At 40.2% G+C, this 144,179-nt stretch overlaps 1 protein-coding gene across 1 annotated transcript; it reads left to right on the forward strand.

Annotated features, from left to right (window-relative positions):
* The first annotated feature begins 126,520 nt into the window (after positions 1-126,520).
* On the forward strand, positions 126,521-127,579 carry LOC122796814 (zinc finger protein 525-like). Its single transcript, XM_044065552.1, has one exon. It carries the CDS (start codon positions 126,521-126,523, stop codon positions 127,577-127,579), a length of 1,059 nt encoding a protein of 352 aa, XP_043921487.1.
* The last annotated feature ends 16,600 nt before the right edge of the window (positions 127,580-144,179 follow it).

Raw genomic sequence — 144,179 nt, forward strand, 5'->3', positions numbered from 1 at the left:
GTATAACATTATTCAAAGCTAAATATTCAATGTTTTTGCATGATATGTGCTTCATGTAAGTATTTTGGGTGATATTCTTAAACAGAGGGCTGGGGTTTGGCATAATGATTAAGGTGATAACTTCACAGATACAAGGTATAGACTTTGATTCTCAGCTTTGGAAGGAAAACTAGCTGGGCTTTAAATGGCCCACAAGAACAGTTAGCCCCAGTACTTACCCATGAACATATAAGTATAAAAGCACTTACCAAGGGGGTGGGAAAGGGTCTGTCTGGTAGTCGTACAACAAAGTATGGCCTTCATTGTACACTAATCTGCTTACTCTTTCTTCTGCAAGGGAGATGTGGTGTTATTCAAAAAAACGAAGCATTAATCATATTACAAACATAGTTCAACTTCTCATTAAAGTTTAGTGGGCAGGCTAGGGATTAAGCAGCACTTTATTGATGGGACTCTTGGGCTGGGCTGCATACTCTGATTACTGCTTTTTTGGGCAAGGTGATGGGAAGGTTGCACTGATCACTGAAAGTGTTATTTTTTTCTGTGGTGAGTGTAAGGATCATATCACTGACAGTATTACCTTTGTGACACAAGGTGTAACAGTTTGTTTCAGTAACCAAAAGTGTGCAAGGCATTTTTTCATTGTCATGGATTTTGTGTAAGGAAAATATTGTTCTGACTACTGAGAGTCTGTGAAATTTGGGTTGATGTCATTACTGACAGTATTTATGATATGGCAGGGTTTACTTTTAATTTACTGACAGTATGCACTGCTGGGTAGAAGAGGCTTACTTACTGGTAGTGTATGTGAGAGAATGGCTCTTCAGTTACCCACAGTAAGGGTTTCCTGTACTGGCATTAAGTGGGGTCAGGCATTCCTGTAAAAGCTGACATAGATATAGAAAATGTAGGATTTAGTATGATCACTAGCATTTTGTGTTCAGTAAGGGGGTATTTGGACTCAGTGAGTGAGGATAAATAGGGTTCTGCAATAACTGATCATGTGCATTGGAACAGATTTTCTTCGGTTGCTGGCTGTGTTTATGTCTCTAAGAGAATAGAGTAACCTTGGTCAGTGACATTGCTTGGGTCAGGGAATTCTCTGTTGACAGAGCTGTTGGGAGTAGGGTGGATCTGATGAATTTGTCTGTCTGTGATTGTGGTGGATTGCTGCAATTACTGACATTGTTTGGGAGTGTAATGGGAGGGGGGGGTTGCAGCAGTCAGTGTGTGGGCCAAAAGGCTTGCTGTGATTGTATTTGCATGTATGTGAATGTCTGACTTTATAGTTTTGCTTGGATTGTGTGTGTGTGTGTGTGTGTGTGTGTGTGTGTGTGTGTGTGTGTGTGTGTGTGGAGTTAGAGGTTTGTACTGTTTACTAAAGCTGTGTTTAGCAAGAGGTTTGCTGTGATTATCAAAATTAACAAATGTATGTTTGATTGCTGGTTCGGATGTTGGCTGTTAAATATGGATAGTGTGTATGATAAGTGATCAGTGATGGGTTTTCAGGCGGGACCGTTTTCAGTTTTATTTATTTATTTATTGACAATTTTTTATGGAGTAAAGTTCACACTGTGATTGCTGAGGGTATGTATGCGGTGAACTTAGGAGCTTCTTTAGCCCCTGACAGTATGTGTGTGTAGTAGTTGGGTTTATTGTGATCACTTACTTTTGGCATAGAAGTGAGGTAGGAGGTTCCTCTGAAAATTGACATTATGTAATGAGGTTAGACACTTGTATTAAGCACTGTTTTTGTGTGTGCGTATGTGTACATGTGTGTGCATGCGTGTGTGTGTGCGTTTGTGTGTGGGGCTCTGCTGCTTACAAAATATTCATGATGTAAGAGGATTGCCATGCTCTGAGAGTGACGGGCAGAAGATACTGATAACTTACAGTAAGGAAAAGTTGAGAGATGGAGCTACAAATCGTGACTAGAGAAAATATATAGATGTTTTGTTTATAGGTTCATAGGTAGGTACTAGCCTATCTGCCCGAGGGCATTTTTAAGCCTAGCCATAGTGCGTCGGCTTTCGCCGCCCCATTGATTAATTAACTGAGCCTCTGTCAAGCAGAGCCAATGAAGTGATCTCAGGGGTGAATTTTCTGTTACCCATCCACTCGTCAAGGCTTCTCTTGAAGAGTGTTAGTGAGGGGCTCTGCCTAATGTAGTTAGGAGTTTTGTTCCAAAGCATGGGGAGTCTCTGTGACAGGAATCTATCCCTCCAGCATGTTCTATTTATTGTTGTGGCGAGGTTTAGCTCACTAGAACGCGTGGCTCGCAGTGACTTGGATTTCTTTAGTTGGAGCATGTCCATCAATTCTGAGTTGGACATGACTTTGTAAGTCAGGCAGAGATCACCTCTGAGTAAGCGATATGCCACTGAGTACAGCCAGAGTTTTTTCAGTCGGTCTGCATAGGACATATGTTTGAGGCCAGTAATTGTCTTGGTGAGGTGCTTTTGTGATCTTTCCAGCTGTTGGAAGTGTCTTGTGAGGTACATACCAAATGGGGCATTGTACTCTATGATGGGTCTGATGAGTGACGAGTAGAGGGGCAGTATAACGTCTTTATTTCTAGATGCGAATCCCTTAGTAATTAGATGGACCACACAGAAGGATTTCCTAACTACTTTGGCAATATGATTGTCAAAGGAGAGATTACTATCTACCTGGGTCCCCAGATCTCTTATTACCTCTTCTGTATTAAGGGGGCTGCTGCCTATGTGGTAATTCGTGGGTGTTTTGTTTTTCCCAAACAGGATGACTATGCATTCTTTGGCATTTAGCTTGAGGCCATGACATTGACACCAGGTGTCTGTCTCAGTAAGGCCTTTTTGAAGGATGTCCATGTCAGCCGGAGAGTCAATTATGGCTCCCAGTTTGCAGTCATCGGTGAACTTGGTTAACCATAGTCCTCCTGTGTTTGCCTGTACTTCTGAGAAATATATGCCGAACAGTAGGGGTCCCAGAACTGAGCCTTGCGGGACACCACTTGTGACTGGTTTAGAGTTGGACCTGGAGCCCGCTATTCTTACCATGTGAGTTCTGTCTGTAAGCCAGTTGGCAACCCATCTTGTGACATAGGGGTTTATGTTCAGGCTGGTGAGTTTTTCTGTAATACCCGAGTGAGGAATGGTGTTGAATGCCTTGGTGAGATCAAGGTAGGCTGTGTGAACCACCTTTCCCTTCTCTATGGCCTTGGTGACTGTCTCGAAGAAGTCAACCAGGTTTAGTAGGCATGATCTGCCCTTAACAAAGCTGAACTGGGTCGGGTCAAGTGTTTGGAGGTTCCCAATGTCTTTGTTAATGAGTTCCATGATGATGCGCTCCATAGCCTTGCAGACCAGGCTAGTCAGGCTTATGGGGCGATAGTTACCAGGGTCAGTTGTGACCCATCCTTTGTGGAGTGGAATAACCGTTGCTGTGTACCATTCTATGGGCACGTAGCCTGTGGAGAGGCTGAGGTTGAACAGCGTTTTTAGGTGGGGGGGTTAGTTCGTTCTGTAGTTCGTGCAAGATGCAGCCTGGGACACCATCTGGCCCCATTGATGCTGTGTATTTGGCTTTTGAAAGGGCTGTTTTCACCTGTGCTTCTGTGATTTCCGGGACACTACACTTTTCCGGTATTGTTGTGGGCCCTTTTGAAGGTGAGAGGGAGGTGAAGTTTGCACTGAATCTATCTGCCAGGATGTTGGCAATATCAGTAGGTTCAGTATATTTTGTGCTATTTTGCACTAGCTCAGAGCATATCTGCGAGTTGCCACTTATATTCTTGACATAGCTAAAGAAGGCTTTGTGGTTGTCTTTCAAATCCTTGGCTATTTTTCTTTCAAAGTTAGCCTTGGATGATTTTATGAGGGACCTTAGTTTCTTACTGATACTGATCAAGGATGTCTTTCCTTCTTGGGATTTGCTTTTTTTCTGAACTAGTTTCCTCCTACTGTTGTATAACCTGTTTATGGCAGGGGTCCACAAGACTGGTTTCCTTCTCTTAGGGGAGTGAGTCTTGGTCTTGCTAGGGTTGGCATGATCCATGCATCCTTGTAGGTGCCCATGGAGTGAAATTGTAAAGGATTCTGCATCTTGGGCAGCGTTATCCTATAACGTGGGGGCTGTGGAACTTACCACCCCTACCTTAAGTAAGGTGAAGTTTGCTTTAGAAAAGTTTTTCACTGTGGTTTCCTTGGTTGGGGGTTGTGGTGGGGTGTGGACATCCAAGGTGATTAGTTTATGGTCTGATCTAACCAGTGACAGGTTGACCTCCGTTACGGAACACCTGTCGCCCATGTTGGTGATGACCAGGTCCAATATGTTGTGGCCTCTGGTAGGGGAGTTTACCAGCTGATCCAGGGCATTTGAGTTGATAAATTCCAGGAAGCGCTGAGCCTGGGAGTTTGTACTCAAATAGTTTTCCCAGTTAATGGTATGGTAATTGAAATCACCCAATATCAGGGTGTTCGGTAGGACCTTCATGTTTTCCATTGTCTCCAGAAAGGTGGAGTGGTGGTCTAGGGTCATGGAAGGTGATCTGTAACAGGCCACAATTTGCATTGCAGATTTGCCCAATGTTAGTTGCACATGGATGATCTCAGAGGTATCATGCTGTGCCACTAACCTGGAGGTCTGAGTATCCTTGATGAATATGGATACACCCCCTCCTTTTGTGTTTCAGTCAGTGTTCTGTGACCGAAATGTGTGGTATGAGTTGTAGCCCAGTAGTGCTGGAGTGCTCTCTGGAGCCTTGAACCAGGTTTCAGTCACTGCACAGATGTTGACATTCTCCATACTTAGGAGTGCTTCAAGCGCATGCATTTTGAGATTTAAACTCCTGGCGTTGAGTAGCATAACCCTCATTTTTTTACTTGTGCTATTTACGGTGGTGGGTTTGAATTTTGAGCCTTGCCTAAAAAAGGCACTATGGGGGCAGCAATAGCCTTGGCCAGTATTTGAAAGTCAAGGGATGACAGGTGCAAGCCGTCTCTTGCGAAGCAACGTGGCATGTCGAGCATGTCATCCCAGGCTGACAGACACTGGATCCCCTTTGAATGACACCAGAAGCTTAGCCAGTTGTTGAAATTGATCATTTTTTCTTTATACTGAGGTATCATTCTTGGTGATGGCAGGATGCTACTCAGGGTCAGTGTCATACCCGCCTGGGCTACATGATCAGAGAGCTCTTCCATGTCTCTTTTCATGTAGTCCAGGGAGGTACATCTCAGGTCATTCACACCAACATGAACATTGACAGTCATATTTGTACTTGTTCTGGCGTGACCTGAGTGATTGTGTTATGTGGCGGATTCTGGCTGCCGATAGGCAGCTAACAGTAACCTTCTCCTTGTGCAGCCTAGTGAGTGAGGCGTCAGTGTGCCTGACTATTGAGTCACCTATTACTAGTGTGTTAGGTATGTTATTTCGTCTTTAGGGCTGTGATTGTGCAGCACATTGATTTTGTGTTTTATGTGTTGTCTGGCTTGTGACGGGAGGTGCAGGTTTTGTGGGTGTCTGCTTTGGAGCTCTCTGATGCTTTTGCAGGTTTTTATTTAGAGCCTCTGAGTATGATTTCATGTATTTATGTGCATTTTTTGCCAGTGCTGGTTTAGTAGGTCTGTGTGAGGCTGGAGGTGTGGTGCAAGTGTTAACCTTCTCCTCATGACTGCCTGTTCCAGTCTTGGGTGGAGAGACCTTAGCCTCCAGTTTGGCTGTATAATTGCATCTCTCGCATATGTTAGTGTTTTGTGGTAAGAGGAGAGGGCTGTCTGTGTACATGAGGCAGTTGTAACATTACCGCAGGATACCCAGATTCACCAGCTGGACTGGAGAGTACACTTGAAGTTGCCCTTTGGTCATGCCTGAATAGTAGGGTGAGCTGCTTAGTCACTTGGTTGGTGAGGGGTGGATAAAGAGCCTTGCCCTGCTGGGCAGTCAGGCGTCTGGGTATATTAGTGCTTGCTATTAGGTCTGAGCAAGTGTTGGACTGTAGGATGCTTTTTGACTGCTTAGGTTGAGAGTTAGACTAGTTTCAAGTGAAAAACTGAAGAGGAGACTTAGTGGAGCCAGGAATAATTTAACCCTAGCTAACCGGTGCTGCCCGGCGCACAAAGCCATGCAAACGCGTTTTTTAAACTACTAACTTCTCGGCTGGAACCACTCCTCCAGGGACAGTTGGCTGCTCAAAGTTCCCCTCTCTCACAGATGAACAGAGAAACTTCCCTCTATCCAAGTAAGGTAAGGTAAGGGCAACTCAGAATCTTGTACCACAGCCCTGAATTCAGCACTAGCCTGAAAACTGGACTATACTAGCTTAGAAAGGCAGGAAACAAGAAATTTTTTTTTTTGAAAAGATAAGGCAAAAACAGTAAAATGTACACTTAAAACAGCTTTAAATGACTACAAGCGATCAGAAAAGGCTATTGCACTTTAGTGTGTAGCCTACAACAGTTAAACAATTTATTTAAACAAAAAACAACTTTTTAAAAGTGCAGGCAGTCAAATAAGTACAATATGTGAAGCAAACAAGCTTTTAAATCACAATAAGTGCTGGAAAAATCAGCATTTAGGTGGAAAACAGTTAAGTACAGCAAAAAAATACAGAAAACTGATACTCTCTTTTAAGCTAGAAGGCTTGTATCAGTTTAAGGCTTTCTAGTGCTTTCCAGTAGGATAGTTACAGGAAAGATGGGAAACAAGCGCAGATGTGGTCTTTTAAACCAGAAAGTTGAAAGAGATGGAAAACTTCCCGAATGATCAATAAACTACAATTCCTGGGCCAAGAACCACTCCTCCTGTTGTAGACAGGCTACCTAGTACTTACCACTCCCACTGATAAGCTAGAAGGCTGCACTCCAACACAAAGGCTTGGGGGGGGGGGGTCAGAAGCTTACAAACAGTCCTGGATACAGCAAATCTGTACCTGGACTAGACTAGTTACGGGAGAAGTGGGGATCAAGCACAAACATGGGCTTTAAAACCAGAAAGTTAAGAGAGATGGAAAAAACCTGACCAAATGGCCAATAAACTACAATTTCTGGGCCAGAACCACTCCTCTTGTGGTAGATAGGCTACCTAGTGCTTACCACTCCCACTAATAAGCTAGAAGGCTTCCCTCCAACACAGAAAGGCTTGCGGGGCTCAGAAGCTTACCAACAGTCCTGGATACAGCAACTCTGTATCTGGACTAGGCTAGTAACAGAAAAGGTGGGAAACAGCGCAAGTGCAGCTTTTAAACCAGAAAGTTGAAAGAGATGGGAAAAAACTGCCCAAACGGCCAGTAGCTACAATTTCTGGGCCAGGAACTACTCCTCTTGTGGTAGATAGGCTACCTAATGCTTACCACTCCCACTGATAAGCTAGAAGGCTTCCATCCAACACAGAAAGGCTTGGGGGGGCTCAGAAGCTTTGCTAACAGGAAGGGACAAGTGACAACTCAACAGCAAAGCTAAAAATGGAATATTTACAATGATATTTATAGAGACTTTTTTCTTTCTTGATCCCTACTTTCCCACTTTCTGCTGACTGTAATGTACAGATCCCATTACTTAACTATCCTATTACTCCGCTTAACCTCTATTTTTCCCTTGCTACTGGGCCATCTTTCATCCTACCATGACTCTGTAATAGCTCTCAACATATATTCAACCCTGTCCCAACCACCTATTCATATTTCCTCCATACACTCTGCACACATCACTCCAAACCTATTTAATTATGCCCATCACCTTTGCTCCAAATATAAACTGATTAACTCCATTTCATCTCAAACCAAAAACAACATTAGGGAGAAAACTCTCTTCAAAAAGTATCAGTAATTCCCCCAGTATACTGCAATCCTTCTAGGAGGAAACATTCACACTAATCCTGGCCCTACCTATCACAATGAACATCAAGACAATTCTGCTCCACACAACCCTACAATAGTCAACCTCCAACCCCAGTAATCTAACTTTTGCTGCCATAAATGTTAAAAGCATAAGAAATACAATTGCTGAATTACATGTCTGGAATACCCAACATAAGCCTGATATTCTTGATGAAACTTGTCTTAAACCCAGCAAAAATGACTCCAAAATTACACCTCCTCACAATAATATCATTCATAATGGCCGTGTAAAGAGGAAAGCTGGTGGAATTGCTTTAATATTTCCCAAAAAGTACCACATTTCCGCTTACAACAAACCAATACCAAAATTCAATGCAGCAGAGCTTCTTATAACTTTACAGAAATTAAACGATTATAAACAAATATGTACGACTATCCTTTACATCCCTCCTGTCAGCTATACTGGAAGATGTCCTACATTGGGTATCCATAACAATTCCACAATAAATAATACTACTAGGTGATGTGGACATCAGTTGGTTGGACATTAAATCCCCTGTATCTAGCATGAAGTTATTTGGTTTCACACAACAAATTAATAGCCCCACACATCATAGCAATACATCAAACTCTCTATTAGTTGGGATCCTAATACTAGATGGCAGCAAATACAGCATCTCAAGTACAATGTCTGACTGTCTCAGTGATCATCTCCTAACTATACAACCAGACATCTCACACATCCAGTAAAACACCAGGCTTATAAAACAACATGCAACATTTCCAAGTTTAACCCAGAAATGTTCATTACTAACATGTCATCTATTAACTGGAATGTCCTGAAAATCCTCCCCTTAGAGGATGCCATAAATGAATTCAGAACAACTTTCCTGAATATCCTAAATAGCCTTGTTACTCCCAGAAGGAATAATGTAATTTGGCTATCCAGAAAGAGTAGAATGCTACTGCAGGACAGAAAAAAAGCATGGAAAGAATGGCAAAAATACAGAACACCGCAGTATCTGGAGAACATCAGAAAGCTTTGCAATTGTACTAAAAAAACAAATTAATGGAAACAAAAAATATACTATTATAACTTTTAGAATAATGGTAAACACAATCCTTAAACATTCTGGATAGCCATTAAGAAAATCTTGCATCCTGGCCATAAATTCAGTCCTAACCCCTCTCTCAATAACCCATCACTCAAAATCACAATTCAATTCAAATCTTATTTTATAGATAGTATAGCATCTCTAACCAAGGTTTCCCTACCATCTAATCCTAACCCTGCCCAGCAGCTATGTGTTACTGCATCCACTTTCAGCTTCAGACCTGTGCCCACATCCTATATAATACTACTGTTAAACAAACTCAAACCATCCTGTACTTCATCCAAGTGAATACCTTAAAGTAGCACTGCCTACTCTGTCTCAATCCCTATAAACAGGTCATTCCAGGGATCCCACATCCCCTCTTTCTGGAAAAAGTCACACATTATCCCTTTTCACAAAGGAGGAAATTCAACAGACATTGCTAAATTTAGATCTATAGAAATCTTATTCCCCCTCTCCAAAGTACTTGAAAATGTATTCAAAAACAGTTGCTAAACTACCAAACTCCTGTCCCCCACACAGTGTGGCTTCCTTCCCATAGTAGTAACACTGCATTTCTAACCTATATAGATGCTGTTAGTAGAGCTAGAGGTAACAACAAAGTAGTCTCCTCCCTATTTCTAGACTTGCCTAAAGGCTTTGATCCAGTTTGTCACAGCAGACTTCACCTTTAAATGTCCTCATTAGGTCTGTCTCTGCCCACCCTTCTATGTTTCAAAAGCTACTTATCCACTAGGTATCAGTCAGTAAAATGGCACTTCACCTTCTCTCCATAACTGCCAGTCATCAGGTATATCACAAGGCTCTTCTCTTTAACATTCTCACCAACACCAGCCACCCAGCAGGCCTCCCTAATACAATACGCAGATGACCCCATACTCATTTGCACATCTGGCAATGTGGCACGCCTCCAAAAAATTGCTCATGAAGCTTTAACAGCAACTGAAACATGGCTTTTTAACTCGCAACACATACTGAGCCCTAAAAAAACATATAAAACTACTACTTTTTTCCCCAAATCTCTCTCCCATGTAAAACAGAATTTAAAGTTCTTTCTGTTGATAATACAACCATTGAAGTCACTTCTCATAACAAATTATTAGGAATGATAGTGGATGATAATCTTACATTTGACCTCTATATTCAAAATTGCATAAGAAAAACTGAACAAAAAAGAGAGATCCTTCATAGAGCAACGTAACTAAAGCTGCACCTGCCACTACTTATCTCCTCCCCACACTTCTTTATGATGCTGCTATACTTACTAACCTTCAGTCATCACAAAAATCAAAACTTGAACAATGATATAGCAAACTTGCTAAATTTGCAGCAAATACCTCTTTCAGAACCCACCACTGTATAGCACTAAAAAGCCTAAATTGGTTAGAACTACCCCATCATCTAACACATATACAGTTTCTTATCAACTATAAAATTATCCAGAATCCATCCACTTCACCACAGTTAAGTAACATTCTACACAACTATGCTCATAGTCTGTCATTACGATCCAATGACCAAAAACTCCTGACTGACTGTCCACAAACCTGTCACATCTAATGGGCATTGTGTGTACTTGTACTGTGTTGCTAAGGCCTGGATCTCCTTCATGTCAATACCCTCCCTCCTATCCTTCAAAACCACTCTGAAAGACTTCTTAGCCAAAAGCTGACTTGTTCTTGCTCAATAGCAGGCTAAACAATATCCCTAAATGTGGAAAAATGCCTATTCATACCTTATATATCCTTCTTATCTCCCTTCTTCACTCACTTCTTTACTTGTGTCAATTTCCAAACCAGCTTTCTCTCTAAATATACCATAAGCCTGCTTTTCTCTTACTTTGTATTGCAATTTGTGTTTGTATTATACTAAATTATCTTTAATTTCTGTACAAACTGGCTAAAATTTCCCTGTTATGTCATTGTCATATAACTGGTATCTATTCTTAACCAATGTATTCATATTATGTCTAATTTGGTGCAATTATTTAAGACTGTAAAATTTGTATTCTTAAAATGTTACTTTGGAGCTTTTTTTTCCTGGTCCTCCACTGAAAATGGGATCCTACTCAGTCAGACTTTCCTAATAATCAAACGTCAATAAATAAATAAATTACAAATAAATACAAGAAGCCAAATGCATCAGCTGCACATGCATACATACATATATTTCAGGCATGGGCAAAAATGCCCTTCTAGTCTGTCAATATATTAAAACAGTTACTCCCATAAAAAGTGTCCAGGTGTTTTTTCTTTTTCAAAAATATCTAAACTAGTACTTGCTTAAATGTAATTAGGTAGTCTCTTCCATGCATCAGCTAATGTCTCAGAGAACCAATTAATACATTTCTCATTCCTATAGAATCTTCTGTATAAGTTGTCTTATAACTCTTTACTACTTTTTGATAACCCAAACATTCCCAGAAGTAATTGCTTCTACATGCCCCATATAACTGAACAATTTCTCCATTTATATGTCTATATGACACACTGTACAAGTTCATATAATTTTGGCTTTTGTAATAACTTAAATTGTCTCATCCATGGATGCCTTTGGTATATTTCTGCTGTACTCTTTCTTGTTTTTTTATAAGGTTTCCATACTGTTGTTCCATACTCAAGTTTGAGTCTAATGATTACATCATTTTCTGATTTCCAAACTTTATAAATCCTTTTGTATAACCTATAATAGTTTTATAACTGTCATTAACCAATTGGTTGATATGATTAGAAAAAAAATCAAAGCTGGATCTCTTATATACCCAGGTTCTTAAATGAATCTACAGTTTCAATCACTATGTGCTGTATTAAATATTCACCTTTCACTTTGTCTCCCAAATCTCATATGCTTGTTTTTTTATGTATTTATCAGCATATTATTCACCTGTGCCCAGATGGTCAGTTTAGAAATTTAGACAAGGTCTATTCTAAAGACCATCTGTAACATATGTGATAGAGTTGCCCCTTCTCAGGTCCTCTGCATAGAGACTGTGGAACACCTCGGATGAAAAAGATAGATCTGAAAGATGCAACAAGAATGGGCTTAGGATAGATGCCAGTGGGACACAAAGTAATTTACAGAAGTAAAAGACATAACAGTATTTCATGAGTATGCCTAACTAGGAATTAACATGTAAGCAGAGATTATTAAATTCAAAGGTGCTGTGCTGCCCAGATATAGTGCATAAATCCAGAGGAATAACATTGAAAGAAAGAGTAGAACTTTATAGCGATTAGATACAGGATGAAGAAACACATATAGCAGAAATTGGAGGGCTTTTAAAAGGTGCGAGTGAGTTAGGCAAAAAGAAGGGAGCAATAGACTCTAGTATAGAGTAGGAAATTACCTCACAATATCTATGGTATGATCCCAGTTATTCTCAGTAGGGTCTGGTATATAATTATTGACTGTGGAGTGAGTCAGTTTCTAACCACATGGGTTAGGTTAACTCAAGCACAAAAAGGAAATTGTCTAGGCTAAAAATGGCCTCAAAGGCAGCTAACCTAGTAATTAGCTATGAATCTATGAAGAGTAAAATGGGCAAAGAGAGAGAGACAGAGCAGTAGAGTCAGATGGAGAGGACAGAGCTCTGAAAGGAGGGAGAAAGAAGGACGGGGTATGTTCAAGTAGTACTAGGTGGAGAAAAGGAGTGCAGGTTGAGAAAAATAGAGGATGAGTTTAGTAATGATTATAACACTTATTTATTTTATTTGATTACTCCTTGTTGACTAGATTAGTATCACTAGGCCAGTGTCTTCTTTTCAGGGGAGCCCAAAGTGGTATCCTTACTAACTAGAGGAAATTTGGACAAGGAAGTGGGATACCTCTCTTTCTCTTTTCCTGTTTGCAAGCCAGTACGTAGCAACATGGAGTGACATGGAGGAGGTCGAGCATGAGGAGTGACATGGAGGAGGTCGAGCATGAGGAGTGACGTGGAGGAGGTCGAGCATGAGGAGTGACGTGGAGGAGGTCGAGCATGAGGAGTGACGTGGAGGAGGTCGAGCATGAGGAGTGACGTGGAGGAGGTCGAGCATGAGGAGTGACGTGGAGGAGGACGAGCATGAGGAGCAACATGGAGGAGGACGAGCATGAGGAGCGACATGGAGGAGGACGAGCATGAGGAGTGACATGGAGGATGATGGACGTGAGAAGTGAGATGGAGGAAGATGCGCATCCTCCTCCTAAAATACAGAAACATGCACACAACACCCATCCTTCACTCATCCCTGACCCTAACCGTAACATATACACACACACTGTCACCCCCTCAACCCCACTTACCTGTATTGACATTCGGTACCATCAACATATTTACCATTTGGCCATCTGCACTGTTAACACTAAATCACACCCCCACATCTGTCAAACAAACATACGTTCAGTCAAATGCAGGGCACCTATATATATTTGTGTGTGTGTATAGGTACATTTTTTTTTTTTGTGGTAGCAAAACCTTACATCACAATGGACTGAATACTCAACATCAAAAATGTAACATGGATCCACACCTCCCTACCCCCTGCTAATTATATATACCATGTAGGAGATTGCACTACAGTGGGGAAAGGGTATATACCCCGATCCTACTGTATTGTGATCTATTGGTGAAAAAGCCATGACTTTCAATCAGCTAATTTTCGACCTACTATACCAGTTTTTTCATATATTGATGTAAAAAGTCAATTCAGTGTAAGGTTCTGCACGTGTATACACACACATGCGGGCGAGCTGAAACACACACACACACACACACACACATATCTATATATATATATATATATTTTTTTAATATATACATATATATATATATATATATATATATATATATATATATATATATATATATATGTATATTACCGAAAGACTGATTCACCGAAAGTGAAACGTGCTGTCACAGTTTCGCGAAAGCACTTTTTAACGAAAAAAGTGCTTTCGGGAAACTTTTGTAAAAGTACAGGGAATCGGGGGGAAGTGGTAGTGGGCAAGATCGGACTACAGTGGGGATAAGGGAATATTCCCTTATCCCCACTGTAGTGTGATCTCAGAGTGAGAATATAAAAGTAGGGGGGGGTGGGGGGTGTAGGGGGCAAAGCCCCCCTGCGTAAACATGGTGTCTGTGTTTTTTTTGTTTTTGTATATGTGTGTGTATGTTTTACCTTCCGTTTACCGAAGCTGCTTTTTCGGTGAAAGCAATTTCGATAAACGGTGTTTGTCGATTCGACAGTTGGTCTCTGGTTCAACTGTCCTAGATCTAAAATTCTCGGCTGGGTTGCCTTCTGTGCAGAATCTACATGTCCTCCCTGCATTTATGTGGGTTTCCTCCCACATCACAAAGATATGCGCCTGGAGCATTTCTCCCTGGGCCTCCTCTGAAAATTGTCTTTGTTCCAAGTCGGACTTTCGGGGTAAACATATGTTAATAAATAAATATATATTTTTTTGTGTGTGTATGTTTGGTAACATGATAGAATAGAGATGTAGTGATTGTGAAAGTGGAGAAATGCAAACTTTATTTATAATGCCCAAAGTTATTTTTTTCTTTCTTGGGGGGTGGCATGCTTAGTAGAAATGGTTGACAGTCCAAGCTTGGTAAAAATGGTGGACTATCCAGACTCCATTGGTTGTGTGCTTAGGCTTCTTGGGCAGATCAGATGAGGCAATCATTAAGATACCACACAGACTCTCTTTGATGCAGGACACTGAGCACACAGACTCAGTTGGCTGGAACACACTGGTAATTTTATACAATAATAATAATTTGATGCAGTTTACAGAAAAGCTCTTAAACTAGTGGGACAAGGCTGCATGGCTTCTTAAGGCTCAGTTCTGGTTGTAAACAGTGTACAGAGGTGAATAAATCCTGATTGCTCAATAAATTCATGGCAGTTAAGTAAAGACTTGCTCCTGTCTTTAACAAGAGAGAAAGACACTGACATGCCTGGCCAGATGCATCTTCCTAGTGTGCTGCAACTATGTTTGAAGGAAAAGGTTGTTCTTTTTCAGCAATTTTGAGCATTATGCCTTTTGGGGCAACAGAAGCATATAGGCTAGCAAGCCACAGAGTTGAGAGTGACTTACCACCGAGACCATCTCCTGGAGACAGAAGAGTCAGATCATTACTAGCTCTTTCAAGGAAGAGGGGTAGCATACACAGGAAGGACATCATTGCCAAAATCTTTCTACACCCCCTGAAACACCAGTAGGGCAAATCCATCCTGAGGTACAGGTCCTGTCACAGTAAATTTGCCCATAAAGTTCAAAGTTTTAAATGAGCTGGCAGAAAAAGACAACTGGGAAACACTTTTTTTGAGATCATTGGTTTGCAGTCCACATACATTATTACTGCAATGATTACATGACTGTACTCTGTCTGAGGCAGACTTTTTGCACCATAATGATTTGATGCTCCATAAAAACATTTCCAGTGAATATGTAGTGTTCCTGTTGGATGAGGTGTTATGAAGCCGGAAGGGGGATTACTGTTTGTAAAGACAAATGAAAATGTATTACTTTAACTAACTAACTAACTAACTAACTAACTAACTAACTAACTAACTAACTAACTAACTAACTAACTAACCAACCTAACTTTTTTGCAGGTGGATAGAGGACAGCCTGCATGTCAATATTATAATTGGAATTCACTGAGAAGCTTCTTGGTGGTTAAACTGTACTTCTATTGTGATATGGCTTTATGAAGGCTGAGGTGTTGGGGTACCGGGGAACCCTGAATGATGATCTCATATATACAGGAGTGTGTTAGTTTTCTCTTATAAGGGTAGATGCACTTTAGAAGGTAATTTTCCTTCACTGATGGAATGTTAGTCACTGTTCCCCTGTACCATCTGCAGAATGGGGATTATTTGCTGAATGTTATACAGTATCAGTTTGTACGTATTTATTTTTTACTTTTTGGATTACAATCTTTGAAGGAATGCTGCTGGTGTTAAGGTCAGGTTGGTACCCATTAACTCAATATCTTTTATTTGTTATTTGAGAGGTGTTGGGGTGGGATAGTCAGTTAAGGATGTGGTATATCTTTTGTGCCTTTGTTCTTAGTAAGGTGGGGTATGTTCAGAATTGCAGTGGATGACTGGGTCAGGTATATAGCCTTTAATGTATGTGACAATATGCATTCCCATAAACAGAGTTGTATTGAATTCTGTGGATAGTTCAAGGTCTGATTTAGCAGTCCTGCAGGAGAAAAAGCGGAAGAAGGGGGAGGCAGAAAAATAGATATCTTACTCTGGAAGGTAAGCTTCACATTCTGGTGTAAACACTTCATTGAGAAGTGTGTATTGCAGAGGCATTCCTGCAAGTTGATGAAACAGTGGTCAGATAATAACGCAAAGTCTTTGGTGACTGCGTTAAGGATGTAGGGGATGAGGTATACTATTATAAATATTTATGGACCAAATGTGGATGTTGACCCAGATTTTCCTCATATCGATCACTGTCTCACTAGCCTTAACTATATAGATTATATCTTGCCTTACCAAGGATGTAACAGCTTGCTATCTTCCAAAGCTTCAGGTCACCTTCCACAAACACAAACTGTCAAGCAGGTCAAACTCAGCTGATTAAAAGACCAGTTTGGGCACAAAGTCCTATAGAGCATTACTGCTATTACTGCTGCCGAAAAGTAAACTCCTCTGATGCCTTTGCTTTTCCCTGCAGGGCAAATAAGTTCCCTTTGGGGAAAAAAACTTCCATTTTCTTAAATTTTGTTGATATCTTATTACTTTCATCTTCAGAAAAGCTATTTTAAAGCTATGAGTGTTATTACTTAACAGACTGTCCTAAGACTGTAAAATTCTTTTAAATGGAGCACTCATTTCTTTCTTTCAGTTTAAAAGTAGTGTACACTAACTTGAAATGTATTTTAGTTGAGAAATTGTGTTTACTTCTCCATTGTGGGGCAGACAAGGTATTTTAAACTGCTTTTAGTATTGTTTTAAAGTTTTGTTTTCTGTCATAAAGTAACTTTTGTGGACTGGTAGTTTTATGGCATTTGCTTCTCCTCTTCCCCAGGAAAGAGGCACCATTTTTGCTTAACCATGGAACAGTCTACTAGCTCCCCTGTCAGTCCTTCTTCCATCTACATAAAGAAAGTTAAGCTTGCAGCGTTTACCACCACTGCTGGCTGGCAACTTGCCTCAGCACAAGTGGTTGACTTTGCTATGTTTACTTGCTGTACATCAGACCACTCATCTTTTACCCCTGATCCCTCTGGTGTAAGACCTGCACCCATTGTGCACCTGAGGTTAACCACATCCTCTATGGCTGTTGGAATCCTTTCTGTGGGCAAAGGCGAGGCACTCTTGTTGATCCTGAGAAAGGGAACAGGAAATGTTTCCCTGTTGTATCAGAATGCTGTGTCCATCCCTTGGGAAAGCAGCTGTTGCCATTAATAACACAATTGGTCCCATTTTGCTTTCAAAACCAAACAGAAAACCAGGCATGCATGTATCTACTCCTCTTCAAATTGCTTTGGATATGAGTAGATTAGTGGCACTGGTTCAGGGTTTAATTCAGGCTATTAATTCTTCTTGGAAAGTAGTTTCTGGTAAAAGAAAGCGGGGTTCCTCTTTTCTGGAAGAGATTCAAGATTATGAATCTGAACAAGGAAGATGCAGGGATGGATTCAGGGTTTTGTACTCAGATTTCCAATTCACACTCAGAGGAGAGCTCAGTTTTTGATTTTTCTCTCTGGCAGTTTTGCTTTCTGTTAGACAACTGCTAAAATCTTCCAGAGTTGTTACGAGAAGGATTTCACAGCGAATATACCCATTTCTCCTGTACTGTCTGCTTTAGAGGCTGTGTGTTTTATTGAATGCAGTTTTTCTGTTAGCCAGCCAGCTGTCCCTAAAAAGGCAGATAGGATGTATAAAGTTTTTCAGTCTTTTTAAATTTTTATACACTATTCCCAAACATGACCTAGCAGCTATACTCTTAGTCGATTGCACTGCTATAAAACACTTAGTTTATTCCAATCCTACTCTTTATAATAAGGATGGGAAAATTATTGTTAAGTATGGGGAAAAAGTGTTTATTTCTGCAACTTTGGCTTTCAGAATTTTGAATTGTCCGGCTCATATGTTAAAGTTTGTTCTAACAAATTGTGAAAGTAATTCCGAATGCAAAAAGGAAAAGACAGCTCATCTTTTCTTTGATTCCAAATTGTGAAAGTATTAGGACTGTGTTATGTGCAGTTTCTTCTTGTGAAGAAAAATCTACTTTAGTTAACGTACTTTCTTATATTGTACAGGTCACTACTCACTGTTTGCAGGGTGTATATGACTCTATTGATGCTACTTCCAGGATTACGGCCATTAGTGCTGTTTAAGGAGGTTTGCTTGACTGCATTGTTAGAACCTCACAAATGTATAAAATGAGATTTTAAATTCTCCCTCAATAAGAAATTTAGTGTTTGACCCTTCTGCTGTGGAGATGATCAAAAAGTATGATGAAAGGGGCAATCTAATCCAAGGAATCTCTATGATTTTTCAGCCCCCTTTTCCAAATTGTCCAAGGGAATTTTGTTCTCCTTATCCAGATTTGACAAAAAAAAAAAACAGAATAAACAGCCTCAACAGAATTCAAGTAAACAGACATTTAAGAAAATATGGCAAGGGGAGTTCCAAAAAGAAGTCTTAATCCTCCCAATATCAAGGACAGTCCAGTCAATGAAGTCTGAATGACTATTCAAGAGACCTTGTGACCACCTCCTATCATGTGCATTTTCTCTTCCAGAAAGTCTGAATCTCCATTTTTTGTGTTTGGCAACAGATTGTTGCAGCCAAATGGGTTCTGAAAATCATTCATCATGGTTGCAGATGGCAATGGGAGGAATTTCCTCCTTTCCGGAGGGTCATTCCTCATCCTACAGATCGGCCTGTTTTGATTTAACCTGTTTTTCATCACGTGTTGTCCCAAGGTGTCATGCAACCAGTTACACCTTCCCAGGTGGGCAAGGGGTTTTATTCAAAGATGTTTCTAGTGCCAAGATAAAAAGAAAATGCTTGGACAATGTTCTAGGCCTTTCTTCCCTAAACTTGTTTGTGACAGTGCCCAAATTCAGAATAATGTCACTTCACAAATTGTTACCTCTTCTTCCTCTTTCAAGATTCCTGGTAAAACTAGACTTAAAAGATGCTTATCGTCTCATCCCTATTCATCCAGAGTTCAGATTTCTTAAGATTTTGTGTGTCTAGATCACATCATCAGTTCTCTGTCTTACATTTAGACTATCCACTGCACCAAGAGTGTTCACAAAGTATTTAGCTCTGATTATAGCTCATTGCAGGCTACACTGTATCCACATTTTTTTTTTCATATTTAGACAACTTGCTTACATTTGCAAAGACTTTTAAAAGGGGTTAGGAATCTCCCTATCTTGAGTAGATCTCTTGGAGTCTCAGTTTGTGCAAGAGAACATTCAAAATCTTGCTTGGCTCCCTCACACAGGATTGTGTTCTTGAAATGTCAACTAGACACCTCAATTCAATGAGTTTTTCTTCCACCCAAAATATAGATCTTTATTTAGATCTATTTCTAAGGTGGTGTCTGAAATCTCTTTGGTCCCAGCATCAACACCCCTTATCTTTTCAGATCCCAGTGCTGGAATTTGTCAGAAGAGACCTCTTTTTTAGTGGAAACAACAGATATCCTTAAATCCAGGTCTCCCCTTCTCCCCAGGTCACCCCTTCACCCTCCCTGTTCCAAAGCAGTCAGTCACCACAGATGCTTTGGACTTTGAGCAGCAGTTTCAGGAGGAATAAAAGTGCAGGAAGGTGTGGAACAGACAAAAACACATAAATATCAAGGAGAAGCTTGCCCTGATCAAGGCAGTCAACTCTCTGAACCATCTTTCATCCCCAGAACCTCTTCAAGTGGTTACAAACAATACCACAGTCATGTGGTACATCTACAAGCAAGGGAGATCAAGGTCATGCTCCCTTTGCAGACTAGCCATGTTATCTTTGGATATAGCTTCACAGCACAACCTCATTCTACAGGTATGTGTGTGTGTGTGTGTGTGTGTGTGTGTGTGTGTGTGTGTGTGTGTGTGTGCGTGTGTGTGTGTGTGTGTGATTTAAAATACATTTTGTTGATTTTACTTCAGAAGTGCCTGCCTCCTGCCTTGTTCGGGTTTTTGGTGTTATATAGATATACGGAGACACACATACACGTACATATATATATATATATATATATATATATATATATATATATATATATATATATATATATATATATATTACATACATACATACATACATACAGGTACACACATACACATACATTTATTTTATATATATGCATTAAGAAGTGCTGTGATGACCCAAGGGAATGAAAATGAGCTCCATAAGCAGCTTTGTTATGAACTTTACAGACATGCTTTAGATATAATATGATGGAGAGAGAGTGATCTGGTACTGGGGTTTGATGAAACATGTTCACAGTTCAGGACTTGCTCAGCAATGTTGAGGCAGATGTCAATTAACGTGTTACACTATCACCACCTTTATGAAACCCCCTCAATATTTAAGCTTGCAAAAAAAAAACAGTATGAAAACTGAAACTAGGAGTCATTTTGAGTTGGTTCTGGTATTGTAGCCTTTTCCAGTAATTTCGTGAACCCACCCTGTCTTGCTGCTAAATAGCTATCCTGTATGGTGTTCAAAGGTGCACACTTGCTTTTGATGAAAAAGACAAAGCTGATTTTTATAATTTAAGCAGAACATGTCATTATCTGTTATTTTGGTGCAAAGAGTTCCTTACATATTTTTAGTGAAAGGAAAACAAACCTAAACAAGTTTTATGCACTTTCAGATGCCAGAAACTTTTGAAGATGTTGCTGTTGACTTTTCAAGAGAAGAATGGACAATGCTAAGCAAAGACGAGAAAGAACTCCACAGGGAGGTGATGGTGGAGAATTATATGCACATGGTTTCCATAGGTAAGGGAGAGTATGTCAGAGTTGGTATTTTTACTGGGCTTGAGAACTTACCATAGTAGAAAACCGTGATACTTATGTGAATTGGGAATACTAAGGTCTTTGTCCTGTTTTATAAATATAATAGTCTATTTTAAGATGTACATGGCATATGGCTAGTAGATGAACCCGTATCTCTCAAAACATGGATGTGCATGATCAGACTTTTAATGTCCATGCTCACATTTTCTATTCACCATGGGAATGGTCTCACTTGGTATCAGCTTTGTTTTCTGCCATACTGTACGTACCTTACCAGCTGCTCTTGAACAGATTGAAGGTATGCATTTCATGTTTTAACCTCTGTTCACAAAATTGTTTCTTTGATGTTTCATTTCAATTTTATTATATACTGTTAACATATTTTTGAATTTAGTCACTGACAAAAAAAGGTCAGTTTTGGCAAGCTCATTGATGCAAACTGCTTCTACAACCTTAGATTTAGAGAGTTACTGCCTAACTATGGCAGAGAAACTCCTTCTAGGAAGAAAATAAGATTAATTTTAGATGTTGAAATCACACCATACAAGATTATTTTTTAGCTAGCAGTAAAACGCAGCAGACCAGTTCATGAACACTTACACTAATTATACACTAAGTACACATAATATGTATTCAAGGACATCCCTGCCACATTTTTGTACTGGGTTTTCACTCTGAAAGGTTAGACTGACTGTAGAAGTAGTCTTTATACTGTGGCATCCTTTGTGAATCCCCCTGAATATTTAAGGTTGCAGCAAAACTAAAATTAGGAGTAAGATGGTGGGAGTTATGCTTGTGTTTTCTGTTCACTCAGAATCCAGCTCAGTGTGTCTTTTACTTACATGATAGAAGTCCTGAGTTTGACACTTGTCATGTCTTCACACCTAAGGGCTATTGTGGGGGTATGTCAGTATTTGTCAAAGATAATCTCCTTGTAACTGATTGCTAGAGAACCCAGTTTTGAACTCTTTCATGTTGAAATTTACCCAAACAAGATCATTTACTATTTAACACTGGCTATACAACACCTTTTGTGTCCTCTACTGACTGTGATAACTTAATGCCTCAGCCCAAATCCCTGTTAATCCCAATACATTTCTATTGGGGAACATCAGCTATTAGTAAACAAAGTAGCTAATATACAAAGCCAGTGAACAGCATGCCTTCTGCTTCTCAGATATTTTAAATGCACACTGCCTTATAAAAATAGCTAATGGAGCCTAAATACTGTTTTAGATTTATAAATACTAGGCAATCATTCCACAAATTATTACAAGCTGGGAAAATAACCCCTATTCAGAAGTCCCCTTCAGCCTCAAGGAGATCAGTGCAATCTACACTAGGGAGAATTTGAGACTGTCTACCCAGTTGTATGTGGCTACCACATTCCAGAGATGTTTAGAAAGCCTTCTGTCTGTTTGAAGTAAATTCCAAAGACATCATTCTAGAGCAAAGGAAGTATTAATTTCACTTTACTCTTGAAAATTACAAGGGTGCTACTCTGCTTGACATGTAGTGGAAGTTTGGGATATGAATCTATCATCCTAATGTGTCTTATCTGTTGACAAAGATTTAAATCCTTTTATCGGGTATTTGAGGAACATTTATTTTGCAAATGAATAGGAGGTCAAAGAGGCTTGGCACGTTCATGGCTCAAAAGGCTAGACACAGATCCCAGTGGAAGAGTCTATAAGAGAATGAGTACAGAGATAGGGTTGTCATTTTGTCCAGACAGATATGATATTTCTGGCCACTTATTTTAGTTATGAATCTCTGAGGTCTCTTAAGTGATTATAGATAGACAAAAGCATAGCTTAAGGGGTATTATGTTCAATAATGGGTTTGATGAGGTATGAATAAGGGGGAATTTAGATTTCTTGTGCTCAACAAGAGATGCTTTTTGAAATTAGGTGAGCCAGATAGGCGTCCGGAGCTACTACAGTGATGTTATGGTCAAAAGAGTAAGAATTATCAACAAAAGTGCCTAAATCTCTTACAGCAGTGTCTTATTGGAGGGTTGTCACCTATACAGTATAGGAATTTTTTTGATACTAAAATGAACTATACTACATTTTTTTCATATTTAATTTGAGGCAGTTGTAAAACACAGCAGTTGTTAACATGATGTAACCCATGTTACAGCAATTGCGTGGAAGATCAAACAACAGTACACTATTTACAGTCACCTACAAACTTAGATAATTATTGGCCAGGATTTCTAGTCAAAATGTTTGAGAAATGGGTACCAAGCAGGAGAGGGACCAACACCAAGCTGTATAGTTCACTGCTGGTAGTTTTTTGCTTTCAGAAGTGGCACTTTCAAGTCTTATCTCATGAGCCCTGTCAGACAACTAGTTAGCTAGCCAGTGTACAACATAAAGATTGATATTCAATTTTACAAGTCTGTCAATAATGCCTGCATGTGAAATAGTGTCAGAGGCCTTGTTCAGGACAAGATATGCTGTAGTTACTGTGCAACTGCTATTCACTGTTTCGGTAACTTTTTCAAAGAAAAGAATAAGATTAAAGAGTCAGGACCTTCCTTTGACAAAGCATATTGGTGAGGGTCCAGAGTTGATTTTTTAATGTCCTGATTAATAAGGCATGATGTAACACATTCTATTGCTTTACCTAATAGGCCAGTGTGACTGATAGGCCACCTTTGTTTAACGGAATTGCAATGGCTGTTTTCCATGTTTCAGGGTTGTAAGAAAGGTTAAGCAGGTATTCAGGCCTTATTTGGTACTGATAAATAAGGCAACACAGTATATTATTGGGGCTCATGTCTGAGGTGGTGTTAGCTTTTGAGAGGACCAAGAAGACTTCCTTCATAGTAATTAAAAGGGGTGGCTGGGACTGTGGAATCTATGGAATACCTATAAGTGTGGGTAGAATTTAATTTGTACTAAATTGGCCTGCTAGGATGGTCACATATTTTCTTTTGGTTCAAAATGGGCAGTATTCTTGAAGACTAGCTCTAAACATTGTTGGGCATTAGTTCATAACTTCCTGACATGGTTAATGAAAGATTTGTAATTTATTTATTTATTTGGATTTAATGTCTGTTTTATGTTCATACTCAGCTCTGAGCTGCCTAATGGTTCCCTTAATGTATTTAAAAGTTTGATTATATGTGCTGTTACCTGTTCCTCCACTGACCCAAAATTGCTTCAACATGGGTTAAACTACATTAGTAACTGGTACAAGGATAATGATCGCAAACTAAAATTTGGTGTAGTTAATTTTGTTAAGAAAAAGAGTTCCACATTATACCATATAGGTGGACAACCCTTCCAATCAGACACTGTTGTAAGGGGTCTAGGCACTCCTAATTCCTTATATTTTGGCTACCACATTCCAAAGAAGTTCAGAAAGCCTTCTGTCCATTTGAGGTAAATTTCAAAGACATCATTCTTGAGCAAAGGAAGTATTAATTTCACTTAACTCTTGTCTTGCAAGATCCATTGGCATAGAGATATATAGCATTGACTGCAACAAGGTGACTGGAGTTCGATTAGTAGCTTGGCTGTCTGCTGGATCTAACAGTGGAAAAAAGAATTAATGCCTCACTGACAGCTTGCCTGTCTTCAGGCTGGGGGTGTGGAGTGCATGTTCAGAGCTCATGGTCCATGGTAGAATCCTATGTGCAGTTTGGGGGTGACATGAGAGCACTGGCTCCTAAGTCCAGGGTAGTCTTAAGGGGTTACTTCACTTGTAGATGCAAGTGGCACTCCCTCACTGATGCCCACTGCACTCCAAATTCTAGAGCATGTTAATGGATAGATTATGTAGTTAGAGCTAAAATAATATCCTTGATGGGTGCATAAATGATGATACTTCTCAATTAGCTCTCACTCCCAGTGAAAGCAGAACAAATGAAACAGTTGGTCAAGAGGAGGGCTGGTGGTCAGCTGGCATTGGGGGTTAGAAAAAAATAGCATATTACTCATTTGTAACCAGACCCATTGTATAATAGAATGCCCCTTTTAGCATGTATTTGTTGGATTATGCCATTGGAGAGATCCTCCGAGATTCCTTACCACTTTCATGGTAAATATAGTGTCAAAGGAAAAAACTTCAAAGACCAATTCACGTTAGGTTCAAGCAAGGCACCCTTTATTACCTGCAGCAAGGAGACAAAGCATGTAGGCACAAGGTTTGTCTGAATTACTGGTGATTAGTATGTTATTCTTATACAGTTCTCTTCCTGTCACACAAAAAATTTAACTTTTCAGTTCTTCAATTGTACTATTCTAATAGATGTATTACATTTTGTCTGGATTCAAGGTACATTTCTAGCTTTAGTACAAGTAATGCTGACTATGGTTTATACTTTCAAGCATTTATTGTTTTCTTTATCAATGCTTCTAGCAGCTGCATACTTTCTCATAGCATAAGCAGAAATGAATATCTCTTTAAGTTTCATGACTTTATCAGAAATGAAATGCCTCTTGTTAAGTTTCTAATAGCTGTGCAGATTCATACAGTGTGAACAGAATAAATGTATTCACCTTTTAAAACCTCGAAGCATGCATATTATTATTATATATTTTTCTAACATTTTCCCCCTTTTAATACTTTTATTCTACTTTCAAGATAAGCATAAACAGTTTTTTCTTCTCCTAACCTCTTCCTACTCAGGATTTGCAATTAAGAGAGTCATTCAGTTTAAACTTATGAAAGCATTTTCAATTTTTCAGCAATTCTTCAAGTTCAGCACTTTGGTATAAGGTTTCTGAAACTGAAATGTCTATAAAGTCTTTAATCAGTCTTTTTATAAAGGGGATGCAGCAGCACACACATACCACCAGTGGGATTATTCCTACACAGATGGCAATCAGAATGTTCATCAGGATACTGCCCCACCCCCAAACAATTTCTGGAAAAAGTCTGTCAATGGATTTGGTCCTGGTTTGGTCATGGCTGACACCTGCTGAATTACCTCAAGATGGTTGTCTATCTCGTGTTTGTGGTCAGGAATATAAGAACAGCACTCCTCCTGGATTAAAGCACAGGTACCTCCTCTTGCCGCTAGGGTGAAGTCAAGAGCCATGTGATTTTGAAGCACCACTGTTCTCATGGCAGTCAGTTCATCAGTCACCAGTTCTAGGGCAGAAAAGGTTGCATTGCTCATTATTTCGAGAAGCTTGGACAATTTTGTCAGTTCCCAGATTGATTTCGTTGCTCCATATGCTGGCATTACACCTGCCCATGATATAACAGTATCACTCAAGTCCATGTGTGTCAGTCCATTGCCCACAGCATGATGGTTTTTCCAGTGTACATTGATTTGCCCCACTGGATTGATAGGTTTCTTAATTTCTCAAACATTCCGAATTTTCCCTTGAGGTAAAACTGCTGTGTGTCGTATGGCCGGAACCAGGTAACCCAAAAAACAACTGCCGGGCCAGTTCTCAGGTAACCATTTATATGCTTTTCTATGCATACAAAGTAACAATCTTCAACTTTAGTAGTAACTTTACTATGCCCTGGCTCTGCAAGAAACATTTTTTTGTCGATTATAGACAGTTGCTTATAGAGATCAGCATTATGTTTTACTTCTTCAGTTGTCCTATGCATCAGTTCAAAAAATGTATCATAGCTTGTGTTGCAATAGGATCTGGTGTTATCAGGTTTAGTGTAGCATCTATAGGGAACAGTCACATTGCAATTGCTCCAACCCACCTGAACTGTATCATTCTTGTAAAAACACAGTTCCCTTCTGTCGAACAGACAAGTGCAATGCTACTTTATCTTGTGATGTGACATCTAATGTATCATGAATTAGGTTTTCCCAGGTCTTGTTGGCTCCTAGGGGAACTGAAGTTAACAGTAACCCCCCATATGCTGTTGGTAAGGCTGTGCAAATCCAGCAATTCGAGACATTGAAAGTTTCAGCATACACATATTTGATTGCCTGGTAAGTGTTAAAGTTGGGGTACCACTCTGCACGCTTGTTCAGTTCAATTTGTGTGGCTGAGAAAAGGAATGGCCACAACAAAAAGATTATTGTCACTAGTACAGTCAACAGGATGGTTATGCAATACTTTTGTGGAAATGGTTGTTCTGAATTTCTGTTTTCTCCAACTCTTCTGAGTAGGTTTTGGATCTTACTGGATTCCGTCATCTTTTCTTTGGACATGTGCTCTTTCTCTCTGCCCAAATAGGACATTCAGCAGTGATGGTTTCTTCACTGGAGTTGAGACGGATCAGTCCTATTGACCTGACCCCCTTTTGTAGCCAGACTTTGTGCTGAGGGCCCCGATGGAGAGGTAAGATTTTTGTCCAACTCAAAGTTCTTAACCAGCTTGCAGTGCGTCAGGTGTATCCATGAAGCTCGTTCTGCTATCTTAACTGCAGTGGGTGTCGAACGAAGCACCTGGTAGGGACCTTCCCACCTTGGTGATGACCAGTTCTTCCTCTTGATGTTTTTGATCCACACCCAATCTCCGTGCGTCACTGCCACTTCTGATGTCTTGGTTTGTTTTCTATCTGAAACAGAATTTGACTGCAACAGATGTTTAGAACTCAACAACTTTTTCATATATTCAGCTAGTGTGAAATCAGCTTCCTGGTCTGATGAGATGAGAAGTTTCCACTGGGGTGTATAATAAGCCCTTCCAAATATTTTTAAAAAAGGAGTCAATCCTTTTGCTGTAGGAACAGTCCTCATGCTCAACAGTGCCACGGGCAAACAGTATAACCAGTTTTCCCTGTCTCAGCTATTAATTTTCTCAATTTGTTTTTTAGTATACCATTATGTCTTTCAACTAGCCCTGCAGATTGTGGATGGTATGCATAATGATTTTTTTTAAAGAAATACCAAAATGCTTACTCAACTGCTGTATGGTTTGATTTACAAAGTGTGTACCATTGTCACTGTAGATCCTTTCTGGAATACCAAACCTAGGAATGATTTCCTTGACAAGTACTTTTGCCACCGTAGCTGCATCTGCATTTTTGGTTGGAAAGGCTTCCACCCATTTGGAAAACATATCTACAGTGACAAGACAATACTTCTTATTTTCACATTTGTTCAAATCTATGAAATCCATACAGATAGTGTGAAATGGATATGGTGGTGTAGGGAAACTCCCTTGCTTGGGCTTTATCACCCACTGTGCATGATGTTTGTTACAGATCTGACACAAACAAAATGTTTTAGAGTAGTTTGTAAATCCATACGTTGTAAACACCTGGTTCACCAGCTGTACCATCCCCCCTGTTGAGACATGGCACTGCCCATGACTCAACAAAGCTGCATATCGAAACAAATTAGAGGGTAGTATCGGTTTTCTTTCTCTAGAGCTGTACAGCCCCTTTTCAAGGATTACTCCTCGTTTTATCCATCGTTGTTTTTCAGCTTGCATAGTGAGTGTCTGCATTGTTTTTAACATATCTAAATCTAAAATCTCAGAGGGTTGTAATTCCTCATTTAAAAGAAATACTTCTGTGGCTGCTTGTTTTGCAGCTGTATCAGCTCACGCATTACCTTTTGAAATCCTATCCTGTTGCTTGGTGTGAGCTGTGCATTTACAAAGGGCTACTGTCTGAGGTAACTGAATAGATTCTAAAAGATCTAAAATAAACTGTGCATGACTAATAGGTTTGCCAGTAGATGTTATCATTCCCTGATTTTTCCACTGTTGCGCAAAAACATGTACAGTAGAAAAAGCGTACTGGCTATCAATAAAAATGTTTACACATTTACCCTTTGCTAAGGTACATGCCCGTGTCATGGCAATCAATTCTGCTGCCTGTGCAGATAAGTTGTGTGGTAAAGGTTTAGCTTCTATAATCCCAGTATCAGAAACTACTGCATATCCTACTAGGTTTTGTCCTGCAGGACCCCTTTTGCACGAACCATCCACGTAGTATGTCACCTCGGCATCATCCAAGGGGACATCCATGAGATCTTTTCTAGGTAGTGTCTTTTGCTCAATTACCAGCAGGCAGTGGTGTGGTGTGCCTTCCATAGGGGTCAAGAGCAGAGTAGAAGGGTGTAAAGTTGTGCATCGCTCAATTGTCATATGAGGTTGGCTCAACAATATAGTCATACAGGAAAGATGCCTAGCAGGGGAAAGATATGCCACCTTTTCTTGTAGTAAAATAATCGCGACTGCATGAGGTACTCTCAAAGTGAGAGGGTGGAACAAAACTACTGAGGCTGAAGTCTGTACTGCCATTGCAGCTGCAACTACTGCTTGTACACAGTGAGGTAAGGATCATGCCACTGGGTCTAGTTGTGATGAATAGTAAGCAATGGGGCGTTGCTTATCCCCATGCTGTTGTGTTAATACTGATGTCATGTAACCCTGCTTACAATCTACAGTTTGGAAAAAACGTTTATGGTAGTTTGGCAATCCCAGAACTAATGAGGACGCTATTAACTGCTTTAGTTTACAGAAGGCAGATTCTGCCTCTGGTGTCCATTGTAACAAATCCTGCGCTGCCATAGGCTTTTTATATATATATATACGGTCAGTCAGAGGTGCAGATTCCAAGGCATAGTTTGGAATCCAGCTCCAGCAAAAATTGGTTGTACCCAGGAAGGACATCATTTCCTTCTTGGTAGTGGGTTTTGGTGCTTGCAAAATTGCTATTTTTCTGTCCTCATCTAATGTTCTACCTTCCTTGGATGTTACATATCCCAGGTATTTGACTTGTTTTTTCCAAAGCTGCAGTTTACTTTTATTTACCTTATGTCCTTCAGCGGCTAAAAATCGTAGAAGTGCTATGGTATCTTCTCTACATTCCTGCTGGGTGGGGGCTGCCAGCAAGATGTCATCAACATAAAGTAAAATCTGACTGCCTCTTGGTGGGGTGAATCCCGCCAAGTTGCTTGCCATTTCTTGTGAGAATATTGTTGGACTTTCACAGTATCCCTGTGGTAGTCGCGTATATGTATACCTTTTCCCCTGAAATGTGAATGCAAACCAATACTGGTTATCAGGGTGTATCGGTATAGAAAAGAATGCATTGCTGATGTCTACCACAGAAAAATACTTCTGTTGAGGTTTCAGATCATTCAACAGGGTGTGTGTGTCTGGCACCGTAGGTGCTCTTGTTATTACTGCATTATTTACAGCTTGTAAATCTTGGACCATACGCCATTCTCCATTGGCCTTTTTAACTGGAAATAAGGGTGTGTTACATGGTGAATCGTGAGATTCTACTAGTATCCCTCCTTTAAGTAAGGCTGCTATAATAGGCTTCATCCCTGCCTCTGCATCTTTTCTTAAGGGATACTGTCTTTTTTGTGGTCTGAATGCTGACTTTGGAGTGATAGTAAGTGGTCCCACTGTACAAATGAGTCCTACATCTGATTTTCCTGTTGACCAGAGGGTCTCTGGTATATTTCGTAAGGCATTCTTTTCCTCCTCTAACAGGAGTGTCAATCAGCTGTCCTCTAACAGGAGTGTCAATCAGCTGTCCTCACTAGACTGCAAGTGCACAGCTGGGTTGATTTGAGTTATCCAGTTCAACTTCTATATTTGTATTCCTTGTTCTGACAGTTCTAGTTCTGTCTGTTTCTCCCATCTCGTGACTTTTTCTCCTAGGTCTGCCCATTTTATATTTCTGTTTTTTGTTAAGCTATCATGTGGTAATCGATTAGATTTATAAAGTGCAAAGAACTCCTGGGGCAATGAACAGCTGGCTACACTGTTCCCTTCTGTGTCCCAGTACAGGTTACGCAATATCAATCTGTTTGCATGATTTTTAAATAATTCTGCTCATATTCCTTATCAGGTCCTGGTGTGTTACAATAATACAGGGTACAGTGCAGCAGGTGTTGCTTATCAATATCAAGGGAGGGGAACTTGCTGATGGCTACATTCATTAACTCTTTGGTCACAGTCCCTGGACCAGTTGTAACCAAGTCCTGGCTGTACCAATAAAACATTTCACCCTCCGATTGCACTGCAAAGGTATTAATTTGTTGCTGTGCTTCCATACCCTGCATGGCTGGGACTACTGCTATACCAAATAACTGCATGAGGTCTCTGCCCAAGAGGTTTACTGGGCATTTTGCAGAAACAACAATTTTGCTTTTCTGTGTCAATCCTGAAACTGGATCAGTTATTGCAATGTTACGGGAGAGAGGCTCCCGATACAGCTGTCCAATAGCTGCTTTGACCAGTATGTAATCAGGTGACTCTGTGTTTTCTGGCAGTTTGGAGGGATGTATCAGGGTTCGTGATGCTCCTGAGTTACACAAGAATTTGACTTCCCTCCCTTCTACCAAGAGTGTAACTTCTGGTTTCATGTCTGCTAAATAGAGCTCCAAGCTCAATAAAGCTAGGTCCAATATTTCATTTTCTTCATTGTCACTAACTTCCTGCACTTCCTCTACTCCCTCTATCACATTCTCATTTGTCCTTTCTTCACTAGCCCCTTCTAGTGATTCCTGACTACTGTATAGTCAGTCCTCATCCTCCTTGTCTTCCGTTGTTGCCTTCTTGTTTTTCTTGCAATCCCTTGCCAAATGTCCCTTTTTACCGCATTTAAAACACTCTCCCTTTTTCTTCCGTCCTTCAAAGTCCTCTGATCTTTGATCAGATTGTTTGTTTCCCTGTGCGTTTCTCTTGCCCTTTTTCCCAGACTGTACTATGTAAACTTCTGCTCCATCTTCTGCAGAAAATACTTGAGCTTTCTTTTTCTTTTTGCTATTAAAATGCCTTTTGGCATGCCTAGCATATTCAAGTAATGATTGTAAAATGCTTGTACGATGGTCTGCCATATGTTTTGTAATAAAACTGCTTATAGGTGCAATACTGCCTTTTAAGAATGCATTCTTTAATTGCTGTTCATATGGGGAATCTTGTGTTTGATCTTCAGGAACCTGCATTCCACAGTGGTTATTAAAACACTAATAATCTGACATAGTACCAGTCAATTGTTTCACCTTCTTGTTGGATGCATTGATTAATGCAAGTCCAGTCTGCCCTAGGTTTCCATTTTTCAGAGATGCGGTCTGTCAGACCTTTTACTCTGGTGTCTAATTCTGCACTGCTATGTGGGAGGGGTCTTTGTGCAGCATCACGGGGATTCCAGTTCCCACTAATCATGTACCAATCTGGCCCTACAATCTGTCTAACTACCTTTTCTATTTCTTCTCCATTTAGGTTATAAGTCAGCCTCATTCCTTGTAAATCTTCTGAGAATTTTCTAAAATTAACCTTTGGATGGGGAATTCCCTCAGTGGCTTTCCGGATGTCTGCCGGAGTCCAAGGTCTATACACTAAAATAGTTGGGTCCTGATTGTCTTGACCTGCCTGAGGATTGGGTACTTCTATAAGTGGGCATATTTCTTCTTCACTTATAGATCATGAATTCTTAACCATTTGCCATAACTCGATGCCTTCATCTGAGTTACCTGCCTTTGTTTGGGACCTGGTCCTGATGGGATCTCTAATTTAGTCAGTTTTAGTTTCATAATATCTCTATCTTCAGTGACTACATGATATCGTGGGGGTGGACTAACCTGTTTACTTGCTTCATATTCTGGTAAGGGAGGCGGAGGTGCTGATGCTATTACTAAGTTATTGTCCTCCTTATCTAAAAACATTGCTTTTGAATTTTTGTTCTTTTGTTCCCTACAGTTTACTTCCTCAAGCCACCTGTGTGCCTGAGGAATTCCTAATCAACGTTGCTTTTTTACCTGACCTTTGGAATCGGTTTTGAGCTGTTTGATAAGTTTGATAAGTGAGGATTTTTCTAATTTTCCGTCAAATTCATATTTATTAACCCATTTTGAATAATATCTAATATTGTCAGCACACTGTGACTGCATATATTTTGCATCTTCTGTTAAAGGCGGATTTTGGGGTCTTTTTGTGCAATTATTACCCATTTTGTTCTACCCTTTGATCGTTATGTAACTTCTCTTAATTTTTTAACGTGGTACCATGGATTTTGTTATAGTCTCTTCAGAATGACTGCCTACTTATTCTATTTCTCCTGATCTATGACAAGACAGTAATCTTTTTTGTCCCTGACTTGAAAGAAAAATACAGTCTGACAAAAACAATACATATTTAGTCCCTGATCTAAAACAGAAAACAGAAAAAAGTAGATTCACCTTACCTGAGCCCACGTGATTGATCACCAATTCGCAGAGACCTGTCCTTCAGTCACAGATCAGAAAGTGGCTGGCCTCTTTTGAACGACAGTTCAGTTGGAGGACTTTCCATATAAGAACAACTGATTTAGTTTCTTCCCCGTATGGTTTCAACCACCTGGCCGTCTGATCCGAGGTGAAGAGAGGGTTCTGGTCCAAAGGACCAATCTGTCAAAGGAAAAAAACTTCAAAGATCAATTCACGTTAGGTTCAAGCAAGGCACCCTTTATTACTTGCAGCAAGGAGATAAAGCATGTAGGCACAAGGTTTGTCTGAATTACTGGTGATTAGTATGTTATTCTTATACAGTTCTCTTCCTGTCACACAGAATATGTTACTATTCTATTGCTGACGTAGTTAGACACAGCTTTCTGTATGTTCTACAGAAAATGTTACCAGACTTATTGCTGACTAGATTAGATTATTTGCTAGCTTGCAAAACATTTTGAGAAAAACAACCTGGCCTTGGGCTTATTTTAGTCCATTTTAACTTTTCAATTCTTCAATTGTACTGTTCTAATAGATGTGTTACATTTTGTCTGGATTCAAGGTACATTTCTAGCTTTAGTACAAGTAATGCTGACTATGGTTTATACTTTCAAGCATCTATTGTTTTCTTTATCAATGCTTCTAGCAGCTGCATACTTTATCATAGCATAAGCAGAAATTAATATCTCTTTGTTAAGTGTCATGACTTTAGCAGAAATGAAATGCCTCTTGTTAAGTTTCTAATAGTTGTGCAGATCCATGCAGTGTGAACAGAATAAATGTATTAATCCTTTTAAACCTCGAAGCATGCATATTATTATTATATATTTTTCTAACAGATTGTTTTATGTATATTTCATATTTATCCAGTTAGTCCAACTAGGCTGCTGCCTAGGCTAGTGGCCTCTTTTTGAGGGGAAGACCCAAGATGGCACATATATTACTATGTATACTACTAGGGGAAATTTGACATGGCATCAGGCAACTTCCATTACTCATCATTGCTGCAAGTGGTATCCATTTTGGAAGAGTACTTCTGTTTCCATTCCAGGCATGGAGGCTGCCCAGAGAAACTGGTAGACAGATGGAGAGAAAAGGATATAATGCAGTGGTGAAAGAAATGAAGGAGAAAGCAAATATCTAGACTAGAGAATCTGTTCAGGATTCTAAGGACATTTTTCAAAGAAATCTGTTTGATGGAGATGAGTCAGAAAATGATGGATGTATAATTGCGACCTTCAAGTTGGGAGGATTGTGGGATGATTTACTTAAAGAAATGATGATGCAGAGTGTGCCAGAAAATGAAAGAAATGCTTCCTGTGGGGAATTATGAAGAAAATACAAAAGGAGGGTGAAGGACAGTCCTGAAGAATAGTGGTAAAATGTAAAGGAAAACATACAGTATGCAGAGAAGGTATAAGAAGGCAAAAGTGGAGTAGCACAAGAGAAGGCAGAAGAAAATGAAAAACAGAAGTACATGGTCGGGATTCAAAGAAATGGACTGGTATAACGTGGGACAATTTAATAGTTCTTGGGTGTAAAGGCACATGAGGTAAGAGGATTTATGTTTATTAACAAAAAGACATTGGTGACATTATATTTGAGACTTTTTTTTCATATTCTCTGAGACGTTTTTCCATTACAAAAAACAAAGACTGTAGCCCATGGAATCTTTATGTAATAAAAGCATTTAACAGGGAAAGCAAAAAGAGAATGAATGTACAATTTCAAACAATGGTTGAAAGAGAGACTTTGAAAGGACATTTGAAAGATTTATGTGAAGAACTACTAGATGTTGCAAAAGTTTATAACAAAAGGGCTTTATGGACTGGTGGCTGGGATTGAGATATTGTGTTCAAAACAGGAGACAAATACATTATACATATACCAAACATGATAAATGTGGAGGAGAATTGGGGTGTTTTTTTCTTGTTGCTGTTGAAAAGAAGGACATTTGATAAGTAACTGTCACAGAAAAAATGTTATATCTGTGGGGAAATGGGACATGATGGGAAAAATTTGAATTGAAATTTTATAAATGTAACAAAATTGGACATTTTATGGATGGATTGAAAAAAATGAAAGTAATGAAAAAGAAAAGAAAGTGAACAAAGAGAAGACATTTTAAAAGTAGTAGAAATAGAGGAAAAATTTAGATGAGAAAAAAATAAAGAGAACATAGATGAAGGTTCTGAAATAAGTGATCAACAATAGATTGGGAGGTAATAAAAGGGAAACAAATATATTGGCAAAAGGGTTGAAGACAGAACAAGAACATGTAAATGGATAAGTACAAAAGAAAAAAAGGAAATGGATGAAAAAGAATTTCTGCAGCTAATGATTGGGACTTAGTATAATGGTTAAAGTGTTTTGACTCACAAACACAAGGTACATCATTTGATTTTCACCTTTTAGGGAAGGAAGTTGGATAGGCTTAGAAAGGCCTATTAAGAAAGCTAGCCTAGTAATTAGCTATGGATTTATAAACCCATGAATTTAAGGAAAAGGGAAAATGAAAATTTTAGAGTGCTTCCTGTAAAATGTGAATAGTATTGAGAATATAGTTAGAAGAATAGGAATTTTGGAGTGGTCTAATACATGTGATGTAGACATTATTATATTAGAAGATACAAGAATTTTAACAAATGAGGGATTATAGTCAGAGAAGCTATGGGGAAGAAAGTCTGGACTTTGGGAAAAGAGAGATGTAGAATAACCGTATTCTGTAGACATATAGTAAAGATGTTAGATGTAACGATAACAAAAATGGGAAGATTAACGATTGTAGATTTAAAATGGAAAGAACAAATAAAATGATAACATTATATGATTATACTAATTGTAAATAAAGTGAAAGCTTATTTCATCAGATTTTAGACTATAGTGATAAATATGAATAGTATAATAACAAGAAATGTTAATGGTAGTTTAAGAGGCAAGTGTAAAAAGAAAAGAAATTATATAAGAAAAATGTTAGAAGCTACAAGATGTGGTAAGTTAAAACTCTGGGAAAAAATCCATGTACTTACAAAGTGGGTATGTATAGAACTGCAATAGATTATTTTATAGTATCAGAAGGTTTAGTTATAGGAGAAGGTAAGGTAGTTGAAGGATTTTCTGAGCATCTTCTAATATGACTAGAGATAAAGGAAAACAAGAAATATATAAAGTAGGCAAAGGAATAAAAAGAATAAATGAGAAAGCATGGAATGAATAAGGAAAGTTATGGAAAGATCACATTACTTTTTGAACATTTTATAAAAAATGGCCTGAATGGTGGATGATATTTAAGGAAAAAAAAATAAAAATATTTTTTATAGTGGTAATACGATGTGAGAAAAATAGAGAAAGAAAAATATAAAAGAACATATAATGATGCATTGGGAGATTTAGAACATGATAGAAAGTACTTTGACAAAGAAAAATAATTATATGAAAGAAATCAAGAAAAAATACAAGAATATCTATGTAAGCAAAAATATTTTTTGCAAGGAAAAAGATGAGAACCATCTCATTACTTAAGCAGATGAGAAAGGAAGATGGTAGTGTTATGAGAGAAAAAATGTAAAAGGAGAAATAGAAAGAACTTAGGAAAATATTATGAATAGTGTTGCACAACATGTACAAGAAATGTTTGGAGAAAAAAAAGAAGGTAGTGAAAAGAACATAGAAAGAAAAAAAAAGTTAACAGAAAAAGAGACTACAAATGTTGGAAAAGAAGATCTCTTTAAATGAGCTAGAAAAGGTATTAAGACAAATAAATATTTAGATCCAGCTACAGGACCAGATGGGAGTATGGTATGAAATATATAACAATTTAAGGGAGTAGCAAAAAAAAAGATTTTGAATGAATGGTTAAATGAAGGTTTTTATGCATAAATCATTATGTAATGGAATGATTAAATTCATATGGAAGAAGGAAGTTAGAAGACAGTTAAAAAACTGGAGGCTGATAGCACTGAATAATAATGATTAGAAGATATTATGAAAATAACACAAAAGAGATTTATAACTGAAATGGAAAAAAAATTATGCTTAATATGTTTATATAATAGATTATATGATATATAGTATAAAGTGGAAGGGTTGTCAAGAATTATTAATGATAGAGAAATTGTGGATGACATTATGAACAGAAAAGAAGCAAAATTCAAGATAGGAGACTGGAATAAGGCATTTAACACAATTGGACATGTAATCTTATAGATAACAATGAAATAATATAATGTATGTCAGTATGTAGTAATAATAAAGTAAAATTATTTCTAAATGTCTTTTTAAACCAAGAGATACATATGAAGAGTTGTGTAAGACAGGAATGTCCAATGAGTTGTATACTTTTTGCATTAGTTATGAATGTGATAGTATGTGAAATAAATTACAAAATGGAGGAGATGGGGTATATAATGCCTGAAGGGATAAGAATTCCAGTTCTGTTAACATATGCAGATGATATATTATAATAATGGCAAAATTTGGATAAAAGAATTAATAACTTGCACAAATGAATGTCCAGAGATTATAGAGATGGTTTTAAATCAAGAGAAAAGTAAAGGTTTAGTTGATGTAGTAAATATTAGGGGTATATATTTTACAATGAATGAAATTTCTGTGTTGGGTATAAAATTTGGAAATAAAATGTAAGTATAATTCAATGGGAAAAAATAATCCCCTGGATTTACGAAGCCCTGTAGAGCATGCAGAATTAGTCTAAGAGCCATTTTCAGCATTATGGCTGACATGCATTCCAGAAACAAGCTCCTGGGACGTGCATGTGAGCTCTTAGGCTAATCCTGCACGGACTGAGATCCTGTATGCAAATTACCCTCATTTGCAGGTGAAAACCATGCAAATGAGGGTAATTTGCAATCCAGGAAGCCGGCAGCTGTCAATGCAGGACGAGTGCAATCTGCAAAAATATACTCTGTTAATAATCGAGTACATTTCTGCAAACTAAAAAATGGAGCTATGACAGCACCAAATAAAGGCTGTATATTATTGAGGAAGCATGCCAATGGCCACGTAGAAGGTCATTAGCATTGCAAACTGTATAAAAAATTAAAAAAAACTTTTGTTTTCGCCAATCTCGGCTGTTTAAGGATGGGGCAGCGGCGTGCAAACAGGATTGGGGGAAAATAATAAAATAAACCTAAAATAAGCATTCTAACTAAAAGCGGTATTCTGCCATGCAAGTCAATGGCAGGCACAAGACAACCTGGCCAGTGAGTAATGGTTGCTAAGGGGGGAGGCTCAGTGTGGGACATGTAACTATGCATTAGCAGGCATTCCTATGCAAATGAGGGGAAGGATAGTGAATCCCAGATTTCCCCAGGATGTGAGGCAGGTCCCAAGAGTGTAAGAATATAAATATCTGGGTGCAAGACTAGGATATAGGTGACATCATGGGGGGCGTCAGGCATACTGTAAGTGGATTGGAGCCCTGTGGCTCAGGATTTCTTCTAGCTTATCGCAGCTAAGCTAGGGATGTGTCCAAACCTGCCTAGCACTTTTTACAAAGTGTAAGCAGGTGTGCGCGCCGCTCACCGGGTTTTACAGGGAAAAAAAGGAAATTAAACTAGGAAATAGCAGCTCTGGGCACATATGAGCACTCTGTTTGCGTGGCACGCAAACGGGCTTAAACAGGGAAGCAATGGGAAGGGAAAACAGCAGTAGGAAGGTAGTCAAGGAGAACTAGCTTAGCTGGTAGGTAAAATGTATCAGAATCAGCCATTTACACAGACAGCAGACCAGCCCAGCCCAGAACACTACTATAAACTGAGCATACACCTTACCGTCTGGTTTTTCCACACTCTACACCACCAGTGTATACAAGCGGGGAAATTTTAACAAACAAACCTACAAAATGAGAAGGGCTGCAGCAGGCAACATAGAACAACATGTGTAAGAGGCTGAGGGTGGTGACGATGTGAATGCTGCCAAACAACCCACAGTGAGAAGATGGAGAAGAGTGTACAGACCCAGGGTAACTTACCAGGGGCTAGATGAGCTGAAGATAGTGGAGCGCTATAGGGTGGACAGATACCTCCTACAGCAAATTGTTGAGCTATACCGGCCACACCTGACACACCAAACTGGCTGAGGGGAAAACATCCCAGTGGATATCAAGGTATGTGTAGGCCTAGGTATACTAGCCACAGGTACCTCCCAAAGCACAACTGGGGATATCTTGGGGATCTCACAGGCATCAGCATCTAGAGTATTGCACCAGTTACTGGATGCTATGTCAGCACACACCAGTGACCATGTATATTTCCTCAACACACGTGAGGTGTTGACCAGCAATATGTGTCTCTTCCACCAAATAGAATAGCCTGGGGTAGTGGGTGCTATAGACTGCACGCATATACGCATCAAAGCACCAACCAGTGAGCAGGGTAGGGCCTACATCAACCGAAGGGGCATTCCCTCCATCAACTGTCAAGTCTTATGTGATGTCCAGGGCATTATAATGAATGTGTGTGCTGGCTGCCCTGGAAGCTATGACAATTCACACATATGGCATCTGATGCAGCTGTACCACAGATTTGCCAATGTGGACATCCCCTGCGGTCACCTAGTGGGGGATGCCGGGTACTCACTGGAGCCGTGGCTGATGACACCCATCCAAAATACACACACACCTGAACAACAATGCCATAATGAGGCACACGCACAGGCCAGACATATAATAGAGCATGTGTTTGGGATGCTCAGGTCATGGTTCCGGTGTCTGGACACATTCTGTGGAGCTTTGCAGTATTCACCAGCTACATGTACCAAAATTATTATGGTATGTGCTATGCTACACAATATGATCCTGCAGAAACAGCTGCAGCAGGAAAAGCATGGGGCAGGGCCACACAGCCCCCCCCACCCCAATGCCAAGGCCTATACAGGCACAGATTGACTCTTAGGAGGAACAACCTAAGCCTGCATCAGTAGACAGAAGGAGGTGCGCCCAGTATACCCTGGCCTTAGCAAAGAGACAACACATAGCATATGCACTGACACAGTAGGGAACCAAGGAATGACACCTATCTCTGACTCGCACAGATAGTAAAAGGGATGCCAAACATGACACTACCAGTGCTCAACCATGTATAGGGAGTGTACTATGTGCATCCGACATAAGCAGCCTTCCAGCACCATCCTCAAGTCTGGCACACCCTCAAGGTAAGTCAATCAACCTACCAATTGCCAAATGGAGTAGAATGTGTTGTTACCTGTAGCTATGGTATGGATGTGAGCATGTAAGAGAATTGGATGGCCAAATGTTATGGCAGCAGACCGTAGACACCCATAGTGGCAACATGACATCTGTAACACATACTGGAGTCAACATAGTAGCCAGTACTACACAGGGTGACAAAACCCACTGCAGGAAATGGGCTGAGCGACATGTGTGTCCATAAGACCCACACATGCCAGTTAGGAAGGTTCACATACCCAACAACAGTCTTAGCCAGCAGGACAGGTGTAGCCAAACACAAACAAATGCTGTACTATGGTCTCTGAATGAGCCCTATGGGTAACCCCTCCCCCAGGCCTACACAGACAGACTACAGCAGGCCAGGCAGTTGGATGTAAGTTGTGAAGGCTAGGAAGTCAGACACTAATATGTAGGTAATTAAAGCTAAGATCTATAGTACACTGGTATGCCTCTAGCCAGCATGATAGGTAAGATTACAAACTGAAATGGAGTACCTGACATGCCAGTACAGTCCTAGCAAATGTGTATGTGTCTGGTATGCTCCCCATCCTACGTACACTTATAGTAACAGTCAGGTGTGCCCCCCACTCCTGTGTAGAAATGTAGAAACAGTCAGGTGCGCCCCGTGCTATGCAGAAATGTAGCAACAGTCAATGCCAAATGACCAATGGATACCCTGCAGACACAGCATGCTACCTGTCTGTGTACAACACAAAGGTCAGCACCGCAGTACAAGCTACCTGGACTTGATCCACACATGCAATACAGATGGCCATACTGGGCATGCTCACACACTTAGAGGAGTGAAGGCAATGTCAGTCAACAACATGCTGAAAGGTCATACTGAGCATGCTCACACACTGAAGGCCATGTCTGCAAACACCAATGGACCAGACATATCTGGCAGTCGCAGTTCTTAGTGCAGACACATGTCAGTATGCACCACTCCTGCCTTTCACACACAGTGGATAGGAATACAAACACATATGTAAGGACAGCACACTATAATAAGCCAAATGTAGACAGACATAGATGTGTGGAAGAGGGTGACCATGACAAGGAGCCATCCGGGCCTGTCCCACCCAGCACACAGCCAAAGGGCCCCAATCACATGAGGTGCAGTTGTCACTCACTGCAGATACTAGCCACCAATATCTGTCAGCATGACAGATTATGTGGTGCACGTGCGAGTGGTGCAACATGACTGTACAAGGAAGTAGTCATCTAGTAGCTGTATACACGTACCTGAAACAAATGACCCTGTGTGTGCCCGCATGTGGCATGTCAACCCCTACATGAATGAATTATGGCCAATGCACACACCGCCCTCCCCATAGCAGTATTATGACAAGCCTGCTGAGGTCATCCAATGTGAAATACACCTTTGGGAGAGCTGTAGCTCAGTAATCTGCATGGCTCGTCCCATAACTGTGCACTGCTGTAGTGATAAACTAGTTAGGTAGTAGTTCTAACCCCAGACTTGGCAATTGTGTGAGTTTGTGTTTGTGTGTCTGTCTGTCTGTCTCTGACTGTGTAGAGAGAAATGCTTTTTAGGCTACTCACACTCCATACAATTCATGTTCTCAACTTTTTGGCAAGGCTGCTGATGTCACTCACCTAGAAATACACCTCTGGGAAAGTCATAGCCCAGTAATCTCCATAGCGCATCCTGTAACTGTGTACTGCTGTAGTGTGATCAGGTAGTTAGGTAGGTGTTCTAACCCCAGACTTGGCAACTGTGAATGTGTGTGTGTGTGTGTGTGTGTGTGTGTGTGTGTGTGTGTGTGTGTGTGTGTGTGTGTGTGAATCCATGTGTCTCTGTCTGTCTTTGACTGAGTAGAGAACAATGCTTTTTAGGGTACTCACACTCCTTAAAATTCATATACTCGACGTTGGCAAGGCTGCTGATGTCACCCACCTAGAAATACACCTCTGGGAAGGTTGTAGCTCGGTAATCTCTGTAGCGTGTCCTTTAACTGCGTACTGCTGTAGTGTGATTTAGTACTGTGGTAGGGGTCCATCTCCACCCATCGCAGTTCTGGATGTTTTGTGTGTGTTCCAATGTCTGTGTATGGAGCAATGCATTATAGGCTACTCACTCGCACTACATTTCAAATGCCCTACTTTGGCAATCATGCTGATGTCATTCATTGTGAAATACAACTTTGTGGAAAAAGTTCTGTAGTAATCCCTGTGGTGTGACCTATAACTGCTCCATGCTGTAGTGTGATATAGGCCTTGGTCAGGGGTTCAATACCCAAACATGTCGGTTGTGGATGCTTTGTGTGTCTCACTGTCTGTGTAGGGAGCAATACATTTTAGGCTAGTCACTCGCAGTACAGTTGAAATGCCCATCTTTGGTAATCCTACTGCTGTCATTCATTGTGAAATACACCTTTGGGGAAGGATTACTCTAGTAATCCCTGTGGTGCGTCCTATAACAGCTCTATGCTGTAGTGTGATATAGACCTCAGTCAGGGGTTCTTTACCCACACATGTCAGTTGTGGATGTTTTGTCTGCATCTCACTGTCTGTGTAGGGAGCAATGCATTTTAGGCTAGTCACTTGCAGTACAGTTGAAATGGCCTTCTTTGGTAATCCTGCTGATGTCAGTCAATGTGTAATAAACCTTTGGGGAAGAAGTACTTCAGTAATGTCTGTGGTATGTACTATAACTGCGTAGTGCTGTAGTGTAATAAATTAGTTAGGTAGGGGTTCAACTCCTAGACATGACAGGTGTGTATGTGTGTGTGTGTGTGTGTGTGTGTGTGTGTGTGTGTGTGTGTGTGTGTGTTTGTAACCTGTATCCTTTGTAGAAGTGGTTGTGAGTGTGTGACACCTGTGGGTAATGTGGAGGGGGTTTTGCTTATTTCTTTTATGGTGGCCCTACTATATATATATCACAGTGTCAACCATACAGGGATAACAGATGTAAATTGGCTGAGAGGCTGGGGTGCAAAGCCATACCCATACATGTGACATCAAGGCCAGCCAATCACAGTTAGCAACCCCACTATTACGCAGAGCACACACTCATCCCCTGTGTCATATGCACACACATGCATAGGCAACAGCCAATATGTGAGTAGTGCACTGCATATTGGCCACTGATAGTAACTATGCAGTGATAGCAGTGGGCTACAGAGAGCATGTCACCCTGACCATCTGTCCAATATGCACGTACATGCAGACAGTGCACCTCCACCATGTTCCCCAATGGACACCAGCACCATCTGTCCAATATGCACGTATATGCAGACAGTGCAACTCCACCATGTTCCCCAGTGGACAGCTGCACCACCTGTGGTGTCTTCACATGTGACTCATAATGGACATAACATGCCTGACAACATGCCGTGTATGGACAGATGACACTGACATCAAGGAATGCTGTTAGCATGCTGTCAATGTAGGTGCAGAGTAAACATGCTGCCCATTACCAGTTCTTGCCACAGGTGGGCAAGACTGGCACATCTGATGATCTCTGTTCACAACATGGGCCAGCACCCCAAGTACAGTAGCACATGTCACTGTACATGCATGTGGGTGGTGTGCACATCCCAGACACCATCCATGTCATGGACTAAGGAACACATGCATGGCAAGTGATGCACAGCATTGGTCACACACAATAGTTACCCAGGTGACTGGATGGGGGATGCAATACCCACCTGTGTGGGAAAATGCAGAAACTACAAGCCTGAGACACAATACAGACCATTGTCATGTGTCTTGATGTCAAGGTATACCCATCTCCTACTCTTGTACAGCCTGCTGGCACAGTTGACCATCACACACCTGTGCAGACATGCACCCATGCATGTCAGAACTGGCACCCTGTGTGTTCGAGTGTGTGTTGTATGGTGCGCATGTCCACATCCACACTCACTACAACCCCCCAGGGCATACTGAAGCATGCTGTCTGATATCTGACACCTCCTTGTACTCTTTGCCCATACGACCTCCATATGACCCGTGTGGTGCATGTGATACCTACACACTGATGTGTTGTGGCAATCCCACTAGTGATGAGTTGCACTCCTGGCACTGCCAAGTGTGTCAATGTGTGTGCGTCCCTGTGTGTATGTGCCTGTGTTGACACTGGCACGTGTTCATGCAGACAGGCACGTGTACATCACCTACCATATATCTACCGTATCCCTGTTGCAGATGTCACTCACCATCACATATATGTTCTGAGTGCTCCACAACAGGTAACCCATGTGGCGCATCCAATAACCGCATCGAACTGTGATAGCACTACATAGTTGTCGGGGGTTTGATACCCTGTGCAGATAGGTGTGTGACATAAACATGCTTCACTTTTACTCCCCCGCCCCTCCCTGACATGTATTTGCCTCTGTCTGCCTACCCCACCTCCTCTCTGGTGGATGTGGAGGCCCACACCTGCTTTGCTTAGGCAGCAGCATGTGTAATTTAAGTGATGCTCATGATCAGCTGATGGCCTCTGCATGAATTGCAGCCCTCCCCTAGCTGATTGAATGTGGAACAGCTGTGGTAAGATTCCCATAGATAAATGCATGGAAACACACTCCAATACCTAGGAACATCATGGTGATGTTGGCCCTTTTCGGTCACTGTGAGCAGGAACTAGATCTGCTGTTTGGCAAACAGCATCTCAGATGGATTGGGGATTTACCTCTAACATACACTGTGGAAAGAGGGCAACAAACAGGAGGGGGATGTGCCTGGCCTGACTACAGACTGTAAGTGCTGCTATACTGCATTTGGAGTAATGTTTGTTTAACAGTGTTTCCCCTGGATATGCTTGTCGTACATGTCTCAATACCTGCCATGTCAGTTCTATGTATATGAGGAATCCCCATCTGCAGGGTCATCTGCAGACTAGGTTGTGTTGTGCCTTTGGTTTCATGTGTTAGCCACAGTGAATCTATCTGTAGAATGCAGAAGGTAGTGTGAGGATTGCAGTCTGTAGATGGTGAAGGCCGTGACAGTTAATGACTTCATATCCCTCATAGGACATATGTTGCAACAAACCCCATTACAATGGTAAATGTATGAGATTATGACAGCAACATGTCTATACTGGCCCTGTGTATGTGCTGTCAGCCACACCTCTTTCAACTTTTGTACATATGTCGTGCATGAAGTGGTGCATATGTGCTGTACACCATTTATAGTGTCATCATATCTGATAACAAGCCAGTGATAGATTGCTACACATGTCATGTACAGTAGGGGTTATATATCATGACATAACCTGGACATTCTTTGGATGTTTGTACAGTACTGAGGTCTGTGTAGTGATGGTGAATGTCGGCAGTGTGTGTATTGTTACTATGTATATTAGTCTGTGTACAGACTGTGGTAGATTTCATTGTTCTAGCTCCCTTTCTATCTGATGTTACATGCTGCCCCACTGTATGGTACTGTTTTGCCGTACATGTTTGTAGGGCTATACACACACATGTCCCATACCACAGATAGCCATCAGACCAAATTGTGTAGCAGCCTAGTATATTACCTAGAGGAAAACAGTTTTTGTACTTACTTTTCTCACTTGCTTAGAGAAAAACAGCTCTTGTACTCACTTTCCTCACTAATCTAGAGGAAAAACCCTGCAGCTCTCTTTTTGCACGGTCTTGCACACAGAGCAGTGTCGGGCAGCGCCGGTTAGTTGGGGTATACTATTCCCGGCCCCACAAAGTCTGCGCTGTAAATTTTTCCTTAGAACTAGGCAAGCCTCAACTCAAGTGCTTCAGATCAGCTGCTCTTATTGCAGCACTTGCAAAACAGATATCAGCACTTGTCCTAATATCCTAGACAGCACTATTATTCTCCAAATTTCCTAGACAGCACTATAATAATATAGCATAAGACCCTCAATCGTCCACAGGACTTAAGTTCAATTTACTCTTCAAAGTATGTCCAGAAGTCAGCTTCAGGTGTACTCTCCAGTTCATCTGGTGGAATTGGGCATCCTGAGGCAATGTCACAACTGCCTCATGCATACAGACAACCCTATCCTCTTACCTCTAGACACAAACACTTGTGAGAGATGCAAATACACAGCCAGACTGGAGGCTAAGCACTCTCAACCCATGACTGTAACAGACAGTCAAGAGGATAAGGGACACACTTGCATCACACCACCTGTCACACATGAATCTACAAAATAAGCACCGGCAAAACATACGCATAAATACACAAAAACATATTCGGAGGCACTAGGTACCAATCTGAAAAAGAAACAGTGCCCTCTAAAGCAGACAAGCAAGCAACCTGCACCCCCAAACACAAGCCAGAAAACACATAATTCACCTCAGCAGTGTGCCTCACAACAGCCCTTAAGGCAAAACACCATACCTAACATGCTAGTAATAGGAGACTCTATAGTAAGGCACACGGATGTTCCACTCACCAGGCTGAACAAGGAGAAGGTTACTGTCAACTGCCTGTCGGGTGCTTGGATCCGCCACATAACACAAGCACTTAGATCACTCCAGAACAAGTACATGTATGATGCTGTCATTGTACATGTTGGTGTGAATGATCTAAGACGTCCCTCCCTGGACTACATGAAAAGAGACATTGAGGAGCTCTCTGATCATGTAGCCCAAGCTGGTATGACCCTGACCTTGAGTAGCATACAATCTTCACCTAGAGTGATACCACAATACAAAGACAAAATGATCAATTTCAACAATTGGCTAAGCTTCTGATGTCATTCTAAGGGGATCCAGTGTCTGTCTGCCTGGGATGACATGATAGACAAGCCTCGCTGTTTTGCCAGAGATGGGTTGCATCCGTCACACCTAGGTTTTCGAATACTGACCAAGGCTCTTGCCGTCCCCATAGTGCCTTTTTTAGGCAAGGCTCAAAGGACAAACCAACCACCGTAACCAGCACAGGTAACTAAAAACTAAGGGTAATGCTACTCAACGCCAGAAGTCTCAACCTCAAAATGCACACAATCGAGGCTCTCATCAGCATGGAGAAAATCAATGTTTGTGCAGTGATGGAAACCTGGTTCAAGGCTCAAGAGAGCACCCCAGCAGTGCCAGGTTACAATTCATAACATACATTCCGGCCTCAGTTACCAGATAGAAGTACAAAGGGCGGAGGTGTATCCATATTCATCAAGGATACCCATATCTCCAGGTTAGTAGCGCAGCATGATGCCCCAGAGATCATCCATGCGCAACTATCAGCAGGCAAAACCACATTTCAAGTTGTAGCCGGTTATAGATCATCCACCATGTCCCAAGATACTCACTCTGCATTCCTTGAGACATTGGAAAATATAAAGGTCCTACCCAACACCATAATCTTGGGTGATTTCAACTACCCTGGTATAGACTGGGCGAACTACCAATGTTCCAACTCCTATGCTCAGCGATTCATAGAATTTATAAATTCAAATGCCCTTGAACAACTAGTATGTTCCCCCACTAGAGGGGACAACATATTGGATTTAATTATCACAAATATGGGCGCCCACTGTACCACACCCATTATCACTCCCTCCTTGGTCAGATCCGACCACAAACTGATAACCGTGGACACCCTCACCCCTCCACCTCCCCCAGTCAAAAAAAACATAGTAAAAAAACTTTCCAAAGCAAACTTCAAACTACTTGCATCCGAAGTGGAAAGCTTCACTATTCCCTTGCAGAAGGATAATGATATCCAGGATGCAGAGTCCTACACCAAGGCAGTCTATATGCATCTTCAGGAATGCATGGACCATGCTATCCCAAATAAAACCAAGACTCCTTCCTCAAGCAAGAAGAAACCAGTCTGGTGGACCCCAGCCATAAGCAAACTTTACAATAAAAGGAGGAGACTTATACAAAAAAAGGCCAAATCTCAAGTAGAAAAATCATCCCTGATCAGCATTAGTAAGAAATTGAGGGCCCTCATCAAGTCAACTAAAGCTAATTTTGAAAAGAAAGTTGCCAAGGATGCCAAGGATAACCATAAGGCCTTCTATGGCTACGTCAAAAACCTAAATGGCAACACTCAGGTCTGTTTTGAGCTAGTACAAAATGGAACAAAATACACTGACCCTTCTGACATTGCCAACATCTTGACTGACAGGTTCAGTGCAAATTCCCCCCCCCTCCCACCACCATCTACAGGGCCTATTACCATTCCAGGGGATTGTGTAAGTCCAATTATTACTGATACGTTGGTTAACAAGGCTCTATATAAAGCTAAAAACACTGCCTCCATGGGACCAGATGGTGTCCCAGGCTGTGTCATACACGAGCTCCAAAAGGAATTAACCCCACATCTTAATACCCTGTTCAGTCTCAGCCTCTCCACAGGATATGTGCCCAGAGAATGGCGCACGGCAACGGTGGTCCCGCTACACAAGGTTGGGGCCACGACTGACCCTGGGAACTACCAACCAATAAGCCTGACCAGTCTGATATGTAAGGCTATGGAGCAAATCATTATGGAACTCATAAATGGAGAGATTGGGAACCTCCAGTCGCTGGACCCAACACAGTTTGGCTTCGTCAAGGGCAGATCATGCCTCCTGAACCTAGTGGATTTCTTTCAGACAGTTACTCAGGCTACAGATAATGGAAAGGAGGTTCACACAGCTTACCTTGACCTTGCTAAAGCATTTGACACCATTCCCCATTTGGGTATTATTGATAAGCTCACCAGCATGGGCATAAACCCTTACGTCACAAGATGGATCGCAAACTGTCCCATAAAGTAAGAGTAGCGGGATCTATGTCCGAATCCAGACCAGTAATGAGTGGTGTGCCTCAGGGCTCTGTCCTGGAGCCCCTCCTGTTTGGCATATACTTCTCAGAAGTACAGGCAAGCACAGAAGGGCTGTGGCTGACTAAGTTTGCGGATGACTGCAAACTGGGTGCTATAATAGAGTCTCCGGCCGACATGGAGATCCTCCAGAAGGGGCTAAATGAGACTGATGCATGGTGTCAAAGCCATGGTCTCAAGCTAAATGCAAAAAAATGCATAGTAATCCCCTTTGGAAAAAACAGAGTACCTGCAAATTACAACATAGGAGGTAATCCCCTGAAATCTGAAGAAGAAATAAGGGATCTAGGGACCCAAATAGATAGCCAGCTTTCCTTTAATAACCATGTTGCCAAAGTGGTTAGAAAATCCTTCTATGTGACCCATCTGATCATGAAAGGGTTTGCATCAAGATCTATGGATGTAATGGTGCCCCTCTACTCTTCCCTCATCAGACCCATTATTGAGTACAATGCACCAATTGGAATGTACCTGGCTAGACATCTCCAGCAGCTGGAGAGACCACAGAGGTACCTAACCAAGAGAATTACTAGCCTCAAACAGTTGCCCTATGCAGCACAATTGAAAAAGCTAAGACTGTTCACTGTTGCATACCGCTTTCTCAGAGGCGATCTCTGTCTAACGTACAGAGCCATGTCCAACCCAAAAATGTTGAACATGCTCCATCTTAGCAAAACCAAATCTACTCGAGCTGCACTCTCTAGGGATATAAACCTCAACACAACAATGAATAGAACATGCTGGAGGGATAGATTCCCTTCGCAGAGACTTCCCTTACTACGGAACAGGGTCCCGATCTACATAAGACAGAGCCCCTCACTATCACTCTTCAAGACGAACCTTGATGAGTGGATGGGTAACAAAAAGTTCACACTGGGGATCACACCAACAGCATTACTAGATAGGGGCCAAGGGTACTAGCTGCTAGTACAAGGGTCTAGGGAACTACTAAAGGGGCAGTGAATACTGCACAACATGGCTTGGCTAATATATGCCTTCGGGCAGATAGCTCAGTACCAACCTATGAACCTATATGTAGGGTCATTCTGTGAGTGACACATATGAGGATGGTGTAGAACAGATAGTCTATATACTGTAATAATATGCTAGCTTACCATATGTGGCTGTGGCTGTGTTCACATTGGTTGTGGTTATGCACTTTCACACAGGTGTGTCCTACCCTGTGCTGTGACATGGCTGTTGAGCCTGCTATATATGCAGGTACATGTGCATTTCCCCATTGTTACATGCCTAGCAGTTTAGTGCACTTACCCAGTGAGATGTCATTGGTTCACAGGTTCATAGGTAGGTACTAGGCTATCTGCCAAAAGGCATTTATAAGCCTAGCCGGAATGTGTTGGCTTTTGCCGCTCCCTTAGATTAGTTCCCTGTGCCTCTGTCCAGCAGAGCCATTGAAGTGATCCCTGGGGTAAACTTTCTGTTTTCCATCCACTTGTCAAGGTTTCTCTTGAAGAGGGTTAGCGAAGATCTCTGCCTAATGTAGGTTGGAATCTTGTTCCAGAGCATGGGAAGTCTCTGGGACAGGAATCTATCCCTCCAGCACATCCTATTTATTGTTGTGGTGAGCTTTAGATCCCTGGAGCAAGTGGCTTGAGAGGATATGGTTTTCTTTAGGTGGAGCATGTCCATCAATTCTGAGTTGGACATGGCCTTGTATGTCAGGCAGAGATCACCTCTGAGAAGGTGGTATGCATCTGAGTACAGCTGGAGTTTCTTCAGTCGAGCTGCATAGTGCATCTGTTTGAGGCCAGTTATCCTCTTGGTGAGGAACTTCTGTGGTCTTTCCAGTTGTTGCAGGTGTCTTGTAAGGTAAATCCCAAATGGGGCATTGTACTTTATGATGGGTCTGATGAGTGATGCGTAGAGGGGCCCAATGACTTCTTTCGATCCGGATGCAAACCCTTTTGTGATTAGGTGGGCCACATATAAGGATTTTCTAACCACTTTGGCAATGCGATTATCAAAGAAGAGGTTAATCTCTACTTTGGTCCCCAGATCACTTATTACTTCTTCCGTATTTAGTGGGCTACCACCTATGTGGTAGTTTGTGGGTACTTTGTTTTTTTCCAAAGGGGATGACTATGCACTTTTTGGCATTTAGCTTGAGGCCATGGTTTTGACACCAGGTATCTGTCTCAGTGAGTCCCTTTTAGATGATGTCTGTGTCAGCCGGAGAGTCAGTTTATAGCCCCTAGTTTACAGTCGTCTACGAACTTGGTCAGCCATAGTCCTCCTGTGCTTGCCTGTACCTGTGAGAAGTATATGCCAAACAGGAGGGGTCCTAGGACTGAGCCCTGGGGAATGCCACTTGTAACCGGTTTAGAGTCAGACCTAGCTCCCGCAACTCTTACCATGTGGGTTCTATCCATGAGCCAGTTGGCAACCCATCTCGTGATGTAGGGGTTTATGTTCAGGCTGGTGAGCTTGTCTATAATATCTGAGTGGGGAATGGTGTTGAAGGCCTCTGCGAGGTCTAGGTAGGCTGTGTGGACCACCTTTCCCTCGTTTGTAGCCTTGGTACCTGTCTCAAAGAAGTCCACCAGGTTTAGGAGGCATGATCTCCCTTTAACAAAGCCGAACTGGGTAAGGTCCAGTGTTTGGAGGTTTCCAATGTCTCTGTTAATGATATCCATGATGATGTGCTCCATAGCTTTGCAGACCAAGCTAGTCAGGCTTATAGGGCAATAGTTCCCAGGGTCCGTTGTTGCTCCACCTTTGTGGATCGGAATAACCGTTGCTGTGCACCACTCTGTGGGCACGTAGCCTGTGGAGAGGCTGAATTTAAACAGTGTGTTTAGGTGAGGGATTAGTTCATCTTTGAGCTTGTGTAAGACACAGCCTGGGACACCGTCCGGTCCCATTGATGCTGTGTTTTTTGGCTTTGGAGAGGGCTGTTTTAACCTGAGTGTCTGTGATTTCAGGGGCACTACATTCTTCTGGTTTAGTTATGGGCCCTTTTTGGGGTGAGAGGGGGGTGAAGTTTGCACTGAACCTGTCTGCCAGGATGTTGACTATATCGGTCGGTTCAGTGTATTTTGTGCCATTCTGCACTAACTCAGAGCATATCTGAGAATTGCCACCTTGATTCTTGACATAGCTAAAGAATGCCTTGTGGTTGTTTTTGGAGTCCATAACAATTTTTCTTTCGAAGCTAGCTTTGAATGATTTTATGAGGGAACGTAGTTTCTTGCTGATACTGATCAGGGATGTCTTCCCTTCTTGGGATTTTACTCTTTTCTGTCCTAGTTTCCTCCTATTGTATAGCTTGTTTATGGCAGGGGTCCACCAGACTGGTTTCCTTTTCTTGGAGGAGCGAGTCTTGGTTTTTTTGGGATAGTGCGATCCATGCATTCTTGTAGGTGCCCATAGAGTGAATTAGTAAAGGATTTTGCAACTTGGACAGTGTTATTCTTTAGCATGGGGCTTTGAAACTTCCCACCTCGGTCTTAAGTAATGTGAAGTTTGCTTTTGAAAAGTTTTTCAAGGTGGTTTCTTTGACCGGGGGTGGTGGTGGAATGTGGATATCCAGAGTGATTAGTTTATGGTCAGATCTAACCAGTTAGGGGTTGACCTCCGGTGTGGAACACCGGCCGTCCATGTTGGTGATGACCAGGTCCAATATGTTGTCACCTCTGGTGGGGGTGTTGACTAGTTGATCCAGGGCGTTTGAGTTTATAAATTCTAGGAAATGTTGGACAAGGGAGTTTGTACTTGAGTAGTTCTCCCAGTTAATGTTTGGGTAATTGAAATCACCCAATATCAGGATGTTTGTTAGGACTTTTATGTTTCCCAGTGTTTCCAGGAATGTGGAGTGGGGGTCCTGGGACATGGTGGGTGATCTGTAGCAAGCTATAATTTTGAGTAGCAGTTTTGCCCGTTGTTAGTTGCACGTGGATGATCTCTGAAGCATCGTGCTGTGCCTCTAACCTGGAGGTGTGGGTATCCTTGATGAATATGGATACTCCCCCGCCTTTTGTATTTCAGTCGGGGTTATGTGGCCAGAATGTATGGTATGAGTTGTAGCCTGGTAGTGCTGGGGTACTCTCTGGAGCCTTAAACCAGGTTTCTGTTACTGCACATATATCGATTTTCTCCATACTGAGGAGTGCCTCGAGTGTGTGCATTTTGAGGTTTAGACTTCTGACATTGAGCAGCATTACCCTCAGTTTTTTGTTACTTGTGCTATTTATGGCGATGGGTTTGTCTTTTGAGCCTTGCCTAAAAAAGGCACTACGGGGGTGGCAAGAGACGTGGCCAGTATTCAAATGCCTAAGGGTGACAGGTGCCAGCTGCCTCTAGCGAAGCAGCGTGGCTTGTCGAGCATGTCATCCCAGGCTGACAGACACTAGATGCCCTTTGAATGACACCAGAAGCTTAGTCAATTGTTGAAATTGATAATTTTTTTCTCAATACCATGTTATCATTCTTGGTGAGGGCAGGATGCTACTCAGGGTCAGGGTCATACCAGCCTGGGCTATGTGATCAGAAAGCTCCTCCATGTCTCTTTTCATGTAGTCCAGGGAGGTACGGCTCAGGTCATTCACACAAACATAGACAATGACAGAGTTTGAGTGACCTGAGTGCTTGTGTTATGTGGCGGATCCTGTCAACTGACAGTCAGCTAACAGTAACCTTCTCCTTGTTCAGCCTAGTGAGTGGGATGTCAGTGTGCCTTACTATAGAGTCATCTATTACTAGTGTGTCGGGTATGTTATTTTGCCTTAAGGTCTGTGATTGTGTGGCACACTGGTTTTGTGAAGTATGTGTTTCATGGTTTCTGTTGGGGGGTGGAGGTTGCTTGGATGTCTTCTTTGGAGGTCTCTGTTGCTTTTGCAGATTTTTATTTAGGGCCTCCGAGTATGTTTTTGTGTATTTATGTGTATTTTTTGCTAGTGCTGGTTTCATAGGTCTATGTGAGACTGGCAGTGTGATGCAAGTAATTCCCTTCTCCTCTTGACTTCCTGGTCCAGTCTTGGGTTGATAGAGCTTAGCCTCCTGTTTGGCTGTATAACTGCATCTCATGCATGTGTTAGTGTTTGGTAGAAGGAGGAGAGGGTTGTCTGCGTACATGAGGCAATTGTAACATTGCCTCAAAATGCCCAGATTCACCAGTTGGACTGGAGAGTACACCTGGAACTGCCCTTTGGACATGCCTGGATAGGTACAGTGAACTGTTTTACTGATTGGCTGGTAAGGTCAAATAGAGAGCCTTGTCCTTCTCTACAGTATAGGGGGTCTAGTGCTAAGGTTTATTAGTGCTTGTTATGAGTTTTGGGCAAGTGCTAGGATGAGAAGTGAATGATTTGAGTACTTAAGTTGAAAGTGTGTCTAGTTCCAAGTGAAAAATTGAAGAGTAGACTTTGTGGAGCTGGGAATAGTTATACTCTAGCTAACCGGCGCTGCCCGGCATGTAAAACCATGCAAATGCAGGTTTTATATCAAGGAAATGAAAGAGATCGAATTTAGCCCAAAATGGCCAATAAACTACTAATTTCTTGGCTGAAACCATTCCTCTAGTTACAGGCTGCTCAAAGCTCCCTCTCTCACAGTGAACAGAGAGACTTCCTTCTATCCAAGTACGGTATGGGCAAACACAGAAACTTGTAACACTGCCCTGAATTCAGCACTAACCTGAAAACTGGACTAAACTAGCTTAGAAAGGCAGGAAAACAAGTATATTTTTTTCAGAAAATAAAGCAGATACAATAAAAAAACACTTTAAATGCACAGAAATGGCTATCACACTTGAGTGTGTAGCCTACAACAGTTGAACAGGTAATTTAAACACAAAAACACATAGTACTGGTGTTACAGGATATGTGTGTACACATACTAGTGTATCTTGGAATGCAGCCTGTCTTCATAGCTCACTACTGTGGGCCAATCCTCTTGCTGGACAGAGGTATGCCTGTCATGTGTTGTCTGTCCACCACACAGGTCTTGTGTCAGATATTACACTGGCAGTGTGTGTGTGTTGCGTGCTATCAGTACATGGCTACATTCATTTCTGTATCTAACCTCATTTCCATGACATAGTGTATATTGCAGACTATCCTGTAACACCAACACCTTGCTTAGTGCATGACAACAGTGTTCCATGTATGTGCCTGTGTTCCAGCCTCTGTCCTCTAACTACATACCAAGCTTTGCACATATGTCATGCTGTTGGGGGTCGTTCTGTAGTGGGCTGTGAGTATATCACACTGCCATTGCTGCTATTAGTCCACTGCTGTTTTATCTCCTGCATATACTGTGGGGCTGGGGCCATATAAGTGTGGGCGTCACGTACACAATGCATGTGTGCCCTTATGCACTCCAGAAGAGGCCAGTGTATGTAACAGTGGTATATGGGCCTGTATTATTGAGTGTAGGTGGGGAGCACCATAAATGACCTAGGCTGTTACAAAATGTGGGGGTATTAGGGGTGTACAGTACCATATACTTCACCTATATTGGCATTGCTTACATGAATTGGGGTACTGCAAGCCTACTGCCTCTTGCCATACAGACTGTTCTGTTTGTCGATGTGCTCATGATGGTATCAGTTATGCCTTGTTATGTACCAGTTACAACCCATTTGATCACAAAACGTCTTTACCTCCTACTGAGTTTGTACAGAGTGTAGATAGAGGCTGCTAACTACACACCTGCAGTACATACTGTTGATTATTTGGTATTCTGTGGCCCAGTCTGTCTTCACTATTGTACAATTTGAAGGGCTTGACCTGGACAGCAACAACTATGAGCCTTTCCAGACTACTGTATTAGTGCAACTGTTTCACAGTTGCAGTACTCTGTTGATATGGTTGTCAGTATATGAACAGCTATATGACATGGCATATATAACTGTTATAGTACACAATTAAAGGATTCCCATTTCTGCAAACCTGTGTGTGGTGTCTTTCCTATGACCTTTCTATGGGTATATGTTGCAGGCAATGATTGACATTTGTATGGGTGGTCCATACAGTGTCCAGTTGTTCAGATGTTAACTGTAGGCATAGTGGCTGTTCCATATTGTGTGCATCTTCTACATATGTATCTTACTGTACATATATCTGTGTGTGTATGTGTAGTCACGTGTGTATAATATATATCTGCATATCTGTGTCTGCTCCACATATTAAATGTCCTTTGGGAGGCAGACTATACTTGGTAGTGTATTGCAGGGCGCATGTGTTTGGCTGTGGAGGGGATGCCTATTCGTACAAGACATATAGTGTGTGGGGCCTCTCAACCCCATTAACGGTGCATGTGGACATATGTGTATTTTTTAATTTGCCATTGCTATCTACAGATATATGGCCATATATAGATCTATATATCAGCTAACATATATATAACTATGTCCGTATATACCTAAATAGATATATATCTGCGTAGACATATGTAATGTGCTGTGTATATGTAGACATATAGGTGTAGACACATACATGTGTCAATTTAGGCATATGCATGTATATATGTGCATATATATTGCTATATATGTATATAGTTTTAGAAATTAATATCTACATATCTAGATATGTTGTATCTGTTTAGATATTAATATATTTACACACACCTACATCTAGATGTTGGTATACATTCTCTGTACTGTTGCATGACTGGACTGGATATGTTTCGGAAAACATCAAATCTCTTTGTATCTGTCATGGCTTAGTGGTAAATCACTTTGTATATGGTGTGCAGGGTCCTTGCAAGAGCTGTTTATTTTGTTGCTGGGCGGAAGACTGCCCGTTGGATACACAGTGATTAAGGCACTTTAAAGCAGTTGTAAGCAGGTTTGCGCAGAGCTAAGCAATGCCTACACAGGTTAAGCAATTCAGCAGCTAACAGAGTATAAGAAACTGTAACCAGACTTTAGCAGTGCTTACCTCTGCACAAACCCGCATACAACTGCCTTAAAGTGCCTTAATCACTCTGTATCCATCGGCCCTTATTCTGCCTACCAACAAAATAAACAACCTCTGCTAGGCTCAAACCCAGGACCATGCATACCATAGCCAAAGTGATTTATCTCTAAGCCATCTCAGATATATATATATATATATATATATATATATATATATATATATATATATATATACATAAAACCCTGTTGTATTCACAAACATATCATCAAGCCCAGTCATTCAACAGTACAGAGAATGTATTCTAACATGTAGATGTATGTGTGTGTAAAAATATATTAATGTCTAAACAGATACAACATATTGATATATGTAGATATATATATATATATATATATATATATATATATATATATATATATATATATATATATATATATATTTAATATACATATATGTAAGCAGATATTTATATCTATATAGGTATATACGGACATACGTCTGTAGATAAAGCGGGAACATGGCAGAAACATATATGTCCACATGCACCATTAATGGGGTTGACAGGCTCAAACATACATCATGCATGAATAGGTATCCCCCCCAGAGCCAAACACATCTGCCCTGCACTACACTACCAACTGTTGCAGATCCCATAACCAGGACCTTACACAGCAAGGGCACAAGATGTTAACAGTACTCCATCCCACCTGTATGATGTCAGGCTGGTATCAGTAACATATCATGCAGTACAGTCAGGCTCATAATGACTCCCATTTTGTAGTCATGTGTTACCTTTGTTAGCCAGAGTCCCGTACTGTTGGCCTGTACTTCAAAGATGTAGATGCCAAACAATACTGGTCCTAGGACTGAACCCTGAGGTGCTCCACTTGTTACTTGTCTAGGGATGGATTTGGAGTCAGATACACCTACAGTTCGGGTTCTGTCAGTAAGCCACGTGGCAAACCATCAAGTGGTATAGGGATGTATGGCTGGATTAGTATGTTAATCTATGTTTCTAGACTGGGGATGGTGTTGAAGGGCTTGGTGAGGTCCACATATGCTTTGTGGACTGCCTTACCCTCTTCAACAGCTATGCAGACTGAGTCAAAGCAGTCAGTCAGTTTCAGGAGACAAGACTGGCCCTCCATGAGCCCAATCTGTGTGGGGTCCAGTGTTTGAGGGTTGCCAATGTCTGCGTTCAAAACATCCCTGATAATGCATTCCATGGCCATGAAGATCAGGCTCGTCAGACTGATGTGACAGTAGTTCCAGGGATCACAGGTGGATCCCCCCTTGTGGAGTGGGATAACTGCAGCTGTGCGCCACTCAGTGGGCACCAGGCCTTATGCAAGGCTATGATTACACATGATAGTTAGGTGAGTTGCCATTTCATTTTGTAGTTCATGTAGTACACAGCCCAGGATGTCATCTGGTCCAATGGATGCTGTATTCTTAGCTGTGGATAGTGCGGTTTCTGCCTGTGTGGCCATGATTACTGGGCAATGAAACTCTTTTTTGTATTGACATGGGCCCTTTTGGGGGTGAATGTGGCACTAGATCAATCTGCCAGGATATTGGCACATTCAGTGGGAGCAGTCTATGTAATGCCATTCTGTTGTAGCTCAGAGCACTTCTGAGCATTGCCAGTTAGATTCTGGACATAACTATAGAATGCTGTGTGGTTGTCTGTGGAATCTGTGGTGATTTTAGTTACATAACCATCTTTGGAGGATTCCATGAGGAATCTCAATGTCTTACTGGGGCTGGTAAGGGAGTTGTTTGCATCCTTGGATTATCCTTTTTTCTTCAACAGTGTCTACCTTCTGTTGTATACTCTGTTAATGGCAAGAGACCACCAGACTGGCTTGCTTATTTGGGAGGTGAGCATTGTGGTTCTATATGGGATGTCAGGAATCATGCACAAGTGAATGTGCTCATACAGTGCCTTAGTGCAGGATTCATCAGTTTAACTGTCAGCTCCTGTCTCCATGGGTGTCACAAACATTGTCACTTCTGCCTTGAGTAGCATGAAGTTAGCTTTGGAGAGGTCTTTTATGGACAACTGTATATACATTCCTTTCACATGTTCAGTTTGATTAGCCTATGGTGGGATTACTTTGGTGAAACTGCACTCTCATTTACTGTTGTGATGGCTTATTGGTTTGTTACTGTGACTATAGTGTACAGGGTCCTGGGTTCATGATCTGCAAAGGCAGGTTATTTTTGCTCTGGCTAGAACAGTGGTTAATGCACACTGACTAATTAGGGCAATTTAGGTTAGTCACACTCAATACAATTCAAATGCCCTACTTTGGCAATCCTGCTGATGTCAATCACTGTGAAGTACACCTTTGGGGAAAGAGTACTCCAGCAATCTCTGTGGTGTGTGCTATAACAGCGTAATGCTGTAGTGTGATATAGAACTCTGGTAGGGGTTCTATTCTCACACATGGGAGTTGTGGATGCTTTTGTGTCTGTCCCTATGCCTGTGTAGAGAACAATGCATGTTTGGCTAGTCACACTCACTACAATTCATTCGGCCTACTTTGGCAATCCTGCTGATGGCACTCACTGTGAAATAAACCTTTGGGGAAAGAGTACTCCAGTAATCTCTGTGGCGCGTTCTATAATTGCATAGTTCTAATCCCAGATGTGACAGGTGTGTGTGTGTGTGTGTGTGTGTGTGTGTGTGTGTGTGTGTGTGTGTGTGTGTGTGTGTGTCTTAATGTGTCGATTGTTTGTCGTTTGTGTCCTGTGTGGAGGTGGCTGTGAGTGTGCAACAATTGGACTCAATGTTGAGTGGGTTTTTAAAATTTTTTATATGGTGCCCCTAGCATAAATCACAATATCCACCATGCAGGGATAACAGATGTGATATCAGTACATAGTCAGTCAGGAGTTCGATACCCTGGACTGGTAGGTGTATGACACAAACATGCTTACCTTTTATTCTCCCAATCCTTATATTTGCCTCTGTCTGCCTCTCTCACTCCCTCTCTGGATGTGGAGACTTACACCTGCTTTGCTTAGTCCGCAGCATGTGCATTGTCAGTAATGCTCATGATCAGCTGATGGCCTCTGCATGGATTACAGCCCTCCTCTAGCTGATTGCATGTGGAACAGCTGTGGTAACATTCCCTCAGCCATTTGCATGGAAACACACTCCAATATCTAGGAACATCATATTGGTGTTGGGCTTTTTCATTCACTGTGAGCAGGAGCTAGATCTGTTGTTTGGCAAACAGCATCACAGATGGATTGGGGACTTACCTCTGACAACATACACTGTGGAAACAGGCCAACACACAGGAGGGGGATGTGCCTGTCCTGACTACAGATTGTAAGTGCTGCTCTGCTGCAGTTGGGGTAATATTGGTTCAACAGGGTGTGTGTGGATATGGCTGTTGTACATGTTTTAATACTTGTCATGTCAGTGCTATGTTTATGAGGAATCCCCATCATCTGCAGACTGGGCAGTGTGTGGTGTCTTGTGTTCCTTGTGTTACCCACAGACCACCTATCTCTCAACTGCATAAGGTCGTGTGAGGATTGCAGTCAGTAGATGGTGACTGTCGAGAGAGTTACTGACGTCATATCCCTCATAGGACATATGTTGCATCAAACCTTGTTACTACGGGAAATGTATGAGGTTATCACAGCGACTTTTCAATGTTGGCCCCGTGTTTGTGCCTCCATCCACAACTCTGTCAACCTTTTTACATATGTCATGCAGTAGGGGGTGCATATGTTCTGTACACCATATTCATTGACAGCATATCTAATAACAAGCCAGTGAGATATCGGACTGCTACACATGATGTTCATCGTGTTACCCTGCTGCAGTCATCACACTTGGGTTATCCTGCCATCAGGCGGACAGTCGGCCCAAATTTCAAAGTCTTGGTCCAGCATCGGTTGCTGTCTCTTCTTCCCTGACGTCAGTGCGTCAGGAGTATATAAAAGGCATCCAACGCCATTTTCTTCAGTCTGTCTTGCCGCGCGGTGCCTGAAGCAGAAGCAGTTCGCAAGTGCCAGTCGGCCGACACCTGAGATTTTCGATTTGAATTTCAGTCCGAAGTCTTCAATAAAGCTAAGTACCCCGTTGGGGAACATTTTCTTGCCTCAGTCCGATGTCAGAAGAAGTTAACAATTGTATTTCTTGTGGGAAGCAAATACCTCATAAGGACTTCCATTCCTATTGTATTCCTTGCCTAGGCCCAGACCACGACGTCACAGGTTGTCGGTTTTGCACTAGGTTTAGTAAATGCACTATCAAACGCCGTTTTTGACTTCGCACGGCATTACTTTGGTAGGAAATTCAATTATATCATGCCATCGGAGCAGCCAATGACTGCAATTCATAAAAAACACAAGGATAAGGACAGACAGCCTAGGAATAAGCCAGACCCTGAGGCCCCAGCTGGGCCTGTCGCCAGTTCTCCGGTTTTCAGTGAGGCACCTACGCAGCCCCTGACGACCGCAGAGCCGGAACCCCAGACAGCTGCCGACTCCCAAGCGGAGTCTACTAGGCCGACGCAGCCATCTACCGACACTGGAGCAGATTTAGACACCGGTGCAGAGGAAACACCTTCGGTTGCAGAAGGTGTCTTCAGACCGACTACACTCACCATTAAATCTTATGCTAAGCTTAAAACTCCTTTAAAACCTAAGAAAACTGTTCATCAGTCTACAGGCCCCATGCCTAAGAAACAGATGCTTAAGATGGCTGAAGATTTAATTACCCTTATCAGGGGTTCCCATCCCCCTCCTGATAAAAGACCAAGACAAGAGGAGCATTATGCATCCTCTGACCAGGTTTCTCTCTCCTCATATTCTTCTGAGGAACAGGATTACACTTTTCCACCTTATGAGTATTCTGATGCTGAAGACTCTATTCCCTCAGCATCTCCTCCTGAAGACTATTCCTTTGGGGAAACATTACATACCATGAGGGAACATTTCCACTGGGAAGGCCAGGATTACTCGGATTCTAAGAAAAGGCTCCGAGAGTTCCTTCTATTACCCCAGCACAGACCTCTTGCTATTCCTCCTGTTTTAGATATTGTGGATGATGTCTACTTGGAGTCTAGTTTAAATCCAGACTCTCTACCTCCTGCTCCAGCCAAACCAGACATATACTACAGAGTACCTGACTCACACAAATTCCTTTATAAAAGCCCTGTAGCTGACCCAGAAACCATATCCCAGGGTTCTAAGGGAGCAAAGGCTTCTATGGCTAAAAATCCTGTGCCCCCTGAAAGAGATTCCAGAGCCCTAGATAGATGGGGAAAGAAAATAAACACCTCTGCAACTCTGGCTATGAGAGCATTAAATTGCCAGTTTCACATGTTGAAATATCAACAATTCCTGATGTCTCAGTTAAAACAAAAAATGAGCACACACTCAGAACAGCCTGAGTTCAAGGAAATGCAGGATCTGTTGCATGTAGCTGAACAGGTGGGCAAGCATACTTTACAATGCGGATTTGATTAACTGGAAGCTTCCTGTAGAGCAGCTGTTACTGGCTCAGTCATTCGTAGACATGCTTGGTTAAAAGAGCAAACCGTCCCTGACCATGTTAAAGCAAAATTATTAGATGCACCTTTACAACAGGATGTATTATTTGGTGTCAGAGCAGATTAGGTTTTAAAGCAAATGGAGGATAAGGCTAAATCTATGCAAACGGTCAAGGATTTCTTGCAGGTACAACCCCCTCGCTTCAGCAGAAATTGGCCAACAAAAAATTGGTCCTTTCCAGCTTCAGACAGAGCACACAGGGGCAAATACAGATGCCCAAGGGGCAGAGGTCAGTCACAGGGCCCTTACAAACCTCGCCATTGGGGTTCTGCTACCCAGGAAGGAGGAGAAGACAGGCCCCAACCTAGCAGAAGACAGACACAATGACTCTATCCTCAAACTACCAAGCAAATCTCTCCTAGCAACACCCTTGGGAGGAAAACTAGCATTTTTGCAGACAAATGGCACATCATCACAAAAGACAAATGGGTTCTAAACATTGTCTCTCAAGGATACAGATTCCACTTTCATACCTTACCAAGGATCAAAGGAATGCCAAACCTGCCACCAAATCAGTGGGCAGAGGCACAAAAACAAATTACAGCTCTCATGAACATGAGAGCCATTCAACAGGTACCTACACAGGAGCAGGGACAAGGATTTTACTCAAGACTCTTCCTAGTTCCAAGAAAGGACAAAGCATGGAGACCCATTCTGGATCTTTCAGTTCTGAACACCTATCTGCAAGTACCAAAATTCAAGATGCTAACACTACAGCAGCTTCTTCCCATGCTGGGCAAGAATGCTTGGCTAGTCACTTTGGACCTCAAGGAGGCATACCTGCATGTGTCTACCAGACAAAATTGCAGAAGATACCTCCGCTTCATTGCAGGTTCAACGCATTATCAATTCTCTGCACTGCCCTTTGGCTTATCTACTGCACCCAGGGTCTTCACAAAATGCCTGGCAACAGTAATTGCATACTGCTGACAGAGGAATTCAAATATATCCATACCTGGACGACTGTCTTATTCAAGCAGAAAGTAAGGACATTCTTTTACAGCATCTGGCATTTGTCAAACACCTTCTAAGTTGCCTAGGGTACACAGTAAATGAAAAGAAATCAAAACTAGTGCCCTCACAAAACATAACATTCCTGGGTGCCAGCTTGAATACAATGGCCCAGATGGCTTATCTCACGCCAAACAAACAACGACAACTGCTTCAATATTTCAAAATAATGGCAACAAAGTCCCAACTCCCTGCAAGAAAAATTCTGCAGGCCTTGGGATTCATGGCATCTTGCATTCTACTAATACCATTTGCAAAACTGCATATGAGGAAATTACAATGGTACCTGAAAAGTGTATGGACTCTGCACAGCCACAGCTTGGAAACAATGATTCCACTCATTCCCTGCCTTCAACAGGAGTTTCTATGGTGGGCACAGGCATGTCACCTCAACAAGGGTCAGCCTTTCACCTTACCCACAGCCAGGCAAACTATGACAACAGATGTATCGGACTATGCCTGGGGAGCACACATGGCAGGACAGTGCATTCAGGGCAAATGGACTACAGATCAGAGACACCTGCATATCAATCAAAAAGAAATGCTAGCAGTGCAGAATGCCCTAACAGCTTTCAAGGACCTTCTACACCCAGGACAACTACTAATAAGGACAGACAACACCACAGTTATGTGGTACATAAACAAGCAAGGGGGCACACATTCCAACCCTCTATGCAGGCAAGCAATGACCTTGTGGAACACTGCACTGTCTTACCAGGTTCAATTACAAGCACAATTCCTGCCAGGAAAGAAAAACACATTGGCAAACGACCTAAGCAGAAACATCATGGAGCCACACGAATGGAAACTAGATCCACAAGTATTTGCAATGATAGCTCAAAAATAGGGACGCCCAGACATAGATCTGTTTGCAAGCCCCCACAACCACTAACTTCAAACATTTTGCACAAGGACCTTCCATCCACTAGCTTGGAAAGTGGACGCTCTCTCAATCAGTTGGAAAACATTAACAGTGTGTGCCTTCCCTCCACTGCCTCTTCTAGCAAAGGTACTGCTGAAAGTCAGATTAGAGGGGCCACAAATGATTTCCGTTGCATCAGATTGGCCACGCCAACATTGGTATCCAATTTTAAGGACCATGACCCAGGGCCCACCATGGATTTTACCACAAATTCCTCACCTCCTCACCCAGCAAGACAATCTGATTCTACACAGCCAGCTCAAGACTTTAAACCTGGCTGCATGGCAAATTACCTAAACAACCAGCCAGCACCTTTATCCAAAGCTGTTATGGATGTCATTCTGGAAGCCAGGAGGCCCAGCACCGGGAAAACCTATTCAGACAAATGGAAAAGATTTTGCTCCTGGAACCAGGCTAAAGGCCTAAATGCCCTGGAGCTGAAAATTCCTCAGATTCTACAATATTTAACTGAGATGTTACACAAAGGACTTTCCTTTTCATCTATAAAGATCCACGCCTCAGCAATTTCAGCTCATTATAGCACGGATCCTCCTTCATTCTCACATCCACTCCTAAGATAGTACCTCAGAGGGGCTAAGAACCTAAGACCGCCAAGGAGAGCTCCAACTACTTGGGATCTCAACTTTGTTCTGGAAAAGCTTACACTGCCACCCTTTGAACCAGCTTTTTCAACAGATTTAAAATTACTTTCATGGAAAACTGCCCTACTACTAGCAATAACCTCAGCTAGAAGAGTCTCAGAGCTACAGGCACTAATGGCAGTGGAACCTTTCCTCATTTTTCATCAAGACAGAGTTTCTCTATGAACTAATCCTTCCTTTATGCCAAAGGTGGTATCCAGTGTGGCCCTAAACCAAACCATTCACTTGCCCACCTTCTTCCCAAATCCCCAGAACAAAGGAGAAAGACTCCTGCACTCTTTGGACATTCACAGGCAATTATGTTACTACTTGGATAAAACTAAGGCTTTCAGAAAAACTGACCAGCTCTTTGTAGCCTATGCTACAGGATCACAAGGAAAAGCTATCTCAAAACAGACCATTTCTAAATGGATAGGACATTGCATACATTTCTGCTACGCACATCATGGGGAACCAGTACCTGCTAACATTAGGTCCCACTCCACCAGGGCTACAGCTACATCAGCAGCCTTTCTCAGGGGAGTGCCAACCAAGGATATTCTGGAAGCTGCTACTTGGAGTTCAGTGCACACCTTCACCAAACACCATCACTTACCTCTTTACTCTAAGACTAGAGCCGGTTTTGCCACTGCAGTTTTGCAGGGCCTACTAGCCTCTTCTAACCCTGTTTGACTCCACCTCCCCTCCTTAGCTTTGGGATTCAACCCAAGTGTGATGACTGCAGCAGGATAACATGATGACAGTACAGTTTTGTGCCTACCATAAATGTAGATGTTCGAGTGTTCACCCTGCTGCAGTCCAGGTTACCCTCCCTCCATCCCCTCTGAACTAGCTGAACTTATCTCTACCACTTTATCCTATACTACCTCTGTGGTGTATTTGCTTGTACCTACGAGTTTTGTTTTATTTATATATAGCCATATATATATGTATATATATATATATATATATATATATATATATATATATATATATATATATTTTGCCTACCTTTTGGGGGCACCTGACATCTGGGGCAAGAAAAACTGAAGAAAATGGCATTGGATGCCTCTTATATACCCCTGATGGACTGACGTCAGGGAAGAAGCGACAGCAACAGACTCCGGACCAAGACTTTGGAATTCGGGCCTACTGCGGGACCGCCTGATGGCAGGATAACCCATGTGTGATGACTGCAGCAGGGTGAACACTCGAACATCTACATTTATGGTAGGTACAAAACTGTACTTTATGTATAGTAGGGGTTATATTTGAGGATGTAGCCTGGGCATTCTGTGGTTGTGAGTACAGTAATGAGGTATGTGTAAGTCTGGTAATTGTCGGCAGTGTGTGTATAGTGCATATGTACCTTGGCCTGTGTAGAGACTGTGGTAGATGTCATTGTTCTTGGTCCTGTTCTATCTGATGTTTCATGCTGCTCCACTGTATGTCACCCTATCAGCTTACATGTTTCTAGGGGTGAACACACACATGTCCCAAACCACTGACAGCCATCGGACCACACTGTGTAGTGGCCCAGTATATGTAGGGTTGTTGTGTGAGTGACTCACATGAGGATGGTGTACATCAGATAGTCCATATACTGTAATAGTACGCTAGCTTACCACATGTGGCTGTGTTCACATTGGTTGTGGTTATGCACTTTTTCACACAGGTGTCTATTACTCTGTGATGTGACATGCCTGTAGAGCCTGCTATCTATGCAGGTACATGTGTATTCCCACATAGGAGATGTAGCCCAGTGTTGAGTCAGTCTGCCTGTAGCCTGCAGTGTGCTTTGTTACATGCCTAGCAGCTTACTGTACTTATCCAGTGAGATGTCATGTCCAGATACTTGCCAGATGTACTGCTGCCGGGGCACCATAACAGTCCTGTATGTCAGACAAAGCAGTGGGATGGTGTTCAGATGTATGTCGCTAACTAGTGGATAGTATGTGGCCATCACACCTCTGTACCAGCGGTTATTATGTGTTAGGACAGACAGGGGTGTATGAATGCATAACCTATGGGGGCAAATGTATACCAGTATGTACATGTTATACTCATCTACATGGCTGTTAACATCCACATTAACAGGCCTGGTCCACATGTCTTGCATGATGGGGTTCTGTGTATACCCCTGGACTGACCAGAGTGTGTCAGACTGTCCGCATATATTGGCCATATCGCAGCTGTAGTCCACAGGGGCATTACTGTGCTACCAGTGGTACTGTACTATGATGACCTTAGGATGTCTGTAAGTAGCCAATGGTGCACATGTTAACAGCAGATGTGGCCTCCCACACACACCATTTCTGTGAAGACAGTCCCTATTACAGTAGCAATAGTCTACAAATATAACTGCAACACATACGTGACATCCCCTTGCACCTTGAAGTTGGGAATATTGGGGCTGAGGTAGAACTCCACTCCATTTGCAGGACATATGGTGAACATATATGTATATATAAGTATACATATATCCATATAGATATATGCACATATACATATCTTGCTTACTGTATGACAACAGTTTTACACATATGTGCCTGTGTTCCAGCCTCTGTCCTTCACCTACATACCAGGCTTTGCACATATGACATGCTGTCAGGGGTTGTTATGTAGTGGGCTGTATGTTTGTTATGCTGTCATTCCTGCCATCACTCCACTGCTGTTGTGTCCCGCACACATACTGGGGGGGGGGGTGGAGCCTTATATGTGTGGGCTTCACCTACACAGTACATGTGTGCCCTAATGCACTCCAGAGGCCAGTGTATGTAACAGTGGTATATGGCCCAGTATTAGTGAGTGTAGGGGGGTGCATCATGACTTACCTAGGCTGTTACAACATGTGTGGGTATCTGGGATAAGCTGCCTTAAGGTATCTGGATGTACTTTACCATACAATCCACCTTGGGTAAATGCAGGCTTACTGCCTCCTGCCATACGGGATGTTCTGTTTGTCAGTGAGATTGTGATGGCATCAGGTATGCCTTGTTATGTAACAGATACTTCCCATTGTGTCAGCTGTGGTCTGTATTCCCTAGGGATTGTGTACAGAGTGTAGATAGAGGCTGCTTACCTATACATCTGCATTACGTACTGTTGATTGTCTGGTATGCTGTGGCCCAGTCTGTCATTACTATTGTACTACTTGAAGGCCTCGGCTTGGACAGCAACATATGTCAACTTTTCCAGACTACTGTCTTAGTATAACTGTATCACAGTTGCATTACACTGTTCATATGGATGTCAGTGTCTAAACAGCTATATGTTATGGCATATACAACTGTCATAGTACACAAATAAAGCTTTCACATTCATTGATGCACACCTATGTGTGGTGTTATACCCTTTGATATCTCTCTGGGTATATGTTTCAGGGTATGAATGTCATTCGTATGGGTGGCTCATACAGTTTCCAGTTGGCAAGGTGGTGACTGTAGGAATACTGGCTGCTCCATATTGTGTCCACTTACTACATGTGTATCTTACTGTACATATCTCTGTGTGTGTATGTGTAGTTACATATCTATCTATCTATATATATATATATATATATATATATATATATATATATATATATATATATATATACACATATACACATATATATATATATATATATATATATATATATATACCTGTATCTGCATATATGTGTCTGTGTATATGTATCTTAGGGATGGCCATGTCGTGTCTGGTCCTGGTTATGCGATCTGCAACACTTGGTACTGTATTACAGGGTGGTCGTGCTTGGCTTGGTGGGGTTATAGCTATTTGTACCAGACATATATTGTGTGGGGGCCTCTCAACCCCATTAATGTTGCATGAGGACATATATTTTTGTTATTTCCCCATTGTTACCTACAGATGTATGTCCGTATATACCTATATATGTATATGTATGTTGTTGTATCTTTCAGCTTTTCCCGGTTAGGGGTCGCCACAGCGGAACTCCGGTCCGCTAATGATTGGCAGTAGATTTTTACGTGCCGAGTTGCCAGCCCTGACGCACAACCTTCAACGAAGGTACGCCCATTCACGCATGTCTCCAGACAGAAGATGCTCTAGCTGAGTATCAAACGGGGCAACGTCTTACTGTGAGGTGACAGCGCTACTGCATATATATATCTATATAGATATATATATCTATATCTATATCTATATATATATATCTATCTATATATATATATATATATGTATATATATATATATATATATATATATATAAAACCTGCCGTATATATTTAGACATGTAGATGTGGACATGTATATCTATAGATGTAGGCATTTGCATGTTTATATGCTCATATATATTTATATCTACATATATATATATATATATATATATATATATATATATATATGCATATGCATACACGTATATCAATATGTTGTATCTGTTTAAACATTTAATGTATTTCCTCACACACATACATCTACATGTTGGAATACATTCTCTGTACTGTTGAATGACTGGGCTGGATGATATGTTTGTGAATACATCAAGGATATGTGTATCTGAGTGGCTTAGTGGTAAATCACTTTGTCTATGGTGTGCAGGGTCCTGGGTTTAATCCTAGCAGAGGTAGTTTATTTTTTTGCTAGGCAGAATAAGGGCCGTTAGATACAGTGTGATTAAGGCACTTTTGAGCAGTTGTAAGCGGGTTTGCATGATGGTAAGCAGTGCTAAGTTACGGTTACTGTTTCTTATACTCAGTTAGTTCCTGAATTGCTTAACCTGTGTAGGCATTGCTTACACCCATGCAAACAGGCTTAATCCCGCTTACTAGTGCTTACTCCCAGTTACCCCCATGCTAATTTCTTTAAAAAAAAGAAAAATGGGTTGATAGGAAAGTGGTGAAAAAAGGGGCACAAAGAGGGGAAGACAGTAGGGAAAATAGCTAGGGATGTGCAGGAAGGGTGTAAGGAAGGTCCATAGCTGCCCATTTCTTCTACAGCAACAGCTGTGCATATACACTCTATTTGAAAGTACATTTGGACATGCAAACCCCTGGGAGAGGGGTGAGGACAACAGTAATACATTGTAATGCCAATTAGACCAGATTACATATGTCCAGTGGAAATGTGTGCTAAATGGACAACTATGTATGGGGCGACATTTTTTTTGTGGGAACAGATTGCCCTTTTTTTTCAGGTGGGAGTGGGATGTTGGGGAGGGGTAGTAGGTATATTTGGGGAGGTAGGTTGGGTAGGTTAACAGACAAGACACGCAAGACACATACAAGGGCGGTATATGACACGTAGGGGGTAAACACCTTGATGGGAAGGGGTGTTGGGATATCGGAAGCCCACAAGCACCCTAGTGGTAACAGTGGGACTGAGGTCCCCACCCATGGGCAGTCACCACTGCACCTTCACAGCCCCGAAGGTGGCTGTGCTGGTGGCTGAGCTGCAGAGCCAGGCTGACTCTCTCTAATTGTGACACGCGGCCCTCAAGCTGGCGTAGAAGATCACTGACCTGGTCATTGATCACTGCTCTACGCACTATGAACTCGACTTGGCCATGGGTGACAGGTGCCTGTCCGCACCCACTCCTGGGGGGGGCGACCCCCATCCCCTGAGGCGGTTCCACCCGAAGGTGGTGCAGGACCAACAGAGAGGAAGATGTGGGGTTGGGCCCCAGACATGCTGGTCCCTGGTGCCTCAGCCAGCTGAAGTGGGATAGGTGGGTCTGCTGGGACCGGCCTTCCCAAGAGTGCTATAATGTTTAGATTTCAACATCATATATGTGTTAGTTATAGTCAACACATTCCAGGGTTAGGGATAACAGCATGCATAGATATTCCCATTAACCCAGACACCAGATATGAAACAGTTGCATAGCAAACAGAACACATGCATATATACGACCACAGTGGTAATACAAACAGCATGCAGGTACACTGATGGGATCGCGCAAACTATGTTGGAATAATTCAATGTGGCTCATGCATGTGAACCATTAGAATATTTATCAAACGGTTGACCATTATCAGAGTCAGTACATACCAGTTGGGGTGGGTATGTTGATTACTGTTGGATATAAGGTGGGGGAGAGAACGTTGTCAGTTAACAAGTAGTATATTCCTGTACTCCACATTACTTTCCTAGTCAGTGCTGTTATCTGTACCTTACAAGTGTTACTACACTACCCTATAGACCTTTATTGGAGACTGATATGGCTGTCAACATCATTACACATGAACCGGTTTTACCTGCAGTATAGACCTCTTACCTGGTTTACCTGTGGAGGGAATGTTTGTTAACACTGACTGTTTGTACACATATGGTGGGATTCTGGGTTGATGTTTTGCACTATCTTATCCAACTCTTTCTGCACAAACTCTGGCCATGTGTTGACCACATGCTGGTATGCCTGGACATATCTAGACTTTTGCTGTCTTCCACCTTTAGTAACCAGACACACACATGTACATGCTTTCATACACCATTATATTACTTAGGACAGTGTGGCCAACATTGACCACTGATACTTTATTATTCAGAGAAACTGCAACACTCACAATACCCTACAATACCAGGGTGGACAGTACAAGTACAGGTTATATTGGTCTGTATTTCACAGCACAGTGTTCGTATCCAACGTACCTTCCCAGGGGGACATGTTGATAGGCAGTAGATATGGGCCCGTTTAATAGACAGTCTGGACATATCTTTTCAGTCATGGTGTATAATTCTGTATGCAGACTACTACCACCGGCAGGATTCAAACCATGGCTGTGTGTGCTAATAAAACAACAGTTGACATCTCAATTGCATGTGCTATTCAGGTTTTGTTGTCTACATTTCCCCTGTTTACTGTCTGTGTCTCTCAGTTGTACTAAATGACCTCTGGGGATTACTCCTGTCATATACAGACATTCCTACACATTCACATTATGGTGCATGGTGTGGGTAGCAGTGCTTAATACTAAATTAGTATTACATGATTGCAAATCTACATTACCATATGATACCAGAATATACACATGCAGTCCAGCTGTTAGACCTGTTTTGTCAGAGTATTACATTGTTATTGCCATACTAACAATAATAGACTCTTCCTGCCATATTCTCTAGTGTATACAGTACTTGCCTTGAACAATACAGGTTTTATACTAGCAATGACTTTACTACTACTTTTATTTTTATTTCCTATGACAGTAAAAGCATAAGTATTACTGACCTGCCTCACATCGCAACAGTGCCAAGCGACAGATGTGGGCCTCCTGGTTCGCGGCCCACTCCATTGCAGCTCTAGGGGACATAAGAGGAATATTTAGTCATACCTATCCATAATATATCTGAGCTGGCCATTATTAAACAGGTAGTGGACTGATACTTACACACAGCTGGGACATCCCCTGATGCTCTAGCCTCTTGGAGCACTCCTACAAGAGGTCCCCCTTCCGCTGCTTCAGGTCAACATAGTGGTGCCTGACCTGCTCACCAGTTCGGGGTATGCCAGTGGCACTGGTGAGGTCGTGGGCGAGACGGTCCCAGGCCTCCACCTTATATTGAGAACCCTGGTACTGGTCCTGCAGCAGTATCTGTGCATGGTCTTTAACTAGGAGTCCAGCCATGACATTGGTCTTCTGGATGCACAAGCGCTGTGCCTGGAAGCGCACTCCTTCTCCCCTTCCTGCCATAGTGTCGGGAAGCAACAGCCAGTTATGAGCTGTATTCCCGCCTCTTGGGTTTAAGTAGGCCAATTTCCTGCAGTTTTCCGTGATTGGCCAGTTTTGAAAAGGCTAAGCTGTGGGCAAACCTGCTTACCTAAGGTTGGCATTGTTTAAAGAGGTATACCACTGGGCAGATTGAACTGGCTTCCCTACACATTGCCTACACTTACTAAGTTGAGCTGTGCTGCAGTTGGCATTGCTTAATAGTTAATTAGCACTATATTTGCCTTTTGGTAGTGATTTATTATTCATTACAGGTTATGTATGTGTCTGGTGTCCTTGGGGACTTCTACACTGTATTACAATAACACCTCAAATCTATGCTTACTGCAGTACTCCAGTTCACATATTTATGTTCTGTGGCAGGTTATACAACATCACACTGTACATAGATTCAGTTCACGTGTTTGATTTGATTTTCCTGTAGTGAGGATTAGTATGCTGATACCTCATTTATATGTATTGCTCTGATGGCTTAGTGGTTAACTACTGTGACTATGGTGTACCGGGTCCTGAGTTCAAGCCTTGCAGGAGCTATTTATTTTGTTGCTGGGCAGAACACGGGCCATTGAGTACAGAGTGATTAAGGCACTTTAAAGCAGTTGCAAGTAGATGTGCGCGGGTTTGCACAGAGCTAATCAATGCTAACTTCCAGTTACAGTTTCTTACATTCAGTTAGCATCTACTTTGCTTAATTTATGTAGGGAATGCAAACCCCTGCACAAACGCACTTAAACACACTTACTAGTGCTTATATATGCTTACTACTGCTTATTTGTGCTTAAATCTGCTTACTAGTGCCTTATTCATTATGACACTGACACTTCACATGTGCATTTATTGCAATATTCCAGTTTACATTTAAATGTTATTTAGTAGGTTATACTGCAAAAGAATATCAAAAAATATTCAAATACAAATTTCACATAGAAAATGGAATGTGCTGCAGTGAGACTCAAACCAGGAATGCCTGCTCATGAGGCAGATCCTCTGACCACTACACTATTGCTGTGCTGCTTTATTTGCATATATCTTCCTTGTTATCCTCTTCAGCCTTTTAAACTGCTTTAACCGTAGCTAAGCCATGGGCAAACCCACGCACCTACGGTTAGCTGTACTCAGGGTTTAAAAAACAAAAAGTGTTTCTTCATTTATTTATATGTACTGCTCCTGTTGTACACATGGGGGACTGTTGGTGGGGATATGCGGACACTTATGAGCGGTCATGCTAATTTATTTACAGTTTCTGCTGTTCTACTTTGCAGGGGTGTGTTTATTCTGAGAGCTCTGCTCTCAGGCACGCCCCCTGCACTCGTCCACGCACCGTGTAGGATTAGGAGGTCAGGCAGCATGGCGCACTGCCATCCTCCTCCTAAACTGCCGCTTCAGTGCAGGACTAATCTAGTTCTGCACGGAAGATTAGTAAATCTGGGGGAATGTAAGAATTAAAACAAATCTGACTTTTCTGGAAAACATATATATATATATATATATATATATATATATATATATATATATATATATGTGTGTGTGTGTGTGTGTGTGTTTATATATATATATATATATATATATATATATGTGTGTGTGCGTATATATATATATATATATATATATATATATATATATATATATATATATATAAAATCATTCAGAAAAAAAAGCTTACTTTATAAATTCAGTACTGAAGGGAATAATAGCATACTTAGCAAGTACATTTATGTTGCTAACAGTATTTGAACAGGAATTATTGCAGATATTTTTTTTATTTATATGAGATTGTAGATTAAACCCAGTAGAAGGAGAAGTTTTGTATTTAAGTAAAGAAGAAGGAGGTTTAGGGATAAATAACCCAGTGGTATATGCTGCTTTCATTCATTTACACAAAAGTGTTAAAGGGGATAAATGAAAAAGGTGAGAGATTAGCAGTAAAATTATATAAGTATGATAAATTTTGGGGTATGGTAAAAAAATAGTAAACGAGCAAATGAGTGTATACATCAGAAAATAAAATATTACCAAGAAAAATATTTTTGCGGAAAATAAAAAAATATATATATAAGAAAAGATAGAAAAGTATGGCATAAGAATGTAATGATAAAACATTACTATGTAAAACCATGGGAACATCTAACAGGTGAAAACATTAATGCTATAAAAATAAGAAGCAAATGATGTAATCAGAATGTAGAATGTCATGAGCTTTTGTGAAGATGGGTAGCAGATAAATTGCCAGTAGAAGGAAATATGCCATATAAAATGAAAAGTGGTAGAATATGTCTACATTGTCGATAATAAGAAACTAAACAACGTGTTTGGGAAATGTAAAAAAGTAAAAAGGTTATGGGAAAAACTATGTAAAGAAGATTTTTTGAAGATATAACATAAATGTATAAAATAAACATGGATGTGATTAAATATAGATATTATACAAACTGGAGTTAAGAATATGTTAAAATAATCGGTACAAGTTATTTTCCATTATATGGGTTATATATAAATGGATTTTAGCAACAATATTAAGTAAAATCAGATGGTTGTAACAGGGATGCAAAATTTAGTATGACTGTGTAAATTGGTGTGTGTGTGTGTGTGTGTGTGTGTATGTCTCTCTCTCTCTCTCTCTCTCAATATATATATATATATATATATATATATATATATATATATATATATATATATATATATATATATATATATATATATATATATATATATATATATATATGGGTCTACCTGACATGGTCGACAGTTCATATGGTCGACAGTTTATTTGGTCGACAGTTCATTTGATCGACAAGCATTTTAGGTGGGGGGCTGTGCCCCCACACCCCCCTAACTATATATATCAACTCCAGGGTTGCACAACATTGGGGAAGGGGGCAACTCTGCTTGTCGACCAAATGAACTGTCGACCAAATGAGTGTCGATTATATGAACTGTCGACCATGTCAGGTAGACCCATATATATATATATATATATATATATATATATATATATATATATAGAGAGAGAGAGAGAGAGACACATTTGTACATTTATAAATATGTAAATATTTTGTAAGCAAGAGATATTTTTGTATATAAAGGACCCCTACTCTTTTTGATAGATGTCATATTATCTGTTACATCCACCTGCAATGCCACCAATTCAAGGAGATGTCACCTTAGTTTAAGGTCTCATCCAAAGGGCGATATATGCATGGGCAGGCTCAAATCCTACCCCCTCCATGCTATCTTCTGTTTCCCCCTGAGACCAAAGGAAACTTCTGAATATGGTTTATTGACAAGGCTTATGGTGGTCTGTGGAATGACTGCCTAGTACTTAATGTAGTACCTATGAACCTATTACCATCCAAATCATGGAAGGGCTTTGATCTCTGCACTGTTCATTTTGGTCCCTGTGGCTGTACAAAGCACTATCTGTGAAGTTAGATCTCAACATTGCTGGTATGTGACAGTGCGGTGCTCTGAGACACCCTGCAAATCTTTTAAATGTTTTTATTGATTTTTTTTTTGTTTGTCTGTTTTTGCAGAACAACAGCTGCACCCATTTAGGCTAGCATTACATTATACTTCATCACTACTGAAAGCTCTGCATCATTTCCATTCAGGTACTTTCCTCTGCTGCTTGGTTCTCCCATATACATTGCTACTTGTACAAGTTACCTTCATTGCCGTGGTAATGGGGTGTACTCCCTAGTTTACTTTGAAATTATCTCCACAGATCACCTGCCTTCTTCTTTCTGTTTACTCCCTACCTGTCTTTTCCTTTATTGATACCGTTAGTGTCTTTGTTCGTCTTCCTTCTCCTTCCTTATTTTTGCCATTCTTTGTTTATCTTGGCTAGCAACTACCTCTTATTTTTTGAGTTGTACAGTTTGGTATTTTGTGGTGGATTGCCCTGCCTACAGCTTCAGGTGTTAGGTCTGCATCGTATTGCACTGTTTCTTTACGCTGACAGTTTCTGCTATATCCCACCATGCACCTGTCTTACTTGCTCCCTGTTTGTGGGATAGATTTATTCATAAAATGTCACTATATATTTTCCACTGCTACTCCCTCCTATTTTCTAACTTCTGTCATAATTTTAGCTTCCCTCTCATTAGATGGTAGGTGAAACACTTGCTTGTTTACTCCCTGTGCTGTCTCTTTTATCCATTACTTACTTTTTTTTTTAAATTGTACTCTTTTGTATATTTTGAAGACTCATAGCACTTTTTTGTTTTAGCATTTTGTATATTTTGGCACTTGCTTGCTCTTGTTTTCACATTGTACTATTTTGTATATTTTTTAGAATTGTGACGTTTTGTTATATTTGCTTTAATAATGTATTATTTTGCTGGCATCTTGGCATTGGGTTACTTCTGTTTTGCCATTTTACTGTTTTGTGTATTTTGTGGAGTGCTGGCACTTTGACTTATTTTAATAATGTACTGTGTAGTTTGCAGAGTCATATTTCTTTAGTCTTTTTTTGTATTGCGCTGTTTTGAATATTTTGCTATGTCATGTTTTTGTTTTTTTCTTCATAGTGGTCATGTAACTGTTTATTCTGTACTTGCCTGTCTATTTGCTGATGATAGCACATAATCTGAAACGATGCCCTAACCTGTAAAGCAGCTTGAAAGTTTCACATCTCAGGAATGCTTGTTTAGACTATTGTTGTACTGTATTTGCTGTATGTAGATTACAGTTTTCCCTTAGTTTATTTTTATTATATATATATATATGTTTAAACCACTTATTAGCTTGACTAGTAATATAGTAGTATCCCTGAATAAACTAAACAAGAAAGAGAAAGGACTTCTGAGTCAGGGAAATTTTTAAAATAGAACAGACTACAAAAGGTCAATAGCCGTATCTCTCAGCTGTCCAGAATTTTAAATAATGTTCAGATTTTTACTCCATATTTTAAGTATGTTGTTAATAAAATGTGTGGTTGTATTTATGGCAAATCATTTAGGATTTTCAGAGATGCATGTTAATGCAAAACCTGTTATTCTAGCAACTTTCTAAGTTTATAAACCAATATTTCAGTAAGATGTTGAGAAGTATGTCTTCAGCAAGTATATCTAACTAGGGGGTGAATCACTGATACTGTGCTGATAGTTTTAAGATTTAGGTTATACATTTGCAATACAAAGTTTTTACTTCCAGTTTGCTATAACTAGTTAGAGCTCATTCAGGCAAAGGCTCGTTTCACAGAGTACAACTGACCTGAAGTCTATTTTGGTCCAAACCACGACCATGGTAAGGGAGAGTCCCCAACATCCTGTACACAGCTACTCTGAAACCATAGTACCACAACAAAAGTCATGTTTCATCTGGGGACATTACAGTACTTCCTTGATAAAAGTACATTTCTATATAGCACATTCAGTCAGATGAGGTGGCCGAACAAGTATAGTTCGGTTAGTACCAGATTTTCTCATTTAAAAAACATTTGGCAACAAACTGCTGAAGGCCATGTAACTTTTAAATTAGAGTAAACAATGCTAGAGAATTACTCTGCACTGAATCATTGTCTGTGCTGATAACTAAGCAACTGGTACAAACTTCAATGCACTGTAATACAGACACATATCATTTACAGAGAATTCAGCAGTATTGAGCTTTTTGTTTGTTATTAATACAGTTAATTTAAGAAAAAAAGACAAAAATAGATGGTGTTTAATATCTGCAGATCAGGCATTCATTTTGTTTGGAATTAAAGGGAGAGGATGTAGTAAGGATTTAGATAAGACTGTGAAACATTTAATAGAGGTCAAAGGTATTTAAATAGATAAATCATAAATAGCCTTCTTGTGCATTGCAGGGTACCATTTCAGATGGTAGCAGCCATGTTCACAAAAGCTTTGCGTGAAGTCTGTAGGTAAACGAGAGCTGTTAAAGTGTCTGTCCCCCTCATTCCAGTTTCTAAGCCTAGGCTATTGCTGAGAGGTGTGAGAGAGGAATGATACTAGATGTAATAGAGAAGTTTGTGAATCATAGTGTAGGGGAGCAACGTAGCATGGAAGGTGATAGATTTAGAAAGGGAAAACCATTAACATTCACACATTAGAAAATATAAATTTGCTGATTTTGTTTGTGATGAATGGGATACTGGACATTAAAACAAAACAAAGTGTGTTCATATGGAGTGTTTAGATGTACATTATTTCCTGATTTTTAGGAAATGGTTTTGAAGTGTAATGGAGCAGAAATGGCAGGAGTAGCTGGAGTTCACATAGCCTGTGGGGAAAAAAGTAAAGATTAAAAAAAGGAGAGGTCCTAAAACACCCCCTGTAAAGATCATTTACAGGAGAGGACTGAGTAAAACTTAACTTGAACTTGTTTGTTTTGGAGGTACGTAGTCCACAGGGCAGGTAACATTACCTTTACAAAACAATAGGTGTATAAAGCTGTTTATAAGAGAGCAAGCAGTTTGATATGCTGTATCTAACATCCATCATCCTGGTCTTGTAAACTGTGTTAGGGACAGGGGAGGATTATGTATTGTAATCAACAGACACCATATGAAAGAACGCCATGTTTTTAATTTGGTCTCAGTTTATATAATGTTTGAAGTACCTCTTTGAGTGTTGGAAGTGTTTACATTAGTCTGAAGGTAGATTTTGGGTAAATATTTTAGAGAAATCAGTATTTCCAGGCTAACAGTAGAGATCCAGGGGTAATACCTAGACTAATCATGCAACAGAGTGGTTGTGCAGTGAAACACTGGGTCATATGTAGGAAGACTGGGTGATGCTACATTGTAGTTTGTGAAGGGGAAGCTTAACAGGGAGACATAATAATATATATTGTCATTGAGAGACAGATATTTTACTTACTGAGGATGTATTGTTACTTTTTTTTGCATTGATGCAAACCCTTTTCAAATGCATTTCTGTTTCCATTGGTTGTAATTTTAATATGATGATTGAACATTTGTCTTTTGACAGAATACTGGTCTTTTTACATGATTTTATTATTCTCTGTAAAGAAAGATATTAAGGGGTGCAGAGGGTATGCATAATAACAAGGTATAGAATGATATACTTTAAGTATATGATTTTTAATGTTGTTTGAACAGGGTACAACATTCCAAATGACCGACTGCTGTTACTACTTGAAAAACATGGGAGACTTGTACCTGACCTTATGGAACAAGTAATGAACATACTTCAGATGGATCTTTATGAATTCCAACCCAGCAGTGAGTATATACCTAGAATATGAAATTCTTTACTTTTTTGTGTGTTTGGCAACCTGCTAATGCCTTTGCAGAAACTGACTGTCTCTGTAATGGTGATTGCAATTGATTATGCCAGGAAGTAGTAAAGGGCAAATACAAATGTTTTAAGACAGTTTTAAAACGTGCAGTGACTCCTGTATAGCATGTTGACAGAGTGTTTAGAGCTGTTGCCGTGAAGTTTCACAGTCTGGGTGCATTGTGCCTCCATCTCTGTGTGGTGGTCACATCATATGTCCTTTGAGTACTCTGATAAATTTCCTTTATATATTCTAATTTCCTCCCACTGCTCTAACCATAGGGTGATTGACTATTATGTGCATTAGTTTGCATTGTTCAGCTTTTGTGAATGCTACCCTGTGATGGACTTGTGTCATATTTAGGATGTATCCCACCTCATACAGTTGTTCATCATTTGAACACTGCTGCAGTAGACTTAGCTATATGGGGTATATTCTGCCAAGGATATAGCTTCTAAAGCTTCAAGGATATCTTCCACACATGCAAAATGTTAGTCAGCTTGACCTCAACTGAAGGAAAAAAATGGTTTGTGTGCCAAGCCTTTCCGAGTTTTCAAGCCAACTGAGAGATGTAGACTACAGGTCTGAAAAGATCAGTATTAAGAAAATTAAAACATATAAAATAAAACAAAAAAGGTTCCAAGCCACCAGTGAAATTAATCTTCAGTTCTTTTATTTTAAATCCAACAACAAATGAGCGCTTTCGTCTGCCAAATGAGACTTCTTCAGATAAAACAGTACTGGTGCCACTCTTAATTTATACAAAATACCTTAATTAACCTAATTAACTAATGAACAAAATTATAAAATTTTAAAGCTATAAAATTTTAAAGCTCCACCACCAAGTGGTTTCTGGCTCTTTAGTTGTTTTACCAAACACCACAAACTTCACAAGTTTAAAAATACATTAATGAAATTAATGAAATTAAAAGATTGTTTAAAACAATCATTATATAAAAAGTAAATAATAGTAAAACTTCAACCTTGATTATGTTTTTTTAATGTAGCCCTTTTTACCCTAAAATGCTGTAACCTACAACAAGGAAATCACACTCTACCTGCTCTCTCTGCTAAAATAGCCTTAATACTAATGTATTCATTCAGGCCTGGACTAATATTAGTCTTCAGCCTCAATTGCCATTTAAGTTCACTATTGAGTAATGTGTTCCTCATGTCCCCTCCTCTGGGGTTATTTTTAACCAAATCAATAATCCCAAACTTGAAACCACTAAATGAAGTACAAAAAACCTGAGTGTTTGTAAAGGGCACTGGTTTCTTTCCTATTTCTAATGTCATATATGTGTTCATATAGTCTGTCTTTTAGTGCCCTTTCGGTTTTTCCTACGTAAAATGATGAACACTTTGTGCAGATAGCCAAATATACTAACATCTTGGTTTGACAATTACCCTTACAAAATTTGACTATACTACCTAAACCATTTTTCAATTTGATGAATTCTTCTTTAAAAATATGTGAACATTGCCCACACCTACCACATGGACTGGTTGCTTTTTTAATATTATCTAAATTATTACCCTTTTCAAGCAACATTTTAAAGTTAATTCCTGTCTTATATATAAAATGAGGTCTATTACCAACCACCTTATAGACTTCTTTGTTAGTATATTTGGCTATCTGCACAAAGTGTTCATCATTTTACGTAGGAAAAACCGAGAGAGCAGGTAGAGTGTGATTTCATTGTTGTAGGTTACAGCATTTTTGGGTAAAACGGGCTACATTAAAAAAACATAATCAAGGTTGAAGTTTTACTATTATTTACTTTTTATATAATGATTGTTTTAAACAATCTTTTAATTTCATTAATGGATTTTTAAACTTGTGAAGTTTGTGGTGTTTGGTAAAACAACTAAAGATCCAGAAACCACTTGGTGGTGGAGCTTTAAAATTTTATAGCTTTAAAATTTTATAATTTTGTTCATTAGTTAATTAGGTTAATTAAGGTATTTTGTATAAATTAAGAGTGGCACCAGTACTGTTTTATCTGAAGAAGTCTCATTTGGCAGACGAAAGCGCTCATTTGTTGTTGGATTTAAAATAAAAGAACTGAAGATTAATTTCACTGGTGGCTTGGAACCTTTTTTGTTTTATTTTCACTGGTTTGGACTGTCTTGTTTGGTTTAGTAAAATTAAAACATATGTTGCACCTAGACAACAGAAATATAGAAAAATAAAAGGGATTGAGGGAGGGAGAGAACAGCTACTGCAGTAGTGATCATTCAAACGACGACTGTTACAAGTAAGTTATTTACATAACTGTACTTTATTCATCATTTCATCACTGCTGCAGTAGCCTTAGCTATATGAGTAAATTACCATAGCTTGTCCTACCTGAGAGGAGATTGATCCTAACAAAGCCTGTCCTGGACCTGGAAAATGAATACAGTTGGTAGTACTTTGTAAAATTATGCTCAGAGTCCCAAGTACCTGTCTATAGAATACTTCTCGAGTCCACCCTTTTCCAAAATGTCATTGAAGAAGACAAGGCTCTTCTTAAATGTGCTTTGACCCTGCCTGGAAGTGATTGACCATGGTGAGAATAGCAAGGGACAGCCATCTGGAAATGGTCTGTTTTGACATGGGTCCATCATAGGAAATACTCAGTTGTACAACTTTCCTAAAGGACTAGATTCTGTTTAGGTAATATCTGAGTTGTTAATGCACCTACAGAGTATGGAGATATGTTGCGGTTTGTGAGAGATGTTTATGGTTCCATGGAAAAGGCAACATACTCATGAACGCATCAGTGACTATTACCTCTCCTAACTATATTCCATAGAAGCAAAATATCTAAATGTTTATTCAGCCTGTGCAAACACTGTCCAGTCATCTGAGTGACCATCTATTAACTTTGCTGTCTGTAATCGTATTCTACATTCTATGCCATGTTTTAAGTAAATAAAAACTCATAAGAATTTAACAAATTAAGTTATAGGAAAGGAACTGAAACTACAGGTTGATTTTGAGTGCCTTGTTCACAATCATTAAGTTTTGTAATAAGATTATTTATAAAACTGGTCAACACTTATTGAAAATGTGTGTCAGTTCAGCATATCATTACCAAAACCAGCCAGATACCATGGATTAACAGATCAGTCAGTGATTAGTTAGTAAAGAGGAAAGCAGCCTGGATGAACATCAAGTAAATGTGTGACACATGCCACAGATATATGGCATTGGTCTTAAATATCACTCTGCAATCACATATAGTATTTACTAAATAGAAATGTGCCATTTCCTTTCAAACCAAAAACTTTTAAGTACTTGTCAAAGTTCTGGCAGAATACAAGTGACACACTACAAAGAAACAACAGATATACTAGTAACCTAGTTGCTTTAACTTCTAATGTTATGTAGTCCTATCTCGCCTACATTTTTACTAGCTCAAAGTCTCTCATTGGCTGAGCTAAGAGGGTATCCCATGGTGCACTGCTCCATATCCCCAGATCTCATTTGCCGCTTGTGTAGCTCGGACGTGGTCTTGCTTGGCTGTGGCTAAGTACCTTCTTTTTTGCTATTTCTCTTTGAGAAATTTGTTAGTTCATACCCAAAAGCTATTTTAATAGCTATTTCTTGTTGCTGATCACTAAGTTGTGTGTGATTTCAGTGCTTGAGTGTGATAGTTGTTTTTTGGTATCCCTGTCTGTTCTGGCAGGCTTGGCCCATTTTAGTTAGAGGACCTAGTCCTCCCCTCTGTTGTTGGATAAACCTTTGGTGTCATTGTGTTTTTTCTGTGTAATCCCTAGAAGAACCGTTTCAGTTAGAGGTTCTCAGTGTTCTTAGTACGTTTTTCTGGTGTTCTATATTGTGTATTTTTCCCGCCCTTTTTATAAGTTGCGTCTAGGTGTCTCGCTAGCGTTAATTATAAAATGTCCAAGGATCAGAAGGAGCATAAGCCTTCTGGCTTTAAAAAATGTTCCAAATGTGGATATAAAATGTCCATCACGGATGGACACTCTGTGTGTGTCTACTGCCTTGGAGCCATCCATTTGCAGGAGTCATGTAGCTTTTGCCACGAGTTCAGTCCTAGGGTGCTCCAGGAGAGGAAAAAGAAATTGATATTAAAGGGACTTCTGAAACCGTCATTTGAGGAAGCTATAGACTCGGCTTCTAGTATTCAATCAAAATCTAAAGCTTCCAAGTCTAAGAAAAGGTCTCTGGCTCCATCTGCCACTTCAGAGCCTCCGGAGAAGATTACTGTTTTGGACTCTACCTCCTCGGCTCCACTGTCCTCGGGGCCACAGGAGGTATCAGTGTTAACTGAATCGGCGTCAGCTCCTATTATTCTTGAACCCATTTGGAGCCGGTCGCCCAGTGTGAGGCATAGTTCACCAGACAAGAGATCCCAATCTCGATCGCTCTCCTCCAAATCCTCCAGGCTTTCTGATTTGGATGTTGATAGGGTAGTGCAGAGGCTCCTGTAGTCGCTGGTGTTGGCCAAATTGTTCTCGGCTCTGACCAACTTGGCTCCGGAGCCAGTTCCTATGACCGTGCCGATGATTCCTCCTCCGAGCACATCCTTGTCATTGGAGCCGGTATGCTCCACTCTGAGTGATGTTCCTACACCGGCTCCGATACCCCCTCTGGGTCTATCAGTGCCGACCTCAGCTCTGACCATGTCGGTTCCGTCCACAGGGTTTGAGACTCGGGTCTCTTCGGTCGGGCCCGAGGGGGATACTTCGGGACATCTGTCTGTTCCGAGTCTCCCACTCGGTGCATCGGCTCTGGGGATCCCGGTCGTGGCCTCGGAGGTCGGTCGGTCCTCGGACTCAGGGGGACCTGCCTTTGAGGCCAAGCGGAGCGTGCTGGCCAGATTGTCAGCTACATCACCCAGGTCAGTCATTCCGTCCCCCACCACCCTGGCGAGAGCTTCTAACACTCACTTATCCATGGACAGTAGAGCGCCAGGCCCTAAGGATACCCCCATGAGTGGTCCCCAACTTTCTGGGGGTCTCCCAGAGTCCATGCCTGAGGAGCCTCCTAGAAAGAAATTGTGCAAGAGGAAGCACATAGACTCCTGGGATGAGTCTCTCACCTCCGATACTCACCTCGAGGAATCGGAAGGGTCCCCCAAGTCTTTCTCTGATGATGTTTCCTTCTCCGATATCCTGAAGATACTGAAACAAAGAGGAGACTGGCCTTCCAAAACTCCTTCCGAGGAGGAGTCGGTATTCCTTAAGGCTTTTGGCGCTCAACCCTCCACCTCCTGGATGTCTCCACCCTTCGACGAACGTCTTGACCTCATTTGTTAAAGAGTGTGGGAAAACCCTGATTCTGTGGAGCCCGTGCCCAGGCGTCCCAACAAATTCCTATCCGAACCCCAGGGAAAAGAGTTTCTGTCAAAAGGAGTCCCTGTAGATGCCATGGTGGTGGTGGCAGCCACCCAGAAGGAAGTTGCAGAGTTTTCCTCATCGGTCCATCCTCCTAACAAGGAGTCTAGGACCCTATCTTCAGCAACTTCACTTTACGGTCGCTGAATTATTTGTCTCACTTCACTCGGCTCCAGAGAGATCTCCTCAAAGAGTTGGGAGATACTCTTGTGGGTAATATACCTGAGGCGGTGGCTCAGACAGTTAACGCACAGGTGTCTACCCTCAACTCCATCCCTAACTCGTCCATGCGGCTCATTTTGTATGCAGCCGAGGGAGCGAGTAGGGCAGCAAGCTCAGGGGTTGCTCTTAGAAGGCAAGCCTGGCTGTGCCTGTGTCACTTCGCGGAGGCCTTCAAGTCTACCTTTACTGATGCCCCATTTGAAGGTTCCTCCTTGTTTGGGACCAAAGTGAAAGACACTCTCACCAGGTGCAAGCAAGAGGGAAAGACCCTGTCTGCTGTAGGGGTCCATTTTTACCTTCTTTCTAGACCTTATCCCAAGGCCCAGTGGGGGGGGAGATGTGGTTTAAGAAATCACAAAGGTTTTTCCCTGCCGCACAAGGTGAACCCCCCTCCAGAGGCAGGGGAAGGGGGGGTTACTCAGGGAGACATCGCCCCAGAGGCAGAGGGGGCCCCTGCAATTCTGGAGACCGCGACTCCTTTCGTGGCTCTCCATACTCTCATTCCTGAGGGTGTGCCTGGCTGCGCTTATCCGGAGCCAGTCGGGGGTCGAATTTCCTCATATCCGGAAGCCTGGGAGAGCATTACCCAGGACTGATGAGTATTAAGGATAATTTCCGGAGGTTACCTCATCCCATTCTCTTCTGTACCCCCGCCAATAAGAAAAATCCCAGACGTTCCACCCAGTCAAAGGGATCAAGCAGCCTCAGAGGTTTCTCAGCTGCTAGAAAAAGGAGCCATCCAACGAGTCCCCTCAGACCAAATCAGATTAGGAACTTACTCAAGATTCTTTTTGGTGCCGAAAAGAACAGAAGACCTGAGACCCATACTAGATCTCAGTCAACTCGACAATTATGTACACAAGTCCAAGTTCCATATGGTCACACTACAATCGATTCTCCCATTGTTGGGAGAGGAAGTATGGATGTGCTCCATCGATCTCAAGGATGCTTACTACCATGTCAAAATGGACAGAGCATCCAGGAGTCACCTACGCTTCCGGCTGGGAGCCAGTCACTTCCAGTTTCGAGCCCTGCCCTTTGGTCTCATCACAGCTCCCGGGGTGTTCACCAAATGTATGGCAGTGGTGACGGCTCACTTGAGATGTCAGGGATTCCAGGTGTTTCCGTACCTGGACGACTGGCTCTTTACCGCCCCCACCAGGCATCAACTAGTTCAGACCAGGGACGCTACCATCAGCCTATGTCACCAATTGGGCATAACAATAAACTGGGAAAAATCTGCCTTATTGCCCTCACAGCGTGTCACCTTTATAGGAGCAGAGTTGGACACCATTCGAATGCGAGCATTCTTACCACAAGAAAGGATCACAGTATTGCAACAACAAATACATGTGCTGATGCCCCTGAGACAAGCGAAGGCAAGACTGGTTCTACAACTCCTAGGGACCATGGTGGCAACTATCATGTTGGTCCCTCTAGCAAGATTACACATGAGACTTCTTCAATGGCTCCTCTTTGTCCAATGGTCTCTGCAAAGACTCCCACTATCTCATCCCATATTACTCACAGACAGGTGCAAGTAAGACCTCCGTTGGTGGCTGTGCACCAACAATTTGAACAGGGGAAAGCCCTTCATTCCTCCCGTCCCTGTTGCCACGGTGACCACGGACGCCTCCCAGATGGGGTGGGGGGGCATTATCTCAGCAGGACAGTCCAAGGCTCGTGGCAGGAACACGAGATACATTTGCATATAAACGTCCTGAAGATGAGAGCAGTGCTTCTTGCATTGCAGGCACTTCAGGAAGTTCTTCCTCTAGGGACCATTGCGATACACTCAGACAACATGTCAGTAGTGTGGTATCTCAACAAGCAAGGGGGGACCCGGTCTTACCCTCTATGCAGAGAGGCTATGCGAGTGTGGCATTGTGCAATAGCTTCACAACAGTTTTTGGTGGCAATGCACATTCCGGGGAAGTCCAATGTAATAGCGGACAGGCTAAGCAGAGCGATCCTTATGCCTTATGAGTGGTCCCTGAATCGCCTGGTTGCGGAGCGAATCTTCAGCAGATGGGGTCAGCCTTGCTGCGACCTTTTTGCAAGCCCTCTCAATGCGAAATACAGCAACTACTTCACGCTGATTCCCCCCACAGGGGGAATCACCCAGGGATGCTTTGGTTCACGATTGGCCCTCTGGTTTGCTCTATGCTTTCCCTCCATTTCCCCTTCTCTCAAAGGTGATTCAGAAAGCGCAATCCTTGGGAAGCAGAATGATTCGGATTGCCTCACACTGGCCTCATCAAGTATGGTTCCCCTTTATTCAACCATACATTGTGGACACTCCTTGAATTCTGGACCCTCTACCAGATTTACTGACACACATGTCGGGACAGTTCCACCCCTCTCTGAGGACACTCCGGTTGACAGCCTGGCTACTCCACTTCCATCGCTAGACAGACGTCATAATTTTTCACCAGAAGTGGTCCATATATTATCGTCCTCTCATAAGCCATCCACTAGAAAGATTTACTCTAGCAAATGGAAAAGGTTCTCTAGCTGGGCTCATACTAGAGGCATTGATCCTTACACAGCTCCAATAGATTCAGTTCTAGAGTTCTTGTCTATGCGGTCCGCATCAGCCACCATCAAAGTTCAGCTGGCAGCGATATCTAATTTTCACATAGCAAATGAACCTAGTCTTATGGCACATAGACTATGCAAAGCATTCCTTAAAGGTACCCTGTTGCTTTGTCCCCCAGTATCCGAACCTGTCATGCCCTGGGATCTCAATTTTGTTCTTCAAGGCCTTACTCTACCACCATTTGAACCTGCAGCTACCTGTGAATTAAAATTCTTAACTCATTAACCTTCTCATGGCGCCTCTGTGCTTAACACCGAGCGTGCCATGAGAAGATACTAATTGGAAGCTGTTACCCCCGAGTGCCTTCCACAAGCGTGAGCAACTGTTTTCCAGATTTGTAGCTGAGTTTAATGTAAAACATGCTGAAATGGTAACTGAATGTGTAAATTACATTATATAGTTATCATTCAGTGTGTTTTTACATTAAGCTCACATTAAAGATATTGTAGAAAATCCGGTTTAAAAGTGCTTCATAAAGCAAGTGGTGGCAGCCAATCGGATTCTTGCAATCCAAGCCACCACTTGCGTCACACCCCCACCCCGGCTCAGAAGTAGCGACTCACTTTTTGAAAAATTAATAAAATTACTTGACTGATGCTGCTTATTTCAGCAAGTGGCAATGGTGCTGTATGTCATTGTGGATCCAAGTATCACCATTGTGAAGGTTATATAGCTGTTTCTGTGGAGTGACTGGCCATATGTTTTGGACAACAGTTTTTTTTAGTGCAGTTTGACCCCATACAACAACATCAAATCATCCCCTTAATCAAGCAGTAATATGGTGCATTCATTTCCGTACCTGGAAATTGCAAAATTTTAGGGCAAGAGCTTGTAAAGGCATTTCACTTTTAACTTGATGATCTAGCATTATGACGAGCGATCAGCAGTACCAGCATCTCCCCACCTGTATGAGTTTGACTGGTTTGGTTTCCGTGTTTCCGATTCAGTGTGTGTGATGCAATTCTGTAGGATGCTTGGAAGTTGTTGGTAAGTACAGTTTCTTTCTGTATCTGATGTAGGACATAACTCGCAAACTCGTTATGTTTAAACCAAAGGATGGCTAAAGTGTTAGCGCTGTTAAGTTTAGAAGCTGGGAATTAGTATTAATTTTCTGAAGTAAAAGTAGTGTTTAACTGAAGTTATTTATTGAGTTTATGTCACAATCTTTTCTCCCAGAGGAGAACCAGCAAAATCCTGAGCTGAAATCGAGGACAGTTGAGATGGTGATCAGGCTGTGAATGAACGCAGATAATGTAAATGTCAATGCTATGAATGCAGTCTCGTTTCTTTTTAGTAATAATTTAGTTACTTAATATGGACGACCTTATTAAAAGATACCATCAGTTGAATGTTCGGTGTTAGGCAGTATGCAATACATCACAATCCATTTTTTGTGATTGCTTTTTCATACTAAAGCATTTTGTGGCCGATATCAGAATGTTAAGTCTGGGATTTTTGAAGAGTATTTAGTTGGAAAGATGAATGAATATAATGTAAATGCTTTATGATTTTTTTGCATTTAAGAACATAAACCATATTGGCATGCAGGTTACTGCATTTTTAGTTCTGTAACTTGCACTGCTGAATTGCTTTTGCCCAAAGTCTGTTACTTTTTCAAGTACACCCATGTGATTTAGGCTAATGAAGTGAACTGAATGCTGAATATCTGATTTACAGAGATTTTTTTGTCCATAAGCGCACATCAGCTTATAGGTATGACTCAAGTAAGTTAGTATCTTTTCATAATGGTCTTGCTACTTGCTACTGCTATCTCAAGGGCTTACAACTGTCATAATCATAATGCATGTCAAAGGTTTGATGCATATTTTTTTGAAAGAACATTTAAATGCAACATTTTCTATTGTTCAGGCACATGGGATTGTTAAGTTAAAACACCAGTCCTTTCATTAGTCCTGTTTTAGCTCTTACAGCTGTCCTCTGTTAAGCATAATGTCTAAAGGTGTATTATTTATATGCAATTAAAACAGGATATGACTAGAAGTTTTTACAGGCACTTAAGTTTATGTTACAAGTACTTAGAGTAGACAAATTGGTCATATAGCAGAGTTATATACCAGAAAGGTTATCTAAGAATTACATAAAGACACAGCTCAGGAAAAATAGCACATATACCTCCAGGAGTAATTTATGAAAGCAAAATAATAATTTTACTAATTGTTCAGACTATGCAAGATGATATAGCAATTTATGCCTCAGGCCATAATGCTTGAATCATCTGTTTATGTTATGGCTTCCCAGAAACTGCTGGGAGAATTTTATTTTATTATTTGCACATGACAAATCCTGATACAGACATCTTTCATATCATGATTTTGCCCCTCAGCCTTAGAAGAAAAGCACTGGAAATAGTACATTTATGTTACTGTGTTTCTTGACAGAAATTAAAACTATTAAAGTCAACAGCAAACAGCCATAGGCCAAAATGCTGGTTTTCATATCTACATATACAGTATATTTTTGACATAGTTTATGGATGTCACTCCCACTTTAATATCCTCTGTCTGTCTCATTGTTACCCTAGGAGAGGGACAGTATATGTCAGTCACATCAGACATAAATTAATTATATGCCGTTTGAATTGCTTTTTCTGCCATTCTCACATGGTTTGAATAGTTGGACACCACCTATGGATGATACTCATATACTGACCACATAACTTGCTCCATGTCCTTGCCATTGTTCCGCTAAATAAGATAATCCTCAAATTGAAACCATCTTGAATCTATTTTATCACAACTGACGTCTTCTTTCCCACATATCAAAGTGAATATGGCTACCTTGTATTTCTTCTCCCCTGAACCCTTACGCCTACCCTTTGTCTAGAAAATGTATTGATGTTAACTATATCATCAACCAGCTGCATGTATATATTGCTGACTGAATGTCAACACACATTTCTGGGATATTCCTTTGAAAAAAAATGTTTCCAGTGAGAGATTCTCTCTGAACATTTGCACTTCATTTATTTTGTTTCAATAATATATAAGTAACTCAGTAATTTTGCAGATTGCAGGATTATTGTTGCACTTGTTACAGTCTGAATCAAGGAAGGGTCAACTCTCTTGAAAGCTCAAAGAACATCTCATCTCCCTGTAGCAAACCAAGAAGGATGGTCTGCAATATGGCTGTCGCTAAACTTTCTTTTGGAATAAACTCATTTAGCTGCTCAAATCTAATATGGGCATTTCTCATGGCTTTGTCAGTCATGTGTGGAATTTATGTGGGAGGAAGGGCTCAGTAATATCTAAATCTTATACTATTTGACTGACTCTGGTCTTCTCCTTACTTATGATACATGTGTCTGTGTTGCATAACAACTGCACCAGGTAATATAATGAATGCCTACTCAACAGGTTATGTGCAGCAATTATCACCTGTGTCTCAGCATGCATACCTTTGCAGTAATGAAAGGAAGGTCATTATCACATTAGCAATACATGCAGTTACAATATAGCAGTGAGTCATTATAATTTTTTTGGGAAAAGTCTCAGCTGCTGTCAGTGTTATTCACATAAGCAGAAGTCATTATCACTTTGAATGCATAAGCCAGGTTGTGTTTTTTTTCTCTGCTTGGAGTCACTGCAAGCAACCACCCGCATTCTTCATCAACTGCCTACCCTCCTAAACCCCTGATATATATATATATATATATATATATATATATATATATATATATATACATACATATATATATATATATATATATATATATATATATATATATATATATATATATATATTTTTTTTTGTGCATATATGTGTATAAGGATATATATGTATGTACATAATGTACTTGCTCATATATACATTGTTCACACGTATATATATATATATATATATATATATATATATATATATATATATCTACACACACACACACACACATATATATATATAATATGTAATCATTTTGGTGATTGTGGGCATCTCAACATTTTCCTGAAGGGGTCATTTGGCTGAATGTTTCATTCAGGGACATGTGTATAACATGTAGTAATGAAGATGTTGGTAGGGGAAATAATTCATTTGTGTACCAAGGAAGTGCTTGTGCATACATGGTCAGACTGCTGAAGATCGTAATACAGATATGATGTAACAAGTATAGGTTATCTATAGCTCAGGTTTCAGTGATGGTTATTATAATTTTTTGTTATGTATCCAGCTTTCAAGAATAATTTACTGTCTGTTAACAATATGCATATACTGCATTGAGAAAAACTGATGGGTCTTATTGTAACCAGAGTGATGGTCAGATGCGATAACTGGAATTATTACTTTTGTGACTAATTCTAATGTGTCTACATGGTACTGAATGCAGTACACATGTACATATATCAGTTTTGTTAGGACTTAGGTTATGGAAATTTATGATTTTTTCATATTTTGGTAAATAACTTTGCAAGGGAGCATGTCAGTGTGCCAAGTAATACCTCATTTTGAAGACAGTATTGATAGTTCCAACATGGTAAACAAATTGCCTGTATGTTGCACACAGGTGCAAATATCAAAGTTTGTTTCGGACTTCTCTTATGGAAGTTATGATTTTTTTTCATATTTTGGTAAATAACTTTGCAAGGGAGCATCTGAATGTGCTAAGTAATACCTCATTTTGAAAACAGTATTGATAGTTCTAACATGGCAAAAGAATGGTGCCTGTATGTTGTACTCATATGCAGATATCAAAGTTTGTTTCGGAGTTAGGCTATGGAAATTATTAATTTTTTTCATAGTTTGGTAGATAACTTTGTAAGGGAGCATCTGAATGTGCCAAGTAATACCTCATTTTGAAGACTGTATTGCTGGTTCCAACATGGTAAAATAATTGTGCCTGTATGTTGGACACATGTGCAGATATCAAAGTTTGTTTGGAATTAGGTTATGGAAACTATTATTTTTGTCATATTTTGGTAAATAACTTTGCAAGGGAAGCATGTCAGTGTGTCAAGTAATACCTCATTTTGAAGACAGTGTTACTCCTTACAGCATGGCAAAAGAACTGTTTCTGTGCACTGTACACATGCACAGATATCACAGTTTGTTTAGTCTTGTACGATTATGAAAATTATACATTTACAATACTTCTCATTATTATGCCCATATCTTTGCAAGGGAACATGGTGATCACACAAATGATGCATCATTTTGAAGTTGACATTCAGATGCACAACTTCTACATTGATATGTTACAGGTGATGAGATATTATGCTTTGTTTATTTATCAATTATGAGAAATAATATATTAATCATAATTCTGTGAATATCTCAAGAAAGGAGCATCCCACAGTAATGATTAAGGTATCATTTTAAAGCTGACACTCATATTAACAAATTAAATTCAAATTGTATGGGTCTGCATGGTACATTGACCAAGGTATTGTGCTTTGCTTTTCCAAAAACGTAAAAAATATGCACAATATCAGCCTTCCTTACCAAATATTTAATAATGACTTTGATATGCACTATCAACATTTATACTATTGGAAAGGTCAGTGTCTGCTGAACAACTTTCGCATTTACATTTTTAGTCTAGCTCTTATAGTTAAAGAGTTATGAACATTTGTTTTCTGTATGGTATTACAAATGGATTTTCTGAAAATGAGCTCAGGCTGCACTGTTGTTCCTATGGTGGAATTAAGCAGGCAGCTTTTCCAGAGCTGCTCCGGAGTGAATGAGTTAACATGAAAAACAGCATTCTTAATAGCAGTCACTTCAGCAAGGCAGGTCTCGGAAATTCAAGCCCTCTCCATCAAACCCCCATATTTGATCTTCCATAAAGATAGGGTCTCTCTTAGACCAAACCCCTCATTCCTTCCTAAAGTGGCTTCCGTGTCTAACATGAATCAGTCCATTGAGCTGCCGGTGTTCTTCCCCCACTTTTCTAACAAGGCAGAATTTAGATTTCACCAATTGGATGTACGTAGACAGTTACGCTTCTATCTACACCAGACAAAAGATATCCAGAAGTCTGACCAACTCTTTGTCTCCTTTTCGGAAAACCGATTGGGTTCTCCGGTATCCAAGGTCACGCTGTCTAGATGGATAGCCAGTTGTATCTCCTTCATCTATCAGGCAGGAGATAAAAATTTGCCATTTCCAGTCAAGGCACATTCTACGCGGGCTGTTTCCACATCCTCAGCCTATCAAGCTAGATTGTCAATGGATGATATATGTGCTGCAGCGACTTGGGTTTCTCCTCACACCTTTGTTTCTCATTACAAATTGGAAGTGGTCTCCAGGGGCAGATCTTCCTTTGGCTCCACAGTTCTAAGGAGTATTTTCCTATGAACCACGCAGGATGTAGGTGCTAGGGACGCTGTCCCACAGGTAAGAATGTAGGCGAGATAGGACTACATAACATCAAGAAGTTATGTACTCACCATAACGTTCGATGTATGTAGCCCATCTCGCCTCACATTCTTACTTACCCTCCCACCGTCTCCCTGCCTGGAGGATTTGGAGGTTAGGTTGTCACCTGCAGAGTCCCTTTGATTAGTGATTGTTTATATGGATGTGAGGTGTGTATGAAGTTCATATGTTGTTTCGCAGCAAACTAGATCTGGGGATATGGAGCAGTGCACCACAGGATACCCTCCTAGCCCAGCCAATGAGAGACTTTGAGCTAATAAAATTGGCCGAGTCGGAGCCGATATTCGGCTCTGAACCCATGGGTAAGAATGTGAGGCGAGATGGACTACATACATCGAACGTTATGGTGAGTACATAACTTCTTGTTTTCAGACTATCAGTACCTTCAAGGAACATTTCTGTGCAAAACACAAATATGTCTACATTGCAGGGAAGGCTGAAACATGCATATCCACAGCTAGTGGGGTTTGCTTTCTTGGCCTGAATGTATCTGCAAAGTCTTAAAATGAAAAAGTAAAAAGTCATGGTCATTCAGAAGCCATATAACTAAAATACTGATACCCTTGAGGGGTCATTTCCATATATCCCATGGGCCTCTATTACAGGAAGTTTAAGGCATCACACAGTAAAAACTCTAGCTTGGCTAGGTTTTTCTTGTGGTTTTTACTAATTGGTTTGTCTGTGTGACCTTTCAGCTTTTTGATTTGTACATTGCAGAGCCCAGCAAACTGATGAGAAACAACAAAGACACTTCAAATTATTTTTAATAGTTAAGTTTGTAAAAGAGAGAATCAGAAGGGTAAAATATCAGTGCTTAGCCTCAGTAGATAACTTGCTGGTGGCTTCTCTATGGCTGATTGTTACAGTTATATGACTACATCAGTTGTTAAACTCAGTGAAAATGAATACATCAATTATTAAACTCAATGACTGCATATCCTTTTACTTTGAGAAGGGACATACCCATTTGTCGAACGCCAGAAGGGTAAAAACACCAATAAATCCAAACAGATGGCTCGCACCAGCTGCAGGCAAAAGTTTTATTCAAAACAACAAATGAAAGCTTGTAAGCGCTTTCATCCCAAATTTAATACGATACAGGAACTTCATCAGACAAGCTTATAAGAGCTAAAACTGCATTTAAGTAAAGCAGCAGATATTACATCATTTCCTCTTTACTGGCTTAAAGGAAAATGGTGCTCATAACCAAAGGCTATCGTCCTAAATGCTAAGTTACATGTTATTACACAATAAAAACTTGTGTTACTACTATAATGCTAATAAAATACAATAAAACATATTAAAGCATATTAAACATTTCATAAATATGTTCAATTATGCAAATGCTTCCAAAGGGCATAGATTTGTTGATCAAGCATTTAAAACATACAAAATCCTATACAAACAATTGCTTCAAATTAAAATTAAAAAGTGTGTTAACATTTATCTTACCCATTCAATTCTAACTGGTGCACTTTTACATCTCTTAAGTTTATCATCATACTGAAATGGGCAAACCTAAAATACTGCACTAAAATACACAAGGTTCAGGTCAGTGGAAAAATAAAAAAAATATTATGTACTTGTGTTCTGAATTAATTCTAGTATCATGGTCCCTTTAGTTATTGTGAACAATAAACATCCAAGCGTAGGAACAAAAGGTTTCTTTATTTAAGGCCTTAAACTTTAAAAGGCTAGATATTGCTAAATGATTTAAGCCTGGCCAGTGTGTAGAATCTAACCTGATCTGCCAAAATAGTTTGGCTTTTTCTAAAAGGTAGGGCCAGGCTCCTCCTCTTAAGTAATTGGATATGTTTTCCAACACTATAAACTTGAATTTATGGTCAGTGTATTGATTGATGTGTTTTGCCAAAGCATTAACTACACATTAGTCCCTAATATTTCAAAGGTGTTCACCTATTCTACTTTTTAGTTTCTGCTCCATTTTGCCTATGTAAAAACAAGGGCAAAACTTGCAGGGGGCACAGTAGACTACCTTATCAGAATTGCAGTTGAATTTATCCCTAATGTTTAATTTCATACTGTTTATAGTAGTTTAATTTACCTCTAATATGTAGGGACAAAACTTACACGAATCACATTTGTGCATGTAACCTGCCTTGTGTGGTTTATCTTGTTGTTCTAATAGGGATTTTATGTTCTGTCCTTTACGGAAAACACAAGTGGGTTTATTTCCCAAAATTGTTCTCAAATCTGTTTCATTAGTTAGCAGTTTCCAGTTATTTTTAAAATGCTCTTAATAGTGTAGGCGTTAACTGAAAAAGTAGTTAGAAGACAAGATCTAAACAGGTTGGTGTCACCTTTCTCTGTCATTGAAACAACTACATTTGAGGTAGATTCAAATACTACACTCATGGTGGAATTAGGGATGGAATAATCACTGTGGAGCACTTCTGTGTCCAGGAGAGGGTAAAATGGCCACTTTCTCGTTTAGCCAGAACTTCATTTTTAATGTTGTCAACTAAATTTTGTCGATAACCTCTTCTGCGAAACATATTACACAAGTTGTCACATTCGTCCAAAAAACTCCCTTTTATTGAGGTCATTCTGGCATCTCTAACGAGTTGGCCTTTCAGAATGCTCCTTTTCTGTGTAAAAGGGTGACAACTAGAAAAGTGTAAAAAGTTGTTGGAATATGTACTCTGTTATGATAGAGTTCAGATGTAAATCTCTTGTTGACTATTTCTTTTTTAAGTACTACATCCAAGTAAGGTATTTGTGTCTCTCTGATGGTGTGCTTGAATCTTAGAAAATGGGTAGAATTGTTGATATATTCCAGGAAATGATCAATCTGCTGTTTTGGACCATCCGAAAAATAAAAATGTCGTCCAAGAAACGGGTGTATATGTGACAGAATGGAAAGAATGGGGAATTAATAAGATGTTTTTTCTCCCATTCTAACATCACAGTGTTGGCGTACATACCCCCATATGCTGAACCCATTGCCAGACCCTCGTTTTCGACATAATAGTTCTTATCAAATAAAATTAAGTTGTTTTTCAAGGCTATGTCCAATAACTGTTCAAATTTGTTGGTTCTATCCTGACTTATCCCTTTGTCTGCCAAGTATTCAATATCAATTTTTATCTGCTAACTACCTGATTACCCCTACAATATTTGGTATCCCTAAGATCCACAAGAACATGCACCAGCCATCTTTACACCCCATTGTTGATACTAGGAGTTCTATTACACAACCATTGGCAACATGTTTGGACTTGGAAATTAAGAGTATCCTAAAATCTGAACCCCTACTATACATCGACTCTTGGGACTTTTTGAAGAAAATCAATTCAGTACAGTTTAATGAACATTAAACGTTTATCACAGTGGATGTTAGAGACCTTTATACTGTTATCCCACATGATGCTGGAACACAATGGTTTTGTGAATACTTGGCAGACAAAGGGATAGGTCAGGATAGAACCAACACATTTGAGCAGTTATTGAACATAGTCTTAAAAAACAACTTAATTTTATTTGATAAGAACTATTATGTTCAAAATTAGGGTGTGGCAATGAGTTCAGTATGTGGGGATATGTACTCCAACACTGTGATGTTAAAATAGGAGAAAAAATATCTTATTAATTCCCCATGCTTTCCATTCTGTCACATGTACACCCGTTTCCTTTACAACATTTTTATTCTTTGGGATGGGCCAAAACAGCAGATTAATAATTTCCTGGAATGTATTAACAGTTCTACCTCTTTTCTAAGATTCAAGCACACCATCAGTGACACACAAATAGCTTACTTGGATGTAGTACTTAAAAAAGATATAGTCAACAAGAGCTTTACATCTGAGATCTATCGTAAGAGTACATATTCCAACAACTTTTTACACTTTTCTAGTTGTCACCCTTTTACACAGAAAAGGGGTGTTCTGAAAGGTCAACTCATTAGAGATGCCAGAATGACCTCATTAAAAGGGAGTTTTTTTGGATGAATGTGACAACTTGTGTAATATGCTTTTTAGAAGAGGTTATCCACAAAATTTAGCTGACAACATTAAAAATGAAGTCGTGGCTAAACGAGAGAGTGGTCATTTTACCCCCCTCCTGGATACTGCTCCACAGTGATTATTCCATCCCTAATTTCACCACCAGTGTAGTGTTTGAATCTACCTCAAATGTATTTGTTTCAACGACAGAGAAAGGTGACACCAACCTGTTTAGATCTTGTTTTCTAACTACTTTTTCAGTTGATGCCTACACTATTAAGAGCATTTTAGAAAAGAACTGCAATTGTTAACTAATGAAACAGATTTGAGAACAGTTTTTAGGAATAAACCCACTTGTTTCTTCTGTAAAGGACAAAACATAAAATTCTTATTAGTACAAGATAAACCACACAAGGCAGGTTACATGCACAAATGTGGTTCATGTAAGTTTTGCCCCTACATATCAGAGGTAAATCAAATAAACAGTACAAAATTAAAGATTAGGGATAAATTCAACCGCAATTCTGATAAGGTAGTCTACTGTGCCATCTGTGAGTTATGCCCTTGTTTTTACATAGGCAAAATGGAGCGGAAACTAAAAAGTAGATAGGTGAACACCTTCAAAATATTAGGGACCATTGTGTAGTTAATGCTTTGGCGAAACACATCAATCAATACACCGACCATAAATTCAAGTTTATAGTGTTGGAAAACATATCCCCTTCATTAAGAGGAGGAGCCTGGCCCTACCTTTTAGAAAAAGCCGAACTATTTTGGCAGATCAGGTTAGATTATACACATTGGCCAGGCTTAAATTATCATTTATTTATCTAGCCTTTTAAAGCTTAAGGCCTTAAATAGGTAAAAAAAAATTTTTTGTTCCTACACTTGGACGTTTATTGTTCACAATAACTAATGGGACCATGATCCTAGAATTAATTTAGAACACACGTACATAATTTTTTTTATTTTTAACTGACCTGAACCTTGTGTATTTTATTGCAGTATTTTAGGTTTGCCCATTTCAGTATGATGATAAACTTAAGAGATGTGAAAGTATACCAGTTAGAATTTAATGGGTATGATAAATGTTAACACACTTTTTAATTTTAATTTGAAGCAATTTTTTGTATAGGATTTTGTATGTTTTAAATGCCTGATCAGCAATTCTATGCCCTTTGGAAGTATTTGCATAATTGAACATATTTATGAAATGTTTAATAGGCTTTAATATGTTTTATTGTATTTTATTAGCATTATAGTAGTAATACAAGTTTTTATTGTGTAATAACATGTAACATTTTTGCAGTTAGCATTTAGGACGATAGCCTTTGGTTATGAGCATCATTTTCCTTTAAGCCAGTAAAGAGGAAATGATGTAATAGCTGTTGCTTTACTTAAATGCAGTTTTAGCTCTTTTAAGCTTGCCTGATGAAGTTCCTGTATCGTATTAAATTTCGGATGAAAGCGCTTACAAGCTTTCATTTGTTGTCTTGAATAAAACTTTTGCCTGCAAATGTCTTTTTGGATTTATTGACATACCCATTTTTCCTGACTTTTCAAAAACAATTGTTATGGTGAATTAGAACTGGCTTGTCAAGCTCCTTAATGCATTTTGTTTCACTCTTGAAATGTTATGCTGGTTCAAGAGATTCTTGACCCAGTGTATGAAACTGTAGTCATTTGGCCAGATTCAGATCCATCACCTTTATGTTAAGAGAGTATTGTCAACAGCCATACTTGGCCCTTATTTTGCCCCATTTCTGTTGCTAGGACAGTTGAAACACTGTGAGGAACTAGTGTCGATACGGCATATGAACAACTCCCCATTCCTCTACACCTCATATCAGTACAGTGTGTGAAGACATACTGTCCTATTGTTGTTGTTATTGTTGTTTGTCTTTCGGCTTTTTCCCGGTAAGGGGTCGCCACAGTGGAACTCCGGTCCGCTAATGATTGGCAGTAGATTTTTACGAAAAGCTGAGGTGCCAGCTCGATGCCCAACCTTCAGTGAAGGCACGCCCATTTATGCACGCATGTCTTTCGAATGCTACCCAACCGAGGGGAGGACATGCGGACTCCACACAGAAGGCACTCCCAAGCCAAGCCGAAAATCGTACGGGAGAGCCTCTTGCTGTGAGGTAACAATGCTACTGCCGTACCACCGCGGCATTGTAGTACCTTTATCCAGTGGTTCACAGACAACAGCTGTAGGAGAGAAAGACTAAACGTGCAGTTTGGAAACTGGGTAAGAATGACAGTAATTTTACCACTGAACTGTCTTGTTCAACCTCTAGACCCACTGAAGTAGTCTATGGCTGAAACTGTCTTTGTTTAATACCATAGACTTTACTTCAAAGGCCATGCAACCATTACAAGGAAGGAAATGCACTAAAACTGTAATGGTGTTTATTGAATAAAATGGCAGCTTACAGGAGGTGCAAGATGAACTGTGGCATGATCATTGTAATACAAAATGTTATACAAATGACTGATTGTGGTGATCTCTGTAAAAATGGCCATTACAAGCTGCTATAATACAATAGTTAAATCACGGCTGCGCTTCATTCAGACAATGCTATGCATTACTGCTCATGCTGGAAAAGATGAGGTTTATTAACAGGATAATGTCTCATCTACCCACCTTTATGCATATGCAGTTATATAGTGAGTCATGTCTTCACCTCTCAATCTTGTACTGATAGTCACCCTACTCAAGAGCTGTCATCTTGTCTATTAAGAGTTCAGAGAAAATCCATTAAATAGGCAATATGTCACCAGGCCTCTTTTCCTCATATATTAGAATAACCTCTGACTTAGAAAATAGTCAGTCTGGGTTCATATGAGCTTTAAGATGTTACAGTACTGTGGTAACACCTTACTTGAATTCCAGTGTTACACAAATAAGAAAACAGTGACAGTGTATACACAGGAATATATGAAGACTGTGAGAACTTGGGTCCCATCTGATTCATGTAAAGCACCACATTCCATTAATGGATAGTCGTTTATTTTATCTGTTTCTTCTGCAGTTTCTACAAGGTTACCAACACTTGTGGCTTGCATAATATTCCAACTCCGCATTTCATGTTGATTTATACAAATGAACACAACTGAAACTAACTTGATTGGTTACTCTTGGCTAGCTTTGATGTTAGTTTCCATTGTTTATTTGTTTTGTGTCTGCTTGGATGGCACTATGTTGTTCTACTGATCAAATTGCTTGTAATTTTTGTCTTTAAAGTGTCACATTTTCAATATGGATTTGTCTGGTTGGAGCTTTTTAGAAGTAAGCTGTGTCTAGAAGTAAAGATTATACAAAATATCTGTGTGTGTGTGTGTGTATTTTCTATATCTATGTATGTATGTTTGTGTATGCAATATAATGTATACATCTGTATTTATTTATATCTGTTCTATATATATATATATATATATATATATATATATATATATATATATATATATAATTCACATATGTGTAATGTGTAATGATAATGGTTGATTACACATTTGTTCAACCAATTGTCAGGGTTCACAAAAGAGAGAAAACACACGTACTGCACATTTGGGCGAACTTAGTATGGTTGACTGAATAAGTTTGATACTGTTGACCTGCTTTTTTTTTTTAAATATTTTTATTCATTTCCAAAAACAAGATGTTGACCTGCTTTGAAGGATAGAGAGATGAGGGCGGGAAAATAATATGATATCTCTTTATCTTCCCTAGCAGGAGGTATGTAGCTGAGTGTTAGTGGCTTCAGATGGACCTACTGATAGTTGGTAACTGTGAGTTTGGATGTCTTTTGTAGCTTTTCTATTACTTTGCCTGCCTACATAGAAAAAGGTAATGCCAAATTAAGGACTTTTTCCCATTTAATGTAATTAGGGGGACAAAGAAAACTGGTTTGAGAGGAGGTTGGTAGGGAGAGCAGTATCAGCATTCCTAACATTCATTCAGTACCATCATCGCCAGAACTTGTTGTGTTTCATGTAATACTGGTAATGGCTATACTCAGTGATTGTCAGTAATGTTTGTGTCATTATGTAGTTGATGTAAATGTAGAAGTATAGGTAGTACCTGTCATAGAAGGTTTATTGGTTCATAGGGCATGTGTGAGGAAGTATGTTGTAGTTTAGATACTAGACTTATGTGAAACTGTAGTGCAGTAGGGATTTGGACTATGAACTTTCCCCACATTTGTGCTATCTCAGAGTTGATATATACATACATACATAAAGTAGAAGGAGTATTGAGAGTGCAGCCCTCAACATTGGAGGTGCAGAAGGGCTAGACCACCCAGCAAAAGTTATTGTAGCAAGTGTTTTGAGTTTTTTTGGTTTGCTGTAGATAATAGATGTTCATCATATTGATCACTGCTGCGGTATCCTTAGCCAGTTGGGTTATATCCTGCCAAGGATACAACAACCACCCAGCTTCCAAAGTTTCAGGTCACCTTCCACATCCCCAAGCCATCAGCCAGCTCAAGCTGACCTGACTGAAAAGACAGGTTTGGGTGCCAAGCCCTTCAAAGTTTTCATACTGTGGAAGAGTATGCTTCTCTAAGGCTTTCAAGGATCAGTAGTTGGCTTGTTCTGCTCCTCTGCTGGGCAGATAAGTTTTCTTTGGGGAAACTTTATAGAAATTGTTATTTTATTGTACTTTCCTTTTTAGGAAAGTTGTTTTTAAGCTAGGAGTGTAAGTTTTAACAGACTGTCAAGAGACTTAACTGTACTTTTAAATGGGACTCTCTTTTTTCCTGTCATCAGTTTAAAAGTTGTTTAATCAAAAAACATTTTGTCTGTAGAGAAACTATGTTTATTTTACTTTTTTGGGCTGGTAAAGCTTTTAAAGTGATTTTACATTTTAAGAGGAAATGCAACTTTTAAAGATTTTAAATTTTTACTGACTTGCTGCTTGTTTTACCCATAAAAGAGGCACTGCTTTTGACTTTTCCATGGAACAAACTACTGGTCCTATGCTTTTCTTCTATCCACAAAAACTTCTCTAAACAGCCTTTATTACCACAGTTTGCCTCAGCCACAAGTGAGTGATTCTGATGTGGCAATAGCTTTTTCTCAGAGCACTCATCTCTTTCCCCAGATTCCTATGGTGAAGCTCCTACACCCACTATGGACCGAGGATTAGATACATCCTCTTTGGCTGTTGAGGTCATCTTAGTGGACAAGAAGGAGCCACTCTTGTCTGTCCTGAGAGAGGGAACAGGTAAGGCTTTCCTGTTTAGCCAGAATGTTGTGCCCATCCCTGTGGAAGCAGCTGCTGCCATTGATAATACTGTTGGCCCCATTTTCCTGTCGAACAGAAAACTAAATGTGTATCTACTCTTTAAATTTCCTTAGACTGGAGTACTTTACTGGGTCTGCCTCAGGGTTTATTTTGTGCTATTGATCCTCCTTATAATGTGGTTTCCTCTTTTCCTGAAGAGTCAAGATTCTGAATCTGGACAGGAAAATGAAGGGACAGATACAGGCAGGGGTTTCTCCCCAGTTGTCTGATTCAGACTGTGAGGAAAGCTCAGTTTCTGATTCTCCCTGTGGTGGTTTCTCTTTCTTTGAGACTATCTCCAGAATGTGCCATTGTTTTCAGTGGGAAAGCACTCAGGTTTCTCAGTGCCTCAGAAAAGAAAATTCTGTGAGCTGCTAAAGAATTTCCAGAACCTTCACACATTTTTCCCCAGTTTTGTCAGCTCTGGAGGTTGTGTGTGTGTGTGTGTGTGTGTGTGTGTGTGTGTGTGTGTGTGTGTGTGTGTGTGTGTGTGTGTGTGTGTGTGTGTGTGTGTATGCTTGTGTGTGTGTGTGTGTGCATCTGTGTGTTTGCGTCTGTGTGTGTGTGTGTGTCTGTGTCTGTCACTGTCTGCAATTTTCCTGATAGACAGCCTGCTGTCCTTAAAAAGGTAGATAATATGTATAACGTTCCTCAGTCGTTTAAGTTTTCATACACTCTCCCTAAACCTGACCCTGCAGCTACAGCTTTAATTAATCTTACTGCTGCTAAACATTTGGTTAATTCTAGTCCTACTCTTTCTGACGAGAAGGGAAAGATTATTGGTAAGTATGGGAATAGGGTGTATGCTTCTGCAGCTTTGCCTTTCAGAATTTTGAATTGTTAGGCTTGTATGTGTAACTTTATTCTGACTAATTGTGAAAGTATGAGGAATGTTTTGTCTGCAGTTTCTTGTGAGGAGAAATCTGCTTTAAATAATTAATTTTCTTTCATTGTACATGTCCCTAATTACTTTTTACAGCGTGTGTATGACTCAGTTGATGCTTCTTCCATGGTTATGGCTACTGGTAATGTTTTGAGGAGCTTTGGATGGCTACATTCTCAGAACCACCCAGATGACTTGAAAAAATGAGATTTTAAATTCTTGTTTGGCTAGAGATGTAGTTTTTGGTTCCTGTTCTGCAAAGGTCATCAAAAAATGTGATGAAATTGGTAAATTGATACAGGGAATCTCAGCCCTGCTTTTCCAAAATTTCTAAGGAATTTTCTAACCTCCCCCACCCCCAAAACCAAGGACAGTTCAATAACTGTGAATGAAAATTTTAGGGGGCATTGTCCCCACTGCAACCCTGGCAGTCCCCTTTTCACGTCCAGAAAGTCTAAATCTCCATTTTCCCTTTGGTAACAGATGTTTTCAGACAAATGGGTTTTGAAGATCATTTAATCTAGGTTACTGCTGGCAGTGGGAAGAAATCCTCCTTTTCAGGGGACAATTCCTCATCCAACTGACTAGACTCTGTTATTTCCCCCTGTACTTCAACATATGTTGTTCCAGGGAGTGATAGAACTACTTCCTCCTTCCCAGGCTGGAAAAGGTTTTTATTTAAGGATGTTTTAATGCCAAGGAAAGAAAATGCTTGGAGACCAATTCTGGATCTTTCTTTCCTAAACCTGTTTGTGATAATACCCAGATTTAAAATTATGTCAATTCAGAACCTGTTACCTCTTCTACCTCATTCAAGTTTCCTGGTAATGCTAAATTTAAAAGATGCTTAATATCACATCCCTATTCCAGACTTCAGGCATTTCTTAAGGTTTTGTGTCTCTGAATCGCAATATCAGTTCTTTGTCATATTGCTTTGGATTATCCACCGTATCAAGAGTGTTCACAAAGTGTCTAGCTCCATTTATTGCTCATTACAGGTTACAGGGTATCTTAATTTTTCCAAATTTAGACAATTTGCTTATCTTTGCAAAGTCATTTTCAAAGTATCTGCAATTTCTCACTTTGGTGATAGATCCCTTGCACAAGTTGGGATTTCAAGAGAACATTCAAAAACTGCTTCTCACGGGATTGTTTTCCCGGTATGTCAACTAGTCACCTCAGTTCAAAGAGCTTTTCTTCCATCTAGTGTAAAAATATTTCTATATCTAGATCTATTTCTAAGGGTTTCTGCTCAGACTTCAGTTGCTGTGAAGGAATACTTTAGTATTTTGGGTCTCATGGCATTTATGATTCTCGTAATACCCTTGACAAAACTCCACACGAGAAAGGATACAATGGTATCTAAAATCTCCATGATCCCAGTACAAACATCCTTTGTGTTTTCAAATCCCAGTTTTGGGGTTTGTTGGAAGAGAAATCACTTGATGGACAGCAAATATCCCTAAATCCAGGCCTCCCTTTCTTCCTCCGTGTGCCAAAGCAGTCAGTCATTACAGATGCCTTGGACTTTGCCAGAGGAGCAGTTTCAGGTTGAACAAAGTGCAAGATGTGTGGGACACCAAGGATGGATGCAAGCACATAAATGTAAAAGAGATGCTTGTTCTGATCAAGACACTCAACTCTCTGAATCATCTTTGGTTCCCGGGCCATATTCAAGTTGTTAAACAAACAATACCACAGTTGTAACAGGAAACTAGGCCATACCTCCTTTGCAAATTAGCCGTGTTAGCTTGGGATATAGCTTCACAGCAAAATCTTACTCTATAGTCATCCTTCATTCTGTCAGAGCAAAACTGTGTGGTAGATGAGCTCAGCAGGACTAGGGCCCACACTCACAAATAGAAACTAAATCAGGAGGTACTCCAAGATTTGATCCATCTGTTGGAGTTCCTCAAGTAGACCTATTTGCCCCTTTTTTGAACAATCAACTAGCAGGATTCTTCTCCAGGACTCCATGCAAGAAAGCCTGGAAGACACCTTTTCTTTTCCTTGGACAGGAATGTTCCTGTATGTTTTTCCACTCTTTCAGCTGTTATCAGGGTGCTTCTGATGATTCAGATAGAATCTCTAAGATCATTGTGGTGGCTGCCTTCTGGCCCAGGCATCACTGGTTCTTCCTTTGTTTGGAAAGGGCCAGGGGCAATTACCCCAAGCTTAATCACAGAATAGCTTTACTCAAACATCAGAGGTGTTTGATACATCCTGACCCCAAAGTCAACATCATATGACTGCTTGGATGTTAGAGTCTTAATTCCCTTTAGGCAGCTGTTTACTGAGGATGTACAGCATGTACAAATGGAGGCAGGAAAGCTTGCTACTAGAAAATCATATATTAGCAAATGGAAGAGATTTTCTACTTGGTACCAACAACATAACCAGCATGGATTCAGAGTTAGTTGTTCTCTGGTTTTGCAATACTTTGTGTGAGTTAATATCCTGTTGCCTTTCTTATTCCTCCATCAAGGTTCATTTTATCAGCTATTTCAGCATGTCTGCCCACTCGTCCCCCTCCTTCAGTGCATTCTAGTGTCAGAATATTTTTCAAAGGGGTTTGCATAAGACACCTCCAAGAGAAGCTAGCACATGCTCCATTTGATACAGCTAACCTGTCTAACTTGAGTTTCTTAACATGGAAAACAGCTTTACTGATTACTTGACCTCTGCAAGAAGGGTATTTGAGTTGCCAACTCTCATGGTGAGTCACCCCTATCTCATTTTCCAAAGAGACAGAGTTTCTTTGAGAACTAATCCTTCTTTTATTCCTGAAGTGGTATCCACGTTTATGTTAAACTAAACTGTCCATTGCTCCTTTTTCTTTCCTGAACCTAAAAATTAGGGATAAAGGGTATTCCATACCTTGGATGTCCACATACAACTTAAGTACTATCTTGACAGAACTAAATCTTTCAGATCTTTAGATCAGTTGTTCATTTCTTGTGAAGGTAAGGAGGGACAACCTGTGTCAAAGGAAATCATTTCCAAATGGTTGTCTAAGGCTGTTTCCTTTGTTATTCTCAGCACAACAGAACTATTTCAGGCAGGGTCATGCCCACTCTACCAGGGCCTTGGTTTCTTCTATGGCTTTTTTTGGAAAAGGTTGCATTCTATAAATATTCTAGAAGCAGCAATTTTGTCCTCTGTACATTGAAACAGGACTATTCGACCCCGGACGGTTCAACCCCGGACTATTGGCCCCCGGACGGTTCGACCCCAATGCATTTGTATACAATTTCATGTTTACATTTATATTTATTGTCTATGGGATTTTTTAGTGGACAGTTTGACCCCAAGTATATTTTAATAAGTACTTTATCATTATGTTATTATTTAATCAATTACTCTTTTGATGAAGATATTCTCTGTTTCCGGTAAACTTATTTATTTTTTTACTTTTTACAATACTTTTTTTATAGTTTCTATTTGTTTAAGGGTTTTGCTTAATTAATGGCATGCAGGCTTCTGTGTCTTATTAAATTTCTGCTATGCATATAATTTATAAACTCTTTTTTTATGTGCATTTGATATATTTGGTAATGACTTTATGCTTTACTTTCGGGTATGTGTGTTATATTATTTCTGTTTCACAATGGTTTGTTGACTAATCTGGATGTTCGAAGGGAATTACTTGGAATTACCTAGTCTGGAGTTTCCATTCATTGATTTATTTGCATGTATGTGTATTTATATTTTTATTTATGTTTTCATTTTTAAATATGATTTATTTTTAATCCTTACTTGTTGTTTTATCACTAATTTTCTTTATTTTTTTGTAATAATGACATTATTGTTGTACGGAAACTCCAGACTAGTTAATGCCATGAACTTCCAGATTAGTCAGCAAATGTTTTTTGGCACTTACTGTTTTTGTATATATAATTAAAATTCCATTTTGCACTTAGTTTAAAGTAAGTGTAGTCAAAGCACATAAATAGAAAATAAATATTTTCTAAACCAATTTTAAGAATGTTTAGACAGTCTTTCATTTCTATTTTTGCTTTGATGCGCTTCGGCTTCACTTACTTTATGTTTGTATTGGGGTCCAACCGTCCGGGGTCAGATTTTTCTGCTGATGTCTCTTTCTGCTTTTTTGTATATATAATGTTCATGATCAGAATTTTGGGGGAATGAAATTAAACTCTGTACATATATGAATCAGGGAATTTGTTGATATTAAAAATGAGAATTATCAAAATATTTAGCAAAGAGAGAGTTTAGGATAGTTCATATGTTAACTGTACCGTGTATTCAAACTGCCATGTTGTGTTTATGATATCATTCATTCTGAAAGAACAGCTTTGAGAACTTTCCCAACGCTGCCAGTTTGCTTTCTTCCCATTGTGGTACAGCCTTCAGCACAGTCTTTTTAAATGGATAAACCAAATAACAATAATGTCCCACCAGAGATGCAGCGTTCCTGCTGTAAAGTTAATAAAATCAACAAACCAGTCATATGCAGGAACGCTTCAGCTTGCAGAAAATACAAATTCACATCAGCGAAAATCAGCAAAATCAAGTAATGGATCCAACTAGTCAGACTTATCAAACAAGAACGTCCTTTATTAGTTTCAGTTAGCGCTTTCATCCAACAAGGGCTTCTTCAGACTGTACAAATTATTCTAAAAACACAGTCCATATATAGTCAAGCCAATTAGTCAATCAAGCAATTAATTAACTAATCTCAATATGTTCCCCTAATATGTTCCAAACTCTTATTCTTAAAAACATAAAATGCATAAAGCTCTCTATATATATAATAATAAGCACATTTAAATATTCATGTGAAAACTATGTTGAACTATTCATATTATAAGTTTCATTCATTCAAATCAAATTTCAATGTTATACACAACTGCATGTAATTCATTGTTCATCCACCAGATGGTACTAAATTACTATTTCATATCTATGTATTATAACATTCTGTGCATTTTTAAAACTGTCATATGCAAGTTCATATCTGCACATAGAATGCTCAAGTTCTTATAAAGGAATAATAAATTTAATTATAATATAAAAAAAACATCTAGGACTCTGTCATCTAAAAAGTTTTATATGTATAAAAAACATCTTTAAAACATATATACAAAAAATATATGAATCTTAGAGCTCAATATTTCAGAGCTCTTCCTATTCTCCTTTTCTTTAAAAACGGATGTAGGCTGACTTTATCATTAAGACAAGGGGGACAGTCGGCCTTGCAGCTAATAATCCATCTAGTCTCTAGTTCTAAAGTGTGAGTTTCTAAATCCCCTCCCCTTGGGGTATTATTAACAGTCTGTAAGACAAGGAAACTAAATTTCTGTGTACTGCCCCTCGCCTTATAGTGTTTAGCTAGGGCATTTCGCTCATCACCTATCCTCATACAATAATCATGCTCCCTTATCCTTTCTCTAAACTGTCTATTCGTTTTACCAATGTAAAACGCTGTGCAGGAGCAACACTGGGCTAGGTAGATCACATTTTCTGTCCTACATGTAGTACCAGTAAAAAAGTTGAAAATTTTACCAGAGACCGGTAGTTTAAACATTGTATCAGTGTTGATTAAATCACACTGGTTGCAACCATGACAAGGAGTCATATTAGTAAGGTGTGTTAACTGTTCATTTCGAAATTTATGACATAAAATTCTTTTTAGATTCATTTTATTTTTATAACTAAACCTAGGTCTCTCACCAACCAAAGTACTGGTCTCATCTTCTATTCCTAATACATGCCAATGTTTTTCTATGATGGTTCTAATGTCATATACATCTCTAGTATAAAACAATGGTAAACTAACCAGGGTATCCCTATGTTCTAATTCCTTATCATTAAAATTCTCTTGGGTCTTTATATTAATCCTACTAGAGAAATACGGTTGTGCCCTTGTATCTCTCATACCATAGACATCTTGTATTGTTCTGTCAACTTCTCTTTCATTATAGAGTCTATCCAATAATCTGGATTTGAGTCCTGCTACCTCTTCACTAAAGCCAGTCTCTGTAGGATTGAGCCTGGAGGCCCTCATGATCTGACCTTTTATGACATTGTCAAAAATATGTTTCGGGTGCATGCTACCCCTATGCAATAGAGTATTCCTAAAGCACGCTTTTCTATGTACTGAAGTATTGACAATGCCATTTGTTAACTTTATAACATTAACATCTAAAAAAGAAATGTATTCCCTGGAATAGCTCATAGTGAAACAAAGGAAGTCAGTTAATTTATTAATATTTTTTCTCAAATTCTAGTAATAAGGTCTCACTTCCTCTCCACACCAAGAAGAGGTCATCCACAAACCTCTTATAAAAGGTGACGAACTGTTGATTTATACATAAGTAAATTAATAAAGAAAGACTTCTATAAATTTCTTCAGGTAGATTATCCTTTAATCCCCATTTTAAAAGGCCTTCCAAAAGTTCATAAAGGTTTGGACAACCCCCCGATGCGACCTATAGTATCAGGCCGAGGGTGGTTGACTGAACCTTTCTCATTGTTCATTGAACATCATTTGAGAACAGTGGTAGAGGATAATCCCAATATTTTGAAGGACAGCAAAGACTTCTTACTTGACTTATATGACTACTTATCTAATGTGGATGATGATACTGAATATTTTTTGGTCACCCTTGATGTGAAAAGCTTATTTACAGTCATACCCAATGCTATAGGTATAGACAGTGTTCAAAACTATTTAAGGAAGTATACTGATATGGATATTCAGTTTATAGAACTCTTGGCTTTGTTCTTAAAAATTATATTGGAGAATAACATTTTTCTTTTTGAAGATATGTACATACAAAATGATGGCGTAGCTATGGGCACTTCTTGTGCCAATAGCTACGCCAACATTGTAATGGCAGAATGGGAAAGGGAGAGTCTATTCCCCTCCATGTTATTTCAACAATACGTCACCTTTTATAAGAGGTTTGTGGATGACCTCTTCTTGGTGTGGAGAGGAAGTGAGACCTTATTACTAGAATTTGAGAAAAATATTAATAAATTAACTGACTTCCTTTGTTTCACTATGAGCTATTCCAGGGAATACATTTCTTTTTTAGATGTTAACATTATAAAGTTAACAAATGGCATTGTCAATACTTCAGTACATAGAAAAGCGTGCTTTAGGAATACTCTATTGCATAGGGGTAGCATGCACCCGAAACATATTTTTGGCAATGTCATAAAAGGTCAGATCATGAGGGCCTCCAGGCTCAATCCTACAGAGACTGGCTTTAGTGAAGATGTAGCAGGACTCAAATCCAGATTATTGGATAGACTCTATAATGAAAGAGAAGTTGACAGAACAATACAAGATGTCTATGGTATGAGAGATACAAGGGCACAACCGTATTTCTCTAGTAGGATTAATATAAAGACCCAAGAGAATTTTAATGATAAGGAATTAGAACATAGGGATACCCTGGTTAGTTTACCATTGTTTTATACTAGAGATGTATATGACATTAGAACCATCATAGAAAAACATTGGCATGTATTAGGAATAGAAGATGAGATCAGTACTTTGGTTGGTGAGAGACCTAGGTTTAGTTATAAAAATAAAATGAATCTAAAAAGAATTTTATGTCATAAATTTCGAAATGAACAGTTAACACACCTTACTAATACGACTCCTTGTCATGGTTGCAACCAGTGTGATTTAATCAACACTGATACAATGTTTAAACTACCAGTCTCTGGTAAAATTTTCAACTTTTTTACTGGTACTACATGTAGGACAGAAAATGTGATCTACCTAGCCCAGTGTTGCTCCTGCACAGCGTTTTACATTGGTAAAACGAATAGACAGTTTAGAGAAAGGATAAGGGAGCATGATTATTGTATGAGGATAGGTGATGAGCGAAATGCCCTAGCTAAACAATATAAGGCGAGGGGCACTACACACAAATTTAGTTTCTTTGTCTTACAGACTGTTAATAATACCCCAAGGGGAGGGGATTTAGAAACTCACACTTTAGAACTAGAGACTAGATGGATTATTAGATGCAAGGCCGACTGTCCCCTTGGTCTTAATGATAAAGTCAGCCTACATCCGTTTTTAAAGAAAAGGAGAATAGGAAGAGCTCTGAAATATTGAGCTCTAAGATTCATATATTTTTTGTATATATGTTTTAAAGATGTTTTTTATACATATAAAACTTTTTAGATGACAGAGTCCTAGATGTTTTTTATATTATAATTAAATTTATTATTCCTTTATAAGAACTTGAGCATTCTATGTGCAGATATGAACTTGCATATGACAGTTTTAAAAATGCACAGAATGTTATACTACATAGATATGAAACAGTAATTTAATACCATCTGGTGGATGAACAATGAATTACATGCAGTTGTGTATAACATTGAAATTTGATTTGAATGAATGAAACTTATAATATGAATAGTTCAACATAGTTTTCACATGAATATTTAAATGTGCTTATTATTATATATATATATATATATAGAGCTTTATGCATTTTATGTTTTTAAGAATAAGAGTTTGGAACATATTAGCGGAACATATTGAGATTAGTTAATTAATTGCTTGATTGACTAATTGGCTTGACTATATATGGACTGTGTTTTTAGAATAATTTGTACAGTCTGAAGAAGCCCTTGTTGGGTGAAAGCGCTAACTGAAACTAATAAAGGACGTTCTTGTTTGATAAGTCTGACTAGTTGGATCCATTACTTGATTTTGCTGATTTTCGCTGATGTGAATTTGCATTTTCTGCAAGCTGAAGCATTCCTGCATATGACTGGTTTGTTGACAGTCTTTTTAAATATTAATGTTTGATAACTGGTATTCAGCATCAACTACATAAATAAATAATTAATCCCTGGGTACAATACTAGAAGTGTTTTCAGTAATGTAGTGTCATTAGAAAAACCTGCTCTAACAAATTCAGGTAAACAGCTGCACTCTCCTAAAAAAATTATAGGTTGCTTTGTACCTCACAAGCAAATGTAGTCTGTGTAATTTACCCGTTGTGTCAGTTATTTTAAAACATTTTTCCTAATAGTTACACTACACTACATCTCCCACAAAACATTGTTTTAGCGGTAGCGGTGAATCTAAAAGGCCTATTATGTGCTCTGCAAAACGAGATAACTGTTTAACTTTCAGCCGTTAATCCGTAGGAGTGCATTGAACAGAAGCAGTGAACTACAGCAACCCTGGCAATCTGGATGTTATGATTATTACTTTTACAGTCCGTAGTTTCTGTTCATCATTTTTTATGTATTATATCACTATTTACTGTTTTAATTGTGTTTAAACTTTTTTTTTACATTTTTTTTAATGTGTTGTTCGGGTCCAACCGTCCGGGGTCGAATAGGTCGGTGGCGAATCGGCAGGGTCAAAACGTCCTGTACCCCTGTACATACATTTACTAGGCATTACAAGCTGGATTCCTTCTCTAGGTCCAGATCAGGCTTTGCTAGGTCCATTTTTCTGGGGCTCCAGGACCCTTCTCCTTCACCTCCCAAATGTAGTAAGCTAGGCTAGCCTGCCCTTACAGCTAAGGCTACTGCAGCAGTGATAAGTGTTATGAATATAAGACAATTGTGTAAGTAAAGTTATCATAACAATGGATGTTCACATGATCACTGCTGCAAAAGCCACTTCCCCCATCCTCATCTTTTCTTGTTATGTTGTTAATGCCAAGGTGTGAGCATTTATTTTTTTGCTATTGTTATTGTCCTTTCAGGGTTGAGCTTTACTCTCTCTGCTGGCACGAATGCTTTGAAGGGCTTTGCACCCAAACTTATCTGTAAATCAGCTCAGCTCGAGCTGCCTGGAAGTTTAGCTATGTGGAAGGTGCCTTGAAGTTTTTGGAAACTGGCTGTTACATTCTTGGCAGGATATAACCCGCATAGTTAAGGCTACTGCATAGTCAAACAACTTCTATCATGTAACTTGTTTGGCTATAATCACCTGCATTCGAAGCTGAAGTTAAGTGCAGGCTTGCAGTACTGTATCTTAGTCTTCTAAGTGCAAAATTGCAGTGTACTGTATTTTATTTTTTTCTGGTACCTAATTGTTTCACTGAATAGTGTGCTTTGTATCTCTCTCTGCTGTAAGAGGGGGTGGTGGTCTTCTCACTTCTTTGTTATCTGATATTTAACTGTTAGCCTAGAGGGTTTCCTCTGTACTTTAAGTGCCAGCCACAAAGTTTGAGAATTCATTTTATGCTCAGTTTCTGAGATACATGTTTGGCTACAGTCACCTGCATTAGAAGCTGACGTTAAGTGCAAACTTGCAGTACTGTATTTTAGTATTTTGTTAAGTGCAAACTTGCAGTTTTAAAAGTGCTGTATTTTATTTTTGTACCTAATTGTTTCACTGAATAGTGTGCTGTGTCTCTCTGCTGTAAGAGGGGGTGATGTTCTTCTCACTTCTTTTTTATCTGATATTTAATTTTTAGCCTAGAGGGTTTCCTCTCTACTTTAAACGCCAGCCACAAAGTTTGAGAATTCATTTTATGCTCAATTTCTGAGAGACCTGGTTGACTACAATCACCTGTATTAGAAGCTGAAGTTAAGTGCAGATTTGCAGTATTGTATTTTAGTCTTCTGTTAAGTGCAAACTTGTAGTTTTAAAAGTACGGTATTTAATTTTTTCTGGTACCTAATTGTTTCACTGAATAGTGTGCTGTGTGTCCCTCTGCAGTTAGTTCCTCACCCACCCTCCCTATTCTTGTCTTGGTGGTATTGTTTGGTGGCTCTGGAATTACCCACCCCTCTTGTAAGTCTGAATTTGAACACTCCTCCTGGGTCCATCTCATTTGCCCACTTAACCGAGTACAGTGAGATCATATTCTGAGACTAGTGTTCATTCTACTTAATACAGAGAGAAGATTTGAGAAGGCCAACCCACTTAGGTTCTTCCTTCCTCTCTCCTTGCACTTTACTAACAAAAAAAAAATTGCACTTTATTCATTTGCATTTACTGTATTTGTGTTTCCTCCTACTTTATTTTGCTTTTGCCTCTTCTTACAAGTACTCAATTTTTTTTATTTTGCTGCATTTATTACTGCTTGGTAGTAGCCCAATTAAATTGTAACCGTTATTCTAAGTCTTTTGGTTTAAGCTCTTGGGCTTCATACCAGTTGTTTTGCATTAAGAAGCTTAATATCAGAGCTTTGGCCGGCTAACATCTACCTGAAATCAGCTGGATGTATAAGTGAATTTAAGTACACTTTTATCTGCTTTTTTTGCATATAGTACTGTATTTAATTTATTTATTTGTGTTTTTCACTGAATATTAACTCAACTGAAGTTGTGGCTGTCTCTCTACAGTTAGTTCCCCACCCACCCTTCCTGCTCTTGTTTTGGTGTTAATGTTGGTAGCTTTGAAATTGTCCACCCCTCTTGTAGATTTGTATTTGGATACTCCTTCTGGGCCCATCTCATTTGCTCACTCAACTGAGTGCGGTGAGATCATATTCTGATTTCAGGCACTCCTACTGTGTACAAAGAGAGCATTTGGGAAGGACAACCCCTGTAGCCTCTTAATCCTGCTCTGTTCCCTCTCTCAAAAAAAATAAATAAATATATATATATATATATATATATATATATATATATATATATATATATATTATTCAGCTGCTCTTACTGTAACTGTCTTAGTTGCTCTTCTGTGTACTGTTATCTGTTCAGTCACAATTACTCTGCACTTATTACTGCTTGTTACTAGCCTTCTAATTTACTGCCTTCTGCACTTGTTTTTTAGTCATTTGTTAATTGAATTGCATTTATTTGAACTGTATTTGCCATAGTTTTACTACACACTCGGGTGTGCTGGCCTGCAGTGCAATTTGAATTGTATTTACTGCTGTTTTAGCTGCTTTTCTGTAACAAAAAAAATTCTAAGCTTGTTTCCTGCCTTTTAACTAGTCAAGTCCAGATACAGACTTGCTGTATCCAGGACTGTTGGTAAGCTTCTGAGCCCCCTAAGCCCTTCTGTGTTGGAGGGAAGCCTTCTAGCTTATCAGTGGGAGTGGTAAGCACTAGGTTGCCTATCTACCACAAGAAGAGTGGATTTTGGCCCTGGAATTGTAGTTCATTGGCCATTTGGGCAGTTTTTCCATCTCCTTCTACTTTCTGGTTAAAAGCTCGTTTTGCATTTGGTCCCTGCCTTTCCTATAACTAGTGTAGTCCAGGTACAGATTTGCTGTATCCAGGACTGTTGGTAAGCTTCTGAGCCCCCCCAAGCCCTTCTGTGTTGGAGAGAAGCCTTCTAGCTTGTCAGTGGGAGTGGTAAGCACTAGGTAGCCTATCCTCCATGGGAATAGTGAGTTTTGGCCCAGAAATTGTAGTTTATTTGGCCGTTTGGGCAGTTTTCCATCCCTTTCAACTTGCTGGCTTAAAAGCCTATGTTTGTACTTGTTCCCCACCTTTCCTGTAACTAGTCTAGTCCAGGTACAGATTTGCTGTATCCAGGAATCTTTGTAAGCTTCTGAGCCCCCCAAGCCTTTCTGTGTTGAAGACAAGCTTTCTAGCTTCTCAGTGGGAGTGGTAAGCATTAGGTAGCCTATCTACCACAAGAGGAGTGGCCCAGAAATTGTAGCTATTGGCTGTCTGGGCAGTTTTTTCCATCTCTTTCAACTTTCTGGTTTAAAAGCCGCACTTGCTTCCCACCTTTCCTGTAACTAGCCTAGTCCAGATACAGAATTGCTGTATCCAGGACTGTTGGTAAGCTTCTGAGCCCCGCAAGCCTTTCTGTGTTGGAAGAAAGCCTTCTAGCTTATCAGTGGGAGTGGTAAGCACTAGGTAGCCTGTCTACCATGAGAGAAGAGGTTCTTGGCCCAGAAATTGTAGTTTATTTTCCATTTGGACAGTTTGTCCGTCTCTTTCAACTTTCTGGTTTAAAAGACCACATCTGCGCTTGTTTCCCATCTTTCTTGTAACTAACCTACGGGATAGCACTAGAAAGCCTTAAACTGATACAAGCCTTCTAGCTTAGAAGAGAGACTTTGGAGTGATTAAGTATCAGTTTTCTGTACTTTCTTGCTGTACCTAACTGTTTTCCACTTAAACGCAGATTTTCCAGCATTTATTGTGATTTAAAAGCTTGTTTTTTTCACATATTGTACTTATTTGACTGCCTGCACTTTTAAAAAGGTGTTTTTGGTTAAATAATTTGTTTAACTCTTGTAGGCTACACACAAAAGTACAATAGCCTTTTCTAATCATTTGTAGTCGTTTAAAGCTGTTTTAAGTGTATTTTTACTGTTTTTGCCTTAATTTTTCAAAAAACAAATTGCTTGTTTCCCACCTTTCTCAGCTAGTATAGTCCAGTTTTCAGTCTAGAGCTGAATTCAGGGCTGTGATACTAGTTTGAGTTGCCCATACCTTACTTGGATAGAAGGAAGTTTCTCTGTTCACCTGTGAGAGAGGATAGCTTTGAGCAACCTATCTGTCCCTGGAGGAGTGGTTCCAGCCCAGAAGTTAGTAGTTTATTGGCCATTTTGGGCTAATTTTTTTCTCTTTCATTTCCCTACTATAAAAACTGCATTTCCATGGTTTTGCACCGGGGCAGTGCTGTTTAGCTACGGTTAAATTACGGTTAAATTATTCCTGACTCCACTAAGTCTCCTCTTCAGTTTTTCCCTTGAAACTAGTCTAACTCTCAACCTAAGCACTCAGAAAGCATCTTACAGCCCAGCACTTGCTCAGACCTAATAGCAAGCACTAATATACCCTGACACTGATTGCCCAGCAGGGCAAGGCTCTTTATTCACCCCTCACCAATCAAGCGACTAAGCAGCTCACCCTACTATTCAGGCATGACCAAAGGGCAACTTCAGGTACACTCTCCAGTCTAGCTGGTGAATCTGGGTATCCTGAGGCAATGTTACAACTGCTTCATGTACACAGACAACCCTCTCCTCCTACCACAAAACACTAACGTATGCGAGAGATGCAATTATACAGCCAAACTGGAAGCTAAGCTGTCTCCCCCCAAGACTGGAACAGACAGTCAAGAGGAGAAGGTTAACACTTGCACCACACCTCCAGCTGCACACAGACCTACTAAAACAGCACTGGCAAAAAATACACATAAATACACAAAATCATACTCGGAGGCTCTAAATAAAAACCTGCAAAAGCATCAGAGACCTCCAAAGCAGACACCCAAACAACCTGCACTTCCCATCACAAACCAGACAACACATAAAACACAAAATCAGTGTGCTGCACAATCACAGCCCTTAAGGTGAAATAACATACCTAACACACTAGTAATAGGTGACTCTATAGTCAGACACACTGACATCCCACTCACTAGGCTGGACAAGCAGAAGGTTACTGTTAGCTGCCTGTCAGGAGCCAGAATCCGCCACATAACACAAGCACTCAGGTCACTCCAGAACAAGTACAAATATGACTCTGTCATTGTTCATGTTGGTGTGAATGACCTGAGACATACCTCCCTGGACTACATGAAAAGAGACATGGAAGAGATCTCTGATCACTTAGACCAGGTCGGTATGACCCTGACCCTGAGTAGCATCCTGCCCTCACCAAGAATGATACCATGGTATAAAGAAAAAAATATCAATTTCAACAATTGGATATGCTTCTGGTGTCATTCAAAGGAGATCCAGTGTCTGTCCATCTGGGATGACATGCTCGACAAGCCATGCTGCTTCACTAGAGACAGCTTGCACCTGTCACCCTTAGGCTTTCGAATACTGGCCAAGGCTCTTGCCACCCCCATAGTGCTTTTTTTAGGCAAGGCTCAAAAGAAAAATCCACCGCCATAAATAGTGCAAGTAACAAAAAACTGAGGGTAATGCTACTCAGTGCGAGAAGTCTAAACCTCAAAATGCACGCACTCGAAGCACTCGATATATGTGCAGTAACAGAAACCTGATTTAAGGCTCACTACCAGGCTACAACTCATACCTACATTTCGGCCACAGAACCCGGACCAAAATACAAAAGGCAGAGGTGTATCCATATTCATCAAGGATAGCCACAACTCCAGGTTAGTGGCACAGCACAAAGTTTCAGAGATCATCCACTTGCAACTAACAACGGGCAAAACTGCAATTCAAATTGTAGCTTGCTACAGATCACCCACCATGTCCTAGGACCCCCATTCCGCCTATTCTGGAAACACTGGGAAACATAAAGGTCCTACCAAACACCCTAATATTGGGTGATTTCAATTATCCAAACATTAACTGGGAGAACTACTCAAGTACTAACTCCCTTGCCCAACATTTCCTAGAATTTATAAACTCAAAACTCCCTGGATCAACTGGTCAACACTCTCACCAGAGGTGACAATATATTGGACCTGGTCATCACCAACATAGGTGACCGGTGTTCCACACTGGAGGTCAATGCCTCACTGGTTAGATCTGACCATAAACAAATCACTCTGGATATCCACATTCCGCCCCCACCCCCGGACAAGGAAACCACAGTGAAAAACTTTTCAAAAGCAAACTTCACATTACTTAAGACCGAGGTGGAAGATTTCAAAGCCCCCATGCTAAAGGATAACGCTGTCCAAGCAGCAAAATCCTTTACTAATGCATTCTACAGGCACCTACAAGAATGCATGGATCATGCTGTCCCAAGCAAAACCAAGACTTACTCCTCCAAGAAAAGGAAAACAGTCTGGTGGACCCCCGCCATAAGCAAGCTATACAATAGAAGGAGGAAACTAGTACAGAAAAATGTAAAATCCCAAGAAGGGAAGACATCCCTGATCAGTACCAGCAAGAAACTACGATCCCTCATAAAATCATCTAAGGCGAGCTTCAAAAGAATAATTGCCAAGGACTCCAAAGATAACCACAAGGCATTCTTTAGCTATGTCAAGAATCTAAGTGGCAGTGCTCAGATCTGCTCGGAGTTAGTGCAGAATGGCACAAAATACACTGAACCGACCGATATCGCCAACATCCTGGCAGACAGGTTCAGCGTAAACTTCACCCCCCTCTCACCCCCAAAAGGGCCCATAACCATACCAGAAGAATGTACAGTCCCTGAAATCACAAACACTCAGGTTAAACCAGCCCTCTCCAAGGCCAAAAACACAGCATCAATGGGACCGGACACGAGCTCAATGACGAAGTAACCCCTCACCTAAACACAGTGTTCAAACTCAGCCTCTCCATGGGCTACGTAACCATAGAGTGGTGCACAGCAATGGTTATTCCACTCCACAAAGGTGGAGCCACAACCGACCCTGGGAACTATTGCCCTATAAGCCTGACTAGCTTGGTCTACCAGGCTATGGAGCACATCATCATGGAACTCATTAACGGAGACATTGGGAACCTCCAAACACTGGACCCTACCCAGTTCGGCTTTAAGGGCACATCATGCCTCCTAAACCTGGTGGACTTCTTTTAGACAGTTACCAAGGCTATAGACGAGGGAAAGATGGTACACACAGCCTACCTAGACCTCGCTAAGGCCTTCAACACCATTCCCCATGCTGGTATTATAGACAAGCTCACCCGCCTGAATATAAACCCCTACGTCACAAGATAGGTTGCCAACTGGCTCACAGACAGAACCCACATGGTGAGGTTAGGTCCGACCCTAAACCAGTTACAAGTAGCATTCCCCAGGGCTCAGTCCTAGGACTCCTCCTGTTCGGCATATACTTCTCAGAGGTACAGGCAAGCATGGGAGAACTATGGCTGACCAAGTTCACAGGCCATTGCAAACTAGGGGCTATAATTGACTCTCCGGCTGACACAGACATCCTCCAAAAGGGTCTCACTGAGATGGATACCTGGTGTCAAAATCATGGCCTCAAGCTAACTGCCAAAAAGTGCATAGTCATCCCCTTTGAAAAAAACAAAGTACCCACAAACTACCACATAGGTGGTAGTCCCCTAAATATGGAAGACATAATAAGGGATTTGGGGACCCAAGTAGATAGTAATCTCTCCTTTGATAATCACATTGTCAAAGTGGTTAGAAAATCCTTCTATGTGGCCCACCTAATCACAAAAGCGTCCGCATCCAGATAAAAATAAGTCATTGTGGCCCTCTACTCATCACTCATCAGACCCATCATAGAGTACAATGCCCCATTCGGGATGTACCTTACAAGACACCTGCAACAGCTGGAAAGACCACAGAAGTACCTCACCAGGAGGATCACAGGCCTCAAACAGATGCCCTATGCAGCTTGACTGAAGAAACTCCAGCTGTACTCGGTTGCATACCGCCTTCTCAGAGGTGATCTCTGCCTGACATACAAGGCCATGTCCAACCCAGAATTGGTAGACATGCTCCACCTAAAGAAAACCATATCCTCTTGAGCCACACGCTCTAGGGATCTAAACCTCACCACAACAATAAATAGGACATGCTGGAGGGATAGATTCCTGTCCCAGAGACTTCCCATGCTTTGTAACAAGATTCCAATCTACATTAGGCAGAGCTCCTCGCTAACACTCTTCAAGAGAAACTTTGATGAGTGGATGGGAAACAGAAAGTTTACCCCGGGATCACTTTAGTGGCTATGCTAGACAGAGGCACAGTGAACTAATTTAAGGGAGCGTTGAAAGACAACACATTCTGGCTAGGTTTATAAATGCCTTGAGCAGATAGCCTAGTACCTACCTATGAACCTATGTTAAGTTTGCTTATACATCTGTATTTCCTTTTTATGATTGTTCATATATTTGTGATTCTGCCATTGGCAAGGATGCTGAGACTGATTCTCTCAAGTTTATTCACTAATTTTCTGTTTGCTGCAATATTCATTGTGTCATAACTGAAGTGGGTGTGTGTGTGTGTGTGTATGTGTGTGTGTGTATGTTTGTGTATGTGTGTGTTTGTGAGTGCATGTGTGTGTGCAAGAGTGCATGGGCATGATAGTGTTGTTCAGACTGGCGGCAATGAAGTTCTGAGTTGGGAGTTTACATATGTCATCTTTATGCCCTATACTTGTACGGGAGATGTATGACACTCCCTAAGTTATAAAGGCTTTGGTATATTGGCCGAATGTTAGGCTATCCTTGGCAGGAGATCCCAGATGTGATGAATACTGCAACAACAAAAAGAATGATACCTACTGTTATGGTAAGATTTTACACAACTGTGCATTCATTGATTTACTACATGTGTATTACAGCTGCATGGTTAATGTACTTAATGTTTTTTTTATTATTCAGTGTGGCCCAGGTTGTAGCTGAAAAACGTCCATTGATCAGTTAACCTGAAATGAATAAGTAAGTAAATAAATAATAATCAACCAACATTTTGCAGGTGTTCCTTCTCAGCGTTTATTTTAGTCAGCATTCGTGTTCCTTTAACAGGAACTTAGATTAAGTCTAAATTTCCTATAATATGAAAAATTGTTTATTAAACTGCCATTGATTATAGCATTAAAAGTGGACCAGCTGACATCCACTTTATTAGAAATATCTTCTAAGTCAAATTTTAGTGTTTTGAGATGTGTTGCTGTGTAATTGTAGACTTAATGAATTTGTAATATAATTGGTTTCCTTTCTATGAAATTGATTTAATATGCTTATTAACAGCAGAGTTGTATAGACTGCGGTGGTGGTGCTGCAGTAGCGTTGTCGCCTCACAGTTAGACGTTGCATGTTCAATTCTCAGTTAGAGCATCTTCTGTGTGTCGATATGCTTGAATAGGCATTCCTTTGATGAAGGTTGTGCGTTAGGCCCGGCAAGCTAGCACGTACAAAATCTACTGCTAACCATTAGCAGACCGGAGTTTCGCTGTGGCGACCCCTAACCAGGAAAAGCCGAAAGACAGTTTATTAACAGCAGAGTTGTCATAAAAACAGACTTCGTTACAATACTAAGAAAGATAGAAGCAAAAATCTATCCAGGATCAAAGTGAATTAGAAATGAAACTGCACACTTTTTGAGAGAGTATAAATATTTGGAAATGTCAGTACACTGTTGCCAATTTGGTCATGCTAGATGATGTTTCCATAAACTCCAAAGAACCCCACATTGAATGCCTAAAAACAGAAGTCACATCAAACATGTTGGCTGTGGTAGCCAGACACACTGAATTCATTCTTGCACATGGTTGTTATCACTTCAGCTGTTTGGTTTACTTTCAGCATGTTGTGTTAACTGTGAAAATATACAAGAACCATCAGAATATATAAATCTATTTATAACCAATTTGAAAATAATTTTCTGTAAAAGCATAATCATAATCCAGATATCATTACAGTAGACAATACAATATGCACATTTCTTTTCTAAGATTTTGCAATAAAAGGTTAATTCAGTCATTGTTAGATCTCTGTGTAAATTATTATTGCCAAGAAATTAAAGCTTGTGTTAACCAGTTAGTCCCAAATGCTTGTGATTCTCCAGCTGTACCTTTTTCTTCATTATAGATTTGTAGAGCCATGTCTTCAAGTACCATAATAATGGCTAATTTATGTATGTATGTATGTATGTAATTATTTTATTTTGTTTTGTTTTGTTTATGTGCTCTATTTAGTTAATTTAGTTGCATGTATACCTGCCCAGTTTGTTAATTAGATAATAGGTCATCCAAATGAACCCTTCCTAGGTCAGGCCTAAAATGGAGAAAATCAGAAGAAACAGCATATGCAGTGGTATAGAAACATTGTTGTAAGAATATTGTACTGAAACTAAGCACTAGGAAAGTGAAGCAGGTTCACTCACAACTGCTTGGACCATGCCTTTCCTGCTTCACTGATGGCTGTGTTCTACACCTTCAAACTGCATGCAAACACTCATGTAGTATGAATTTATTAGTAGGATGTAATTAGGTGAAACAGAAACGAGAGTAATAAAACACGACTATAAATTGCATACCCACATCTCTTCTGATGTATGCATTATTGATATAGAAGAACAGTTAAAATCAAAAATGGACGTGTCTGTTATTTGAATAATGTGGTCTGCATGATATAGTAATAGGTTTATGTTGGGGAAAACAGGACTGAAATTAAGAGCTTAAAGGGGTGTGGATACCTTTGTGAAATAGTATGTTTCTACATTCTAGTGTTGATTTTACTGTAACTGTATCAGTCAAAGCCTTCAGAGACAGCAAAGAATGGCAAATATACAGAGGGAAAATTGTTAGATCTATTTTTATTTGTTGTAGCACAAAAACGGAGGTCTAGCCATGATCAAGAAATCACTCCCAATACTCCGTGGTAAAAATAAAACAGTAATTTATTGCATTGACGAAAAGATGAGCGCTTTCGCGTAGTGAAACCTACGCTTCTTCAGATAAACAAGGATACAAAACTCTTCCTTTATATACAAAACTAGGCGGGAAGAGTAACATTAATTACCAAACAATTATCCAATAATACAATTCATCTGATTGTGATAATACATCTGAATTGTATTATTGGATAATTGTTTGGTAATTAATGTTACTCTTCCCGCCTAGTTTTGTATATAAAGGAAGAGTTTTGTATCCTTGTTTATCTGAAGAAGCGTAGGTTTCACTACGCGAAAGCGCTCATCTTTTCGTCAATGCAATAAATTACTGTTTTATTTTTACCACGGAGTATTGGGAGTGATTTCTTGATCGTGGCTAGACCTCCGTTTTTGTGCTACAACATTTTCGTTGGTTTTGTGACGGGAGTCTACTCAGCTTTGGAGCCATTTCTTTTTTCCCTGGATCTATTTTTATTTGTTTGCATAAGGACAGAGGACTTAATAATGGCACTGGACTTAAGTAAAGAAATTCTACCATCCGCTCAAAACATGGCAATGGACTAAACTGAAAGAAGCCATCTTTTAATTAACAGATTGGTTACAAAAGTTCTAACTAAAAGTTAAGATTTTCTATTCACTCATGTCTGTTGATAAGCAGTGCTTAGTATCACTAGATAGTCTTTCACAGACAGTGTGACTCAAAATTATGTCTTGCTTATAGTAAGATAGTATATATTAAACCATGATTTGAGTCCACACACCCCTGTGATTGTTCTGACCAGAAATACAGAAGAAAGCATTACTTGCCTGAATTTGTTGTTTTATTTTATTTGCAACAACCTTTGTAAAACACATTTAAAATAATATACGGTTGCCAGTGACTTGGAATGTATTAAGCATATTAATGCAAAATGAAGGATGGCTGTAGAAAGATGTACAGCTTAAACTGGTAGCAGAAATGGAGAGCTAACGTACACTGGAAGAGTATAAAATAAAACAAAATACATGTTGAGCACAGTTGCTGTAATTTGGAAAATTAGTGGGTATTTTTGTGAAGCTGTGTGAGGCCATAAAGATTTTAGCTGTATTACTGTTTAAAGTTCAATTTATATTGCATGATTTTATAAAACAAATAGTATATGCAGAACTTTAATGCACAATATAATATTTTTGTAATGACGAGATAATGAAAATTAGCTATAGTACTGCATCATGCAATGTTAGTACTGTAATCTTTATTCTGAATCAAACAGAACTGTCAGTATGTTATTATTGATTGTTGGATTGAAGTTAATTAAATATCTCTTTAAGTCAGCAGGTGCTTGAAGAATACAAGTCCAAGTCAGAAACCATCATCAAATGACTTCCTGAGTGGGGAATGCACTGAAAGCACCAAAAATAGTTCAGCTGTTGCAGGTCATAAGGCTTTTCATACAAGAAACCAGCAGCTTAAATGTGTGGAGTATAATCTGAATTTCAGCAAGGAAACTAATCGGAAATGCATGCAAATTCATGATGTAAAGAAATCCCACAAATATGATAGGTGTGAAAAGCGGTTAACATTTCAGTTTACATTTAGAACACGTAATTTTGCTAAAAACAGACAGGGAATCAGGAATGGGTTTCATTCTTATCAGAAGAGATTAGAAAACGAGAAGAATATAAAGACAGGATGAAAACGCACCAGAAAGTTTTTACTGGAAGGAAACCCTATAAGTTTAGCAAATATATCAAAAACTTTGCAGAGAAGTATAAACCTATAAAGCACACTGCTGTGTACACTGGGGTGAAGCTGTGTAAAAGTACAACACTCGATAAGAGTTTTACATCTAAGGATAATGTTTCCTGGTATGAAAACATCCAAAGAGAGAATAGACCATACAGATGTACTGTATGTAATAAGAGCTTTAAACAAAAGGGCCATCTCACAGTCCATGAGAAAACCCACAGCTTAGGGAAACCATACAAATGTTCCTTATGTGGAAAGTGTTTTACTCGGAATTACAACCTCACAGTCCATGAGAAAATCCACTCCGGATACCATTATAATTGCTATAAATGTGCCACATGTGACAAGAGCTTTAAGTGGAAGAGCAGCCTTACAGCTCATGAGAAAATGCACATTGGAGAGAGGCCATATAAATGTATAACATGTGACAAGAGTTTTATAAGGAAAAGCAACCTTACAGTCCATGAAAGAATACACACTGGAAATAAGTCTTATAAATGTGCCACCTGTGGCAAGAGTTTTACTCGAAAGGACTACCTCACAACCCATAAAAGAAGTCACAGTGGAGTGAAGCCGTACAAGTGTTTAGCTTGTGATCAGAGTTTTACATGGAAGAGCCAACTCACTGTCCATGAGTATATCCACACTGGAATTAAGTCAAATAAATGTAGCACATGTGGCAAGAGTTTTTTGCAGAAGGGCCACTTAACAGTCCATGAGAAAATCCACATGGAAAATAAATCTTACAAATGTACCACGTGCGACAAGAGTTTTACCCTGAAAGGTCAGCTTACAGCTCATAAGAAAATCCATAATGGAAGCAAATCCTACAAATGTGCAATTTGTGGCAAGTGTTTTCTACGGAAGTGTAGTCTTACAGTCCATGAAAAAATTCACAGTGGGGAGAAGCCCTATAAATGTGCAACTTGTGGTAAGAGCTTTACATTGAAACACAATCTCTCACACCATGAAAAGACGACACAGTGGAGAAAAGCAGTATAAATGCAACACATGTAGCAAGAGCTTTACATGGAAGGACTACCTCAGAGTCCATGAAAGAATCCACTTTGGAGAGAAACCATATAAATGTGCACTTTGTGGAAAGAATTTTACATTCAAATCCAACCTCACAAACCATAAACGAATCCACAATTGTTAAGTAAAAGTGAGAAAGACCATATTGCAGGTGAAGGAAAAACAATAATATCCTTGGTCACTGAAGTAGCCACACGTAGTGATTACAGAATACTGTGTACTGCAAGACTATAAAACATCTAGGTATGTAACCAGAAAAGAGCAGTGTAGAGCAAGGACATCCAGGCAGTTAAGTAGTTCTGGGAGCAGATGGAATAATAAAGAAGCAAAAAAGTTACCAAGCATATTTAACTATGCTGCCTATGCAAATAACCCCTTACTAACTATAGAAGAAAGTGCTTTTAAGATGTCACATGTCTAGGAGAGCACCTATGGCAAGTTTTGAAGACCGAGACAGTACTAATTTTGTGAAACTTAACTTTGCCCTGACATAAGAATAGCATCTATTCTTACCATATCAAAAGAAAAAAGCTTTCTAAAGATTTTGGGAAATTAAAATTACAAAATTAAACTAGAGAGAAACCATATGTATGAAATGCTAACATTTGGAGAAATTAAACCTGGAAGAAAAAATGAAGGTATTATGACCAGTAGGAGTCTTTTAACATTAACTGGTAAGACAGTAAAAATGACAAAGCCACATTGCAGGTAAAGAATAGCAGGTAAAGAAAAGTGACAAAAATATTTGTGAAATAGCCATCGCCTTGGCGAACTATAGTATTCTGGCCATTGAGGCATAAATTAGTAAAATATCAGGACATATGAACAAGAGAAAACAAAGTGGAACAATGACACTGAGGTAGTTTGAGTGGTCCTTAGATGAAGTGGACTAGGCAGCCTTTGATGAGGATTGCTGCTGCACTGATCTTCTTAGACAAGCACAGTTCATCCAATGCTTGATCCTCCCCCACACCATAGAGCTGGGCTGCCATCCTGGGGATGAAGCTATTCACAACCCTCTCTTAGTGAAGAAGAGCTCTTCTTAAAGAAATTGATCCCTATAGCCTCTCCTTGCACCACATATTTTGATTACATTTAGCCTCTGCAGACAATTGTATGTGCAGTGACCTCCCCAGGGGAACAAATGCAACTATTTCTGTATTATTCCACTCATCTAACATCAAACAGCTAGGATATACAGAACCTCTGCAGAGTGCTGCTAATACATGTTTTCCACACCCACTCCCCTGAAAGTTGTGTAACCACTCTGTTTGATGTCATATTACCTGCATTCCCTCACAGTTACATACATAGAAGCTACATAGATTAGTACTAAGCTAACTGTCCTTGTGGACTACTTTAAGCCTAGCCAGTTACCCCATGTGAGAATCAAACCCTGCACCTTTTGTTTGTAAGGTAAATACCTTAACCATTATGCCATCCTCCCACCCTTAAAGGTTGGGGAAGGGTCACTTCAGCAGCAATCTCTGCAACGGGTATGTGTATCCTGGCACAGTAAGGTGTAAGGTAAGAGCACCCCCCCCCCCCTTCCAGGATAAGGCTGCAAAGTGTCATTGTACTAGTATACTTCCAAAAGACTAGGTATGGCACAGCTGCTTACCATTCCAGAAGAGTACAGTAAGGCAGATGTGAATTAGCAACTCCCTGTAGATAGTGGTATTGGTCCTACATCATGAAGTAAGGTTAGAGCGAGTGAGAGAAGAATTCTCCTTCCTAAGGAAGGGTTAGAAAAGTATCACTGAGTTGCTGGAAATTAGTGAAGAAGCTAAATAAAACTGTCTGGAATGACACAGAATATGAAAAGATTTCAGAGTAGTTATGGTCTGTCAACAAGACACACATGCCAGCAGTACAGTGAAAATCATTAAATAAGGGACTGTCCTGATATGTAGACTTGCTTAAATAAGGGACTGTCCTGATAAGTAGACTTGCAGTGTAGCTAGCAATACAATTAAAATCAGAAAATAAGGGGGGACTGTCCAGCCAATCAAGCAGTAATCTTTCTAGCAGTACAGTGATTATGAGAAAATAAGAAGGGGTTGTCATAACCTATTAGGCTTGTGATGCTTCTGCCCTCTCTCATCCTTGGGACTCCATATGTCTAAACTAACTCTGCAACTGCATCAAGGGGCCAAAGAGCTGAAGCTGTGCCTGGCAATGGTTTAAAACTGAGCTGAAACAGCTGAGGAAGTCTGAGACACAGTGGCAGCAGTGCTGTTAGACAAAGACTTAATCACTGTGAACTGTTGTGAACAAGTCATTGAAAAGTACTGCTCTGATTTTCTGTTTTTCAAAATTGTCAGTCGTTATTGCAGTATTTCTCGAGGTGAAGAAAAGACATTGCATCTCTTCATTTATAAATGCACCGTCTGAAAAGCTATATCATGTGTATTTTAAGCAACTGGCTGTAATTTGTTCATAATGTTGCTGCACCCCTTATCAGTGTAGCTGCATACTCACCCACACACACCATTAGTCTATATATATTTATTTCTTTTGTTACTGATTTGTACATAAATGCATACATCTTGAAGGCCCATTATTCTTCTGCATTTCTCCTGACACTTCACAGAAATAATAAAAGTAAAAATTTTTGTACAGAGTTGTTCAAAAGACAGCAACTTAAGCCCTTTTAAGAAAAATTGAGGCCTGCCAGGTTCAAGTTAAGAATGATTTTGATTTTTAACACTGGCTTTACCTTCCATGATTGTGTACATGTCCCAGAAGGTAAGGTAACTTTGTCTTGCTTGGCAGCTTGTTGTAAATAAAAAACAATTTATAATGGAATAATTTTCAAGATTGTGAACACGGTGGTAAAATGCAACAGCTGAGGTAACAGACATGTATTGCATACCTGGAATTTGAATATAAATGAACAAATCAATGCATGATTAAAAAAACACTGTAGTAAAAAATAAAAAAAATATTACAATGTGGAAGGTAATTCGGAAAAGAGCTTTAACAGCATTACGTAAGCTGTTATATTTGCTGACCATATAGTATCATGCTACACTGCAAGGAAAATTTGCAGCAAAGCCTAATATTGCAGTTGAGGATGAAAAAAATACAGTGGCAGCATTGTATAGCAGCAGATGTTCTAACCAGTGGAAGTGATGTAGTTCACCCAGGAAGCTATACTTTTGAAATAACAAGATTTGCATTTGAATATTAAGCTTATCTGAAATAAAACTGAGCGTATCATTTCCACAAAGCTGGAACAGTTAAAAGTGCATCTTGGAAAGTCGCTGCTGTTGCAAGATTGATTGCTGTAGTAGTAGCTAGCACATGCTGAGAAGTAGTGCAGCACATCTGTAGTAGACCAGATAAGATTCAGTAGCCTACAGGCTACTCCAAGGTGGATCTATATCACTTCATGGAATACCTATTCAGCAAAGCCATTCTTCATTGAATGGCAAATTTTTAAGTAGGGAAAACAAGTGGTTGGCCAACCCAGCGACCACAAAAAAAAAAAAAATGAAATTTAAAACCTGCCAACACGCCCCAGTGTGGGAGCTGCACCTCAGCAGCCCCCTAACTAAAAAGACCATCTCAGATATCGCACTACAGTGGAAAAAAGGGCAAATTTGAGATAGTGGCCAACCACTGGTTGGCCCTAGTTAAAATTTGCTGTTCGATGAAGAATGGCTTCACTGAATAGGTGCTCGATGAATGGCTATTCACCGAATAGTCATTCGACAAAATAATATAGATCCCGCCAAAGTGACCCTTGTTTTACTTTTTAAGCCATAAAAGATCTATTCCTATTTGACCTCATGTTTCTTTGCAAAACCAGTGACTCTAGAAACATGCACACTCGAGACCTAAATTTGCAGCAACAAATAAACAATACTCACTGGAGAGAGAGATTTCTAACTCCTTGTATTCTCAGCTTATGGAATAAGTTACCACTGCATGTTCAACAAAGTACTATTCATTTACCTTTAAGGCTAAGAAATTAAAAATGGAAGCCAAACTCATGGAACAGTTTATTGACACAAAATAACAACAATATAAATAAGTGCTTTCATCTATCAAATAGTAGACTTCTTCAGATAAAATCCAACATTCATTCCAATACAATAAATATATTCCCTGCAAGTCATGTGATACAAAATTATTTAAGATTTAAAGGTACAGGGTATATCACTAAACGTTAACGGATAACACTTGGATAAAAAATACAAATACACTCAAGCCTTGTTATATATTATATTAAAAAATCAATCAGTATAAAACTCATACTTTCAAAGGTCCTCATTTTTAAAATACTGCTAATATTGATAATATCACTCAGACCTGGGTACCAGAAGCATTTAAAAGGAGCTGCCACCATAATTCTCTTTGTTCTAAAATTATTGCCCACGGGCCTCCCCTAGTGTTTTGCTCAACTTGTTACAAAATAGAGAAACAAACGTTATGGTCATTATAACTAGATAAATGCTTGTACAATGCATTAATGGTCTTCAGTTTTTTAATTTCATGCATATCTTCACAAGTACGCTGTCTCAGCTTATGTTCTGTTTTCCCCATGTAAAATACAGGACATTATTTGCATAAAGCTATGCATAAAACACCTGCATGTGGCAAGTATAATGTCCTTTAATATTAATCCCCACATCTTTCTTCTTAATATGGTCCCCTACCAGAATAAATTGGCATTGGTTACATGTCCCATGTGGACATTTTTCCATCAGTGTCCTTCCCACTGAGTGAAAGGCTTTCAAAAACCTTCTTAAAACAATGGCCTTTCTTGTATATAATTTTAGGTTGAGTGCCAAGTTGATCATACAATTCTTGTTGGTAGAAATAATTTGCCAATTTTTAGTAATGATAGATGCAATTTGGTCACTATCACTACTATAAGTTGTTACAAAAGCTCGTCCATAACTATCACTAGATTTCCTACAGGGATGATAACATTGCACTGGATCACAGGTTGCGACAGGATGTATTATCGCCTCACCAGAGGTTGTATCAATTCTGGGTATAGTTTAAGGGACCAGTAGAGGGACATGCACATTATTGTTCCTGTTGTTGGTTACCTCCTGAATAACAGATTCAAACATAGAGGTAGGATATCCCCTGTTAAACATCTCCCTGAAGGTATGGCATTCCTTGATAAAATCATCCATGTTGGATGTTATTTTCACTGCCTTTACCAACTGGCCTTTCACTACGGCTCATTTTTGGTGGTATGGATGACAACTATTGTAGTGGAGAAGAGCAGTTGAGTAGGTTGGCTTTCTAAAGATCTTAGATGAAAATCCCCCTTTTTCAACATCCATGGTAAGGGTGACATCCAAATAGTCAATAGATTTTACAAGCAGTTGTGTGGGTAAATTGTAAAAAGGAAGCAGTTCCGTTGACATAATAAATGAAATCATTCACCACATCTGGAGGTCCTGACCATGTTACAAACAAATCATCCAAAAATTATGTATACATATGTATATATGGCATAAATGAGCAATTGTATAAGTACTTGTTCTCCCATGCTGCCATGATGATATTGGCAAAAAGTTGACCACAAGCAGACCCTCATGGCAGTACCTGAGGACTGTTTAAAATAATGTCCTTGAAAGAAAATATAGTTGTTTCTCAAGATGACTTCCATCAAAGCCATCAGTAAATTGATCCTATCTTGGTCTAAATTCATATGGAATGTTAAATACTCTTCAAACCACTTGAGGCTTATGCTGTGAGGAGTACAAGTAAATAAATCCTTAACATATATGGTTACAAACATTAGATCCAGGGACAAATCCAAATCATTACATTTTGTTAAATAGTCCCAGGAATCCCTGCACAAATGTGGTACAGATGTAACCAAGGGTTTTAGGTGGTAATCAATAAACATGGCAGTTGTGGTGGATTTTGAATGACCAGCATCAACAATGGGTCTGAGTGGTGGATCATTCAGGTCCTTGTGTATTTTAGGGACCCCAAATATCACAGGCAACCTAGGAGTATCCATATACATATATTTTTATTGATCCTTTGTTATCTGACCCTGCATTAGCATGTCATTTAAAATAGAGTCATTTTTCCGATAAGAAACTACTTCATTGATGGAAGTTTCATAACGAGTACCATCATGCAGTATTTTAAACATACTTAATAACCAGGCCCCCACTTTTATCTGGTTGCATTATTCTCAAGTCTATCATGGAACTGACTTCATTAAGCAAAATTGTTTGCCTGTGGTCCAGATACTTGTGAAAATCTGCCCATTGCTTATGCATTGCTTAAACCCTACCTCAAATCACACTGGCTATGCCCCTGTGTTAACCCAGAATAAGTACCTAACTATTAACTAGACTCCCACAATTCCTAGCCTCCCATGATCATGATCTTGTGTTGTCTCACTAATTTTTAGTGAGCTTAACCTTCCTTAGGATTTTTTCTCATGTAAATAAGTATATACTGTGGAACGATCAAACACCTTTATATAGTATCACAACCTATTTGTTAAATAACAATAGAAATCCATCCTTGTTTGCTGTTCTTCTATACTCTATCTATTGATCTCTAGTTTTTTTCTTTCTTAGGTTTTTGTGAGACCTTAGTATCTCTTATCATAAATTACTAGGTGTATCTAATTTTGTAATATGTTATAAAGATTTGTACTACACCGTTTCTAATACAAATGTATTAGTCTTTTTCATCTATTCTTAGATACATTTTTCCTTTTTCCTACTGAAATATAAAATATATAATCTTAGGCTTGTACTATAATTGTTAAACTTATGTACCAAATTATACTGTTATTGTCTTTGTCTTGACCTTTTATGTTGTTGTAATTTGTGGAGCTTTTCTCCCCGGGCCTCCACTGAAAATGGACATATATCCAGCTGGACTAGCCCGGTCAACAAATGTAAAATAAAATAAATAAATAAATAAATATATACTGAAAGTCAAGTTCACAAAACTGTTCAAACACAGCCAATGCATTATGTAAATCTGGATTGATGGTACTAGGAACATGTAACCCTTCTAATGTAACAGAGTTGGTGTTACAAAATAACACACTCAAATAAAATTTTCGAGTAAATAATTTCAATTTGCTGACTAATTTAATAATGTCAGCTCACTTAGAGGGAACGGAGGAATGTCCCAGACTGAATAAGTCAGCATGTTCTTTAGTAAATAAGTAAACACTGTAATTATAGATATACAAGTCACCGGTACTATTAGAAATAATGTTACAGTTACCTGTTTCTTCAATTCCTCCTATCATTGTTTGCTCTTTTGTTTCCCTCTGTAAGCTTTCCTCCCATATTGGATTTGTGTTCCCCCACTGGATTCTGGGTAAGGGCTGTGTTTGGTCCGCAAATGTTCTGACCTGCGAACCTCTGGATATTCTAAAGGGTGGTCACTATGTTCACCAGTTGTATACACCCCGTGAGTTTGATGAAATCCATCGTTAGGTGCCCACTCGGAGTGTGAGACATCTGTCTGTTGGCACTTTGGTGGAGGTGGGTACACTGTACCTTTAAGGTATTCAGTCAAGTCCATCTGGATTGTCTTCATTACCCATTGCTGTATACTATTACACATGCCATCAATATCAGTAAAAATTGTTTGATATTTATATCTGAGGTCCTGAAAGGAAATGTCCTGCAAAATAGTATGATCGAGTTGTTTAGTCTCCATATGGAAGGGATACATCTCCTTTGTATTATACTTTACAAGTAGTATTATTAATTCACAGCCATGTCGGTTGGACATGGCTATCAACTCCTGATGTAAAAGTGAATGTTGCACTAGTCCAGTTGGATACTTCCAGCATCTAAGCCCCTTAGAAACTTGCTGTAGTTTAATACATTCATAGAAGTACATATTCTCATGTTGTCACTTCTGATATTTAAGACGTTTTTGTTGAAACAAGTCCAATTGCTCGTCCAAAGTGGCTATATTCTCTGTATGGGTAATTGCAAGCCCAGTTGGTTTATTTAACCACTTATCCAAGTTAGTCATACAAAAATGGGTTGAGCGACCAGGCTGAGCGTCCAAACTCCTAATCGCTTGAGAACGGGCTTGTTGTAAAAATTGCAGTTGTCCCAGTGGTAAATCCTCACAAGTAAATGACTGAAAATTATTGTTAATTCTGGATACATTCTGTTGCTGGTCACTAAGCCTCGGATCATTCCTAATCCTATTTTGATTAAGTTGTTGCACTAATACTGTTAAATTGTTAAATGTTAAATATATACATAGCTAAATAAATGGGTAAACTAATTTACACTCCACACACACACACACACACACACACACATATATATATATATATATATATATATATATATATATATATATATATATATATATACCTAACTGTGTTAGGTATACATATATATATATATATATATATATATATATATATATATATATATATATATATATATATATATATATATATATATACCTAACACAGTTACACAATGCACACACACAGCTACAATTAGGTTGACATTCCTGTTTTATATATATAAATATAAATATACATGTGTATATGTTTGTGGGGATGTATGAATGTCCCCACTTACACACAGAATGCTGGGGTTATCTGCACCTACACACACAACAGTTGTCTGATGGTAACAGACCAAGACCGCATAATGACAGAATATACTCACCCACAAAATCCTGTGCCTGTGGAATGTCACCCTGTAGACAGACAATGGTGAGCAGGTGATGTAATGTGGAGTGTTTGTAACACAGGACTAGGACAGGCCATATTGTCACTGGCCAGTTATCCACATACCAAACTGCATCTGGCCAGACATGGCAATACTGGTAGATGTGCACACATAGGGGTATTAATGGGTATCCCACTGCTAGGACACTAGATACAATAACAGCATCAAGCAGGGCCACTCAGCATGCCACACATGCTGAGTAATGCAAGCCACTTTGCATAGTCCATAAGTACTGTGGCTGCATCCACCTGTACAACAGCTATAACCTGTGATGCCTGGAATACGTACTGAGAGCCATAGTGTATAATAGCAGATAGGTAGGGGTTCTAATCTCACATCAGCCACTGTGTGTGTGTGTGTGCATGCTTGTGCATCCGTGTGTGTGTGTGCATGTGTGTGTGCATGCGTGTGTGTGCATGTGTGTATGCGTGTGTGTGTATATGTGTGTGCATGCACGTGTGTGTGTGTGTGTGTGTGTGTGTGTGTGTGTGTGTGTGTGTGTGTGTGTGTGTGTGTTTGTGTGTGTAAATATATCCCCTACAGCAGTACAGACATACCCATCTGGCTTATGTCTCTGCAATGGTTATTCATTTTATGGCCCTGTGACTACTTGCCAGCCTCTCCATTGTCCTCCTTTGTAAGGCCTGCTGATGTCATCCACCTTAACAGCACTGGCTGACAGTCTAATAATAGGTAAAATCTGTGGCACATGCAATAAGTACTTTGTGCTATAATGTATACTACTAGATAGGTAGGGGTTCTAATCTCACAACAGGCAACTTTGTGTGTGTGTGTGTGTGTGTGTGTGTGTGTGTGTGTGTGTGTGTGTGTGTGTGTGTGTGTGTGTGTGTGTGTGTGTGTGTGTGTGTGTGTAAATATATCCCCTTGTAGCGGTGAAGACATGCCTCTATGGCTTATCTCTGTGCAGTGGTTGTACATTTTAAGGCCTTGTGACTACTTGACAGCCTCTCCATTGTCCTACTTTACAAGGCCTGCTCATGTCATCCACCTTAACAACAGTGGCTGACAACCTAATAATGAATAAGATCCGTGGCGCATGTGGTAAGTATTTTGTGCTGTAGTGTATACTACTAGATAGGCATGGGTTCTAATCTCATAAAAGGCCACTCTGTGTATGCAAATATATTCCCTTACAGCATTGAGAACATGCATCTATGGCTTATCTCTGTGCAGTGGTTATACATTTCAAGGCCCTGTGACTACTTGCCAGCCTCTCCATTGTCCTCCTTTACAAGGCCTGCTGATGTCATCCACCTTAACTGCACTGGCTGACAATCTAGTAAGAGATAAGCTCCATGGTGCATGCGATAAGTAGTTTGTTCTTTAGTGTACACTACTAGATAGGTAGAGGTTCTAATCTCCAATAGGCAAAGTAAGTGTGTGTGTGTGTGTGTGTGTGTGTGTGTGTGTGTGTGTGTGTGTGTGTGTGTGTGTGTGTACACAAATATATTCCCTTGCAACAGTACTCATATGGCTGTTTATGTGCAATGTTCATGCATTTTACTGCCCCATGACTAGCTGCTGGCCCTAATTAGCCCACATCTACCTAGACATAACTGCTATCTGGCACCACCTACATTTGTATGTATGGGACACCCAGGTGACACATATCAAGGGTAGCAGACCTTGTCGCAGGGTATGCATACATGATTGCACTGTCTGACCCCATTTTCTCTGATACACTGTTCGACATATTTTCACCCAGGTAACCACGCACATATACAGCCATACCTTGCTGATGTCATATTTCTGCTGTGCTGCCATGCCATCCTGTGCCACTGTATTGCCACCAAGTCTCCATAGCTTAGCCACTCAGACCCCTGGAACAGAAACATACACATGTCTGTGAGACATCTGTCTTTCTGTAACACTATCAGTCTAACATGTAACAAAGATACACAAAGTATGATGTGTAGTAATGACACACATCAGCATACAGCATCTGTCATGGTCCACAACACCTGCCATGGCATAATGATACTACACTACACAACTACATGTAAAGTAATATAGTCACCCTGTGCATCAGACACATATTTGCATGTCCCTGCATCAGTGTCATGGATGGCAGGGATGTGATACAGATAACATCACATGCACAGGGTGTGGTATGGGGGTGTCAGAGGCCTAGGCTGTGCCAAACAGTTGACAGCATATGTGTGAGTCAGGAAGGGGTGCTGTTTAGATGGGCCATGGGGAGGTGTTGTGTGTGTCTCTCTTGGTGACCTGCATGTGACAGTGATGTTTGAGGATTTGTGTATGGTGTGTGTGTGTGTGTGTGTGTGTGTGTGTGTGTGTGTGTGTGTGTGTGTGTGTGTGTGTGTGTGTGTGTGTACACAGTCAAGCCCAGTGCTATCCCTGTACATGTGCATGTTGGACAGCTGTGGACCATACATGGTAGAGTGGACAGTTCACCATGTCTGTTCACACATACAGGAGCACCACCATGCCCAGGGTCAGATGCGGTGCTAGTAGCTGATGGTGACTGCTGTCTGCTGGCCCTGTGTACCCCACGGGACTGCCCAGGACCATGTGCCCATGGCTTGCCACATCATATTGTGGACAGCATATTTCCTTCTGTAGTGCTGGAGGTACTGCCACTACAGGAGCGTGAGTGTGCACGGCCATATGCAGTTTCAGCAGATGGTGTTGCTGACCTACGTCCACATGTCCTATGCCCTACCCCAACCAGATGTTCCAGTACAGACAATGACCGGTGAAAGACTGACACTGTCTCAGCCGTCTGTCCATTACATCAGTGAAATAATCCATAGCATCACCAATGCAATGGAGGCAGTCACAGAAGTCAGACTGTGCTGCATCCATAATCCAGAGGATCCATCTGGTGTTGCATTCGGAATGTGCCTGTGCCTCCATGATGGATCAAAACATGTGGCAAGTGACTCGTGATGTGAAACCTATGACAGGTGGTGGATGGGCAGCAGTCCTCCTTCGAGCACCCCTGTCAATCTGCCTGTGTGGGACCCCGTCAGCTGTCTGGCTATGGCCAGTGTCTACATTCACTGATCTGTGGCCTCAGGGGACTGAGTATGTTTGGGCATACTGAATGTGTGCAGGGATAATGGGGGAGGAAGTGGGATGTCAACCCCTGGGACAGATCCATCCCCCAACAACCCCACTTGTGCCTCACTATGGCCACCATCATCATCATGGGGAGGTGTTGTGTGTGTCTCTTGGTGACCTGCATGTGACAGTGATGTTTGAGGATTTGTGTGTGTGTGTGTGTGTGTGTGTGTGTGTGTGTGTACACAGTCAAGCCCAGTGCTATCCCTGTACATGTGCATGTTGGACAGCTGTGGACCATACATGGTAGAGTGGACAGTTCACCATGTCTGTTCACAAATACAGAAGCACCACCATGCCCAGGGTCAGATGCGGTGCTAGTAGCTGATGGTGACTGCTGTCTGCTGGCCCTGTGTCCCCCACAGGACTGCACAGGACTATGTGCCCATGGCTTGCCACATCATATTGTGGACAGCACATTTCCTTCTGTAGTGCTGGAGGTACTGCCACTACAGGAGCGTGAGTGTGCACAGCCATATGCAGTCTCAGCAGATGGTGTTGCTGACCTACGTCCACATGTCCTATGCCCTACCCCAACCAGATGTTCCAGTACAGACAATGACCGGTGAAAGACTGACACTGTCTCAGCCGTCTGTCCATTACATCAGTGGAATAATCCATAGCATCACCAATGCAATGGAGGCAGTCACAGAAGTCAGACTGTGCTGCATCCATAATCCAGAGGATCCATGTGGTGTTGCATTCGGAATGTGCCTGTGCCTCCATGATGGATCAAAACATGTGGCAAGTAACTCGTGATGTGAAACCTATGACAGATGGTGGATGGGCAGCAGTCCTCCTTCGAGCACCCCTGTCAATCTGCCTGTGTGGGACCTCGTCAGCTGTCTGGCTATGGCCAGTGTCTACATTCACTGATCTGTGGCCTCAGGGGACTGAGTATGTGTGGGCATACTGAATGTGTGCAGCGATAATGGGGGAGGAAGTGGGATGTCAACCCCTGGGACAGATCCATCCCCAACAACCCCACTTGTGCCTCCCTATGGCCACCATCATCATCAGAGTCTGAGATACTGACATCAGGTTGTGAGGGGGACAGACGCCAAGCCCCATGTTCACCTGTGAGGAGGAAGACAAAATCAGTACATTACTACTTGCACTATTATGTATGGTAATCCAAACAGACGCATACAGGTGAGGAGTCCCAACTACATTACATATCCCACATCTTATTTCTGATCCCTTGCACAACACGCAAAAATGCAACAACATACACTGACAAGACAGGCCATTTATAACATGCACTGCAACTAAATCCGGTTAAAGTTGCCAGTACAATACACCTGTGGGATAAGCAATATGGCAGTGTATCTGGTAGACCTACACCAGTGCACCATATGACAGTTGTAATATCAGTGCCTCAGGTATACACTATCTCCCTGTTGTGTGTGAACAGGCATCTTGGAGTGATTGCCTCATGTATTGCAGGCTGCATAGTCCTTCTTAATAATAAGTGCAAATGTGTTAATGTTCCTGCAAATGCACAGCTGTGATTACCCATTCTATGCACTTCAGTTAACTGCTCCGAAATGGAACATACAACTATTCTACTCTGGCTAAGCATAACAGTTGTGCCTAGGGCAACATGGCAGCCCTTAACATTCTTAGGGTACATACGAGCTGTCAAACAACAGTATCACACTTACCAGGCACAGGACCTTGTACTCCAGCCACACTTGACATACGTATGAAAATGTGAGGGAGAGGTATTATCAGCAATACCAAATGTTGCATTGTTACAAGGTAGTATGTGCATATGTCCACATGTACAGTAGCTAATGTGTTGCTGCTTACATTGCTGACATTCTGAGTGTGTGTGTACAACTGTGCATTCAGACCAAACCCCCTCACAATGCCAATAGACCTGACAGCCGTGTATTGGTATGCAGAGCCTGCCACAATGACCGATACAGCATTACACTGATGACTACAGTAAGCTTACCTGGATGCTACTCTGATCTGGATGCTGTGGCTCCTACCTCCAGGATGTATGGGTTGATGGATGGCTGGGAGCTGGTGGCTGATCCCAGGTTCACCAGGAATTCCACTATGGCCGAGAGTGGTTGTACTGTTTCAGGTCCTCCACCGGTAGCAGCACAATCCCTGGCCACAGCATCTGCCCTTTGCCATGCATCATTGACCATATCTGTGGCCCAGTGTCAGACCTGTCCATAGGTCCTGTCCTGTTGCGCAATTTGATTCACTGCCATGATGAAGTCAGCCCACAGTGCTGCATGTTGGTCAAGAATTTGGAGACTCCTGGACAGCAGAATCTGGTGATACAGTTTGAGGCCATCCAGGATAATATTATTTTCTGTGGCTGTAAATTCTGGGTGTTGGTGCGATACGTCATTCCTGAAAGATGAGGGGAACACATCACAGGACCATATACATGGACATCCACTATGTACAGACCCTGCACAACCAAAATGGACTGCACTATCCACCGCTCATTCACACATCATACCCCGAAGTCTAGTAACACAATACATGTGTGGCTATCACCAAGATAGTAGCAATAATTTTATGTCAGTGTGTGTCGTGACAGAGTCTGCTGTATGTCTCTACACCTATATCACTGCAGTCTACTGTGGTGTGTCCCCTATGGGCAAAGTCCCATTGCTAAGTTATACAGCCACTATCAGGCAAATATCCAGTCCAGCAACACCAGTGTGCCACAATGACAAACAGCAATGCAAACCTGCTCTAGTATATCTTCCCTGTAGGCATCATACCTGTCCACTACACAGATGTTTGCAGAATGTGAAGGTGTGAGTCATAGATGTGGTCCTTTTAGCACAAACGTGTGGATGTCTGACAAATGGTTGGCCAATCAATGATGGTTGTCAGAATATAGAGAATCTGGCTGTCACACACCAGGCCCCTCAGAAAACACTTATGCTACAGTAATCTCCGTTGCTCTATTCATAGTCTTACCTTGTATGACCAATATGCAGACTCTGTTGCTGAGTTTGGGCCTGTGTCCTCCCCACTAATAATGTCTGTGACCTGAATTCCTGCTGTAAGGGGTTGACAGGTATGTTAGCCATAGCTCTCAAGAAATGAGGTACAAATGTCAACAAAACAGTGGCCCAGCCACAGTACATCAAGGACAGTCAAGGACACCTTTACAATGTCAGAACTATTTCTCTGTGACATTGACAGACTGAGAGGATGTGAATTACAGTACATTGTGTGATATTCCAGTTGTGTACACCCTTACTTATTGTCAATATGTCTAACTAATAATACGCTAGCTTTCCCACAGGAGCCGAACTTTGTAGATGGGAGTAACAGGGGCAGAGCTGTGATTGTATTCAAAGCCTGGACACTTGAGAGGTATACCTGTAGCTGTTGGACAGCAGAGTATCACCAGCATGTCAATGCCATAGATGTACTACAGGCCTACTGTTGTAATCCCTTTTCCCCATACATCCATCCTCCCATCTGCATCCCATTATTGGGCACATGTATTACATACCTGGTAGAGTGAAGTAATCCTTTTTTCACCAGATCCTCTGCAAAACGCTTGCTAAACCATAGTGTGTCTGAGTAACTAAACATGCAGACCTGTTCCCCATAAGCAGTTGATTGCCTTTTGTAGTTAATTGCTTGTGCACCAATCTGTGGCTCAGACGTCCTAATTGCATCCAAACCAGCTGGGTTGCGCTTTCACTAGCCTATGTCAAGGCACCACAGTGCAATATTTATGGGTTTCATGTAGGCCTTGGCTTCTTTCTTAATCTTTGAGGTGGACATTAGTGAGGTGTGGAGACTACAGCATTACAGAGTGTAGGTACAAATACTGTCCACTGTTGAGATTTATGAGGTGTGTCCACAGATTTGCATGATATGTTTGGCCATTGTCCCATGACATTGTGATTATCTGACAGTTCAGTGGTAAACATTGTGGGTTGAAGTCAGTAAGGATAGAGAGACATGAGTGTCAGACGTCATACCCATCAGAATATGCATGTTGATGCTGTAGCTGCTATTCTGTCAACTCACTATCTTTGTAGGGGCAAACTGTGCAACATGTCCATGTCACTGAATCTTTGCCCCCCCCCACCCTTTATGTATGGTTTTGTGTGAATCCCTTGTTCTAGGGAGTTGTGAGGTATGATAGGTCTGTAGCAGCTAGCTTAACATACAGCTGCATATGTTCCAGCCTAGGACACCTAGGGGAGAGAATGAAATCTTTGGAAGATAGCAAGCTGTGTGTGTAACTGATGCAGCAGTGTCATCTGTGTCATCACAGTAGAAGCAGGGTAAGGGTACCCTTTACAGTCCACTTGAGGCATGTGCATAAGGTACATCTGTTATGTAACCGTGCCAATCACAGAGTAGTAGGCGGCATATAGTTTGGCTATAGAAATATGTGCAGTGTGTCCCCACTTACAGGCATTTGACTTACAAACATGAGTAGCACTTAATGCCGTAGGAGCAACTTGTGTGGGTTAAAATTGCATGATTCAGTCTATGTCCTTCGTGTTTCACTGTTGCAGTCATTACATTTGGGTAATCTGCCTGCAGGTTGCCTTCATTCGGCCTGATTAACAAAGTCTTGGGTCCTGGGTTGGTTGCTGTCCCTTCTTCCAAGATATCAGGTCGTCAGGGTTATAAAACATGCAGCCGATGCCATTACATCAGTCAGTTTTGCCATGCGGTGCCCAAAGCAGAAACAGTTTGCAAGTGCCGGTCGTCGACTCCTGAAATTTTCTTTT

Source organism: Protopterus annectens, chromosome 3.part0, assembly GCF_019279795.1.
Source record: "Protopterus annectens isolate FY-2018-M chromosome 3.part0, PAN1.0, whole genome shotgun sequence".
Classification (NCBI taxonomy): domain Eukaryota; kingdom Metazoa; phylum Chordata; order Ceratodontiformes; family Protopteridae; genus Protopterus; species Protopterus annectens.

Bases quoted from the DNA above. Each gene is read 5' to 3' on its own strand.
- LOC122796814 (XM_044065552.1), top strand. From the start codon at position 126,521: ATGAAAACGCACCAGAAAGTTTTTACTGGAAGGAAACCCTATAAGTTT.